We start from the raw sequence: 144,179 nt of genomic DNA on the forward strand, positions 1-144,179 counted from the left end.
ACTGACAAATTCTACAACAAAATTATTAACAAAACTGGATGCACAAATGAATTAGAATATAAAATCTGTAGCATGCTGTGAATCATACCAGATTAAAATATTGTCGAACAAATACATTCACCGTAAGTTGTCTGAACAAATATAGTCAGCTTTTTAATTTGGAAAATTTCAGTACTCAATAGACTTCTTGTTACGCCACGGCGAACTCGGGGCTGCAGTTCACAGTGTGTAGTGCCGCCCACGGAGGGGGCGGACGAGAACTACACTTCCCAGCCATGCCCACGCTCAAATTCACCGGAGTTTTGATTACAAACACCTGCACCAGATCAAAGGTTATAAAAGGGATGCGTTAACATCAGTGGCTTGCGAAGTAAATGCTCAGCAGCCTCGTCTCTGTCGTGTACCAAGCCGTATTTCCTGATCCGCCATTCTGGTTTCACCTTTTGCGTGTTTATCGACTACGATTCTGCCTAATCCCAGTTACACCTGTTTGCCCGATCTACTGACCTTGTTTTCCGTCGTACTCCGTTTTCCATCAACCTCACACACTCTGGACTGTCCTTCCGCATTTGTCTCCGCAGAGGAATCGTAACAGATTACTTCACCCAATATGGAGACAGCGGACTCTCCGGAGTGGCAGCAGCACATCCTGGATCAGAACCGCGCGTTAGCGGTGCATCGGGATGAGATTTCAAGTTTGTGCGTGGAGGTTTCTCGTTTGAGCACTTCCGTATCTCCGTTCACGGTACCCTCTGCTCCAACGATGCATCCGCCTCTGGCTGCCTCAGGGTATGTTCAGCACATGCAAGCTGCGCACTTTCCGAGCATGCCGGCTGCGCACTATCAGGCGCCGGCTGTGCACATTCCGGCCGCGCCGGCTGCGCACAATCCGCCTCTGCCTACACCAGAGAGATATGCTGGGGAGCCGGAGGGATGCAAGGGCTTCCTGCTACAATGTAGGCTGTTTTTTGAGAGCCACCCGGACATGCCGGAGGTTCGTAAGCTGACCCACTTTATGGAGCTTCTCTCCGGGCCAGCCCTGGCATGGGCTACGACGGAGTGGGAGCGAGGAGGCAATGTCAGACCCTCACTAACGGACCTCCTCGCCCGTTTCCAGGCTCCCGCACCGCGAGGGAATATGCGCTGGAATTCCGCACCATCGCTGCTGGGAGCGGATGGAATGAGCTGGCACTTAAGACCGCATTTCGCCAGGGGCTAAATCCAGAACTATTGAAGGAGTTAGCCTGTGGGGTGAGCAGCTCACCTTCGATGACCTTGTTGACCTCGCCATACGGCTGGACTGGCTACACCGTACAAACCGCCCCGCGCTGTGTGGGCCATTGCCAACAGAGATGGTTCCTCCAGCCAAGCCCATGCAGCTTGGGCATGCTCGGACCCGCGAGGAGGAGAACGACAGAAGATGTCGCGAGTCAAGGTGCTTCTACTGCGGCGAGGGCACTCATCCCATTCGTCAGTGCCTCCACAGGAGACCTCGAACAACTGAGAGGAGCACGGACAACCAAGCACACCGCTATTGGGTGAGTCCATTCCAGTCACATGTTTCACATGTATTTGCTTTACCCATTGTGCTCGAGCACTCAGGCTGTTCTTTTGTCCTTTCAGCGCTAGTCGACTCTGGAGCGGCCGAGAATTTCATAGATGAGAGGATGGCGCGAGATCTCGGCCTCCCCATACACCCCTTGCTCCACCCTTGCGAGGTCCAATCTATCGACGGATTCCCCAAAGGAGGGGGTATCATATCCCATAGTACGCAACCAATCCATGTCCAAATCAGTGCCCTCCACCACGAGACCATCGTCCTTTACATCACGGTCTCTACTAGACATCCCGTTATTCTCGGTCTACCCTGGCTAGCACTTCACAACCCTCAGGTCTCGTGGACGGACTAACAAATTACCCAATGGTCCCCGTACTGCTTACACAATTGTCTGAGGGGTCCCACGGTTCCAGTGGCAACAACGACTGTGGAGAGTCCCCTGTCCTATGTCCCGGTCAAGGTCCCTCCTGAATATCGCAACCTTCATGAGGTGTTCAGTAAGGAGAGAGCAAGTTGTTTACCACCTCACAGACCCTACGACTGCGCCATCGACCTTCTATCCGGTGCCAGTCCACCTCGGGGCCGTGTGTACCCGCTCTCCCAAGCCGAACAGCGAGCCATGGAGGAATACATTCAGGAGGCTCTCCAGCAGGGGTATATTCGACCCTCCGTGTCCCCCGCATTGACTGGCTTCTTCTTTGTTGAGAAGAAAGGAGGGGGCCTTCGACCATGTATCGACTATCGGGGCCTCAACCAAGTGAGAGTAAAGTACCGGTATCCCCTGCGTCTCGTCCCCTCAGCCCTGGAACAGCTATGGTCCGCGGCTATCTTCATGAAGCTGGACCTACGCAGCGTGTACAACTTGATCCGCATTAGGGAGGGGGACGAGTGGAAAACAGCCTTTAGCACCACCTCCGGACACTATGAATACCTGGTTATGCCGTATGGGCTCGCTAACGCTCCCTCAGTGTTCCAGAATCTGATCAATGACATCCCGAGGGACATGCTGGGGAGGTACGTCGTCGCTTACATTGACGACATATTGGCGTACTCAATGTCTCTAGAGGAACACATCACGCATGTTCGGCAGGTATTGCGTCCCCTGCTGCAACACCAGCTCTTTGTAAAGGCAGAGAAGTGCGAGTTCCACCGACACACAATATCATTCCTAGGGTGTATCATTAGCCCGAAAGGGATCGCCATGGATCAGCGCAAAACTCAAGCGGTCGTGGAATGGCCTGCTCCCAGAACCATTAGAGAGCTGCAACGTTTCCTTGGCTTCGCAAACTTCTATCGGCGATTCTTTCGGGACTTTAGTAAGATTGCGCAACCTCTGACATCCCTCCTAAGGGGTAAGCCCAGGTGACTCCACTGGACCCCAATCACCCAGGAGGCTCTGGAGAAACTTAAAAGGGCCTTCACTACAGCCCCCATCCTCAGACATCCGGATAACTCCAAACCGTTCGTCGTGGAGGTCGATGCATCCGAGGCGGGAGTGGGGGCCGTTCTGTCTCAGAGATTCGGGGAGAAGCCCAAGCTGCATCACGTGGCATTCTTTTCACGGAAGTTTTCGCCAGCCGAATGCAATTACAATGTGGGGAACCGAGAACTCCTGGCTGTTAAACTGGCCCTGGAGGAGTGGAGACACTGGCTGGAGGGAGCCGCACACCCCTTTATTATCTACACAGACCACAAAAATCTCGAATATCTGAGGACTACCAAGCGTCTCACGCCCCGCCAAGCTCGTTGGTCCCTGTTCTTCTCCAGGTTCCAGTTTACTCTGTCTTATAGGCCTGGAACTAAGAACACTAAGGCTGACGCACTGTCCCGTATCCACACTTCGGAGGGTCGACTGGACCAGGAGGGGTATATCTTACCCCCTGCCAGTATCGTTGGTGCCGTAGAGTGGACCCTAGATCGAGCCCTAGCCCGCATGCCCAGGTCACGAGTCCCAACAGCCTGTCTTCCTGAGAAACAGTTTGTACCGAAAAGGTACCGCCTGGAACTCATCACCTGGGTCCACGCGACACCAGCGACCGGTCATCCGGGGGCCCGTCGCACCTACCAACTGCTGGCTGAGAAGTATTGGTGGCCCCACATGCCTAGGGATGTACGGCGAATCGTATCTTCGTGCTCCTCGTGTGCGCAGTCCAAGGTGCCACGCGCTCTGCCTGCCGGGAGGTTGGTACCACTACCCACACCTGACCGTCTTTGGTCCCACCTGTCCCTAGATTTCATAACGGATTTGCCGGAATCGCAGGGTAACACCGTTATACTGGTGATCATTGACCGGTTTTCGAAATCCCTGCGCCTCGTTCCACTACCGGCCATCCCATCCGCCTTTACCACGGCGGAACTCCTCTTCCAACATGTGTTCCGATACTTTGGCATACCAGAAGAGATTGTAAGCGACAGGGGTCAACAGTTCACATCTCGCGTATGGCCCAGCTTCATGGAGAAGATGGGAGTCACTGTTAACCTCACGTCGGGGTGCTATCCCCAGGCCAACGGACAGGCAGAACGGGTCAATCAAGAGGCCATACGACTCCTTTGAACCTTCTGTTCCTCCAATCCAGGAGATTGGAGCCAGTTCCTACCGTGGGCGGAGTATACACAGAATTCGCTGCGGCATTCCGCCACCCAGCTCACCCCATTTCAATGCGTTTTGGGCTACCAACCACCATTGTTCCCCTGGAATGTCTCCCCCACTGACTCACCAGCGGTAGATGAATGGTTCCGCCGGAGTGAACAGGTTTGGGAAAGCACCCACCAACAGTTACTGCAGGCCTCCCGCACTGCCAAACGAAAGGCAGTGGAGATAGGGTGTGGCTTTCTACAAAAGATCTAAAGTCAACCCTTCCTGGCAAGAAGCTCCAACCAAAGTATATCGGCCCTTTCCAAGTCCTGACACAAATTAACGAAGTCACATACCGCTTGGACCTACCAAAGCACAGCCGCATCGTCCCGTCATTTCATGTCTCCCTCCTCAAACCAGTGATACCGGGCCCCTTGGCCACGGCGGTGCCGGAAGACTCCCCACCAGCCCCGCTAGAAATTGAAGGCCGCCCGGCCTACCGCGTCCGTGACATCATGAACTCCAGACGTAGAAGGGGAAGGCTCGAATATCTGGTAGACTGGGGGGGCATGGACCAGAGGAGCAGTGCTGGGTCCCAGCCCAGGACATTCTGGACGCAAATCTGCGTAGAGACTTCCACGCGGCGCACCCAGACAGACCAGACCCCCGGAGGAGAGGGAGGCCTTGGAGGGATTCGGCTCCCGGAGTGAGCCCTTTGGGGGGGCTCTGTTACGCCACGGCGAACTCGCGGCTGCAGTTCACAATGTGTAGTGCCGCCCACGGAGGGGGCGGCCGAGAACTACACTTCCCAGCCATGCCCGCGTTCAAGTTCACCGGAGTTTTGATTACAAACACCTGCACCAGATCAAAGGTTATAAAAGGGATGCGTTAACATCAGCGGCGAAGTAAATGCTCAGCAGCCTCGTCTCTATCGTGTACCAAAGCATATTTCCTGATCCGCCATTCTGGTTTCACCTTTTGCGTGTTTATCGACTACAATTCTGCCTAATCCCAGTTACACCTGTTTGCCCGATCTACTGACCTTGTTTTCCGTTGTACTCCGTTTTCCATCAACCTCACGCACTCTGGACTGTCCTTCCGTGTTTGTCTCCGCAGAGGAATCGTAACACTTGTACTCAAATTACATGTGAAACAGACATATTTATTATTATATAAAGACTAACAACATTAGTATTACATGTAAATGTGAAGTACTTTCAGAACTGACCCCACCGATCATTTTTTTCCATTTCTGTTTAATGTGACAAAAAAACTGTGCAATATTTTAAGTAGACACAACATACATGATTCTTCTGACTTTTGCAAATGTAATGAATTGTCGTAATGAATTCTTGTAATGAATTGCAAATGTAATTAATTAAATGTAATTGTATGTAATTAATGTAAATGTAATTAATGAGCTGTTTTTATATACCTTATTGAACATGTTTGGACCTTGGGACTACTTCATTACCGAAAAGGAAATTAATAAGCTTCAGCAAGTCATCCAGTTGACAGCCAGTAATATTATGTACAGCAGCATGACTCATTATCAACAGCAGAGCCTCTGCCTTTGTGATTGAGCCTGTTGATTTGAGAACTGTGTCCATCCCTGTGTCTGTGCCAATTTTGTGACGTGGATCGTTTGTCGGAGTTTGAACCTCACTTTCACTGTCCGTGTCATCAGATCTTGTATCTTCAGAAGAAAACGGGCTCATCTAATTCATCCAATCCAAAGAAATCTGATACACTCCCACCATAAAGAATTATGAAAAGACACTTAGCTTAGTATGGCACAGGACAAAGAACTGTGTTTTAATATTTAGTGACTGTTAATTTAATGTGAAATACCATTATTGGTATACAGTAAACAATCTTAAATCTAAGCCTAATCAATGAGTACTATGTCATAAAAATGCACATTAGTAAGAACAAAAATGTCAAATAATTTTTAAGTATATTTCACTCAAATTTTAGGATCACTACTATTTTAAGGTATATGATGTCCCTTTATCCATCCATCCATCTTCTATACCGCTTATCCTTCTTCAGGGTCACGGGGGGACCTGGAGCCTATCTCAGGAAGCATCGGGCACAAGGCAGGGTACACCCTGGACAGGGTGCCAATCCATCGCGGAGCACAATCACATACACACTCACACACCCATTCATACACTACGGACACTTTGGACATGACAGTCCACCTACCATGCATGTCTTTGGACTGGGGGAGGAAACCGGAGTACCTGGAGCAAACCCCTGCAGCACGGGGAGAACATACAACTCCGCACACACAGGTGGGAATCGAACCCCCGACCCTGGAGTTGTGAGGCGAACGTGCTAAGCCACCGTGCGCATGTCCCTTTATGACTATTCATTTTGCAAATGCATATGCAAATTCCATAATTTGGTGGTGCAACCCCTAGCTGTATTTTACCCCTTGTTTACCACCCAATGCCTAAAAACGTGCTGTTGTTACCAGTCCAGATAACACAAATAAGCCACCCATGTTTTGACCTAAAAATCATCGTGGTCTGAGAGGTGCTGTAAATGTAAATTTGAAATCATGCATCCCAAAAATGTCCAATAGTTATGACATGTTTATTATGCATGCACATACTTGTATCCACCTTATTCCTACACCCCTTGATTCCTTGCATGAATTATAGGCATGACTTCCAGTTACTTGTTAGTGTTTAGCCAACAACAGCAAAGTTAGCAGTTATGCTAAAGGTATTAATCGTTTGGTGATAAGGAAAGTAAATAATGAGGGAGCATAATCTTTTCAAATCTCAAACTGGGACATTATCTCCCTGCCTTCATTTATTTAGGAATGGGAGAATGGTATGAAGAAAGTGGCCTTGGATAACCTACAGTAGCATATTTAGCTACTTCATTTATTCTGTTGCTATCGAAATTTAAAACAAATGTAAATGTTAGTATGCAGTAGACACACAAGTGGTTATACTTTTATTTCAGCTGTAAATGATATCACAAAATAAAAATACCTCAATACAAGAACTACAAATAAAATCTTAAGCAAGGATAGCTCAGAATTAGCAATAAAATATAACAAAATATAACAAAAATATAACCAAAACAAAATAACTCATCCTGTACATACAGGCCTTGTTTTTCTTTGTTAAACTGAAAGTTAAAGATTCTTGTGTTAACTTCTTGTCAACAAAGCAAAATGATCACACACACAGTTTTGGGAGGCTCTTTAAGTTTAGAAGTTTCAGCCATGTTTTCTCTGTCCGTCTTCTTTTGGTAGACGATGAAAGTGCACCACTGCTGACAGGAACATACACAGTAATACTAAAACATATATTTAAAAAGTATTGAGAAAATGCAACATACTAAATAATACTAAACAATGGCAATTTAATGCAACCACCGCAAAACACGCTCCGTCCAACGTTGGCTATTATTGTCACTTCCTCTAGTTTTCAAAAGATTTGCCTATAATGATTTCTACAGTATTAGCTTCAGGAATAAGGTGGAAATAGACACTTTTAGTGTTTGTAAACAAAAAGAGACACGTGTACCTGGTTGATGATACTTGGTTTTAATCTGACTGAACAATCTACCAAGAATTTTATTTAGAAATCTGATTAACAATAGCTAAAATGTTAACGAGCTAAAGAATACTAAAATTTCTGAAATACTCAAACCAGCCCATCTGGGACCAACAACCATGACACGGTTAAAGTCACAGAGATCACACTTTTCCTTCGTTCTGATGTTTGATTTGAACATTAACTGAATCTCTTGACCTGTATCTGCATGATTTTATACACTGCGCTGCTGCCACATGAATGGCTGATTGGATTGAACTGCATGAATATGCAGGTGTACAGGTGTTCCTAATAAAATGAACGGTGAGTGTAATCTCCAGCTTTGAATCAGACGGAGAGGAAGACGTCACAGTGACGTGTCTCCCTCCCCCAGGGGTCTACACAGCGCTGGCGAGAAGCAGCTGTCTCTCCTCCTGTCACTCAGCACAGTTCACTGCGGTTTTAGGAGGCGACGCTGTAGCTGTCTGAGCTGATGGGGGTCTTTTGGGAAGATACTGACATTGTCACAAATCTACCGGTGCTAGCAGTGTAAGCTAGCGAGGCGGCTAGTTGCAGCTTAGCTTCACACAGTTCCTGTGATACAAAAGTGTCCTGGTGCGTCTCCAAGGAGGGACCCATTAAGCATGATGAAGAAAAAGAAATTCAAGTTTAAAGTGGATTTTGAGCTGGACGAGCTGTCTTCGGTGCCGTTCGTTAACGGGGTCCTGTTTTGTAAAATCCGTCTCCTGGACGGCGGGTTTTCGGAGGAATCCTCACGGTAAAGACCCCCATGTTTGTGTTTACATTCAGCTCTTCACAGTGTACTGCACTAAAGGCTCAGTTAACACTCTTTATTAACGTCATTCATGTCGCTGATTATTCCTACAGTTTCCCTTAGCAAAGTAATGTAAACATGTGCCTGTTACTCCTGTGAAGAAGCAGGTTTACATGAAGAGGTTTCTTTTGGATCCGTTAGTAATACTATTTTCTGGCTTCCGCGAAATAAAAGGTACCTAGTGGTTCAGCAGCTGATCTGTGACCGATACTGAGAGGGACTGGTGTTTATTCGGCGAAATTCAGAGGTACTAACAATCTGACAGTCTCTAATAAGTACAACTCGGTGGACTTTAAGTGGTCATTTGCGCTTTTTAATGACGTCATTTCCCACCTCGGGACGTTCGACATGGGAAGTGGAAAAAGAACATGGACGCCTCCACGGAAGCTTGTTTCCTTTGCTCTGTCAGAGCACGTAAAGCACATAAAAAGCTCGTTTAACCGCAGTTTTACAGTTACATGCCTGAGGAGCTACTGGTTCTGTTCTACTGTAGTAAACTAAAACATTCAGGTAACACTTTACACTGAAACTGCAGAAACCTAATCAGCTAACGTTAGTGCAACGTCTAATATAGATGATTACCTTATCAAAACAGTCATAAGTATGATCGGTGTTATAGATTTAACCAAGTATTTTGTAGAATAACTGCTCTAATGCTGCTATAAACGCATTTAAAGCGCACCTATTATGGATTTGAAACGTGCCTAATTTTGTTTTAAAGGTCTCATACAATAGATTTACATGCATCTGAGGACAAAAACACTTTAACGTGCTTAAACTGCAGCATTACCTTTCCCCCCAGTGTCACAAACAACTCGTTAAATGATGAGTTCTAAAAGATTCATTCTAAACTCCTCCTTTCAGACAGCATACTCTGCTCTTATTGGTCGGATTTCATAGTCTGTTGTGATTGGTCTACCGCTGTCAGCGTGTGTAGGGGAAAAGGAATCGACCACTACCTTAACAAGTTTCAGCTCCATCTGAAAAAAAAAATGACTAGAGGCAGGGCTTTTTGTTACAAACCTGCATAGGTTAGTACAGCAAGTAAGTCTGGAATTACTAACGACTCGTTTCAGCTGTTCAGAATCGGTTCCTTCTTTTGGGAGTCAATAACTCAGTTTGCACTTTGATTTTTGAAACTTTGCAGACTTTTTACATTCACATACAGCTCTATAACACACTACATGAAAGGTAATATCTGAAAAACCATAATGGGTGCACTTTAAAAGTAGAGAAGGCCCACTGTTCACAGTGTGAGCGGCCATGTTGATGTGACATCACATCGTAACCCGGGAAGGAACTGGTAGTTGAGAAGACTATCCCAAGTTGAAATGTCAAGTCGAGGGTGTTTTCTGACCAGTTTTAGGTGGAGAATTACGAATTGCAGATTCACCGTGAACACAGTGTCATACAGTATACATGTACAATAAGGCTCTATCCAGCATCCTAATTGTTCTTCGCTTTGTCCCTCTGTGGCTCTTAAAAGTTCTGTGTAGATAGATAGATACAGTAGATAGATCACTTTTATTCATCCCCGGGGGGGTTCACCCTCTGTAAGGTGTTCTGTAGGTGGGGACTCGTGATGTGACCACAGTGATGAAATAAACCATTTTTCTAGCGTGAATCGTATGAGTAATTAGGGTAAGCTGTAAGAACTGCTTTCTGTGAGTTACAGTAGTATCCGATATGGGCGTAAACCTTACTTTTAAGTGTAAATCCAAAGATTTACTACCGGTTATCAGCAAAAACAGCAGTGTGTGTTTTCACCAGGCTAAATCTGCTGTGACCCACATAACATTTTTGAAGCCAGAACCTCTGGCATTGTTTGCAATGGTAGCTCAGTGGTTAAGACATTGGACTACTGATTGGAAGGTCGTGAGTTGAAATCGAACCAAGCTGCCACTGATGGACCCTTGAGCAAGGGCCTTAACCCTCAACTGCTCAGTTGTATAAAAAGGAGATAAATGTACGTCGCTCTGGATAAGGGCATCTGCCAAATGCCATAAAATGTAAATGCATGTTTCAATTACATATGTAGTTTATTTATTTGATTAGTTTTAGGGTTGCCACAAATGTTCAAATCATTTGATAGTTACCAAAAATGATTTAGATGATACTTTCTGAATGCTCTGTCACCTGTTTACTGGTTGGGCTGGCTGTGTCACATACAGTATGTACATAAGATTGTTTACACTGTTAGCCACTAACAAATATACATTATTATGTTTAGATGGTTCAGTTACATTTCCAATAAAATTTTATTTGTATCCATTTATCAATGGACATTGTCACAAAGCAGCTTTACAGAAAAATATAAATTTCGGATATAAATTGTAGATTTATAAATTTATCCCTAATGAGCAGCCAGAGGCGACGGTGGAAAGGAAAAATGCCCTGAGACATCTGGGTGACACTGGATTGTGTGATTGTAATTTATTCTCTTCTATAACTGTATGCTATATGGTCAAACTTACCATTGTGTTAACAGGAAATTCATTAGAGTTTTAACATGAAGTCTGTGTTGTTGAACTTATCCATTGTTCACTGATGCAGACTTGAGTGCAAAACTTTGTGGTAATTGTAGTCCTAACGCTATCATAGAAATTCAGAAATAACTATAACAAAATAACATTAAGAACATTTTAACTATATAAATTTCTTTGCCTTTTCAAATACAGTGGCAATGGATGGTGTTGGCATGCTAGTTTGGGTACTTTTAAGCTTTGTTGTTTTGCTGTACTCTGCAAATTGAATTGGATATCGTGCTTTCAGGGGATGTATCAGATTATTATTTTTCGAAAGCCGACAATGCCATTTCTGGCTGAAAATTTTCAGCGAATCTCTACTATTTACAGTATCTCACATAAGTGAGTACACCCCTTACATTTTTGTAAATATTTCATCATATCTTTTAATGTGACAACACTGAAGAAATGACACTTTGCTACAATGTAATGTAGTGAGTGTACAGCTTGTATAACAGTGTATATTTGCTGTCCCCTCAAAAAAAACTCAACACTCAGCCATTAATGTCTAAACTGCTGGCAACAAAAGTGAGTACACCCCTAAGTGAAAATGTCCAAATTGGGCCCAAAGTGTCAATATTTTGTGTGGCCACCATTATTTTCCAGCACTGCCTTAACCCTCTTGGGCATGGAGTTCACCAGAGCTTCACAGGTTGCCACTGGAGTCCTCTTCCACTCCTCCATGACGACATCACGGAGCTGGTGGATGTTAGAGACCTTGTGCTCCTTTACTTTCCGTTTGAGGATGCCCCACAGATGCTCAATAGGGTTTAGGCCTGGAGACATGCTTGGCCAGTCCATCACCTTCACCCTCAGCTTCTTTAGCATGGCAGTGGTCGTTATCATGCTGGAATACTGCCCTGTGGCCCAGTCTCCGAAGGGAGGGGATCATGCTCTGCTTCAGTATGTCACAGTACATGTTGGCATTCATGGTTCCCTCAATGAACCGTAGCTCCCCAGTGGAGGCAGCACTCATGCAGCCCCAGACCATGACACTCCCACCACCATGCTTGACTGTAGGCAAGACACACTTGTCTTTGTACTCCTCACCTGGTTTCTGCCACACATCCTTGACACCATCTGAACCAAATAAGTTTATTTTGGTCTCATCAGACCACAGGACATGGTTCCAGTAATCCATGTCCTTAGTCTGCTTGTCTTCAGCAAACTGTTTGCGGGCTTTCTTGTGCATCATCCTTAGAAGAGTCTTCCTTCTGGGACGACAGCCATGCAGACCAATTTGATGCCGTGTGCGGCGTATGGTCTGAGCACTGACAGGCTGACCCCCCACCCCTTCAACCTCTGCAGCAATGCTGGCAGCACTCATATGTCTATTTCCCAAAGACAACCTCTGGATATGACGCTGAGCACATGCACTCAACTTCTTTGGTCGACCATGGCGAGGCCTGTTCTGAGTGGAACCTGTCCTGTTAAACCGCTGTATGGTCTTGGCCACCGTGCTGCAGCTCAGTGTCAGGGTCTTGGTAATCTTCTTATAGCCTAGGCCATCTTTATGTAGAGCAACAATTCTTTTTTTCAGATCCTCAGAGAGTTCTTTGCCATGAGGTGCCATGTGGTGCCATGTCGAACTTCCGGTGACCAGTATGAGGGAGTGTGAGAGCGATGACACCAAATTTAACACACCTGCTCCCCATTCACACCAGAGACCTTGTAACAGTAACAAGTCACATGACACTGGGGAGGGAAAATGGCTAATTGGGCCCAATTTGGACATTTTCACTTAGGGGTGTACTCACTTTTGTTGCCAGCGGTTTAGACATTAATGGCTGTGTGTTGAGTTATTTTGAGGGAACAGCAAATTTACACTGTTACACAAGCTGTACACTCACTACTGTACATTGTAGCAAAGTGTCATATCTTCAGTGTTGTCACATGAAAAGGTATAATCAAATATTTATAAAAATGTGAGGGGTGTACTCACTTTTGTGAGATACTGTACATCTGACAAACTGATGACGATCAGTCAAATAAGACCTGAGCCAGGAGAGGACCGTTCCCTGAATGCCAACAACATTTTCTAATCTATCAAGGAGAATAGTATGACCAATGGTGTCAAAAGCTGCACTAAGGTCAAGCAACATAAGCAAGAAGACGCAACCCTGATGAGAGGCCAGTAGTAGGTCATTTACTACTTTAACCAGCACTGTCTCTGTGCCATGATGAGGTCTAAATCCTTACTGATACATTTCATGAATGTTGTTCCTATGTAAGTACGAGCATAGCTGCTGTGTACAACCATTTCTAATATCTTAGAGAAAAATGCGATAAAGATATGAGATGTAGTTGGATAACTGACAGGGGTCACGGTCAGGTTTTTTAATCAGGGGTTTGATAACTGCTAGTTTAAATGATTTAGGTACATAGCCAGTGCTAAGGGAATAATTGATTATATTTAGAAGGGGTTTGATTACTTCTGGAATAATCTGTTTGAAGACACATGTATGGATCTAGTATACAAGTTGATTTTGATGTAGAATGAAATTTGTTCGGTCTCTCGAAGGCGAGTAAAACATTCTAATCGTTGATCAGATATGGTTATATTATCATCTACAGGGTTAGTTATAAAACTGTCTGGTTTTAAATTAATAGTCTGAATTTTTTGTCTAATATTTAAAATTTTGCCAGATTAATTTGAAAAAAAATAATCTCTGCTTTATAATGATCATGTGCATGATTCAATTGTGGTTTTATTCCTAGTTAATTTTGCTACAGTATTAAATAAGAATCTAGGATTATTTTTGTTATCTTCAGTTAGGGTTAGGAGAGGTGGACTGATCTAGCAGCATTAAGAGATTTTCTATAGTTCAGTAGGCTCTCCTTCCATGCTGTTTGAAATGCTACCAATTTGGTTTGATTCCATTTACGTTCTAATTGTCGAGTGGTCTGTTTTAAGGTGCGAATGTGATCATTATACCAGGGTGCTAGCTGTTTCTCTCTAATTATTTTTCTTTTGAGTGGAGCTACATTATTTAGAGTGTAGCAGAAGTAGATGATGTTTATGTTGTTTGCAAAACAATTCTAAACAACACATGTAAGCTGCACATGAATGTTTACTGGCTCATATGCATAATTGGATGTTAATAAAATGGGTCTGTAAATGTGGTGCGGTTCTCAGGCTATGACAACTCTCAAGACCACATATTTCCTGTTTGTCTGCATCAGTCTTTCAGTATGGTTAAGATACTGAAATTGATTCCACTGGCTGAGAAACCTCATGCAGAGTTAGATGTCCTCATGGTAACAGTGGCAAGAAGAAAAAGCTTAACCTTTGGAGAACAACAGAGAAGAAGGCTCCTTTTCTTTTATGTTCTTTTCTGAACATCACACACACATCTCTCACTCACACTTATCCTCAATGCTTTTCAATCTGTTCACAATCTTGTGTACTCGGCATACAATAATAAGCAATATCAAACTTATGTTGCTTTGTTGTGTTGTTTTTATACAGTTTATGCAAACAGTGCTTGGATATAAAAAGGTGTGCCACATTAACATGTTAAGCAGAGCACATGGTCTCACAAATTATAAGTACCCTTGTCACAATTAGGGCTGGGTGGTACTGCTAAAAAAATTGCTATACAGCTATTGATAAGTTCTAATCTTTTTTTAAACAATGACCAGTAGAAAAAAAGGTTTGAATTTAACAACTGTATTTTTAATTTACCCACTTTATTAAATGTTAAATTTCGCACTTATATAGCGCTTTTATCCAAAGCGCTTTACACTGTGTCTCATTCACACACCAATGGTAGCAGAGCTGCCACGCAAGGCGCTAACTTCCCATCGGGAGCAACTTGGGGTTCAGTGTCTTGCCCAAGGACATTTCGGTACGTGGAGTCACGTTGGCTGGGAATCGATCTGCCAACCCTACGATTAGTGGACAGTCCGCTCTACCAACTGAGCCACAGCCGCCCCACTTTATTAAGGCAAACAACAAATAATTTTAGCTTTAACAGTCAAAAACAAAATAGGATTTAAACAAATATCTTCTATTATAATATATATGAAGATTAAATAAACAAGTTTTAAAGAAACTCTTGAACTTAAATAAAATGTTACAAAATGTGTGCCATGTAAAAAGCAAGCTTTGAGGGAGATCAACATCGCATTATAGTGCAGAATGGGACTCTTGCTGCTCTGGTTTGTGCTCAGCCTGTTAGCATAGTTAGCCTAGCCTCATATAAAACTTCCACTTTAACACTTACTTCCGGATAACACTGTGCTGAGGTCCGCATCTGACAAGTGGAGCTCCTGCTCTGAGGACACTCGCTGTCCTCCCCCAAAAAAGCCAACTTTATGCCAGTCCGCTAGGTTCATCTTCTCTTGTGGCTTGTCTGCACAATCCCACCACTACTCACACAACCACCAGAGTTTGATGTTGGTCCAGAGTAATGTTATAGTAGGATTGGTAAGCCATTGCTCTTCCTGCGAGACCCGAATTTTAAGACCTGATTTTTGCAGCCTGAATTTGTGAGGAAAATAATGTGTTGAAATATTACCTGATGAATAATGAAGATGGTATTTTAACAACTGAATATTTTGGAACTGTATTTTAGGAAGGTGAATATGTGTGCATTGCTGGAATTTTGTTTTCAATCAAAATATACAAACCCAATGAATTACAGAGGAAACTAATTCAAGCACTGATATTATTATGTTTTATTTTTCGATTTCTGTCAAATTGCTGGGTGGAAAAATTCAAGTATTGTTATTGCTGTATGTTTTTATTCAATTTATGTTTATTTATTTATCAACATGCCATTTTGCCTTGAGGACATTTGGCACTATTATACTTCCATAGTAATATATAATATAAACATTTTTATATATTAACATTAACTGGATATGAAATATACTACTCTACAAATATATTTTTCTGTGCAATATATTAAATATAAATATAAAAATTTTATGTCAACTCATCTTCATTTAAATCTTTCAACAGTGTATTGGTGCTTTAATTCAGCATGAGCAGGGCGGCAAAAAAAAATTAGACTCCGAAACGCCGAAACTCCCGCTTCACTGCTGCAGCGTACGGTGTAAAATGATCAGTGCAGAGATTACAAACTGCAGTTTTGTCGTCATTCCTCACAAGAGACATCATCTTTACACACAGCATGAAATCAGTGGTTTTTTCCCTCACTCTTTTGATTGACAGGATATAATCGGCCCTGATCATCAATGTTTTGAAACACTGCCTGTATCGGCCGATACATCGGTACATCTCTAGTTAATAGACAGGAAGTGTTTTACCAGATTACTAGCTAGCCTTTGCATTCTCGGGATGTTAATAGATCGTGATCCATCCAGCTATCTTCATATTGATAATCATTCATGTATTAAGACACTTCATAATTAATTGTGAGCCCCAGATAATAAATCATTGGCTTAGTAACAGAGGATTGTTGCTTTACTGTTTTGACTTGAAGCCACTGACTCCAATTTTGCTTCAAAGGGGCTGAAATGCTCATTCTAGATTTAGTTATGTCATATTGCTATCTTGTAAATAAGATTGGTCGATTGTGTTTCATTATTATGCTTTCTGTTCCATGTACATGGTGTTGTACACCTCACTCACAGAATATACTGCACATGGGGTCATTTTGCCTTCTTCACAAGCTTCAGTGATGGCACTTTTTAGGTTCTTGCTATCTATTGACATCCCAATAATACAAAGGCTAGCTAGTAAACTGGTAGAATACTTCCTATCTGTTAACAATTGGTAAAGATACCTTTCTTTACAGTGCTGTGAAAAAGTATTCGATTTCTTCTGTTTATGTTTATATCTCATACTACATTGTTTTACATCTTCAAATGAAATACAAAGTAAAACAAAGGCAAACTGAGTAAACACACAATACAGTTTTTTATATATTTGTTTATTTATTTAAAACATTTTTTATTTAGGCAAAAAAGTTAACCAACACCTAACAGTGTTAGGTGTGAAAAACTAATGGCCCCCTTAAATCTGGTTGTGTCACCCTTAGAAGCAATAATTGCAACCAAATGTTTCTGATAACTGGAGATCAGTCTTTCACTTACTTCTAGGACTTACTACTACACTTTGGGTCATTGTCTTGCTGCATAATCCAGTGGAGTCAGTGACCTTTATTGATGTAAGAGAGGCCTGTAGGTCCTTTGTTGTTGTCCTCGGCTCTTTTGTGACTTCCTGGATGAGTAGTTGCTGTGATCTTGGAGGAATTTTAGAAGGTCGGCCACTTCTGGGAAGGTTCACTACTGTGCCGAGTTTTTCCATTTGGAGATAATGGGTCTCGCTGTGGTTCTTTGGAGTCCCAGAGCCTTTGAAATAGCTTTGTAACCCTTCCCAGACTGATGTTTCAATCACCACCTTCCTCATTATTTCTGGAATTTCTTTCAACTTTGGCATAGTGTGTTACTGGGTAAAACCTTTTAACCATCTCCATGCTGTTGAAAAAGTTATATTTTAGTGTTGATTTGATTGAATAGGGTTTGCAGTAATCAGGCCTGGTTGCGTCCAGCTGAATCCCATTATGACTGCAGTTTCATAGATTTGGGGAATTAGTAACTACGGGGGCAAATACATTTTCACACAGTAGGTATTGGATAACTTTTTTACTTCGATAAATAACAGTATCATTTAAAAACTGTATTTTGTGTTTACTCAGGTTGTCTTTGTTTTGTCTTAGATTTTGTTTTAATTTCTGAAACAAATTAATATTTGATATGCACAAAAACAGAAGAAATCAGGATGGGGCAAATACTTTTTCACAGCACTGTACGTATATTACACTCCATAATGTAGTATGTTGGAAGAGTATCAAAAACTATCAACAAATAAAAGAAAATAATAAATGATACATGAAGAGGGTATGTGAATGAAGGTAACTGCACTAATGGTACGTCACAGTGGCAGGCAGCCAATCAGAACTGATTTCCAGAAAATTTAGTTAGCCAATGGTATTTGAGGTTACCATCAAACCAGTTGGGCCTGTCCACTGCTGGCAAAAAGAAAAGCTATTTGTACAAGCAGAAGCAATAGTTGAGAAAAGAAGCAGCTCCTGAGTGTGGGGAATGATTTTGCTTGTGAATACAGATACAATGCAAACTCAAGCACGCAAGTTTTCCCCTTTCCACGCATGTACATCTTTTTTCCTTTTGCGGTTGTAATTTACCGCACACGCAAGCGTCAATAACACGTTGAGATTTTTGGCATGGATTTGCCACCATCAAGCAACTTGGTGGTTCCAGTGTGTGTGTGAGCATGCACGTGTACAGGGTCAGAGATGGAGTGAAAGATGTTTTGCTGATGCATCTGTGCAAAACAGAGATCTTATGTTCTTATGAGAAGTGTCAAAATATTTTCGGTTCATTATAAAACTATGGCGGGACAAATTAGACTGTAGCGGGCCTCCACACTCTAGGTAATTAATGAGAAACACTGATGATATCATTGCTAAATTGAGGACATGTGCAACACATTTTAATCACTCTGTACAAGCAAAACAATGTCTGAGGCCCATACAAAAAGATCTTGGCATTCAACAGCATGGCATCATTGTTGCAGAGTTTGGAAAAGAGATTTGCCAAAATTGAAGACCACAAACGTTTGGTGTTAACAACACTGCTGGATCCTTGATACATGTTTACATTAGCAGGCAAACTGGATAAAGTCAAACAGTGGATACTGTAGGAACATGCCACAGCCTCAGCACAATCAGAAGCTACTACCACACATGAAGAAGGCCAAGGACCAACAAGTCCTCTTAAACAAGCAAGACGAGAAGCATAAATTTAATTTGGGGTATATCGGCCTCATATTGGCTAATCAGCCACATTGCTTTCTAGATATCCGCCATTAAAAAACCTATATTGGTCAACCACTAATTCAAACCATAATATGGCTTGAAACTGAAAGTCGGAGTTACTGTGTCTTTTGCTCTTCAGACTGCAGGAAATCATTCCTGCTCAAGTCTGATATGCCAAAAAATCAGATTTTACCTGTCCATTTGAGCAATGCCTAAAATCCTAATTGCTGCCACATGGATTCACTCTGGATTGGGCTGGGAAATCTGGCAAAAAATAAATCAGGATTTTTTTCAAGACTGGATAGTAATTCATGATTTTATCACAATGGTTTTCATGTTACTGAATAGAGCAACCAAACTAATTTTACTATTGATGAAAATACCATACAGCTCTACAAGGAAACATAACCTCAAAGAAAAAGAATAACAGAGGCCAATTAGGCTAAAGTACCTTTTCAAACTATTTTTAATAAAGTTCACATCCCAGTTACGTGAACTATTGCATCTAAAATGAAAACAGTTAATCATGGATACTCCATTTTAAAATATGGAATAAAAACTAAAGAACTGCTACTGATCTTTTCTTCTTATTCATTATTTTTAAAAAGCTTTTGAGTTTTTATTGCACTCTCTTTGCATTTTATCTACAGCTGAGGAACTGTGGTGTTAGAAACAACATTTGCAACTCTGTAAGTTGTAATATGGACCAACAATTTTTAGAAGTTGCTTAAAACTAGAGCTGCAACAACTAATTGATAAAATCGATAATAATCGATTATGAAAATTATGTCAACAAATCTCATTATGGATTAGTTGGTCTGCACAAGGCACGGGGGAGATTTACTCATTACGTTACTTCTGTTCCGAAAACATGCTTCAGAGAGTAAATACTAAAGTTGTGTCCCAAATAACATACTATACACTTACACTATACACTGTGTACTCTACTGTCTAGTGTGTGGATTTTAGAAAGGTAATATCATCTCAAATACAACACTAGCTTTGTTTTTTTTTTTTTATTAACCGGAAGTATAAGCCACTTCCTAGTCAACAGTGCGTGACGTCATACGCACGTAATGTGATGCCGCTAGCTTTAGCCTAATACCCAGAGTCACCGACAATGGCTTTCTTTAGTTTACTGTTTATGTCAGCGTTACCTTTTATTCCCAACATGACCTCAGTCTCCATCAGACAGAGGCAAAATCGTCACGTGACTGAGGAAGAAAGTCCTCTAAGGCAGGGGAGCATTTTATATTAAACACTCTAGAGATCATACACTGCTGCATGAGCACAAAGTTATGTTTATTTCCAAAATGCTCTACTGTGTGTAAGGGGCAGGGGAAAGCGGTGCAAGCTGCTTAAAAGGTTTAGTTTAATTAAAGTTTCATGACATTATATGTTGTATTTGCACGCTTGCAGTATAAATTCTGTTGTTTATTATAACGGAAGTGATGTGTTAGTAACGAGGCTGCGTTGCTGATCACGCGCAGTGTAGACGCGCTGATACACAGAGTAGCATGAGTAAGATCTGTAATGTCTAATTAAAACACTATGATCAAAAGTAAACACAAGCAAAAATAATATTCCTAAAAGCTGTGAGTAACAGAAAAGTGAGATTTTATTATTAATTTACGACTGTAGTTTAATTCAGTGCTTTTTGTGCATCCATAAAAAATAATGCAGAAATACTTATATTATATAAACTAAAATAAATAAATATTATAAATAAGTATATAAATAAATTTTATGTGTATTGCTATATGTCCCACCCTATCCGATTAATCAAAAAAATAATCGGCCAACTAATCAATTGTGAAAATAATCGTTAGTTGCAGCCTTACTTAAAACCCTTGTTTTTTGACTGACTTTGATGGGAATTATATCCAAAATCAGGAAAAATGTCACATCTGCCATCTATCCAGCTCTTACTTACTACAGGTGGTTTCTGTCTGTGGTGCAGTTCAAATGTGCTCCTCGTGTTATCTGGCAACCATTGTCTGCACCGTATTCTTTGTGTAAAATCCATCAGTTCCATATAACCGATGTTATTTGTTTATATTTATTTATAATATTTATTATAGAATATTTGTCATATAGATAATTCTCCCAGCTGGCTAGGTGTATCATAGTTATGTCATTACTGAGAGGAGGTGATGCAACATTTGTAGAATCAAGGAGTTTAACTTGTTCTTAGTGAAAAGACTGTTTACAATGCCATACACACACACACACACACACACACACACACACACACACACACACACTGCACTTGGCTCATACCACCTCACACACATAATTGCACACTTTCATGCTCAAAGGCTGTAGCCTGTGTGTAAATAAAAAACCCACTTGACCTGGCTTTTATACTTGTACCGTGTGTGTGTGTGTGTGTTTGTGTGTGTGTGTATAAAATATATATGGCCAAAAAAAAAAAAGTCACACACTGCAAAATTTCATTGCACCACCTTTAGCTTTGATTACAGCACGCATTCATCAGGGCATTGTTTCAACAACCTTGTGCAACATGACAACAAATTTATTTCCATTCAGAGTCGCGTTAATTTTTGGCCCAAGATCTTATGTTGAGGACTGGAGAGTCAAACCACTCCATAATGTCTTCTCTAGCACATCCCAAAGACTTTCACTGGGGGTTAAGATCAGAATCTGTGGTGGCCAATTTATAAGTGAAAATGATTCCTCATGCTCCCTGAATCAGTCTTTCACAATTTGAGCCCGATGAATCTTGGCATTGTCATCCTGGAATATGTGACTTCACCAAGTGGTTTAAAGATTTCTGATCAAGATCATTCAAGATTTTGAACATTAATTTTTGCGACCACATTTCTTCCTCAGAGTTGACAGTACACCACTCTCCTTCTAGGTTTTTAATAATGTGTTGGACAGTTCTTACTTAATTCCAATTCAATTCAATTTTATTTGTATAGCGCTTTTTACAATAGACATTGTCTCAAAGCAGCTTTACAGAAATATCAACACGGTATACAGATATTAAATGTGCAAATTTATCCCAACTGAGCAAGCCACTGAGTGGCGACAGTGGAAAGGAAAAACTCCCTAAGATGTTTTAAGAGGAAGAAACCTTGAGAGGAACCAGACAAACCTTGAGAGGAACCAGACAAATTCCAGTGATTTCAGCAATCTCCTTAGTTGTTTTCTTTTCTTGATGCAGGCCAATAATCTGCCCTATCTGAAACACAGTAACATCTTTTCAACGACCATGGGATACATCTCCTGACATGGTTGTTTATGAAATGAGAAGCTACACACTACATCAGTTAGGGTTAAAAGAATTGTTGCCAGCTGCAATAATGATCCAATCATAGGCTCTTAAGTATTTGCTTATATAAATCCAAACAGAAACCTTTTTTTTTTTTGGTCAGGCAGCGTATAGCACAGTACATAGGACTGCATAAAGTGCAGCGTGACAACAGTGTGAGGCGAGTGCAAGAAATACAAGCAATACACAGGACAACAGAACAGTGTTGTGTGGAAAAACTGGCAATAACAATTAATTGTAAACTATTGACTATGTATGGCCCTATGAAGTCTGATTGTTTTTATTATTTGCATTGAATGTGTTGTTCGAAGACCTGAAAAAAATTAATTTGATGAAGGCCACTCTATTTGTATTCACAGCACTTCACTTTTTCCTCATTTTGTTATGTTACAGCCTTATTCCAAAATGGATGAAATTCATTATTTTCCTCAAAATTCTACAAACAATACCCCATAATGACAACTTGAAAGAAGTTTGTTTGAAATCTTTGCAAATTTATTAAAAATAAAAAACAAAAAAAAGCACATGTACATAAGTATTCACAGCTTTTGCTCAATACTTTGTTATACCTTTGGCACCAATACCTTTGGCACCAATTACAGCCTCAAGTCTTTTTGAATATGATGCTACAAGCTTGGCACACCTATTTTTGGGCAGTTTCTCCCATTCTTTTTGCAGGACCTCTCAAGCTACATCAGGTTGGATGGGGAGCATTGGTGTACAGCCATTTTCAGATCTCTCCAGAGATGTTCAATCGGGTTCAAGTCTGGGCTCTGGCTGGGCCACTCAAGGACGTTCACAGAGTTGTCCTGTAGCCACTCCTTTGTTATCTTTGCTGTGTGCTTTGGGTCGTTGTCCTGTTGGAAGATGAACCTTTGCCCCAGTCGGAGGTCCAGAGCGCTCTTGAGCAGGTTTTCATCAAGGATGTCTCTGTACATTGCTGCATTCATCTTTTCCTCGATCCTGACTAGTCTCCCAGTTCCTCCCACTGAAAAACATCCCCACAGCATGATGCTTCCACCACCATGCTTCACTGTAGGGATGGTATTGGCCAGGTGATGAGTGGTGCCTGGTTTCCTCCAGACATGACGCTTGCCATTCAGGCCAAAGAGTTCAATCTTTGTTTCATCATGGTCTAATAGTCCTTCAGGTGCCTTTTGGCAAACTCCAGGCGGGCTGTCATGTGCCTTTTACTGAGGAGTGGCTTCCGTCTGGCCACTCAACCATACAGGCCTGATTGGTGGAGTGCTGCAGAGATGGTTGTTCTTCTGGAAGGTTCTCCTCTCTCCACAGAGACATGCTGGAGCTCTGTCAGAGTGACCATCAGGTTTTTGGTCACCTCCCTGACTAAGGCCCTTCTCCCCCGATCGCTCAGTTTGTCCGGGTGGCCAGCTCTTGGAAGAGTCCTGGTGGTTCCAAACTTCTTCCATTTACGGATGATGGAGGCCACTGTGCTCATTGGAACCTTCGATGCTGCAGAAATGTTTCTGTACCCTTCCCCAGATCTGTGCCTCGATACAATCCTGTCACGGAGGTCTACAGACAATTTCTTGGACTTCATGGCTTGTTTTGTGCTCTGACATGCATTGTTAACTGTGGGACCTTATATAGACAGGTGTATGCCTTTCCAAATCATGTCTAATCAACTGAATTTACCACAGGTGTACTCCAGTCAAGTTGTAGAAACATCTCAAGGATGATTAGTGGAAACAGGATGCACCTGAGTTCAATTTTGAGTGTCATGGCAAAGGCTGTGAATACTTATGTACATGTGCTTTTTTTGTTTTTTATTTTTAATAAATTTGCAAAGATTTCAAACAAACTTCTTTCATGTTGTCATTATGGGGTATTGTTTGTACAATTTTGAGGAAAATAATGAATTTAATCCATTTTGGAATAAGGCTGTAACATAACAAAATGTGGAAAAAGTGAAGCGCTGTGAGTACTTTCCGGTTTCACTGTATATTTTGGCTCCTGAAAATTTGATTTGGCGCCTAAATATTTTGGGTTTAGGAGCCGGCTCCTAGATTTTTTTTTTTGCCTGGAGCCCTATTCTCTCACTGTAGGGTCTTGTGGTCTAAAATTCTGCAGTTCCCATATCAAAAAGTTAGACAAGTTGGCAGTATGCTCTCCGTTGTCTCACTATAGAAGCTGAGCAGTAACCTGTAGTGTCGACTGTGTGCTATTTTGCTGTCATCTTGGATCATGGTTTATTGGATCATAAAGCCACCTAAGTTAACATTTTCATGCAGATATTAACATGCTATTTAGTTTCACTACATTGTATCACGCCAGCATCACTTGATCAGCTACTCAGTGCACACTACAAGTAAGTGAGCTTCTCTCTGACTGATTAAGGAGCATGATGGCTCCAGCTCTGAACATCTTCAGAGGTAAATCATTTGAGATTGCCTTTGGTATGGCCTTTGAATCAATGACAGCCAATCAAAGACAGTTTGATTAGAAAGAATTCAGTGATCCCAAACTTGTCATGAACTAAGACACTTTATTCAAATCTGGATTTGAATTTATTGAGAAGTCACATTTAACTCTCCCCAGGACCAAATTAAAACACTGCAGGCTGCTGAACTGTGTACCACAATTCATATCTTCTCACTAAGTGTGTAGTCGTTCTGTCACTGGATATGTTTCGGCCTGTGTGTATCTGTGTATGTTATGAGAGCCATAATCCAGGTGTGTTGTTTTCCTCTGAAGCCACTTAAATCTGACAACAATGTGCATGTTTTATAGAGAAATGGTCCAGGCAAACTGTGTGCGCTGGAGAACGAGGTTCTCTTTTCCTTGTAAAATGAGCGCCAGTGCTGGAACAGGAGTTCTTGATCCTTGCATATGTCGTGTTTCTGTCAGAAAGGTACACTTGCACTCTTGCACAAACAAAACTCACAGCCAAAAGTTGTTAAATATTAAAATGCTGGTAATGAATTAATTGACTTCTTTCCTTACAGGAACTGAAAGGTGGGAAGACTTATGCAAAGGTAAATGATTTTTGACTGTAATTAATCATTCATTATGGAGGTGGGTGTGGCAGTGGTGCTGGTGGGTGTGAGGTAGATTGGGGTGACATAGAATACAATCATTTCTGCATTGAGGGGTTCAAGAGCAAGTGGTAAACGCTGCCACTACTGTGGTTCACAATTCTTATAATAATGTTTATTTGTTGCTTTGTAATATTCATTATATATGTATGGAATAACGCAACGTATTATAAATAAAGCATGCTGGGGTGCTGTGATACGGCACAACGCGAAACAGAGTTACCACCCCAATGTGGCTGATTTTCTTATAACAGCACGGTCTGAAGTGTGTTATTCTGCTTATACCACAGTGATTTGCCAACGATTGCAATGATCAGTTTTAAAACTAAATCGTGTTGGATCTTTTTCCTCCTTTAATGTGATATAGCAACCAACAAAATGCAAGTGAAAAACAAATAGAAACATTTTATGGAAAAAAGAAAACACTTACAATAAGTGTGCGCACCCTTTAACTAGTACTTTAATGTTAACACACTTTTTGCCTATAATAAAGCACTCAGTGTTTTTAGGTAACAGTCTACTAACTTAGCACATCTTCATCTGCCAATTGTTTTCCACTCTTCCTTGCAAAAAAGTTTCAGATCTATCAATTTACAAGGGGATCTGCTGTGTGATTCTACAGGTTTTATGTAAGATTTGTACTCACTGTACACTTTATTAGGAACACTCATACAGTGAACATTCATGCAGGTATCTAATCAGCCAATCATGTGGCAGCAGAGCAATACAACCAGTCATGCAGATACAGGTCAAGAGCTTAAGTTAATGTTCACATCAAACATCACAATGAAGGAAAAGTGTGATCTCTGTGACTTTAACCGTGACTTGGTTGTTGGTGCCCAATGGCCTGGTTTTTATTTTTCCAGAAACTGCTAATCTCTTGGGATTTTCACACACAACAGTCTCTAGAGTTTACACAGCATGACGAGAAAAACAACATCCTGTGAGCAGAAGGTCTGCAGGCTGAAACACCTTGTTGATGAGAGAGATCAGAGGAAAATGACCAGACATCTCTGAACTGACAGGAAGTCTATAGTAATTCAAATAATCACTCTTGACAACCTTGGGGAGAAGAAAAACATCTCAGAATGCACAACACATCAAACCTTGAGGTGGATAGCTACAACAGCAGAAGACCACATCAGGTTCCTCTCCTATCAGCAAAGAACAAGAATCTGAGGTTTTCATGGACACAGACTCACTCAAACTGGACAGCTGAAGACTGGACAAAGACCAGGTGATATTTTTTTCTAATCTTCAGTTTGGGTGAGTCTGTGCCCATGATAGCTTCAGATTCCTGTTCTTCGCTGGCAGGAGAGGAACCTGATGTAGTCTTCTGCTTTTGTAGCTCATCCACCTCAAGATCTGGTGTTTTGTGGATGCTGAGATGCTTTTCTGCTCACCATGGTTGTAAAGTGATCATTTGTGTTACTATATCCTTTTTGGGAGCTCGAACCAATCTGGCCAGTTTCCTTAGACCAATCTCATCAACAAGGCATTTACATCCACAGAACTGTCGCTCACTCAGTGTCAACTCAATGTGTAAACTCTACAGACTGTTATTTGTGAAAATCCCAGGACATCAGCAGTTTGTAAGATATTCAGTCAGACCATCTGGCACCAACAACCATACCACAGTTAAAGTCACAAAGTCACAGTTAAAGTCCCCCCATTCTGCTAAAGCTCTTGACTTGCATTGTACTGTTGCAATAAGATTATCTGTTTGCATAATGAGTGGGGATACATGTGTTCCTATTAAAGTGGCCGTGAGTGGTACATACAGCATATATAGTTACTTATATGTGTGCTATATTCAAAGATATAACAAAATTGTTAGATTGTTAGATTTAACAAACACAGCAGGGACAAAAAGGCTGATGTCGGAGAAGCTCCACCTTCATCCATACAGTCATATTCATTAGGATATGCATTTCAAAAAGTTATCCTAAACCTGCTCTTGCGTTGTTGTGTGATCTCAGCTGGGCTTTGCTGATCTGAACCTGGCTGAGTTTGCAGGATCTGGGAGCACCACACGCCGCTGTTTACTGGAGGGCTATGACACCAAGAACACCAGGCAGGACAATTCCATTCTCAAGGTACAGGCCACAAAAGCATGCAGATCAGTATCTGATCATGTATCAGTAGCACTGCATGCATGTGATTATTCATGTATATATTTATTAATATTTTCTTTTCAACAAGTTCAATAATTACGTGCATGCAGTCATATCACTCATGCTGCAGTACATTACATTTTCAAATACAGTAGCGGAAAAGACAAACAATAAAGAGGAATTTACATCATCGCACGTTTCCAAATAAAACATTTACTCTATTTCGTGCAACAGTATCTCTACTTCATTGCCGGAAAGGTTCATCTTCTTAAACGAGCAGCACCACAAGGGGAAGGTGTTTACCATATATGGCAATTTGAAGATGTTTCTTTATGAACAGTGGGTTGGGAAAGTTTTTGCACATTTTATTATGTTATAGATTTAATAAACTAGACTAAAGGTACTTTTTTGCCATCAATCCACATACAGTCATTTTGTATGCCTTAATGACAAAGTGGTGAAAACACGCTTTTAGATATTTTTGCAACTGTATTAATAATTAAAAATGAAAACCTCTCATTTAGATAAGTATTAAGACCCTGGCTAAGGAATCCCAAATTGAGCTCCGGTGCATCCTGTTTGTGGTAGGGACTTTAAAGACTCTGAGAGCATAAGGAAAAATATTCTCTGGTTGAGACAAAATATTCTCTGTCTGGCAAAACCAGGTACTGCACACAAGACTCTCTTTATAATATGTCTGTGGTGAAGTATGGTGGTGGCATAATTATGTTGTGGGGATATTTCTCAGCAGCAGGGACAGGCGAACTGGTTAGAATTGAGGTTGAATGGTTCCAAATACAGTTCCCTCTGAAAGAATTGGAAAGGCAAGGTCAGTTCTTTTCTTTTTGCTATACACTGAAGACATTTGGGCTTGAGATGAAAAGATGAATAATGAATAATCAATCTGAAAGTCTACTCTTGGATTGAGCCCTAGGTTTGACCTGTGAAGACTGCATTTGTTGTTAAAAAGGATAAACTAAAAGTAAGACCAGAGAGCTGTCTATTGTAGAATTTATCTTTATTGATGATTAACTCATGATGGTAGCAGCAGAATGAATTCATATGATTACAGAAAAATTCTTCCTGCCAATTTACAAAAGAAATGCATCCAATATAATTGGGAGGAACTGCGAACTCAACAAAGGACTTTATCAGGGGGAAAAAGTGGAAGGTTTTAGACTGGCCAAGTCAATCACCAGACCCTAACCCAATTGAGTAGCATTTCACCTCCTGAGGAGGAGACTGAAAGGAGGTGCAGTTACAGATGCACTGATTTTATGCAGTTATTGCAAGCAAGGGATATGCAACCAAATATTAAGTGTTATTTACTTTAATTCACTGTTAGACTTTCTGTTCCAATTATTTTGCTCACCTAAAAATTGGGTGGTCTTCCACCAAAGGTGCCACGTTCTAAGTTGTTTAACACATCTAGATGTAAATATCAGGAAATGAAAGCTAAAATTCTTATCTACCGTTTCATTTATTCTTTGATCTTAAACCCAAATGTCTTCAGTATGTAACAAAAACAAAAGAATTGGATAAAGAGGTCTGTGAAGAATACTTAATCCAGAATTCACACAACCTCAAAGTGGTGCAACCTCACTATTTACCTAAATCATTTACAAAATACCTGCCTAATACAATACAATATTTAACTTTAAATTGTTTTTAATTGAGCAAAAGTCTGTAAAATGCACAGTACTAAAGTACATACAGTGCTTACAGGTAATAATAGACTACATAATAGTTACTCCATTTCCAGAAGTTTATCTGTCCTATATACCTGCCATATTATATTTTTAAACATTGATGCCATGAGTAATTTTAAGAACTCTGTAAGCTTGGAGTTTTTCTCTAAATTGTTTTTGTGTGCCCCTTTATCATTTCAGGTGATCATCTGTACTCATCTTATGTCTGGAGACCCCTGTTTCAAAACGTGAGTGTTTTGCAAACCTAGTCCTGGTTCTTTTGAGTTTTAGTTCAAGTTGGTCTTTAGTGGTCTGGTGCAGTTTTGTCAAGGTATGGATAAGAAACAAAGATGTGAAGAAATTGAGGTGAAATTTTTGGAACGGTCTTATTTATACTGTATATACAAGTAATCACCAACTGCACATTGTGTTTTCATTTACAGTATTATTCTCATTTGGAATTCTTACTAAAAAGCCCTGAAAGAGAGGCTTTCTTGTGAGCCAAGTACTTCGCCAGACTTGAAATAATTAATGAGGTCATTGATTAGGGAAAGAAGTGCTTCCATCCAGTAGCTTTCCAGAGAGGTGGCACTCTACAATTAGTCTTTTGTCAAATGCTCAGCATGTACTTTCTTTGTGTTCATTGGTACCATAACAAGACCACTGCCATGTCAAAGAAAACATTTCCCAAATAAGCCACTGCTGGATAGAGCGGTGCATGTTCCCATGCAACACACAAACTGATTGACAGCCCATAGTAAGTGTAATGGTTTAAATTTAATGAAGGATTGCTAGAGTTGGAACCTTGTTCACCAATTACTAAAGCCAGAAGACACTTGTTGGGGGTGTATTTAATACAGATTCAGTTTCTAGGTAATTAGTTTCTAGGTAATTCAAAATTTTGATCTAATGGAGCAATGATGATGGGTTTCACTCACTTGTTAGTGTTGCCTGAATCCAGTCCGGTGTCGACATTCCTGTTGCCCCATATACAGGCTCTATATAGAACAGACTATAAATAGAGAGTGAGGGAATGATTTCATACAGCACAGTTCTTAACGTCCATGTTCAAATGATATCTCAAAGCTTCCCAAATGAACTGAACTGATTGCATTGCAGGAGCAGACAGATAAAAAGGTTTAGGTCTAAAAGTTAGAAGTCTGTTTTATGTAGCTATTTTCTTATATCCTTCAAATTCCTGTGGCGTATATGTTGTCCCAGAATATACATTTGGATTTTAGAATCTCTGAGAGGTTGCACTGTATTACTATTATATGAAATTTGTCACTCCTGGTAACATTTCAAAATATTAGCACACATAACCTGTTTTCAGTATTTCTAATATTCATTGGTTAAATAATTAAATGAAACAAAAGGAGCTATCGAGTGAAACTCACTAACACCATTTGTAAATCAAGCGACCCCATATTGTGACCCCTACTTTGAAAACTCCTGATTTAACTCTATTACTTTTCATAACCAAGATTTTAAAAGCATAGCATAGGTATATGTTATGTATTTAGCACACATAGGTATTTGGAGTTTGGAAGCCTGCAGTAATTGGGATCTTTTCCAGTCTGATTAAAGGCTATGCCAAATCTGATTTCATTTAAAATGGATATGATGATCAAATTAAAATGTGGCTTGTGTTTGCAGGCATGTTATAAAATTTTGGTGGGAAACAAACAGTTATGATCTTGTGGGGACATTTGACTGGTTCTCACAAGGAAAACTGCTTTAAAACAGTTTTTAAAAAATAAAACAAAAAGCCAAAATGTTTTCTTTTGGTTACTGAGGTTAAGGATGATTTTAGAATTAGCTTTAGTCATGGCATTAATTAATAGTAATAATTCAAAAAGTAATTAAATAGCATATGATTGATTGATGGATTAAATTTAATTAAATAGCATAAATAATTATGTCAGTGGAATGTCCACATTGTAGTTAATAAGGTAAAAACTGGGTGTTACATAACGAGACTATAGCGGATAGCCAAGTGCAGATCAAAGTCTTTATTCCAAACATAAAGTCCATAAACATAAGCAGAGATATATGGTCCGAAGCATGATGCGAGATTCAAGGCATTAAACCAAAACAGGACACAAGAGCAAGACCGCTTAGCATGAAGGTGGCTAACACATACATAACGTAGTTAAATGTACTCAAGCCTGTTTATCATTTAACAAGAAGTGAGGCATGAAACATGAACCTAGCACAGGGCATGGAAACACTACCACTTAGCATCTAGGTCAGGGGTGGGCAAGCTTATCCGGAAAGGGCCGGTGTGTGTACAGGTTTTCATTCCAACCAAGCAGAAGCCACACCTGAATCTATTGAAAGCCAAGATCAACTGATTAAACAGGTGGAATCAGGTGTGCCTCCTGCTCGGTTGGAATGAAAACCTGCACCCACACTGGCCCTTTCCAGATAAGATTGCCCACCCCTGATCTAGGTAGTTTGACTCCACATGGGTGTTATCATTTAACTAGAGCTGAGGCATGAAACATGAAACTAAAACAGTACATGGAAAACTTACCGCGTGGCACAATTACACATTTACCATTTAATACTGCGCAAAGTGCGCAGCAACACGAGGGCTTTAAATAACTAATGTAATTTACCTTAAATGCTGACAGCTGGTAACAACTAATACACACCCTCGAAAAACAACCAATGACTAAACAAGGAGGAGACAAAACAGCAACAAACGCACGTGTCCATTGTAAACAAAGTCTCCATAGTTCCTGTGTAACCCATGAGCATGTGCTTGCTCTGGTTTGTGCACGCACCCTCCCGCTCTCCGTGCATGTCGCCGCCACAGCAAAGAACACTCCCCTCCAATGGCGGTCCTGGTCCCCTGGGTAATCTGTCCTTTGCTGCCCCAGGAGACTGAGCGGCCTCCACCGTAAAGCAGACTGGCGGAACCCCTACTTTGGGCGGCACAGCTTCCTCGGCGGGACAGGATGGTGGGACAGCTTCCTCCGCGGGACAGGACAGCGGGGAGGTCTCCTCAGCAAGGCAGCGGGGCGGCCTCCTCAGCAGCTGAGACCTCCCCGCGGGTCTCCAGCTGGAGCTCTGAGGTCACCCCGTTGACCTCAGGCTGGGTCCCCGAGCTCGCCTCGTTGACCTCGGGCTGGGGCCCCAAGGTCGCCACGTTGACCGCAGGCTGGGGCTTCGAGGTCACCTTGTTGACCTCGGGCTGGGGCCCCGAGGTCACCAAGTTGACTTCAGGCGGGAGCTCCGGAGCCGAAACCTCCTCGTGCTGCTTGCATTGCGCAGTGTAGTCCTCTGGCAGCGGGGAGCCCCAGTAATTCGTGTGGCTCTGCTGCCTGCATAGCGCAGTGTAGTCCTCCGGCAGTGGGAATCCCCAGTAATTCGTGTGGCTCTGTTGCCTGCATAGTGCAGTGTAGTCCTCCGGCAGCGGGGACGGGGGAAATTGCGCGGGGGACGACGTGGCGCATGGCCTGGCTTGCGGCAGCAGTGCTCTTTGCTCCATTAAGTGATCGATCTGATGTAGGCGTTCGTTTATTGCGTTACTCTGTACGTAAAAAGATCGATGCCACTCCGCAAACGAGGCAGCCCCGATCCATGTTTATCCGCTGCTTCCGCGTTGTGTGTGCAGTACTCTGTTACATACGGACTCTAAACGGAAGCAAGTGCAGATCAAAGTCTTTATTCCAAACACAAAGTCCATAAACATGAGCAGACATACGCGGTCCGAAGCATGAAGAGAGATTCAAGGCATGAAACCAAAACAAGACACAAGAGCAAGACCACTTAGCATGAAGGTGGCTAACACATACGTAACGTACTTAAATGTAGTCAAGCCTGTTTATCATTTAACGAGAACTGAGGCATGAAACATGAACCTAGAACAGGGCATGGAAACACTACCGCTTAGCATCTAGGTAGCTAACACCCATGTGGAGTCAATCATTTAACTAGAGCTGAGGCATGAAACATGAAACTAAAACAGGACGGAAAACCTACTGCGTGACACAATTACACATTTACCATTTAATACTGCGCAAAGTGCGCAGCAACACGAGGGCTTTAAATAACAAATGTAATTTACCTTAAATGCTGACAGCTGGTAACAACTAATACACACCCTCGAAAAACAACCAATGACTAAACAAGGAGGAGACAAAACGGACACAAATTCACGTGTCCATTGTAAACAAAGTCTCCATAGTTCCTGCGTAACGCGCTCTGGTTCGTGCACGCACCCTCCGGCTTTCCGTGCACGTCGCTGCCGCAGCACCATCTACCGGCGAGATCGTGACACTGGGACAAGAGCCTTTTTTCATGTCATTTTTCAGCTAAATTCTGTCACTCTGTCTATTATAATACCATAAAAGAGCTATTCTGAATATAATATAATTCTGAGTAATATCAATTCATAGTCAACCTCTCAGGGGTACAAAACAAATTGTTTTGGAACATTTTTTAAAACACAAATTATTATTATTATTATTATTATTATTTATTTATTTATTTATTTTTTAGGGCCTGGGGCATAGTGGGCTGTGTCTATATGCGTGTGTATAGCATATGTGCATGTTTATATGGGATTTGTAGACTCTTACATTTCCTCTATCTCCATACAAGACCTCCATCTACTGCCACAGTGATCGGGATCCAGGGAAATGAAGAGTGTCTGCTGGAAGAGCGAAGAGGTGGAGAAACCCAGAAACCCTTTCTGGGGCTCTCAGGTATGTCAACTCCTATGAATGTGGTTAAAGATAAATATGTGAGACTTCTGACTGGCACAACAGGAGAGCTTTGCCCTATTGTTCAAATCTCAACAATACCACAGCCATCCATGGCAGGAAGTCGAATAAAGGTAAATTGGCCCTGCTGTCCTGGTGGGAGAATAACATTGTTGTCATTATTCTCTCTTCCCTGTCAATCAGAACGACGCTGACCACTCGTAGGCATCTGTGAGCTCATGTATATGGCAGATGGCAGTTAAAACTCTCCTTCAAGTACTGCTCTATGATGTAGCATGAGCAGTAGTTCCACAAAATGTGGTGGCAGAGCTGTAGATGAGGTGGCAGAGCTGTAAATGTCTTACATCCTTTTCCTTAATTGGTTGGTAGCTTTTGCGCAGGGGAGAACTGCTAGGTGTGAGTTAAAGTAGTCCAGTCTTGAGATGACGAGACTGAACAAGCACCTGATTGGCTCTTGTGGATAGAAGTAACTGGTCTACTCCACGATTATGTGCAGTGTTAGATGGTGAGAGCTGAGAGTTGTCCAGGGAGTTTAGGATCTTGATGTCCGGATACATCTACAGGGATGTATAGCAGCTCAGTTTAGATGGGATTTAGTTTCAGCTGATGAGCTGCCATCCATGTTGAGATGTTTGCCAGACATGCTGTGATCCATATAGAAACACGTTTGTCTGAGAGAAAAAAGGAGAGGATGAGTTCAATTTCATCAGCATAGCAGTGGTATATAAACTCATGTGAGGATATGACGTCACAGAGAGAGTGGGTAGGAGAACAGAAGATTGCTCAGTCTTCTGAGTCAGTCTTCTTTCTTCTTGAGTATTTTGGGACACCAGTGGAGCGTCTGCATGGAGCAGATGTGGATCTCCTCCTAGTGGCATGAAGCTTCTCAGTAACAGCTACCAAGGCAGTTTCTGTGCATTATACCACTTGTAACCCTTGCCATCTTGAAGGCAGTGGCTACGTGACCAGATGTTATGGAGTCTTTTAGGATGGAAGTGATGAAGGGGAATAGGCCTTGTAAGATATTCTGGAGTATTGTTAATCTGGAGGAAGGGATGGATTCCAGCAGGAAGATGGTGTGATTGCTGGACAAGAACAAGAGAAAAATGTGCTAAGTAAATAGGAGGGGGGAGATTGATTGTGTTGTGTAGGAATAGGGATATAAGAGAGAGCTGATTTTGCTGATCTTCTCATCAAAAAAGGCAGCAGATATGTCAGCAGTCAAGGAAGAGGAGTGTTGAAAATTGAAGAAAAAATATTATGGAGCTGATGCAGCATCAGATGCATCCAGTTTTCTGTTGTAGAGGGATGTCTTTGCAGCGGTCACAGATTGTCCTCCAGTTGCTCTAAAGCACTTCTACCAGCCAAGGAGTGGGGAAAGAAGACATTCTAGGTCTTGAAAGAGGAGGTCAGTGGATGACTAAAGTAAAAAGAGAAAAATATTAGTGGCTGATTGAAGTAGTAGAGAGGAAAATGAGTGCGGGTGTGTCAGGGGTGTTAGGATACAGGAATCTATGGAGGAATATGAGAGCTACCACTGGGGGCAGTGGTAGCTCAGTGGTTAAGGTGTTGGTCTACTGCTCAGGAGGCTGTGAGTTCAAGCTGCCACTGTTGGGCCCTTGAGCAAGGTCCTTAACCTTCAGTTGCTCAGATGTATGAATGAGATAAATGTAAGTCACTCTGGATAAGGGTGTCTGCCAAATACCATAAATGTAATATACACTGGTGAATTTTGGGGTGGCTGTGGCTCAGGTGGTAGAGCGGGTTGTCCACTAATCGTAGGGTTGGCGGTTCGATTCCCGGCCCACGTGAATCCACATGCTGACGTGTCCTTGGGCAAGACTCTGAACCCCAAGTTACTCCCGATGGCAAGTCAGCGCCTTGCATGGCAGCTCTGCTACCACTGATGTGTGAATGGGTGGATGACACACAGTGTAAAGCACTTTGGATAAAAGCGCTATATAAGTGCACCACTTACCATTTAGTTTGCAGCAAAGGCTCTTACAGGAAGCTCCAGAGAGGAGGGGGGAAGGGAGGATGAGTGGGGGGGGGGGGGGGGGTGCAGCACTGGTCTTCCCAATCAGAAGCTGTGCTACAGGACGCGGTCGATGATTGGGACTGGGACAGTTCTGCTGTCAACGAGTTTACGGATGTAGCAGTTGGCTTTGTTAGCATGCTAATTGAGGATACAACACACACAATAAGGACTTTCTCAAATCAGAAACCATGGGTGGATAATACTATCCGAGCCACGTTGAAGCGTGCACAGCCGCAAACAATGCAGGGTATGCTACACTCTCTAACACACAGTAAAAGCCGCTAAACTCTGGTACAAGGAGTGACCCCCGACGCATGTAGCAGAGACTGAGGACAATCGGCGCCTTCAGAGGCAAATCCACCGCCACAGTGAGAGCTGACTGGATGATGGATGATGAGCTGAACACTTTATGCGTGTTTTGAGGCTAGCCGCACTACTACTAGCCTGCCGACTAGCGCTACAGAAAGAAGCAGCTCTGTTAGTGATGAGAGCACGATCACCATCTCGGAGAATGAGATTCAGAGGGCTCTGAAGTGTGTGAATATCAGGAAAGCAGCTGGCCCTGATGGCAATTCTGGCCGTGTACTGAGATCCTGCACTGATCAGCTAGCTGGCTTGTTCACTTCTATCTTCAACCAGTTCCTAGCTGAGTGTGTGGACCCCATCTGGTTTAAAAAATTGTCATTCCTGTGCCTAAGAACAATAAGCCCTCTTGCCTAAATGACTATAGTCTTGTAGTCTTAACATTGCTTGTCATGAAGGTTTTTGAGAGGCTTATGAAAAACTCCATCTGCTCCTGCACCCCTGAGACCATCGACCCACTCCAGTTTGCCTACCGACCCAATAGTTTCCTGGACTTCCTCACAGGCAGACCTAGTGAGAGTGAACCAGTTTACCTCCAGTACCATCACCCTGAGCACCGGCGTCCCACAAGTTTGTGTCCTGAGCTCCCTGCTCTACTCTCTCTACACATGTCCTCTCACAGCTCACCTCTGCCAGCTAAATATTTGATGTTAGAAAAGCTAATATCACCTTTTGTATATTTTTGTGTGAATACATTGGTGAATTCTTAGCTGTACTGCTGTGATAAAAGCCCATATACAGTCATGGGAAAAAATAAGTACACCCCATGGAAATTGTTGGCTTTTTTAAATATATTTGGACAAGCAAACATTTGATTATCTTTGAAACAGTGCCTATTAATAAAGTTGATATACTTGAACAAAACCACAACCAAATTAGCTTTTTAAATAATTTATTTAACAGAAATATCAATAGATGTGGTATTCTTGTATATTTTTTTATTTTATGGATTTGAAGGTGTGATAAATGTAAGGGTTTACTTATTTTTCCATGTGACTGATCTGTTTTTTTTTTTAATTTAAATTGGGAACATTACTACATACATATATTATAGTGCATATATTCCTAACATGCTGGGGTATGCAAAGAAAAGAATTTCACTGTGCTGTAATGTATACGTGATAAATAAAGACTCTTTATCATTACATAGTAAATGAAATCAAATGTCATTTCCTCTACCAACTGGACTGGGCTGAACCACAGTGTGGAACAAGAGATTATGTGTCTGTGATCAAACCAAACAGCCAGTTGAAGGTCATGGTCAGGATTCAAAATGACCAATCAAAGGAGCAGAGACATCAGCCACTGTCCCCGACTCCAAAGTGTCAAGTGTCAAGAATGTCTTATTTATTGGGAAGTGCACGTTTGGTGAAGAGGAGGTGTGTGCACAAGGATGTGTATGAGTATGAGATGAGTATCTTGGTGCCAGTCATTATTAAATTACTGTGGCAAAAACATAAAGTGGAGGCAGTGCTTAGTCCTCACCTCTTGGTCAGATTGGGCAGGGTTTCAGGCATTAGTGAGAGAAATGTTTGTGGATGGGTCCTGCAGTAGTGAGGCATGGTGTGGAATTTGTGCAACGTTTGCTGGGGAGGCAGCACCGGGGCCATCAACATCAGGTCCACCCCCCCCACCCTTGGTTGAGAATTTCCCCTTGGAGCAGTCTTGTAGCTGTAGGCTGGATAGTTTCCTTGCCTGAGTCAGGCGGTGGGGGTATTTGGCAGTGGGGGTATGATTGAGTGTCAGCTGTTAACAGCGAGGAGGTGGGTCAAACCGACAGGTAACGCATCACGCGTTCTATCCAGCCTACAGCTACAAGACTGCTCCAAGGGGAAATTCTCAACCAAGGGTGGGGGGGGTGGACCTGATGTTGATGGCCCCGGTGCTGCCTCCCCAGCAAACGTTGCACAAATTCCACACCATGCCTCACTACTGCAGGACCCATCCACAAACATTTCTCTCACTAATGCCTGAAACTAATGCCTAAAGATTCTCACCTGTCTTATTACTGCCAGTTTACTTATTGACTTAGTGACTTCTGTAACCGGCGAGAGAGTGTAAGTGAGTGTGTGTGTGTGTGTGTATGTGTGTGTGTGTGTGATACCGCTTGGCAGAGCTTGCAAGACAAGAACACATGCCAAGAAGCAGGAACTTGAAACTGATGAATACTTTTGTAGCATTTGTGAAAGTGGGAAATAAATGGCAGTATGTCTGCAATCATGCAGAACGTCATTATGGATACTTTAGATATTAAAGATACTAAAGTATTAAGCACTGTGAACTTCTTGTACATTGTACATGGTTTATTCTAAATATATCCCAATCTTTATACACTACCAGTCAGACATTTCGGCACTCATTCTCATACAAGTGGCTTTTTTTGGACTATTTTCTGTTATTTTAGAGTAATGATGAGCACATTAATACTATGAAATACCACGTATAGAATTACACAGCAGAGACACAGGAAAGCATTTTGCATAGGGGATGCTGGAATTTTAATCATACGCTATGAATTACAGTCAGCACTTTTTTTGTTTTAACAGATAATGTGTGTTGATTACAGGGAGTGTGTATATATATTTATATATGTGTGTGTGTGTGTGTATGTTTGTGTGTGTGTATATGTGTATATATATAATAACATTATATATACACAAACATGTAATCACAGAGACATTTATTTAATATTCATGGAAGGAGTGTTGGCGCTATAAAGAGTCAGTAAGTTTCCAGACAGAGGTTAATTCTGAGTGTGCGGCAGTTATATCTGTTATGCTGCAGATGTGACCATCGATTGTCTTGAAGGTGACCAGTGCCTGCGATTTCTCCAAATCTGTGATTTTTTTTTTTAAATAAACACAATTTCTGGCACAGTAATTTCAAACACTAATAGGCCCAGTGATTAGTCTACTGATATGTCAAAAGATTATTTGTTTATTTCTAAAGTTTTTAAAAAAAAGTATTATCCGGGCAGCTGTGGCTCAGGTGGTAGAGCGGGATGTCCACTAATCGTAGGGTTGGCGGTTCGATTCCTGGCCAACATGACTCCACATGCCGAAGTGTCCTTGGGCAAGACACTGAACCCCAAGTTGCTCCCGATGGCAAGTTAGCGCCCTGCATGGCAGCTCTGCTACCATTGGTGTGTGAGTGTGTGTGTGTGAATGGGTGAATGAGACACAGTGTAAAGCGCTTTGGATAAAAACGTTATACAAGTGCAGACCATTTACCATTTATTGCTCTAGTATGCACCACTCATTGCATTATGACATTGCACCAGAGTGAGCCTGTTATGCTGCACAGGTAACCATCCAAAGGCTTGAAGGTGACTGCTGCCTGCAATTTCTCCTTCTACAAAACAGTCAACAAATTCTCAATGTCCCTCAATTTAACAAGATCTGATTATGTACCATTTTTTCATAGTATTAGGACTTTATTCTCAAAATGTTTTTTTTTTTTTTTTCCAACAAATTATTTACATTTGTCTTGGTTACAAATTTCAAACATAAGTCTTTATAAAGTCTTTAAGGCAGTGAAAAATATATATGCTCAATTTAGTATTCTGACTGAGTGTGATTAACGAGAAATATGTTGGGGAATGTGTTGTGTGTTTGCTCCAATGATTAAGCTCTTTTCCCACAAGGGTCTACACCCATTATAGTTCAGCCTAATGTAGACTGTCCTGTTCAACACTTGTCAAGTGGAACATCAAAAAAGTTTTTATGTTTTGTTTAATAAAAGACCTTTTGTCTACAGAAACCACAGGAAAGTGTGGCTCTCTGTCAGAGGATCTGGGGGTGTGTGGTCATTCCCGAACCTCCAGCTATGCTAGTCAGCAATCTAAAGTATCAGGTAGGTGCTCTGTCTTGATTCTGTTCTTTCTCCTGACACATTTCTGGAATTGAGTCAGTGATTTTGAACCTCTATTTAAATTTGTGTTGCTTTTTACACATCTGTGTGTGTAAACATGAGATTAGTCTCTCCTGCTAAATGTGGTTTGTGTGTCGTGTCTGTCCTCCTCGCATCACAGTTGCTCTGGTGCTTACTGACAAGAGACAGCACACTCTGTGTATTTGAATGTTTCACATTCGATTAGGTCCATTTCACTTTAGCATCAGCCAGTTGTGAAAGAGCAGAAATAAACTTCTTTCCTGAACTCTGCCTAAAAGTGCAGAATAGTGTTGATTTATATTAAATTTAAGTTAAACAATAAAAAAGTGTTAAGAAGAAGAAGAGAAAGAGGGGCACCCCATTTGCTTGCATTTAGAAATGTGTGTGGAGGAATGGGATTTAAAAAATTTTTTTAACTAACAAAAGGGTCATTCCATTCCTTCTCTCTCATTACCTGTTGCATGACACTGATGTAAATACCACCTAATGTTGGTTTTAGGCCCTCGGCTGCTGAAGTCTGTAAAGCCTTTAGCTACAAATGCACAGGCTTGGCCTGCTGTGCTCATTTTCCAATGCGCACCAGCAGGGGAGGATGGGGATTTGAACTGGGATGATGTTGGGGGAAAAATGACACTGGAAGGACACTGGAAAATGGCACCATTGAAATATACGGATTCTAGAATTAAAATGTTTGATGATGAAATGATCATCAGACTAATATGTCTGCTAGTTGGGCTCAAAACATACAGAAATACTTGGTCATGACAGTCTGCAGGTTTGTCAAGGAAATTACCTAGAAGTAGCAGTAGCCAACTTGATAAATAAGGTAAATTTGGTAAGTACACGATATCATTGTTTTAATAAGTGTATGCAGTGGTTGAAAAAAAAAGTTTTCAGACTCACATTTATTCATTTTACATTTATTAATTTAGCAGACGCTTTAGCATTTAGCAGACTTAGGATACTTTTTTGCAGAACTTTTTTCTTTTTTTTTGACCACTGAATACATTACACTTATTGATCTGGCTACTTGTCTACTTGCCTTAATTGAACCTGCCGCTTCTAGCAGGATGTCATCCACTAGGCCTTTCCTTCTCATGTTTTGGTCTTTGCAAACCTGCAGATGCTCATGGCCAGGTATTTCTGTACACCGATTTGAGACAGATCAGAGCAGACATCCATCCATCCATTTTCTTATCCTTCACGGTTGCGGGGAACCTGGAGCCTATCACAGGGAGCATCGGGCACAAGGTGGGGTACACCCTGGACATTCACACACTACGGACACTTACTCACTATGCCAATCAGCACTCACTATGCCAATCAGCCTACCATGCATATATTTGGACTGGGAGAGGAAACCGGAGAACCTGGAGGAAACCCCCGCAGCATGTGGAGAACATGCAAACTCCGCACACACTGGGCAGCGGCGAACGTGCTAAGCACTAAGCCACCATGCGCCCATCAGCAGACATATTGGTGTTATTATATTTATGTCATCCTTATAGCCATGCAATCTTTGACATCTTTTAGCTATTTTTTCTTCATCTTTGCTGTTCAAATTCATGTATTAAAAAGGGTGCATTTTGCATTTTTTTTAGATTGTTTTTCTTATTTCTCAAGTGTTAAAATGGGCAAAATGAGATAAAACTAAAAATTCAGAATTTGGATGTTTGTTTTATATGAAACAATCTGGGTTTGTTTTGCAGAAATAAAACTTAAATGAAAAATGTTTTCTTTTTTTCTTTTCATTTCATAAATAGAAATGGATTGAACAGGTGAAAACTGGACTGAAATTAAATATATTTGGTCAGTCATGTCATTAGAGAGTATTTATATTTATTGCTATCATTACCTGTTCTAACTGTGCCTGGTGTTCAGGTGAAGTGTTACAGGTATGTCACATGTTTGTGTCCTCTCTCATTCCAGGCTACAGCTCGGGTCACTCTCGCTCCTCCAGCCTATCGGAGTTCACCCATAAGAGGAACACGTCAATTGATAGTGCATCTACAGGCATTGCTAGCATCCCTGAGCCCAGTGATGAGAGCCCGAGCTCCACAGCGCCTGCTGCTGCTGGCCTTGGAGCCTGTAGCACCCTGTCAGTAAACCCTGCTACACCAGACCGAACTTCCAGCAGGTCAGACATCAAATAGTTACACTATACAGTATAGGGTTTTAACAGCTAAGCTGGTAATCAGGACACCCTTCACAAGCTGTTAGAGGTTGATGAGAACAACCTGTTTTTTTTTTTTATCAGTCTTCAACTGTCCAGTTTCGGTTAGTCTATGCCAGGGGTCTCAGACTCGCGGCCCGGGGGCCAATTGCAGCCCGCGGAACGATATTTTGTGGCCCCCTACTTGAAATCAAAGCTTGTTGTTAGTGCGGCCCGCCCCCACTAACTTTTTCTCACATGCACCTGCGTGAGTCACTGCCCTGGGCGTTTTATATTTTTTAACACTTGTGGGCTACCATAGCTCAGGCTCGTGACAACAACACGAATTATCAACGTTGGTCACTTGAAACGTGTTTTGGGAGTGTTACCCAGTGCAAATACGTTTTTTTTGTCACCCAGTCATGTCTTTTTCAAAACATGCCGTGAAGAGAAAGGTTGGCGATGAGCACAGACAATTTCAGAAGAAGTGGGAAACGGAATATTTTTTTGTAGAGCACAGGGGCATTCCGACGTGTCTAATATGCACAGATAAAGTTGCGGTGCACAAGGAGTATAACATCAGACGTCATTACTCAACTAGACATGCTGAGGAGTATGCAAAATACCAGGGAGATGAGCGAGAGGACCGGGTCGCCAAACTTAAAACATGTCTACTGAGGCAACAAGATTTTTTCAAGAAAGCAAGCAAAGAGAGTGATGCAGCAGTCGAAGCTAGCTAAGTGGTGAGTGAGATGATTGCTAAGGCAGGAAAGCCATTCAAAGACGGCGAGTTCATCAAACAGTGCATGTTACAGGCTGCAAGTATAGTCTGTCCGGAAAAGAAAGGTCAGTTTAGCAACATCAGCCTTTCAGCCAACACAGTGGCAGAGGGCATTTCTGACCTGTCGGATAACATTTACGATCAACTGCGTGAGAAAGCTAGACATTTCCATTCATACTCAGTCGCTCTTGATGAGAGCACAGACGTCACTGACACTGCGCAGCTTGCAATATATGTCCGTGGTGTTGATGACAATTTTGAAGTGATGGAGGATTTGCTCACAGTAATTCCAATGCATGGCCAGACCACCGGTCAGGAGATATTCCGCCAGCTGTGTGATGCCATTGTGGATGCCGGCTTACTATGGAAGAGTTTTGCTGGAATAACAACCGACGGAGCGCCATCAATGACGGGGAGGAGAAATGGACTGGTGGCACTTGTTCAAAGAAAACTGGAAGAGGAGGGTGTGGAAGAGGCCATTGCTTTGCACTGCATTATCCATCAGCAGGCCCTTTGCAGCAAATGCCTTAAGTTTGACAATGTGATGTCTGACGTTGTGAAATGCATCAACCATATCAGATCCAGGGGCTTAAAGCACCGGCAGTTCCGCACCTTTTTGGAGGAAATAGAGTCAGCATATGAGGATGTGCTCTACTTCACCGAGGTACGTTGGCTTAGCAGGGGGGACGTCTTGAAGAGGTTTTTTGAGTTGAGAGCAGAAGTGAAAGCCTTCATGGATAAGGATGGGATGGCTGTTTCTGTACTAAGTGATCCCAAATGGCTAATAGACTTAGCTTTTCTTGTTGACATCACACAGGAGCTGAATGTACTGAACAAGAAGTTACAAGGCCAGGGCCAGCTTGTCAGTGTTGCATATGACAGTGTCAGAGCATTCTCCACAAAACTTGTGTTATGGAAAGCCCAGCTTTCTCAGACAAACCTCTGCCATTTCCCAGCATGCAAGGAGCTCATGGATTCAGGCATACCATTCAGTGGTGAGAAGTATGCTGATACCATTCTACAGCTACAGGAAGAATTTGATCACAGGTTTGCAGACTTCAAGACACACAGAGCCACGTTTCAAATTTTTGCTGACCCCTTCTCCTTCGATGTGGAAGATGCCCCCCCTGTGGTTCAGTTGGAGCTAATTGACCTGCAGTGCAGTTCTGAACTCAAAGCCAAGTTCAGGGAGGTGAGTGGAAAAACAGACAAGCTTGGACAATTTATGAGAGAATTGCCCCCCACGTTCCCTGAGCTTTCCAAGATGTTCAAGCGAATCATGTGCCTTTTTGGGAGCACCTATCTGTGCGAAAAGCTCTTCTCCACTATGAACTTTAATAAATCAAAGTTCAGGTCCAGACTTACAGATGAGCATCTTCGAGCCATACTGAGGGTCTCAGTTGCTTCCTCCCTCAAGCCAAATGAGGCTCAGCTGTGTAAGAGGAAGCGCTGCCAAGTCTCTGGCAGCAAGGAGTAGGAGGAAGTAAGAGAAACCTATGTTCTGAAGAACCGTTCATGTTCTGCATGTTCTGAATAGTTATTACTAAAGATTAAGAAGATTGGATCGGTTGTACTGTTTTTGGAATACTTGAAATCCTTTTTTTGTGGAATACTTGATGCGGCCCAGCCTCACCCATACTCTACCTCCAGCGGCCCCCAGGTAAATTGAGTTTGAGATCCCTGGTCTATGCCAATGATAGCCTCAGATTCTTGTTCTTGGCCAATGAGCCATCACATTAAAACACCTGCCTAATATCGTGCAGGTCTCCCTTGTGCTGCCAGAACAGCTCTGCGCCGTCGAGGCATGGACTCCACAAGACCTCTGAAGGTGTGCTCTGGCACCAAAACTTGTGCAGCAGATTTTAAGTACTGTAAGTTGTGAGGTGGCACCTCCATGGATCGGACTTGTTTGTCCAGCACATCCCACAGATGCTTGATTGGACTGAGATCTGGGGAATTTGGAGGCCATGTCAACATCCTGAACTGTTTGTCATGTTCCTCAAACTGTTCCTGTACAATTTTTGCAGTGTGGCAGAGCATATTGTCCTGCTGAAAGAGGCCACTGCCATTAGTGAATACTGTTGCCATGAAAGGGTGTACTTGGTCTGCAACAATGTTTAGGTAGGTGGTAAGTGTCAAAGTAACATCCACATGAATGCCAGGACCCAAGGTTTCCCAAAAGAACATTGCCCAGAGCATCACATGCCTTCTTCCCATCCTGGTGCCATCTCTTCCCCAGGTTAGCGACGCACATACACCCGGTTGTCCACATGATGTAAAAGAAAACATGATTCATCAGATCAAACCACCTCCTTCCATTGCTCCATGGTCCAGTTCTGATGATCACGTGCCCATTGTAGGTGGTTTCGGTGGTGGATCAGTATGGGCACTCTGTCTGATCTGTAGCTACGCAGCTCCATACACAGCAAGCTGTGATGCACTGTGTGTTCTGACACCTTTCTATCATAGACAGCATGAACTTTTTCAGCAATTTGGGATTGGACCAGATGGGCTAGCCTTCACTCCCCACTTGCATTAATGAGCCTTGGGTGCACATGACCCTGTCACTGGTTTACTGCTAGGTACTAACCACTGGATATGGGTAACACCCCACAAGAACTGCTGTTTTGGAGATACTCTGATCCAGTTGTCTAGCCATCGCAATTTGGGCCTTCTCAAAGTTTACTTGCTGCATAATATATCCCACCGCTTGACAGGTGTCAATGTAATGAGTTAATCAGTGGTATTCACTTTCCTGAGATGACATGAGGAAGAAACCTTGAGAGGAACTAGACTCAAAAGGGAACCCATTGTCATCTGGCTGACACCGGATAGTGTGATTATTAATAATTTCCCTTCTATAACTGTGTCCTATATAGTCAAAAAGTGCAATTGTGTAAACGGGAACTTATAGGCAACTTAAGAGTTGACAGAGGCCCCTGTTCACACAGGCATTTAATTTAATTTAAAAATGTGTCAATTTGACCCGGACGTTACAAAGTAAATGCACTTTAGTGATAAATCAGCATTGAATGAATAAAAACATTCCAATTCAAGACTTGTTTTCTGTTGATGCCACTTGAGTATCATTTTGAAACCATGCCTATTCCTTATCTAAGCCATACGAAGCCCAGTCTAGTGTTTGGTGGTTTTATAAAGTCATAGTTGATCGAGTTCCTCCCCTGCAGGCACCCAATGAAGCAGGATTCAATGGAATCACAACTGAAGCGCGTGGACGCAACTAGGGTTGATGCTGATGATGTGGTGGAGAAAATCCTGCAGAGCCAAGACTTCACCCCTGGCCTGTTTGACTCTAGCGCTGAAGGTAACCGTAGCAACTACCAGCCTGTCAGTCAGACCTCTTTATCGCTGAAGAAAAGCATCAACATTTAATATTGTGTTTCAGAGGAGGGTCTTCGTTTATTTGTGGGTCCTGGAGGAAGCACAGCACTTGGCAGCCATCATCTTCCTGTCAGGTAAAAATGTAGAAATCAGTTGTAAAGTGTTACAAATATCAGCAGAGAAACTACAATGTGAAAATAAAACACACTCTAAATGGGACACCATCACTCACAAGGGGATTTCTCTAAGCTAAATTAAGATAAACTAGTGATGGGATTTTGAATTTCAGATATGGTAAGGATCTCTGTTCTTCCATTCTGATCTTTCATATATGAAAAGCAGTTAAAGTGGATGTAAAGGCTACACATCCCTATTAAAATAACAGGTTTTTGTGATGTAAAAACATTAAACAAAGATACAGTCCCTTCCAAAACTATTAGAACGGCAATGGCAATTCATTTTATTTGCTGTAGACTGAAGACATTTGGGTTTGCGATCAAAAGATTAATTTGAGGAGAGAGTTTAGAATTTCAGCTTTCATTTCCTGATATTTATGTATAGATGTGTTACACAACATAGAACATAGCACAAAGTACAATTTGTATCTGACCACCCAATTTGTATGCAAGCAAAATGATTGGAACATGTGACTGACATATGTTTCTTGTTACCCAAGTGTGTCCTGTTAGATTGATTGTTTAAATAATAAATAGCTCTGAACATCTACTCTTGGTTTTAGCCTTCAATTTCACCTGTAAAGACTGCATTTGTTGTTAAAAAGGATAAGCCAACATGAAGATCAGAGAGCTGTCTATGGGAGAAATGCAGTGTCATTTTGAAGCTGTGACAAGAGGTAAAGTTAATCAGAGGCATTGCAAAAACATTGGGCATAAATAATACAACAATTTGGTACAATGTCCTGAAAACGAAAGAAACCACTGGTGTACTGAGCAACAGACAGTAGGCCAGTAAAAACAGTTGACGACAGAAACATTGTGAGAGCTGTGAAGAAAAACAACTCAAAACAACCCAACCCAAAACAACAGTCAGTGACATCACCAACAACCTCCACAGGACAGGGGTGAAGGTATCACAATCCACCGTTTGAAGAAGACTTCAAGAGCAGAAATATAGAGGCCATACCACAAGATACACACCACTCATCAGCAGTAAGAGACAGAAAGCCAGATTGGAATTTGCAAAGAAATATAGAGATGAGCGACAAAAGTTCTGGAACCGAGATGAACCATCACCAAAGTGATGGAAAGACCAAAGTGTGGATAAAGAAGGGATCTGCTCATGATCCAATACATACAAGCTCATCTGTGAAACATGGTGGAAGTAGTGTCATGGCTTGGGCTTGCATGGCTGCTTCTGGAACATTCTCACTAATCTTTATTGATGATGGAACTCATGATGGTAGCAGCAGAATGAATTCAGAAGTTTACAAGAACATTTTGCATCCCAATGTAGAGAGAAATGCATGCAAATTAATCGGGAGGAACTTCATCATGCAGCAGTACAATGATCCAAAACACACTGCCAATTCAACACAGGACTTTATCATGGGGAAAGTGGAAGGTTTTAGGCTGACCAAGTCAATCACCAGACCTTAACCCAATTTTCACCAGACCTTAACCCCCCAATTTCACCTCCAGGCTTTCAAAAGCAACACAAAAGAAGAAACCAACAGTTTGGCGTCAGTGAGTCACAGGCTTGATAAACAAGTGTTATTTACTTTCATTTACTTCGACTTATGTTCCTATACTTTTGCACACCCAAATATGGTGTGGTCTGATACAAAAGATTCTCTTTTTTATGTTGTTTAACACATTTAGATGTAAATATAAAAAAATATTGAAATGATCTGACATCATAAGCTCTCGTCTCATTGGTGTACAGCACAAACTAATTAATTGGCCTTGCTGTTTTGGAGGGGACTGTAAATAATTTTTCCACCTTTAATTGCAAGTTACAAAATTCAGGTGAAAAATAAACAGTATTTTTTAAGGAAAAGATAAAGAAAAAAATAATAACAATAACCTGGTTGTATTGGTAACCGGTAGCTCTGACTCGGCCATTCCAGAATGTTCATCTTCTGAAGCCACTACTTTGTTGCCCTGGATTTGTGCTTTGGTGCCAGAAGATGAAATTTTTCTTCATCTTCCGTTGTCAAGCAGAAGCCTGCGGGTTTTGTGCCAAAATAGAATGCCATTTGGATTTGACTAGAACCCCAGTCCCAGTGGAAGAGAAGCAGTCCCATAACGTGATGCTGCCACCCCATGTTTCACCATGGGTATGATGTTCTTTAGGCAATAAGCTGTATTGCTTTTGTGCCAGACGTAATGTCCATTAACAAAGTTGTTGTAAATTATTTTTAATTTTTTTTTTTCCTCAAATGGTCTCTAGCAACTCAATGTAATAACTGCACATAATGTAATAAGTATTGTACAGGGCTCCAGATGGTGACTAAAATGGTCGCCAATGCGACTAACTTTTTAATTTTGTGACCATGTTTTTTCTGCCAGTCGACAGTGGCCACCGTTACCCACAAACAAAATTTTAAAACAAATTAAATAGAAATGACCATACGTCTTGTTGTGTTAGGCTACTGAACTGTCATCTCCTCTTGCGCCTGCGTCTGCCTGCCCTATCGCGTGCACCCCTGTATGGTTTCCAATAAATAAACTCTGCACTCTTAGTGCTAGTTTAGTCGGTTTAGTCCGTTGGAATTTGAATTTATCCGTTATATGTAGGCTATCTAACTGCGTAGTTAACTAAACTTAGCCAGCTGACAAGAAAACGAAATGCGCAAACGAAAAATATCACTTTGTCATTCCCTGCCCGTCCAAACCCTGCCTCCTCTACATCACATGCCGACAATGTTGAGACCAACTTGACCAGTGAAAGTTGTTAAGTGACATTTGAGTCATCCCAGCCCGTTTCCATCGGTGTGCAATCTTTTACAGTTGATGACAGCCAAGCGCAGCGAGTTGAGTCTTCTTCTTCCGTCCCTGCGGCTCCCATCCCGACAAGACAGTTTAAATCAGCTTGGCTACAAGAATTCGTCTGGTTATGTTATGACAATAGGAAAATGTACTGCACCCTTTGTGCTCAAGCAGGACAAGATATTGCTGGTAAAACAGAGCTCATTAGCAGTTCGAGTCATTTTAAAAAAGAAACCATGAAGAAGCATGGTGACAGTAAAAAAACATAACGCCAGGGATTGTGTCATTGCTAGGTCTGCCCCTCGTTCCACCCCAATCGTGAAACCAGTGCAATGTGCTAGTGATAAAGTCACTGAAAAAGAGATGAGGGAATTGAAAATAAAATTCAATGCAGCCTACATGACTCAGCCTGAATAAGCAGGAAACTAAAAGTGAAAAAAAGAAACAAATGACTGGACATTTAAGTATTTACAGTAATATGATTCAATATGATATACTGAACATTGCACATATTGTGTATGTAAAGAATACATTGTGTAAACTATGGGAGGCAGAGTAAACAAAGGCAGACAGTACAGAAGGGAAAGAAAAGGCAGTGTGAGGTAGGGCTGCACAATTAATCGGATATCGATCGCGATTACGATTTTGACTGCCCACGATTAAATGAACATGATTGACTGCGATATTGACGTTTAAAGTTCGTCCTCCGCTCATATAAAACTCTGCTGTTTTCTCCACTCAAATCAAGCGCTTCCTACACTTACAGCCAATCACATAGAGCGGCGCAGGGCTGACGTCGTTTCGTAATGCCAAAACCCGGAAACGGGGTTAGCGCTCGGTCTGCCAGTTTCTCTGTGAGCTCCAGCGCTTGCGCGAGGGGAAATCATGACACTAGCTAGCACGATGCTAAATGGCACTTTAGGTTGTCGGGGACATTAAACATCATCACGCCGAATGGGAAAAAACTTTGCAGATAACCTCAGGGATATTCACTATATTTTGGATCCTGAAAATTTTAATTGGCGCCTAAATATTTTGGGTTTAGGAACCAATGGCTCCTAGATTTTTATTTTTTTTGCCTGGAGCCCTGTTGTATAATATAATGAAATGTACATAATATAATTTTAATAATTGTAATCACTTTCTAAAAATGTAATCAAATCTTGCACATAATGTAATAATGATTTTTGCATTGATAAATGTATTGTATTATAAACTCAACAAAAAACATTGTCATGTTGTAATAATTGTAATACTTTTTAAAAACATAAATACATTGGTATTCCTTGACAGTACATTTACTAAATCTAAATCTAGTCTTAATCTACCTATAAAATACACCTGATTTAAATATTCATGCAATTTTATATATATATATATATGTATATATATATATGTGTGTGTGTGTGTGTGTGTGTGTGTGTATATATATATATATATATATATATATATATATATATATATATATATATATGTATATATATATATATATATATATATATATATATATGTATATATATAGTAAGGGAATTAGCCCGGGGAAGGGCGGAGTACTTACTCGGTGCTGTCTGCAGTGAGGAGGCGTGTGTGGGTGAGTGTGAGAGGTTTTGTGGGGGTGTGGCTGGCGTTGCGATGCTCTCGAGGGCGTGTCGGGATTCCCAGGAAGTGTGTGGGGGTTTCCCGTGCCGTCATCCACCGTCATGTGTGATCTCACCAGCTGGCGTCTTCGTCCGCACCCGAACCTTCGGGAAAAGAATGAGAGAGAGAGATTAGAGAAATTATGTTGCCGTGTCTGAGGTCGGAATACCTTTATGCAGCGAAAGGACGCGCACGTGGTCTGTGAGTTAGTCCTCCCCATCGCACGGGCGGAAGAGCGTCCTCTTATACTCTTCCCCCGTCGCCTGAGTGGTGGAATTCTCCTGACTGACTCCCCAATCGCCGGCTGGTGTAGTGTCGGCGGTTCCGCCCCACCGTGACGGTCCTTCCAGCTGATGGTGTGTTTGGCGCGAGGCTGTCCGCTTCGTGCCTGCGCGGCAGTCGGGGAAGGAGCGACTTTCTTATCATGCGCACCGGCTGTTGGTCCGTCGCGACAGTACCCCCCCTCAGCTCCGAGCCTACTGCCGCTGGGTGGCGGGCCCAGAGCGTGTCTCGCCGCGAGAGCCCATCTGCATTCCCATGTTGGGCCCCCACCCGGTGTTGAACCTGATATGAGAAGTCCTGTAAGGCGAGGAACCAGCGGGTTACCCTGGCGTTCGTGTCTTTGGCCTTGGCCATCCACTGTAAGGGGGCGTAGTCTGTTACTAGGACGAAGTGCCGGCCAGCCAGGTAGTACCGCAGCTCCTCGATGGCCCACTTTATTGCCAGGGCCTCTCGCTCCACGGCTGCGTATTTCCTCTCAGCGGAGGACAACTTCTGGCTGATATAGAGGACCGGGTGTTCTTCTCCGTCGAAGGTTTGTGAGAGAACTGCGCCAACCCCGATTTCGGATGCATCGGTGTGCACCGTGAATGGGAGGGCGAAGTCCGGGTTGCACAGTACCGGCGCGCTGGTGAGGGCACATTTCAGGGCATGGAAGCCCTCTCCGCTTCGGCTGACCACTTAACCCGGTCCGGCTGGCCCTTCTTTGTGAGATCTGAGAGGGGGAAAGCCACAGCAGAGAAATTAGGCACAAACCTCCGGTAGTACCCCGTCAACCCCAAGAAGGCACGTACCTGTTTCTTTGACGTGGGTCGAGGGTAGTCCTTTACGGCTTCGATTTTATTTGTTTGTGGCTTCAGCATCCCCCGGCCAAGGCGATATCCCAGGTACTGGGCCTCGGTCAGCCCTAGGTGGCATTTCTTGCAGTTGGCTGTCAGGCCGGCCTCCCGGAGCACCTTCAGGACCTCCCCCAGATGAAACAGGTGGTCCGACCATGTGGAGGAGTGGATGACTACGTCGTCCAGGTAGGCAGCTGCAAACATGCGGTGGGGCCGCAGGAGGATGTCCATCAACCTCTGGAACGTTGCAGGTGCCCCGTGTAGCCCAAAGGGGAGAACCCGGTACTGCCAGTGGCCGGTGGCCATGCTAAAGGCCGTCTTGGGCCTTGTGTCCGGCGCTAGCGCGACTTGCCAGTAACCTTTGGTCAGGTCCAGGGTAGATATGAACCGGGCCCTCCCCAGTCGCTCCACGAGGTTGTCCACTCGGAGGAGGGGATAGCTATCGAACTCCGATACCTGGTTCAGCTTACGGAAGTCATTGCAAAGCCGCATACTCCCGTCCGGCTTCGGTACGACGATGATGGGGGTGGACCAGGGGCTGCTGGACTCCTCTATGATGCGATCCCGCAGCATTCGGCCAATTTCTTCATCGATGGCTTTGCGCCGGGCCTCTGGAACACGGTAGGGCCTTTGTCTTACGACTACACCGGGAGGAGTTTTGATCTCGTGGTGGACCAGCTGTGTCATCCCTGGGGAGGTAGAAAACACATCGGTGAATTGGTCCACCAACTCGGTGAGATCCTGTTTCTGGGCGGGGGTAAGGTCCTCCCCCAAATCGACCAAGGTACGCTTGCCGTGATCTGTGTCCCGGGCTGCATACGCCGACACTACCGGTGCCGGTTCCACCCACTTCTTCAGAAGGTTCACGTGGTAGAGCTTCTCCTCCACGCGCTTACCGGGCTGTTGATGGGGCCTCGGCGCTCGAGGACTGTATACGGGCCTTGCCACCGGGCCAGGAATTTACAGGCGCTGCTGGGTACTAGTAGGAGGACTTGATCCCCCGGCTGGAATTCCTGGGGCTGGGCCGTGCGGTTGTATACCCTTCGTTGTTCCTCCTGCGCGGTGCGCATGTGCTCCTGGACTACTGGGGCTACCCGGTCAATCTTCGCTTGCATTTCCTGCACATATTCGATAACTGAGCGAAATGGGGACGGTTGCTCCTCCCAGGCTTCGCGGGCCACGTCCAACAGTTCCCGAGGGCGCCGTCCAAAAAGGAGCACAAAGGGGGTGAAGCCCGTGGACGCCTGGGGGCACTCTCGGACGGCAAAAAGCACGTAGGGAAGGAGGAGGTCCCAATTCCTCCCTTCCTCGTCCACCACCCGGCGTAGCATCCGTTTGAGTGTCTGGTTGAATCGCTCGACCAGCCCGTCGGTTTGCGGGTGATAGACAGAGGTCTTAAGGTGCTTCACCTGTAAGAGTCGACACAGATCGGACATTAGTTTGAACACAAAAGGCGTACCTTGGTCGGTCAGCACATCCTTTGGGATCCCCACCCGACTGAACAGGAGTACCAGCTCCCTGGCGATGTTGTGGGAGGTGGCTTTGCGCAGCGGCACCGCCTCGGGGTACCGGGTGGCGTAGTCGACAATGACCAGGATGTACTCATGGCCCCAGGCAGACTTGAGAAGGGGGCCCACGAGGTCCATGCCCACTCGCTCGAAGGGAACGCCGATAATGGGCAGAGGTATAAGGAGCGCCGGTGGGGACCTCCGTGGGGCGGTGTGCTAGCACTGAGGGCATTGCTGGCAGAAGCCCCGGACCTCCGTGTCCATCCCGGGCCACACAAAGCGATCCCTCAGCTTCTCCAGGGTGTTTCGTGGCCCCAGGTGGCCGCTGAGGGGATGAGTGTGGGCCAGATGCATTACTGTTTGGGTCTTTGATTTGGGTACCACCAGGAGGTCCACCTGCTCCCCGCGGCGGCAGGCCCGTTGATAGAGGAGACCGCTTCGGACGAGGAAGTACGAGGTAGGGAGTCTCAGGTCAGGGCTCTGGTCGACTCCCTCTATCACTCACACCTGGGCCCAGCAGTGCTTCAGGCGGTCGTCTTCCTTCTGCTCCCGTCCAAACTTCCCCTCCCAGTTCACCTGGTGAAAGACAGAAGACAGAGGATTAGTGTGTAGGGGGGCCTTACCTTCCGTGGCGGCGTCTCCATCGTCCTGGGCCAAGTAGGCCTGCCGGGCCCGGGTCCTCTTCGTGCGTTGCCGCGGCCTGCCAGATTCAATAGCCGGGCCCATCGGGAATCCTGGCCAGTCCCTTCCAAGGAGCAGGGGTACCGGGAGCTCGGGGATCACGCCCACCTGGAGGGGCCAGACCCTGGCTTTACCCCGAATCTGGACCTCGGCTGTTGGAACTTCCCGGGTGTCCCCATGGATACAGGTTACGGTGAGAACCCGCCCCGGGCAAAGTCCTTTGGGTAGAATGGATGGTCGGGCGAGGGTCACCGTGCTCCCGGTGTCCAGCAGGGCGGTTACCGGGCTCCCCTCGATCCACACCGTCAGGGTGGGGCCATCCGGCAGCTGCCGTAAATGGAGGGCGCACCCCACTAACCATGGCTTCTGAGTCGGCCTGGCAGGTTCCATCTCCGGCTCCGTGGGCATGGGCTCGTCCACGGGGGTTACGTGGATGGGTGACCTCCGGCAGGTCGTCCAGGTGCTGGGACGTGTTGGTGGTCGGGCCGGGGGCCAGAGGCACCAAGGGGCGTGTCAGGGAGCCGCTGTTCACCTTGGCCAAGCTCAAGGGTGGCCATTGTTCGCTCGAGGGCAGTTAGGAGCTCCTGGGGCATTGCCGGTGCTTGCACACCTACGGCCTGGCGTTCTGTGCGGGGCAACGCCCTCGGGAAACGGTCTACGGCCACTTTTTCCGTCACCTCCGCGGCGGTATGCCGGTCCGGCTGGAGCCACCTTTTGGTTATCCGGATGAGGGTGTTCAGCTGTCCGCGTGGTCGGGCCCCCGGCCGATAGGCCCAGCAATGGAAGTCCGTCGCCGCCTGGTAGGGGGTTCGCCCACACCACGCCAGGACTCCCTACTTAATCGCCCTGTAGTCAGCAGCCTCCTCTGGCTCGAGGGCATAGTAGGCCGTGCGTGCCTCTCCCGTGAGCAGTGGGCTGAGGGCGCGGGGCCAGTCGTCCCGGTCCCATCCCTCTCGGCGGGCAATACTCTCAAAGGCCTCGAAGTACGCCTCGAGATCTTCCTCGGGGGAGAGGGGGGGAAGCAGGCAGCGGATCTCGTCCTGGATCGGGGAGGGACGTGGAGGCAGCGGGGGTCTCGGTCCTCAGGGCAACCAGCGTCTGGGTTGCGACCTGAAGGCTTTCGGCGAGCTGCTGTGTAATGGTTTGCTGCTGGATGCTAGTTTCCAGCAGGCGTTTCAGTGCGGGGTCCATGTTTCTTTCTCTCTCTCTCTTTTTTTTCTCTTTCTCTCTCCTTTTTTTTTTTTTGTTGTTGTTGGCGGGTCTGTGCTCTATGCCTGCATCCTCCACCAGTGTAAAGGAATTAGCCCGGGGAAGGGCAGAGCACATATACGCAAGAGACTGGTTGTAGTGATACAGTGATTAAGGTTTTATTTTTCTTACTCGGTGCTGTCTGCAGTGAGGAGGCATGTGTGGGTGAGTGTGAGAGGTTTTGTGGGGGTGTGGCTGGCGTTGCGACGCTCTCGAGGGCGTGTCGGGATTCCCAGGAAGTGTGTGGGGGTTTCCCGTGCCGTCATCCACCGTCGTGTGTGATCTCACCAGCTGGCGTCTTCGTCCGCACCCGAACCTTCGGGAAAAGAATGAGAGCGAGAGAGAGAGATTAGAGAAATTATGTTGCCGTATCTGAGGTCGGAATACCTTTATGCAGCAAAAGGACGCGCACGTGGTCTGTGAGTTAGTCCTCCCCTTCGCACGGGCGGAAGAGCGTCCTCTTATTCAATTCAATTCAATTCAATTTTATTTGTATAGCGCTTTTTACAATAGACATTGTCTCAAAGCAGCTTTACAGAAATATCAACATGGTATACAGATATTAAAGGTGCGAATTTATCCCAACTGAGCAAGCCACTGAGTGGCGACGGTGGCAAGGAAAAACTCCCTAAGATGTTTTAAGAGGAAGAAACCTTGAGAGGAACCCGACTCAGAAGGGAACCCATCCTCATCTGGGTAACAACAGATAGTATGAAAAAGTTCATTATGGATTTATATGAAGTCTGTATGGCCTTAGGAGCAGCCGTAGTCCCAGCAGTCTGGAATTAAAGAAGATTTGAGCTCCATCCAGAGGCAGAAAGGATCTGGATCTCTAGTATCTCCATAAATTTGTGTGGGGCTCGGCGAAAGGAGAGAGGGAGAAAAAAGATAATTATGACTGCGAAGTAGTAGAACAGAATCTAGTCAGGGTAGGCTTGAGTAAACAAATACGTTTTAAGCCTAGACTTAAACACTGAGACTGTGTCTGAGTCCCGAACACTAATAGGAAGACTGTTCCATAACTGTCTTATACTCTTCCCCCGTCGCCTGAGTGGTGGAATTCTCCTGACCGACTCCCCAATCGCCGGCTGGTGTAGTGTCGGCGGTTCCGCCCCACCGTGACGGTCCTTCCAGCTGATGGTGTGTTTGGCGCGAGGCTGTCCGCTTCGTGCCTGCACGGCAGTTGGGGAAGGAGCGACTTTATCATGCGCCCCGGCTGTCGGTCCGTCACGAAAATATATATATATATGTGTGTGCCCTCCACTAATATTGGCACCCTTGGTTAATATGAGAAAAGAACGCTGTGAAAAAATTTTATTTGTTTAACCTTTTGATCTTTTGAAACCTTTTTTTAAAAAAAATCACAAAAATACTCTGCTCTCATGGATATCAAACGAATTGCAAACACAACACAGGTTTATCCAAAAAATATCTTTGTTAAATATAGGTGTGCTACAATTATTGGCACCCCTATGAATTCATATGAGAAATATATTTGAAGTATATTCCCATTGATGTTTTAAACATTTTTAGTACACCTGGGTGACTAGGAAGAGGAAATTGTTCAACCATGACTTCCTGTTTCACAGGGGTATAAATATGAGGTAACACATAGTCCAAATTCCCTTCATCATTCATAACAATAGGTAAGACCAACATATAGCTGTGATGTGCGGCAAAAGCTTGTTGAGCTTCACAAAATGGGAAGTGGCTATAAGAAAATAGCACAAGCATTGAAAATGGCCGTTTGCACCATCAGGGCAATAATTAAGAAATTCCAGTCAACTGGAAATGTTGTGAATCAACCTGGAATTGTCTCAAAGCACTGTGAAGAGAACAGTTCGAGGTTCCAAAAAATCTCCAAGGATCACAGCTGGAGAATTGCAGAAGTTAGTTGTGTCTTGGGGTCAGAAAGTCTCCAAAACTACAATCCGAAGTCACCTACATCACCACAAGTTGTTTGGAAGGGTTTCAAGAAGAAAACCTTTACTCTCATCCAAAAACAAACTCAAGCGTCTTCAGTTTGCCAGAGACTACTGGAACTTTAAATGGGATTGGATTGGTCAGATGAAACCAAGATAGAGCTTTTTGGCAATAAACACCAGAGATGGTTTTGGAGCACACAGAGAGGTAGCTATATGGAAAAGTACCTCATGCCCACGGTTAAATATGGTGGCGGCTCTTTAATGTTTTGGGACTGTTTTTCTGCCAGAGGACCTGGACATTTTGTTAGTATACATGGTATCATGGATTCTATCAAATATCAACAGATATGAAATGAAAACCTGACTGCCTCTGCCAGAAAGCTTCAAATGAGCCATGGTTGGATCTTCTAGCAGGACAATTATCCAAAACATACATCAAAATCAACACAAAAATGGTTTACTGACCACAAAATCAAGGTCCTGCCATGGCCATCCCAGTCCCCTGACTTGAAACCCACTCTGGACCTAGCCCGGATTTGTACACAGTGTTGTTATTGCACACTGTTTGTAATTTATCAGTATGTATACCTTTTCATTGTCAAATTGAAAACATTTAATATCCTCTTTTAACTATAGCCAAATATATATATTTGAAGTAATGTACAGTACAGTAATAATAATAATAATATAATAATACTAAATTATTAATAATAATAATTGCATGAATATTTAAATCTGGTGCATTTTATAGGTATATTAAGACTAGATTTAGATTTAGTGAATGTACTGTAAAGGAATACCAATGTATTTGTTTGAAATGTTTCAATGTTTCAAAAATGTATTACAATTATTACAACATGACAATGTTTTTGGTGAGTTTATAGTGCATTTATCAATGTAAAAATTCGTTATTACATTATGAACTCAAGATTTGATTATGAGGGGCGCACAGTGGCTTAGTGGTTAGCACGTTCGCCTCACACCTCCGGGGTTCGATTCCTGCTGGGGCCATGTGTGTGCGGAGTTTGCATGTTCTCCCCGTGCTGCAGGGGTTTCCTCCAGGTACTCCGGTTTCCTCCCCCAGTCCAAAGACATGCATGGTAGGCTGATTGGTGTGTCTAAAGTGTCCGTAGTGTATGAATGGGTGTGTGAGTGTGTATGTGATTGTGCCCTGTGATGGACTGGCACCCTGTCCAGGGTGTACCCCGCCTTGTGCCCGATGCTCCCTGGGATTGGCTCCAGGTTCCCCCGCGACCCTGAAGAAGGAGTAAGCGGTAGAAGATGGATGGATGGATGGATGGATTTGATTATGTTTTGAGAAAATTATTACATTGTGAACATTTTATTACACTAATAATGTAAAGTATTACATTGTGACAGTTACTACATGGTCCCATTTGTTTTTCACATGAATTTTCTTTTTACCACATTAAAGGTGAAAAAAAGATCTGAAATGATTTATCTTGGTTTCATCTTTTTACAGCACAGCACAAAAACCTGCCATTTTAACAGGGGTGTTTAGACTTTTTATATTCACTGTATGTGAACAGGAAGCGTAGTCTTTCGTCAGCAGTTCTACTGAACATGTTTTATATCTTACATCAGCCCTGTTTCAGTTTTGATGTTTCCTTTTTAAATGTTACAGGGTTGGTGCTGGTGCCTATGAACAAGTGGTGATCAAGCGCTAGAGCTGGAAGGTGCCAAGTAAAGAGGTGGCACAAAACCAAAGTACAGGTGAGAGAAAGGGCTCTTCAAACTCTTCTTTCCAGCAGTGTGATTTTTTTCCCCCCATCCATTCACTGCTGGTAGAGCCTGAGGATTTTCAAAGAGCAGTCTCTGCCATCATTCTGTAGGCATGGGCTCCTCTGAATCCTGGGGTAACTTAACTCCTTTCCAATCCCAACACTCCCTGCTTTCTTCTTTGATTCGCCTATAAATTCTTCAACAAAGGAGGGAAACTTGTTCTACATGTTGGAACAGGAAACGATCTTTGCAGGGTTTTGCTTGTTTGGCAGGTTTTATTTTTTATTTTCCAGTTTTTTTGTCACTTGTGTGGTGAGGATTTTAGCTCTTCATTAGATCTTGTGTATTCAGGGTTTTAGATTCACATAGTTGATTTTTTAATATATAAGCATATTCAGATGAGTCATGCATCCGCATCTCAGTGTTTTTGTGTGTAGGTGGGAATTGCAGATGCAGTGCTGCAGATTTCTGGTTAAGGTCACATCGTTGTGTAGTGCTTCCTTTGGCTGAGGGGAAATTGAACCAACTAGCTGGCATTGGGGAGGAGAGTTTGACTGTAGCGAGGAGAATTAGTGGCACTCACTGAACAAAGTGTCAACTTTATATTTAAATAAATGAGTAATAAATTCTGATAGCACTTAATAGTATAATACTTTGAATAGTTCAGTCCCTGTAGGCTGTATTCTGTCAGATTTAGATTTCTATTGTTCTTGGTTGTCAGTGTGCAGATCAGAGTCTAAATGTTAAAAACTATTGTTTGTGCATTTGGTTGTATAGCCATTTCACTCCTTCAGCACAGCACATATAGAGCCCAAAGTCAAGCTACTCAGAAACTGCCATTATCAATAACTGGTTGGTGTAATGAAGCAGTTTGACCTTGCAGTCATAATTGCACTATATACACATTATGGCTACTTAGCTCCTTTTATATTGAACACAGAGGGTATGATTAAGAGCCAAGGGGCAGGAATTCACAATTATTTTTTATTATTATTATAGTGAATTATTGCCTTTGCAGCTGTGAAAGCAGTTTTCATAGGTTTTAATTTTATTTGAGGTGCTACAGAAATGTAGTCTATGACATGACCCCCTTTTCCTTTACTTGTACTACATACGTTTATTGCTGTTGTGTTCCTCTTATTTTATTTGATCAAAAACACTACACAATGTATATTTATGTCTGCTAAGTTTATGCATATCTGATGTTTATCCTGGCATATTGTTAAAGTATTTTTGTTGGTTTTCTGTCTGCTAGTGTAACCATGAACCAGGTTCTCTATGGTTTTATGTGCCAGTACAAAAGCCATATGTTTTACAAAGTGAGCCCACTTCTCTTGTATATATTCTGAAACGGTGTGAGTGTGTGTTATTGTGTAAACAGCATAATATTTTGATATCTCTTTAGTGTATCTGAACTCCAGGGACTAACTAGGTAGGGCTGGATTTAACTACCAAAAGCATGGGTCCTTTACATCTTTTAAATATCTTTCTAGTCTACAAATGCCTGTAATAACTGATTATATTGCTTGTGATATGATGCAATATTGGCACCATCATATCAGAAGCCTGGTGAAATATACAGACTTAGTTAAGCCATGGCCCTACACTAATGCAAATCATTAGTATTGTGTTTTACAACTCTGATCACTAGGTTTCCATAGGGGAGTGTTTCATGCATTATATCTTTACACTGTACAATAACAGAATCCCTCAATATTTGAATAGTTGACATTGTGTGTAGGTACTTTGTGTTGTAAATAAACACCATGGTGTTGTTTTTTTTTAATCTCTTCTGTGAAGCTTTTGCTCCTTGTACTGTACAGTGTCTGATGTAACGGTGACAATGCTTTTTGCTGTTGTGATGTTCAACTCCTTTTAACCAGTGCTGATTACATGTACCTCACACTGTTAAATAAACACAGTACATTAAAAAAAGTAAAGATTTCAGTGTCAATTTTTAACACAAAAATGTTTATCTGCGAATATGCTTGACAACAGAACATAAACTAATATATAAGTTCAACATAACTATGATGTAATTTTTTTTTTTTTTTTAATGTAACCAAGATCAATCATGTCAGATCTCTCCCTCTCTCATGTGGTTTAGGGAAGATAAACTTAGAATAACCTGGTTGCATAAGCAATGGAGCATTTGTAATTTTGTTATGGGTCATGTGACTGGTTCATTCTGAGTGCAATCATATTCAAACTTGTGTTTAGAAGGAATTATCATAGAGCTGTCATCAATGAAATTATTGTGATTAACCCCAAATAAAAAACTGCTGTTTCTGTAGGAGTTTCTTCCCATCATCTGGGTTTTGCCCAACTCCTGAAGTCATGGTCCTCAAAGAGCTGACCAAAGCATGTACAGGATCTCACTGTCGAAAGGTATTGATCAGGAGAGGGGTACAAAAGAATCTTCAAAACATTAGATGTATTATAGAACACTGTGAAGGCAGTCATCAACAAGTGGAGAAGATGGAGCACCACAGTGACATCACCAAGTACAGGACATAAAAAAATGAAAAAAACAAAACTTCTCAGGGAGTCTGCCAAGAGACCTACAGCCTAAAATTTGAGACTTAGAGTTAATCTTCTGATGAGGCCAGGTAGAACTTTTTGTGAATAATTCTAAAAACAGATATGTTTGGCACAAAAACGAGAGTTTATCACCCAAAGAACACCATACCCCCGGTGAAGCATGGTGGTGTACACACTGGTGCAACCAGTTATTCCCCCTTAAAAAAATTTTTTCACTTGAATTGTGTTGGTTGCTACAATCACATTAAAGGTGGAAAAAGATCTGACATGATTTATCTTGGTTTTATTTTTTCTGTTACAAAAACCTGCAGTTTGAACAGGGGTGCATAGACTTTTTATATCCACTGTGAGTGTTTCCCATAATTCGATCAGATACAGACTGTTAGTGTCCATGTTGTTCCTGCACCATCACATCATCAAAATAGAGAAGAGCACTTCCACACTATGGAACTAAATATTAGAATGCGTAAATTACCTAATAAGAGATTCATATAAAGAAATTTACTCAACAGAACGGAACAAAAATAAACAACTGTTATTTCCCTCTGTTGTTAGGGTAGCTGATAAATTTTACATTACTTATTGGCCAGTCAATAATTGTATTTATTGTCCTATATGGAAGGTAAACCTGACTAGAGGGCCAGTGAGTGCTAGGTGTTATACTTCCATTGTTACTGATATCCGTAACCTAAGAAATAATCAAAGTTCACTTTCCCAGTCCTCCTCTACATGTTCATTCACAGACCTTGACACACGTTCTGCCTTCTCACCCTCATCCATTTCCTCTTGGTCTTCCTCCTCTTCATAATCATCAGGCAGCATTATGGCATTTCTGTCAGCATCTAGCTGCACTCGCAAGTCCACCAACAGTGTGGCTCGAAGTTGCTGGATATTGCTGCACAGAGCTTGCACTTTTGAACCAGACCACACACGCAGAAGTGGTACACAGATCCAACTCTCTTGCCTGTACACCTCCTCTTCCTCCCTTGCCTGCCTTGCTTCTTCAGATGGTAGCATGAGTTTACAGGAGGTAAAATCCCACTGCTCACCTTCCTGACCCCCCAGCCACTCCTTCTTCAGCTGCTCAGCTCGGTACAGGACCTCACTAACTAGAGTCCTCTGGAAGATATTGTTGTCACAGAGGCTTGGGTAAGTGACCCTGTAGAGCTAACAGGAATGAACATGGGAGAAAGATTACATGGCAGGCACTTATTCAGATACTTACAAATTCTCTCTGTCCATCACAGCATTCAGCTCTTACCAGTTGATATACTGTAGGCTCCTCCTCGGTGTTGTTCCTTTGTGCATTTAAATCACCAGCTCTTTGGAAAACTCCAATCTGGGAGCAGAATCCGACATCCCTGATCTCCCCAGGAGTCTCTCCTACTCCTGTGAACTCTACTGAGTAACCATATTTCTTGCAAACTCCATCGGCCCTGAATGAATGAGAAAACTATTACAATTGGGAAGGCTTTTCATTAGGGCTGGAAGGGTATAAAAAAAACAAAAACAAACTCGATCACAATTTTCAGTAAAAAGATGATAGTAAATAATCATATAACATGTTTTATACTACTACTACTATACTATTTCTCTAATTTTCAGCTTTTTGAAAGTAACTCAGACTGCCCTGATTTAAAATTGCTCAGCTTACTTCAAGGGTCACATTCTCATGATTCACTTTCAGTAACTACATGCATCTATCCTGGAAACACTGGGTGTGAGGCAAAAATACACCCGAAAAGGAATTAAAAGGGCTAGTCCAGCTCAGAACACACACACACACAGGGTTGAGATCAAAAACTGAATGAGATGACAGATCAGAGTTTCAGCTTTCGTTTCTGGATATTTACATCTAGATGTGTTGAACAACTTAAAAGATAGCATCTTTTGTTTGAACCCACTCATTTTTCAAGTGAAGTGTGACAGAGTTTTTTGTTACCCAGGTGTGCCCAGAATGTTTAAACAGTTAATAGCTCTTAATGTCTACTCTTGGTTTGAGCCCTGGATTTACCTGTGAAAACTGCATTTGCTGTTAAAAAGGATAAACCAACATGAGGATCAGAGAGCTGTCTACAGGAGAAAAGTAAGCCATTTTGAAGAGAAAAGAGGGAAAACTCTATCAGAGCTAATGCACAAACATTGGGCATATCCAATGCAACAATTCGGAATGTCCTGAAAAAGAAAGAAACCACAGGTGTACTCACAACCAGACCTGGAAGAGGTCGATCAAGGAAAAGAAGAACAGTTGATGACAGAAACATTGTTGTTTTTGACCTGTGTGAAGTTGGCCCCCCACCCAACGCAAAACGTTGGCAAAATAGTCTCAATCATTTGTGCTCCGTTTGTGCCTTAAAAATTTTTGTTGGTACTGCTTCGGTTTTGGAAATATTAAAAGAATATTTATAGGTCATTCTGAGGTCACTCAGCCCCCACATATGCTCCAAATTCACCCCAAATAGGCTCAGTCATTTGTGCTCCATTTGTGCCACTAAAAGTTTCGTTTGTGCTGCTTCCGTTTTTAAAATATTAGACATCGAATTATGGTGTGGTGACGTCACCAGCCCCCCACACGCTCCAAGTTCATGCCAAATAGGCTCGTTTCTTTGTGCTCCATTTGTGCTGGTTTGTGCAGATAAACGCTTCGTTTGTGCTGCTTCGGTTTTGGAGATATTAAAATAATATTTATAGGCCATTCTGAGGCCACTCAGCCCCCCACATGCTCCACATTCACCCTAAATAGTCTCAATTGTTTGTGCTCCGTCTCTGCTGTTTTGTGCCACTAAAAGTTTAGTTTGTGCTGCTTCCGTTTTTTACATTTACATTTATTCACTTAGCAGACGCTTTTATCCAAAGCGACTTACAAATGAGATTAGACATTAAGTTTTAAATATTAGACATTAAGTTCTACATTATAAACTTGTTTTCGTGTATTACTGTATTTGCCAGAATACAAGGAAAATATAATATAGTAATAATACATAAGGATATTATATCTTATATTAGGACCATTATGGTAATGTTGACCCCTAGATGCACAACGTATTCAAAAAAATTAACATGGGTACCATGTACAGCTGTAATTAGCATTTCATAGCTACATTAGCCATACTAGTATTAGCAATGAGTTTTCTGTTCAATAAACATTGACAATCTTAGCTCTCTTGAATGTTGTACCATTATGATTGTCAGTTACAAGTATTAGTTAACAGTTAGTTAACTTCAGTGTTAAAACATTGTACTTACACTGGACAGAATTTTGATTTAGTTACTATATCGACTTTTCCTATACTAACTTAACACTAATTTCCACAAGAGCATCTTGAACAGAAGTGTCACTTACACCTAGTGGTGGCAGTGAAGTGTAACAGATAATTCTCCTTGTAAATAAATGAAAAGTTCAATCATGAGAGACCAGTGAATGATGTAAAGATAATTGTTTATTGAACAAATGAGGATATGATTTGTCTTGACAAAGTCTTCGGCAATTCGACTCTAAAAGTGTGCTCACACCGAGGAGATTTGCGCCTATAATTCAGTGTCTAATACTTTAAAAATGGAAGCAGCACAAACGAAACTTTTATAGGCACAAACAATTGAGACTATTTTGCCGACATTTTGCGTTGGGTGGGGGCCAACTTCACGCAGGCTTGTTTTTGGGTTTTTCTTCATAGCTCTTACAGTCAATGACATCAACAACCTTCACAGGGCAGGGGTGAAGGTATAACAATCCACCTTTCAAAGAAGACTTTGATAGCAGAAATATTGAGGCCATACCACAAGATGCAAACCACTCATCAGCAGTAAGAATCAGAAGGCCAGATTGGAATTCGCAAAGAAATACAGAGATGATCCACAAAAGTTCTGGAACCAAGATTAACCAAGTGATGGAAAGCCCAAAGTGTGGAGAAAGAAAGGATCTGCTCATGATTCAAAACATACAAGCTCAACTGTGAAACATGGTGGAGGTAGTGTCATGGCTTGGGCTTGCATGGCTGCTTTTGGAACATTCTCACTAATCTTTATTGATGACGTAATTCATGATGGAAGTAGCAGAATGAATTCAGAAGTTTACAGAAACAATCTGTCTTCCAAAAGTGGAAGGTTTTAGACTGGCCAGGTCAATCACCAGACCTTAACCCAACTGAGCAACATTTCACGTCCTGAAGAGGAGACTGAAGGTAGAAACCCCCTGGAACAGTTGGTGTTAGTAAGTCGCAGGCTTGTTGCCGTTATTGCAAGCAAGGGATATGCAACCAAATATTAAGTGTTCGTCCTAGTTAGTCTTTTGCTCACCTAAACATTGGATTGGAATCCCATGTGTACACGTGCTGTCACCATTACCATACATAATGTAATAATTCACTCATCACTGTCTAGCTATGGATAATAGTGCTGCTGAAACTTACACCCTGAAAACTGAAGGGAAAAAAACACACTTAATTGCGTTGTAAGAATAAATTGCATCATTCTTGCTGAACTGTATAATACATTCACATGTCAGGTAATAAAAGCTCACCAAGCTTGAAACTGTGCTCTGGTCCACTCGAATTTGTGGTCGTTGTGTCTGAAGCCTGTTACTCCTGGTAATAAAGGATTGAATTCTGCATTCGGCGTGCTTATTATGACAGTACGTGGCTGCATGTATTCAAACAAAACCTCTGAAAACCTCTCCACTTCCCAAAGCTGAAGGTGCTCCATGCTTTGAGATAGGAAATAAAATGACGAAATGTTTAAAACCATGATTTTATTCAATGCCAAAATCACTCTGCGTAATACCTTTCAGACAATAATTTAAGCACATGGAATAAGTTTGAATACACTCACACTTCAATACAGGTGATCAGATCAAAGCCCTTGGTACACGGCTCTGTTTCTGTGATGGAGCCGTGATAAAGCTTGATTGTAAGTGGTCTGGCATCTGGCTGTAAGTGTTCAGACATGAGTGGAGCCAGAGCATACCTAACACACAGTAACAGACATGCATACATGGGACCTTCAACTGCTACCACACTGTATTACAGGATTCTTTAATCATGTCCGCTGGGCCGGTATGACTGCAGACAGAGTACCTCCTGTTTGACTGAAATGAAAGTCTGCAATAAGTATCAGTTGATAGTTGATTGCAGACCAAGATGAACTGATTAAACAAGTGAAATGAAGTGTGGCTCCTGTAGGGTTGGAGTGAAAGCCTGCAGCCACACTGGCCCTCTGTGGATAAGACTGAAGACCCCTGCTGTAGTGGTACAATATAGGGTGACAAAGATCAAGTAAATCAAATTTGATTAGAGATGTTACAATGAAGTTGATTCAAGAAGTTGATTCCAGACAGTGAGGTATTTTAGATACACCTGTAAATTCATGTAGTTATCCAATCATCCATTGAGGTGGCAGCAGAGCAATGCAAAAAATTCATGCGGCTGCAGGTCAAGAAGTTTCAGTTAATGCTCACATCAAACATCATAATGAAGAAAAAATGTGATCTCTGTGACTCTGTGATCTCAGAATGCACAACACATCAAACCTTGAGGTGGATGAGCTACAACAGCAGAAGACCACATCAGGTTCCTCTCCTGTCAGTCAAGAACAGGAATATGAGGCTATCATGGTCACAAAATGACCCAAACTAGACAGGCTCCCCTGCAACCCTTATAGGATAATCAGTACAGAAATTGGATGGATGGATGGATAAATGAGCAGGTGTGTTCCTATTAAAGTGGATGATGAGTATATATGATCAATCTTCACACATTTATTAACTTTGTATGACATTCGTGTTCAACATTTTCCATTTTAGTTAGCAACATAGTATGGAGATATAAAAGCTGCCTAAAGTAACTTAGTTCCATGCGGGGGATCTACATGCTTTGTTACAATAGTATGTGGTGTGGAGGGAGGGATCGGGTCAAACAGTGATAATGAATCTCCTACTTCATGTTATATTGTCTCTGTGTCTGTCTGTGCGTTCTTGTTTGTCTCTCTGTGCGCACGTGTGTCTCTCTGTCTGTCTGTTTGTGCGCATCTCTCTCTGTCTGTGTGTCTGCGTACGTCTCTGCCTGTCTGTCTGTGCACGTGTGTGTCTGCTGTCTTTGCGCGTGTGTGTGTCTGCTGTCTGTGCGCGTGTGTGTCTGCTGTCTGTGCGCGTGTGTGTCTGCTGTCTGTGTGCGTGTGTGTCTGCTGTCTGTGCGCGTCTGCTGTCTGTGCGCACGTGTGTGTCTGTGCGGGTGTGTGTCTGTCTGTGCGCGCGTGTGTGGCTGTCTGTGCGCGTGTGCGTCTCTGTCTGTCTATGTGTGTCTCTCTGTCTGTCTGTGTGCATGTGTGTCTCTTTGTCTGTCTGTGTGCGTGTGTCTCTCTGTCGGTCTGTGCGCGTGTGTCTCTTTTTGTGCGCGTGTGTGTCTCTCTGTCTGTCTGTGTGTGTGTGTCTCTCTGTGTGTATGTGTCTCTCTGTCTGTGTGTATATGTGTGTCTCTCTGTTTCTGTGTGTGTGTGTGTGTGTGTGTATGTATATGTGTGTCTCTCTGTCTCTGTGTATGTGTGTGTTCGATTCCAGAGTGTTTGCACCCAATGTCTCTGAATGGAGAAGCAATTTTAACATTGATTCCCAGCCCTACTAAATCCTAAGGGTAAAGAAAATGCATAATAAAGACTGGCTTGATGTTGGACGTTTGATATTCGCAGATATGCGGAAATTAAGGGACCATCTCTAAAATTACATGCGGCATTGGTATACATGTTTCTAACTTCAGTAGCATTTGAAGGGAATGACTTACAGTCACACAATTGCAACTAACGATTATTTCATAATCAATTAGATGTCCGATTATATTTCGATTAATCGGATGGGGGCAAAATTTCAGTACCTTTTTTTCGTTTATTTAAAATAAAATCCACAAACTGAGTGTTACAAATATAAACTTCAGACTAAAACTATACACAACTGTTTGTCCAAAACAGAAAAGAACCCAAAACAGGCACACACACACACACACACCAGAATATATATTATTCATTTAGGACTGTATTTTAATTAGGTGCTTTTTATGCATCCATAAAAAATAATGCATAAATACTTATATACAATATAAACTAAAATAAACAAATTATATATATATATATATATATATATATATATATATAAATAGATAAAAAAGGGATGTCACGAGAACTGATACCTCGGTACCAAGTCGGTACCAGCATTCTTAAACTGTGAAGGTACTTGTTTTTCTGGAGTAGCATTACTACCGATTTTAATGGAGGTACCGAGGTTGCAATTCTTCCGGACTTGATGGAGGCAGCAAATACGCGCAAGTGTTTTAGTCGGTCCACAAGTGGTGAAGAAGAACAACAACTACAAGCACACGGGAAAAAGTACAGAAGTTTAGCTCTGCCGTGACACGTTGAGAGGAAATGTGGTATGGAATATGGAAATACTTCGCATTCGACGCGGATGACAGCAAACATATAATTGATGCTCTGAAGCTGGTGTGCAACCGATGCTATCGTTCATTTCAAACAAAGCGAGGAAACACCTGGAATTTGGCGAAGCACCTGAAAGATGGTCCTATATTATGTTTGTTTGAAGCAGGTGGAATTGTGGCCGTGAAACCAGCTAACGTTATGCTCCATGTAATGTTTGCGATAGCCAGTTATTTGTTAATGATGCTAACGCATTGCAATGTTATAAACTACCTCCTAATCGGCCACCATGCATCGCCATTCAGCCCGTGTCCTGTCAGCTAAATGTAGCCTAATGTCACTAATAATTATTCAAATGTTCATGCTTTTAATAAATATTTTTGGCCTGCCACCATATCAGTGAATTTAAACTAATGCTTGCATTCGGGGTGTGTGTGTGTGTGTATGTGTGCGCGTGCGTCTGTGTGCGTGTGTGTTTAGAAGCACACCTCCACTCATTGTCAGACAGTGTTTGATAACTAAAATACCCCCCCAAATCTCTCTCTCTCTCCCTTTTTGCCAGTATCAGCCAGAGGAGGATGTCCTCACGCGAGTTTTTAATTTATTTATTTTTTTCATTTTATTTTTAAACCACACTGTGGTATCGACTATTGTGTACTTTTGGTAGTATCAGTACTGACTACTAGATTTTTGGTATCGTGACATCCCTAATATATATATAAAGAATTTATTTTATAGTATTTATGCAAAACTTTTTGGATGCACAAAAAGCACGGAATTAAACTACAGTCCTAACTTAATAAAAACTCACTTTCACTGCACCTTGTGGTTTCTGTTACTCATAATATTAGGAATATAATTTTACTTGTGTTTACTTTTGATCATAGTGTTTTAATTAGACATTACAGATCTTACTCACGCTACTGTGTGTATCCGCACGTCTACACTGCGCGTGATCAGCAACACGGCCTTGTTACTAACAGATCACTTCCGTTATAATAAACAACAGAATTTACACTGCAAGCGCGCAAATTCACCATATAATGACAATAAACTTTAATTAAATTAAACCTTTTTAAGCAGCTTGCACCAGTTTCCCCTGCCCCTTACACAGTGGAGCATTTTGGATATAAACATAATGCTGGTTCATCACTGTTTGATCTCTGCGGTGTTTAAAATAAAATTATATTTTCTCCCCTGCCTTAGAGGACTTGGAGGTTACACACTTTCTTCCTCAGTCACGTGACAATTTTGCATCTGTCTGATGGTGACTGAGGTCATATTGGGAATAAAAGGTAACGCTGACAAACAGTAAACTGAAGAAACTCAATGTCTGTGATTCTGGGTGTCTGCTAATGCTAGCGTGTGTATGACGTCATGCGCCACTGACTAGGAAGCAGCATATACTTCCGGTTAGTAAAAAAAATATAGTGTTATATTTGAGATGATATTACCTTTCTAAAATCCACACACTAGACAGTAGTGCATAGTGTAAGTGTATAGTACGTCATTTGCGACACAACTTTAGTATTTATTCTCCGAGGCGTGTTTTCGGAACAGAAGTAACGTAATGAGTAAATCTCCCCCGTGCCGCACACTGACCAACTAATCGACAATGAGATTCGTTGACAACGATTTTCATAATCGATTTTATCGATTAGTTGTTGCAGCTGTACACACAACCAACTGTAGAGTGTTCATCTAGGTGTTAGCTATAAAGCACACCTTTTAGATTTTTGATATTTATTAAAATAAACTATTAAATCATATGTAAATTTGAGTTGAATTTCACTACCAAATGGGCCCACACACAAAATATACCATAATATAAAGCTCAATAACATTTGATGGAAATGACATACAGTCACAAAACCAACTGTAAAGTGTTCACTAGGTCTCAGCTATAACACACACACACACACACACACACACACACACACATACATACACACACACATACATATACATATATATATATATATATATATATATATATATATATAATTAAATATATTGTATGAGCCCATTCCTTAGTGAAATACATGGCAATATTTATACATGATTTCATCATTTATTTTTATTAAATATCAAAAATCTAAAAGGTGTGCGTTATACCTGACACCTAGATGAACACTTTAAAGTTGGTTTTGTGACCAAGTCATACCCTTCCAATGCTACTGAAGTTAGAAACGTGTGTAACTTTAGAGACGGTCCCTTAATTTCCGCATATCTGCGAATATCAAACGTCCAACATTAAGCCAACTTCATGCCAGTATAAAACTGTTTAGTTCTATGAACTGCACTATTCCAGATTATTATGAAGTAAAACACCAACATGTTTTGTCGGATCGCGGCTGAGTCGATGTCCACTCCTGCCAGTAATTCTACACCGTGGCGATGAAATCTGAGTTTTCTTAGCAGGGAACATTCACAGCATCCTAAATCCAACACCTAACAAAAACAAACACTTAGTTCAACCATGACGGTACAGGGGGTGTAAACTCAATGTCAGGAGAACAAAGTTATCTACATAAACTGAGGTTCGTTACCGTTCTGGGTCTGGACTTTTTAATAAACTCAATCACAAACTGGTGCCTCTGAATGTACAGAGGAGATGAGAAGAAGCTCCTCATTCTGCTCCTCAACATCTCACCCGCTTCACGCCGCGACATTAATACAGGTTATGGTTCAATACCAAACACCTCCTTATTAGATCTATAGTGCACTACATAAAGGGCAGAACCCGACATTTTATGCATTATGTAGATCGCATTCTCGTAAGGCAGGCTAATAAAGGCCAAACAACTCCTAATTAGGTATATAACGTCCTGCATATTTTCTAGAAATAGCTGCATTTTATATCCTATTTAGTGCACTTGCAGATGATGTAGGGAACCATTGGGATTCAGCCAGTGCCTTATAATGGGCGTGGCCAACATGTAGGATTTATAGTCTGATCTCACGCCCCCTTGTGTTGGATGCGGCTGTGAGCGGTCGTGGTTCTCTAAACTGAAGGACAAATTGGGTATTTCTCACAAATGAAAATATAATTTTCGTAAATTTGCAAACTAGCATATACAAGTCTATTACTGGTTAGCGAGTCTTGACCAAATATGAAGATTCATAGGTCGGGTGTTCAAGCCCCAGAACTACAAAGCTGCAAAGCCTTAACCCTCTCTGCTCTAAGGATTCTGTATCGTGGCTGACCCTGCACATCGATCCCAACTTTCTAACAAGCTGGGATATGTGAAGAAAAGAATTTCACTGTGCTGTAATGTATAATTAAAGAGTATCTCCTGCTCATGAATTCCAGGAGTGCATTTGCATGTTTTTAAATTTTATTTATTATTTAAAGATTTCGTTTCTTTCTAAAAATCCATTACATCATTATGAACTGAAGTAAGAGACTGGCCCACGGCTGCTATGTTGGTCTTTTTTGGGGATCTGTCCATCTCAAGTGGTCCAATAATTGCCAAAAAGTTGGTTGCTCAACCAATTTAAATGTTACCTTTTTTTTTTTTGAGTGATTACTCCTATGTATAGTCATTGCAAAATCACCAGTTTTTTATTTCATTATTATTTCACTTGGTTTACTACAGCCATCTTTATGTCATGGCACACAACAAATTTTGGTTATACAGCTGTTTATGGAAACCTCAACATCTCGGCTCAGGATGGGTCTAGCTCCTTTAACAAAACCTGATCTCTAGCGCACATTAGGCTACAAGGTACATGTACATATATAAACATTTTGCACATTTTTCACTTAAGTTTAGGGTCAATTTATGACAGGAAGGGTTTGAGTCTAAGTCTTAATTTTTTAAGGGGGTACCTGGGTGCAGAACATTTCTGCTTTGAGACTTTGCTTGTATTTCCTCATTTGTAAGTCGCTTTGGATAAAAGCATCTGCTAAATGAATAAATGTAAAATGTAAATGAGACTTTTTATTATAGGTGTGAGAAAGTGCTTAAAAAAAAAAATCCCCAACTTTCGGGTTGAAAATCTCTGGTGGGGACCAGACACAAACCTGAAATTTTCACAGAAATTAGTACTCTATAGTAGCACTCTGAAGTAAAAATAAATAAATAAAATAAAATAGTGAGTTTCAGGTTAGAGGTTGAGTCTGCAGGACAGTGGACCTCGAGGGTTAGATTTGAAGAACCCTGATCTATCATTTTGGTACAGATGTACAGCTGGTATGCGTGAATAGATTTTATCCAAATATGGTATAACATTGTTTAGTTTGGTGTTTTACAAATTAACAGTGGCATAAACAGAGCTGTGGTGTTGTTTCTCCTGTGATAAAAGCAGTGAGTGACTACAGCTCAAAAGCTGTGAAACATCTGCATATAAAAAAGCAAAAAATGCAATGTATTTATGTAATTCTGTCTGTCCACTGGCTTCTTGGCTTTTTCTTTTTTGTCTTTGTTTCAATTTACTCTTTATTTATCTTTTATCTTTTTCATTGCTGTGCTAAATTGTTAATGGTGACTGAATAATGAATGCATCTATGTTGTATATTTTTGTATTATCGCAATGAAATAATTTTAAAATGCAAACATTTATTTTCTTATTTTAAAAAGATATAAAACAGTATGTAAAAATTTGGCCACCACAGAAAACAAGGCTAAAAAATGGGATGTTTGTGCTATATTTGGTGTTTATATATAATCCCCTTTTTCATTTGAGTGAGGAATATTGCTGTTAAATGTTTTCTGTTTGTAAAGTGAATATACGGAGTGTACGGTATTTTAAAACGTCACAAAATGTGCTCGAATGTAGTGAAATGACACGCATGCGCGGAACAGATCGGATTGGTTAACCACAACCAATCACAGGCGCGGTTGGTGCTTACGCATTACACTGCGCATGCGTCGTCATGCGCTGCGGAGTCTGGCAGTAGTGAGCGCACTCATTGGTTCAATAACGGACCAACCAGGATGATTCTTATTGATTTATGCGGCCATGTTTTCCTTCCCAGACTTCGCTGATGTGGTATAGACCTGTAGCTTGTGTGTGTACCAAGAGAAGAGCAGTTGTAATTCATAATACTCATTTTCAGTTCACGTTCTGTTGAATCATGCCTTATTATCAGACCTGGGAAGAATTTGCTCGAGCGGCAGAAAAACTTTATTTGACGGATCCGATGAAAGTAAGTCGGGTTTCACGGCTGTGCATTTAACGGCTTTGAGGTTTTACACTGAGTTGTAGCGTTTAAACACTTCACATATTCTCACTGTTCCTAACGGACTTGTTTTTGTTCAGGACCGGTCGGTCCCAGTTGTCTGATCATCAGCGAGCTAATCATTTCGAAAGACACATATTTGCACGTCTTATCTCCAGTGTTGATGGTGTGTTATACAGCTACAGTCAGCGCTGTAAAAATAATGGTAGTGAATGGCTTGGTCTCTGTGTGCAGGTCCGAGTTGTGCTGAAATACCGCCACTGCGACGGGAACCTCTGTATGAAAGTCACAGATAATGCTGTGGTAAGTTGCTTTTCTCAGCCGATCGGTCCTCAAACCCACCTGTGATCTGTCAGACTTGACCTCTGGGCTTTTCTGTTCTTCCAGTGTTTGCAGTACAAGACCGATCAGGCACAGGACGTGAAGAAGATCGAGAAGCTGCATGGAAAGCTGATGAGACTGATGGTGTCCAAGGAGTCCAGTGGAGTGATGGAGACGGATTGAAGGACAGTAACTGGACTGTTGGACACTGGTGCTGTGCTGCTCCTCAAACATTTATTTGATTTGAAGAGCAGGGACCTGAAGGTTCTGTGTTTGGAGGGATGAGAGATTTGGTAGACAGGTGTGAAAATTGTTCCCAATCACACAGGAATTTCCTCACGAAGAGCTGATATTTATTCTCAGATTCAGCATGGACTTTTGTTATGTTATGTTATGTTGTGATTAACAAGTGTTCTGTACATGACGTGCTAGTGGGGTTTTTTAAGCCCAACATTAGAGCAGCTGGTTAAAGGCACATGGAAGCCATGTCTCGACTACACTGAGGTGAAACAATTCCCTGTTCTTAATTTTATTAATCTTTCTCCCCCCCCCCCCCCCCCAAGTATATTAAGATGATCTTCTTTAGAAGTTCTGTTTGTTTGTTGACTCTGTTTTTTGTATAGCTTTTTAAGTTTAGCATGAATAAACATATGTCTGAACAATGATACATTAACTATGATGCACTAATGTGATGAAAGTTTAAAGGCAAAAACACTCATTATAATCTGAGAAACGTTGTGGCTTTTAATGGAAATTTGTCTTTTTTGTTTTAGAATACTAATGAAGATCTCACCACTATGAATTTCACATGGAATTATTCAGCAACCAAGAAATATTTGAATAACCAAGTTATTTGATTTCTTAAAAGTTTTCCTAATTAAGCTTTTCAAGCTCACAGTCAATTTCCTGAGAGAGTTTCAGAGAGCTTATTTTCCACACAGAGTGATCACTTCCTGTCTGTTTTGCCTAAAAAGAAAACCACTTGTTTGAAATATTTCAACCATAAGCATTTATTAAAATACGGTAAGTAGAGAAGAAACAATGAAAATGTTTTGATAATAATGTATATAATGTGGGGGCATATGGGTGAATTAGCGGTTAGCATGTTTGCCTCACATCTCTGTGGTTGGGTGTTTAATTCCCCCCTGTGTGTGGAGTTTGCATGTTTTCCCCATGCTTCATGGGTTTCCTCCAGGTACTCTTCGTTTCCATCCCCACTAAAAAGGCATCCGTTGTAGGCTGCTTGGCATTTCTAAATTGTCTGCTGTGTGTGAATGGGTGTGTGTATATGTGTGTGATTATGCCCTGTGACAGTTTGGCACCCCGTCCAGGGCGTCCCCCACCTTGTGTCCTAAGTTACTTGGGATAGGCTCCTTGTGACCATGTGTAGGATAAACTACAAAAAAAATGGATGGATTCATATAATGTGATGAACTGAATGTATTCATGGTGGAGTTCTGTAATGGCTGCTGCAGACGATGAGGTGGTATTTATTGTTTTAGTCATTGGTCATTGAAGGCTTTGATATAGTGCTATACTACTATAGTGTGTTATAGTATAGTTTCACCCCCAGATCACCAGTTCTATTAGTCCAGTGTGAATGTATCATGCTACACACCTCTCCCCAGTTTGTTTATGTGCTAAAGGACTTTGTATTGTGTTCAGTATGTTTTAATGTGATATTTCACTCTAAAATATTCAGGGAAATCACCATCATTAACTCAGTTGATGACATGCAGTTTTGGGATTACAGAAGTAATAAAATTGTGTTTTTGGTCTTTTGTGAACAGTGGTATTTCTTTCATTTAATGTTTGGATTATTTCTCAAACAATGCCAAACTGATTAAAATATACTGGACACTGCAAACTCTGTGCAAAAAAACAACAGTGACATGTTTATCATCAGTATGTGGAAATGTGTATATATAACTTAAATCTAAATATATGAATATGAAATATATAAGTAAATTAATACTTATAGATATATAAATATAACTGACATTGATTGCACTAATTATTATTTACAGACCCCCAGGGCCATATTCTGAATTCCTTTGTGAATTTGTGGGTTTCATCTTGAACCTGGTTGTTTCTTTAGACTAAGTCAGAGACTTTAATGTTCATTTTGATAAACCAGTAGACCCTCTGAAAACAGCGGTTGTGTCCATTCTAGATTCAGTAGGGGTCAATCAGAATGTAATAGTGATGGTCACACTCTTGATCTAGTACTAACATTTGCATTAAATATAGAAAATAAACTCAACTAGTGCACATGGTTTTATCAATAATCTCAATTATGATTGGATCACCGTCTGATCCCAAAGAACTTGATCAGGTGATTGAATGCCTAAGCATGGGATCAGTCTGGGATCAGCCAACGTCCCGCTAAACTCTAGATAATGTAGCTCCACATAAACGAAAAATAATTAGAGAGAAAAAGCTAGCACCCTGGTATGATGATCACACACACCTTATAACAGACCACTTGACAATTAGAATGTAAATGGCGTTAAATTAAATTGGTAGCATTTCAAACCGCATGGAAGGAGAGCCTCCTGAACTATAGAAAATCTCTTAGTGATGCTAGATCAGTCCATCTCTCCTAAGCCTAATTGAAGATAACAAAAATAATCCTAGATTCTTATTAAATACTGTAGCAAAATTAATTAGAAATAAAACCACAACAGAAACATGCACACCTTCAGTATGTAGTAGCGATGACTTCAAAATAATTTTTTCAATGACAAAATTGAAAATATCAGACTATAAATTTCAATCCAGACACTATCTATTTCTGTAGATTACAATATAATTATATCATATAAGTGATTAGAAATTTTAACTCGCCTTCAGATTGATTATAAAATATTACTATTGACCTATAAGGCACTAAATGGTCTCATGCCATAGTACCTGTACTTTTGGTCTTTTACTTCAATCAAAAAGTACAGGTTCTTTGTTGGTACATCCAATATTGAATTGGAACATGGCATTCCAAACCCAGACTTTTATTCATCCTTGGAACAGAAATGAAGATATTTTAATGAAACCTGGAAGATTTCTGTCCCTCAATTTACAGTCCAAGTAACCAAAACTTTGAAGCTCCAAAAAGATCAGAAAGGCATCGTAAAAGTAATTAATGGGAGTCCAGTGGTTTAATCCAAATTTTATGAAGTGATATGAATGCTTTGTGTGCACAAAAATATCACAAAAAATTTTCACTTCTGTGTAGATTTCTGACGCATGTTCAAGAGAGAACCACAACACGTGTGTGCACTGATGGGTTGATGAGTGGGAGGAGAGGATCTTCCTTTTAGGGTGGGATGCTATCCATCCCTTGCAAGGTGTTGCTTTCACTTTTCAGCATAGCTCATGGTCTCAGAACAGGTTTAGTTCATTGTTGCCAGTCCTGCACCGAGGCCAGGGAGCAGACAAGCAGGATAAACTGACCATTTAATCAGAACAAAATAATGGTGGACACACTCTTGACTTCAAGGAGACGTATTTTAACCCTTTTTACAAGATGTAATATAAGTCTCAGGTGTCCTCAGAATGTGTCTGAAGTTTCAGCTCAAAATACCCTTCAGATCATTTATTGTGTCATGCTGAAAATGCCCTTTTTTTGGGTGGGAGCAAAAACACACTGTTTTTATGCGTCTCTTTAAATACAAATGAGCTGCTGCTCCCTTCCCCCTTTCTGGAATAGAGCTGTGCCTTTACAGCGCCTGCTTCGGCGACCATGGCAACAAGCTCATTCACAAAGCAGTCTGGTGTAAAATGATTTGCACAAAACATAATGATGTAGCTGTAAAATCAGAGACAATGGTAACTTTAGCCACATTAGGCATGGAATCTGCTAACAAGCACATTTGGGAAGATGATTTGCAAACATTCACAAAATATTAAGTGCGATAGTTGTGTCTTCTGGGTATAAAGCCAGATTGTGAACAATTGGTCAGTACCAATCCATGCTTGAGATTCAAGTTTTTAGCAAATCCTGCTTTGTATTGACCCTCGTTCACAAAGCAGTCTGGTGTAAAATGATTCTCACAAGCTTTTTTTTTGTGGCACATTTCCTTAAAAAAAACTCCACTGCATCTTCAGTGGCTCTGAGGCCGGGAGTTCATTTTTACAGCCAACAATAGAACCCTTACAAAGCTTATGAAGCTGAGACATTCTTCTCATCACTATAGTTGCTCCAGCATGTAGAACATGGTGTATGCAGCTCACTCAGGGGAGGATCTATGCTAATAGGGCAGATTCCCTTGGCGGGTCTTGTTCCAACGTGAAGTCACATTAGGGAGAAAACAACTCATTTTGAGACACTGTTTATGATTAATTGGGTATATTTTAAAAAGGGGTGTGTGGAGTTTTACCATTGTAGGGTGGTTGGCTGACTTTCTATTAAGTTTAGGGCATGGGTTCAGGGAACTTTTTTGTAAAGCGACAAAAAAGTCTCTTGAACCCATGCCCTAAACTGAACAGGAAGTCAACCATTTTGATTACGCATGTTTACCAAATTTCGTACATGTAGGTGAAACGTAGCGCGAGGCGCACATCGTTGAAATTTTGTAGGTGTTGCTATTGAGCCACTTTGCCACACTCAATTCTGGAACCCCTATCAGATGTAAATTTTCACCAGTTCTGACGTGTCTGCAAAGTTTAGTGAGTTTTCGGGTATGTTTAGGCCCTCTAAAATGCGATTCATTTGAGAAAAGAAGAAGAAGAAGAAACTGAACAGATCCAATAGGGCTTTGCACCCGGGTGCACGTTTGGACTGCTGTGCAGATTGAACATTGTATGACTGAGTTAGTGTCAAACATATGAGCTAATGTTGGCAACAGGTGGTGCTATGAATATAACTGAACATTGGCATGTAGATGTCTTCAGGCCTCGATTCATATCAAACATGTGAAGTTTGGTGCAGATTGAACATCGTGTGCTTGAGTTATAACAACTTCCTGTATAATAGCATTAATAGCACACTTTAGCACTTAGCTAAGTATTTCTAGCATATTGCTAGCATGTTTAGAATTTGCTGTTGCTAGTAGGTGGTGCTATGACTATAACTGAATATTCGCATGTAGATGTCGTCAGGCCGGGACTTTTATCAAACTTTTGAGGTTTGGAGCAGATTGGACATTATATGTTTTAGTTATAACTACTTCTTTTGTCATGGTGAAATTTGTGAGACTGCCACGCCCACACCGTGCAGCGAAAACTCAAAAGCTTAGGAATTTAGCATTGTCAAGGCCTTTAGATGAGACTGACCAAACATGATGTCGATCCTATAAAATCTCTAGGGCATTGGTTCTCAACACGGGGGGCGTGCCCCCCTGGGGGGGGTGTGGAGAGATCGGAAGGGGGGGGTGCAAACTGTTTTCAAGGAAAAAAAAAACACAGACAGGGCATCATTTGGGTACTCTGTGGATTTTATTGCTTTTCAAATAGAATGTGCATAAATGAAAAACCCCACGTTCCGTCTCGCTCTGTATTTTCTTTTTGCTGGGGAGAGGTGGAGCTTAGCCTGCCTTTTATCTAACTGTCAGTGCAGACCAATGTTGCCAACTTAGCGACTTTTCAGACCCCTTTAGCAACTTTTCTGCAAAAATAAAAAAGCGCTAAAAAAGACTTTTTGAACAAACCTTAGCCACTTTCCGAATGTGGCCAGTACTGTCTTGCAAACGGGGGTCCTGTTTTCCCGTTGCACTCACACCTCTCTCTGCGTCTGCTCTGTTCAGTGAGTGGCTGAGAGCTGGAGATTTAACAATGTCATGGATAATGAGATGAGCCCTTCCTCCCAATTTATACAATTTGTATGCGAATGTTTTTAGAATGCAAGACGAATGTAATGCAGCATGTTTTACATGTAAAACAGTACACGTTATTACAGCCTAGTTCTCTTGTGCAAAGTAGTTATAGTGTTATAGTGCACTACACTACTAAATTCGCCAAACCAATCGATTTGAATGGAATATGGGAAGTCTCGCTCGCGGAGGTTCAATATATCCAGAGTTGGTACTCGTTAACAGAGGAAGACAGTCTGTGTCATATTATTCAGAGGGATGGAAAGAGAACACAAAACAGTAACTTTAATATCACTCCAGGATATTATAAAAGTATCGATGAAGTGGTTAGTGAAATCAGCAACAACATAAAGAAATTGGAACTCGGAATAGAGCTATTCTATAACCCTATGAAAAATAAAATACGCATCGTATCCCAAAAACATTTTGCGTTCAAAGCTAATGGAAAATGAACATACATATAATCGGTATGAACCCCGGTGTTCCGATAACGGCCCAAGAACCAGACGCGCCTAATCCCGCTGATATTCATGCAGGCTTTTACACGATGTATGTATATACAGACATTATCGAGTATCAACGACTTGGTGACAGTTTTGCCCCGTTACTGAGATGCGTACATATAATGGGTGAAAACAACAAAGTCGTCACAATTACTTATGATAAGCTGCATTACGTACCTCTCACCAAGAACCACATTACCGATATATTAATCGAAGTCAAAACGGATCAGAACAAGCCTATACCTTTTAGTTACGGGAAGTGTATTGCTAATCTACACTTTAGACCCGCGAAACATTCGTTCCGTATGTAAAATAATGGATAGGGGCTACGTTCATCCGCAGACCTACGTGGATTATTATGTCCACCAGGCTGGAAATGGCCTTCCTGGGTTTCAAGGCGCCCCCACCATGTATGGGTCGGGGCTTGGAGGACTGTTCAAGGGTCTTTTTCGAATGGCGGTTCGGTTCCTCAAAAGGGGATTTGCTATTGCAAAACCTCATTTAAAAACAGCGGCTAAAGGGTTCGTAAGCGACGTATTCAGCAACATTATGAGCAAGACACAAGCTCAGAATCAAGATGGATCGGGGCTTGCGTTGATTGCGCGTAAAAAATCTAAAAGGCTCCCAGGGCGTCGACACGTGATTCCTAATAAAAGACGTAAGGTTACTAAAATCAAGACCAGTGTGAAAAAGACCGAGCAGATAGGCAACAGGCATCCTTCCATCTCTCACAAGAGAAATCAGCTGAACATTTTCTAACATCATGTCTTTCTTACACAGTCTATCCTCAGAGTGTACCAAGACAGAATTGGATATTTTCACATTACCTTATACCCAAACGAGTATCGAAAAGCACACTTATGTCGAAATACCTCCACTTTCCGCTCTTACGGACAACGGACCCCTGGAGTTCTACATGGCTGGAAACGAGGAAGATTACCTCGACTTGAACAACACTTTTTTACATCTGGCCTGTAAAATCGTGAACCCCGACGGTTCCAATACAGCTAATGATGCAAAGGTTGGGGTCGTTAACTACCCCGTAGCCTCACTTTTTTCACAAGTGGATGTCATGCTCGGGGATCGTCTTATTTCTCAATCTAGCAGTACATACCCATACCGCGCTACATTTGAAAGTCTTCTCAACTATGGAAAAGATACACTGGAAACACAACTTTGCACCGGGCTATTCTACATAGACACAGCTGGGCATATGGACGCCACAGACCCAGACGGCCGAAACAAAGGTCTCAAAAAAATGGCCAGTTTCAGTGCTGAAAGCAAAACCTTCGACCTGATTGGACACATTCACTCGGATATATTTTTTCAGGATAAACTTTTACTGAACGGTATCGATTTGAGGATTAAAATGGTTCGCAGCAAAGCTGAATTCTGTTTGATGAAGGAAGGAAATGCAAATTTCAATCTGAAAATACTCAACGCTTCTCTTTTTGTGAAGAAACTAACCGTCTCACCGTCTGTAAAAATCAGTCACGCACAAGCACTTCTCAGTGCCACAGCCAAGTACCCGATTGAAAGAGTCTGTTTGAAGACCTTCAGTCTAGCTGCAGGGAACCGCATTTGTTCACAAGAGAACCTTTTCCTCGGCCCTTTACCTAAAACCATTATCTTTGGGTTGGTAGACAACGATGCCTTCAGCGGGTCGTACAATAAAAATCCTTTTAATTTTAAACATTATGATGCAGAGTTTATCGTGCTGTACGTAGACGGTACGCAATATCCTGCAAAACCCCTTCAACCTGTTTTTCAGTCCGGTAACGTGCTCCGTGAATTCCATTCTTTAATTTTAGCATCAGGAAAGCAGCTGAAAGATCAGGTTTTGTCGATAAACAGAGAAGAGTACCTGAACGGATATACTTTATTCGCATTCAACCTGAATCCTGATGACGATTGTGGGCAACATTTGTCATTAATAAAATCGGGAAATATGCGATTGGAACTCAGATTTCGTCAACCGCTTCTGAGCCTGGTGAATCTAATCGTGTACGCCAGTTTCGACAGCATTCTAGAAATAAACAATTGAAGAAACGTGGTCATCGATTACCAGTAACTCATGGATACCAGAGAACTAACGGAGGTTATGAGAAGTTGTCCTGAAATAGATAAAATATTTCATGGTGTGATGGCCTGTGACGAGCTACCTACGAGTACTCTGAGAAAGTTTCCTGCTTTATTCATCGTAAACACACATCCGAGACACATGCCGGGTGAGCACTGGCTAGCGTTATGCCTTAATGACGAAAACACAGGAGAATTTTTTGACTCGTATGGAAACCCTCCAGTCTACGAACTCTTTCCTCGATCGATTCATTATTTTTTTACAAAGAACTGTTGTAAAATAAAATATAACCCTGTACAAGTTCAAAACTTTACGTCGGTTTGCTGCGGGCAACACTGTGTGTTTTTTCTGTGTCACAAAGCTAAAGGTTATTCGTTTAACCGTATTATGTCTATGTATAGCAAAGATTTAAATAGAAATGATAACGCTGTTGTGTCTTTTGTTAAAAAAATGTACCCTAGAGTAAATAAAAAGCATTCAATTACATGTGTACAATGTGTTAACTCTCTAGATATGTTTCATTTGCATGTGTAGTGGAATGTTAAATGACGATGCTTCACAAGAAAATTGTTAAACAAAAGTTATTTTATTGAAATAAAGGGTAACATAATAGAACATTCGTTGTCCCTCATCATTTCAAAAACCAAATTCACTGCTATCGTTCCACACAGCACCAGCTTTTAAAAGTTTTTCCATAACGTACGAAGCGTTTCTTTTGTTTCTAGCAGAAATGTTAGCGAGCACCTCTTGCACAATCTCGTCTTTGGGCGGTTCGGTCACCGCTGCTTCCGTTTTGCTTTCCAATATTTTAGGTAGGGACAGGGTCAATTGAGCGGTTTCCTGCTCTCCTAGTTTAACCAAGTTTAAAAAATTTTGCAGCACCGATGCATAGAGTTTCGCCTTATCGTATTCGTTCAGATCAGTCCTTGATAAAATACCTAAATTTATAATAAAGTCTTAAAAAAATAAAGTCTTTCTTATGCTTTCCTTCTCTGCGGCGATGTTTCTAAGTTTATTGATCTGATGTTGAGAGACTAAATACATTTTCTCCGCGGTCTCCATGTTAATTGTTGCAGGATGCAATTAAGCTGCTTATAAAAGGAATGGCCACACTGAGCAAAGGCAGAAGAAATCCTCCGGATTGATTAATAACTTTCCTTTTTCTTTCTACGGACGCTCTTTTATCCGCAAATAGTTTGATCCATTTTTTTTGTTTTTTTAAAACCCGGTACTGTTTTGTCGTCAGCGGTATGTTGCCCCTGAGCACGTTTAAAGCTAGTTCACATATGCTCAGGATGAGATCTGTGGGCGCATCACGTAATATATCCTTTCTCCTTTGGGGTGGAGACCTGTGTAATGAATTCAGCAATGGGAGGGTTTTTTTCAATTGCTCAGACATTTGGTGTCGATACTTTAAAGTTTTTTTTTCTTCTTTGGAACATACACAACCGGTTTCTCTCCCGGAAACAACCCTGACCGGAGACGAAGTTCTTCTGGCATTTGTGCTTTCAGGTCAACAAATAAATACCCATAAGGTCTAGAGACGGCATCGAGAAAGCATTCTAAAAAATACTTGCTGTTACCCGGATACATTTGAAGAGCCAGTATGCTGATCTGTAATTTATCTCTAGGGTTTTTAAAAAGAACCATGTAGTTGGTGTTCAGGTTGATTGTTCTACTGGTCTTGCCTTGAAAAAACAAGTTTTGAACGAGGTAGATGACGCTCAGATTTCTGTGGTGTGTGTATTTTGTAAAAGCCTGTTCTACTTCGTCGTTTTTACTGGCGGATTCCATCAAGTCATCGATTACCAAGTTTTTTTTATTGGGAGGAAATAGTTCGTCATCACACAAAGAATCAGGGATTCCTTGAAATTATTCCTTGAATAATTTTATATTTATTCTGGTCAATAATTCATCGTACAGAAGTTGCCAACACGTATAACACCAGACAATGTTTTCCGGAACTACTGACATTGCCTATTTTCAGTTTTCCAACAACATTTTGATAAAATAAGATTTTCCACTATTACTCAGTCCACATACGATACATGAAAAGGGAAGTTGCATCCTAGCGTCAAAAGCAGTCACGTTCATATTTTCCTTTACAAAACACATCAACAGAAACTATATACACATATATACAAGAATATTCTTAATATCCGTAAGGGAGAGTTGTAAAATCAGATAATAAAACACGCTTATCGTACACAACCCTGAACCTTTTCAACTGTGATTTGATTCTCAAATGAAACCCCTTTTTATCTCTCACGATTTGGTTACGCGTGGTTACGAGATGAATGGTTTGATCCGGATTTTTCACTCGCTCGTCCACCAGTTCTGTCAGTGATTTCAAATTGACAATTTCAGAATTGATACAATTTAAAATAATGCCTTTAGCTTTCATGGTTGTATTTCCTTTTACGGTTTTGTAACCGTAGGTTTTAGGACCTGCGCTTACAAATTCCATGATTTGATCGCCATCATCTAGTTCGCTGGTAAGCCCACCCAAGTAATTGCTTAAGGGCGGCATCCAGTCACCTTCCTTACTTTTAAAAATGACGCTATCGGTGTCTGTGTACAAACAACGCTGATCCAATCGATCCATCAAATTGTACAGCTCAAGTCTAGCGTACGCTGTAGTGAAAATTCCGATGAATACATTAGCGTTTAGCGGTTTAATCAATCTCTCATCTGCGTAACGCCACTGTACCATCGCCACCTTCTCATTCAAAAAAGACAACTGACTCACATTATAAATATTGGAGAACATGAACTGTAAAAACTCATGTTCTCGCAAATTAAGGTCGTGTTTGATCTGTCTGGTCTTTGACACATCTTACCCCACAATGAATTTAGTGCAAGTTTAGCCACTGATCTTTTGGCAGGATTAACGGTGATAAATTTCGGATCCAATGTAATCCCTCCGTTCTCCTTATATTTGCGAATGTACTCACGTTTAGAGGATTCTTCAACGACCCAGGACGGATAACCTGAACTTTCCTGTTTGGTCTTGAGGAACATTTTAATATATCTCGTAAAAGCTCATCAGACCTTTTAGGAAAGTGCCACACTTCAAACACTTTTAGAATTTTGTAACCTTTTTCGACGGCTTTCTCAATTTCGATAGATGCCCATGTTCCAGTAAGAGCTCTCTCCTGATCTGTATGATCGCATTGTTTTAGCTGATGTTCGGCGCACGTTCTACATAGAGGAAAGAGGAGTTTGCTTTTTACACGAAATGGTAGAACAGGTGCCCACAGACCCCTAGGCGGTAATACCTTTGCTCTAATGATACCGAAGTAATATTTCAGAGGTCGAAAGTCACGATAAATGATGATAGGGTGATCGATCGGGTACGTCTTTGTCTTATTTACGAATGGGTAAAGAGATATAATCGATTCTCTCACCGGGTTGAGCTACATAATGCAAATTTAATGCGTTTGTTCGACCACCGTAAAGAGCATCTTGTGGGTTTAAACGCTCAGGAAATTCAAAGTCTTTTAGAAAATTTAGCACGAGGTTGTCGTTTTTCTTCATTTCATTCCACTCGTGTTCCCACATCAGAGTCACTTGCAAATTGAGAGTGTCTTGCAAATTCTTAATTCTCTCTATCGATTTTTGACGGATATCTCCGAAGGTTGCGTTTGATTTGGTAAGAGGATGCGGGGTCATTGAGGGAAATCACTTTCACAGCCGTGATAAAAACATCCAAGAAACTTAAAAACCTTACGGTTTTCCCCTTCCTCACAGTAACCATCTACATAATAGGTACCAAACCTGACTTCACCTTCATTCAATGCATGGCGAATGGGTAGGTTTTGCGTTTTTGAAACGTATTCGAGAAATTTGAATGGAAGATGTTGAGAAAGATTTCTGAGCGGTGATGTAATTATCAAGCGGCGGAATAGCTAAAGTGTCTTTACGGAGGAACTTGGTTCTAAAGATTTTCATGCACACAGATGCGATCGTTATGCATTTAAAAGGATCGACCTTTGTACTATCCAGAATTTCTTGTCTGAAAGCTATACAACCCTTTCTCAAAATTTCTACATCGTTCACACAGTATTCCGCCATCTCTTTCTTGAAATCAAAGACTTTGTCAGAAACCGTTCTGTACCACTTAAAGAATTCTTCTCTATCCTTAGGCATCATGCCATCTACACCATAAAACTTAGGGTCAGGATACGGTCCTACGTACTCCTGATGTTCTACGGTGTTCCAGAAATGGGGAAAATAACCTTTCTTGCTTTCCGAAAACCCCATGGCTTTTGGGATGCTACTCAATTTCATGGGTAAGAACGATAGACTATCAATATAGGACTGACAAAACGCGGTATCAATGAAGCACAAAATTTTACCGCCTTGCGCTATGATTTCGGGTGTGATTCCTTCTTTCACTAAATGGTTTAACAAAAGGTATGAATCGAACCCTCTAGCGTTATGAGCGATAAACTTGTAACCTTGGTATATATTACACCGAAACTTCTTAAAGAAGGCACTGACGCAATCATCCCCTTCAGCCACCCACTCCTCACCCTTAAAATCAATACAGCATATGAAATTAGCTACATGAGTTCCTGTTTCCTGCCTAGTCTCGAAATCGTAAAACACATAATCCGTATTATCGCTTTCTTTCCTAGCCCTCTGTATAAAACATCTATTCTTGATATCCTCGTTGAGTTTTTGGCCACAGAGTATACATTTCGAATGCGCACATACGTGATTCTCACGATTAGAAGGTTTATCCCGTATCACACGTTTACATTTACCGCAATAGAATCCCGTTTCACACATAGAATATTCGCCTTTGCGCGATTGAATCTTTGCTTTATGCATCTCGAAACAGTAATGTGAGCTACACAGTCTCTGACACGCTGGACATTTAGTAACATTCTTAGGTTGTTTGTAACAATCGGGGTCGTGACAAACGTTGCAGCTATAAGCGCATTTATGTTTCCATAAAACGTCAAACCCCGAGTGGCAGAAATGACAAACATGACTCATTCCTAAAAGTCCGGTGATACTTTTAACCCCATAATAGTGGTTGTCATGCAAAAACAAATTTTTTTTTTCGTGGGGAGTCTTGCTAGTTTAAAAGAAAGTGTATCCAGCTTTGCTAGCAGAACAGTGTACGATTACGATTTTACAATTCAAATGTCTCTCAAATCTCGATACGTCAGCGAAGCTGACCGCGGTGTTTACGGATAATCCCACATCGTGTTATAATTTTCTAGCGATTTGTTCGGCTTCAAAATAATTTTTTTCACGATTCAAAAGTTGGCTAACACACAAGGCGAAGCACATGCTATATCTGTTGTGAAAAATGTATAGATGCTTCATTTTCTTCTGTATGGTTTCTGATTTGAATATATGGCCTATTTTCCTTCTAATTCAACCACCCCGAGGTGGTCGGATGATTTGGACAACTATTTCAAGGGTAGTATCGGTAAAAATTTCACGTTTACTCTGAATTGCATTTTCGAGCATGGTCAGAAAAGAACGTAAATCAATGACACCATTGTCTAATTGAACGCGTGATGAAACATTGATCATATCACCTCTGATTTCAATGGTGACTACACCCTTAGCAGAAATTAAATTGTTGGCGATTTCAATCACACTGTTTAAAATATCTAAAACATAAATATAAAAATCTGCAAAGCTGTCAACGTTCGCGATAGAAGAAAAATTCACTCTTCTCCTAATCTCAGTGTTGCTGAATCTTTCCCGATTAATTATTCTAATATTAGGATCTAATCCATCACCATCTTGCTCAACTTGGATATTAAGATCTAATCCATCACCCTCTTGCTCTACTTGGATATCGGGCGAGGGCATGTTTTCCATTTGAGAATCTTGGATATCGGGCGAGTGCATGTTTTCCATTTGAGAATCTTGGGTATTGGGCGAGTGTGTGTTTTCCATTTGGGAATCTTGGGTATCGGGCGAGTGTGTGTTTTCTATTGGACGGCTGTAATTTATCCTCATAAGACTTTGATTAAGTTCATGTATCATATCATGAGAAGATAACGGTCTAGGTTCCTGAGCGTTTTCTGGAGTTGAGACGATATTCTGAACGGGAGATAATGACATATTTTCATTGATTTGATTCACCACGTCTATTAAACATGGATTTATCTGCATAGATTCTCTTCCTTCAATTAGGTTATTTTGTAGCTCTAACACACATTGATTTAATTTGAAAAATCACCGTCACCGGCGTACTTGATACAGTTTCACTGGAATTTCGGCTGGGGTTTTCATTTTGAGTATTGCTCTGGTCTGACGATCTTAAATTTTCATTCAACTGATTGACTGCATCGATTAGATCAGGGTTTAATTGTACTGAATGACCATGTTCATTTAGGTTATTATGTAACTCTAACAGACATTGATTTAATTCAGAAAATATATCATTTGGCGTCACCGATGTGTTTGATACAACGTAATTTGGACTTTGATTAGGTCTCTCACTAACGACTTGGTGTGACGGAATTAAACTTTTGTTCAGCCGGTTGATCGCTTCAGTTAAACATGGGTTTAGGGTTGTGTACGAATCATGATATAACGGACCATTTGAAAAACTCTGGTTTCCATCATAAAAGAAATCATGCGATAATGGAGAATTTTCGGTTCTCTCTTTTTTTTTTAGTCTCTATATCCGAACTGCATTTCAGTCGTTTCTGCGCCATATCTATCATACAATTTTCTAATCAACATTATGTTCACTGTGAGGTATCTATTCACATTTTCAAGTGTGCTGTACAGTAAAGGGACAAAATCTGTACCTCGACCAGATTCAAGTGTATAATCAATCTGTCCAAAGTTTTCCAATAAACCAATCTTTGCTTCGAAGAATTCACGCCACACTGCACAGATCTGTTGTAGTTTGATGTCTTGTTGAATGTTGGTTTCCGAGATGATTTCCTCTTGGTATTCTATTGCATCACTCGTATCTATAAGTCACAGAACATGTGAAAGAGCATTTATTTATTTATTTATTTATTTATTTATTTGTGCTGGGTAAATAGAAGGTAAAATATACATCAACTCACCTGAAATATCTCCGTCGTAAGCACTGTTAGTCATGTTTCCCTCAACTTCTGAATATGATACAAACAATGTTATATTTAATTATGAAAGACTTTACAGCATGAAACATTCATAATTTTATGCTATGACTTACGTGTGGAGCTCAGATTCAAAAGGTCATGAGCAGTTGTTTCGGGAATCTCATCATCAGAAATAATCACCAAGCTGTCTATAAAACAGTAAAACAAATAAAACATACTTTTAATAACTTAATATTTCCGTTTTAGATCACTACACAGATCTAAGAGACAAATTTTAATTACCTATACTCTAGAATCAGATGAGCTTAACTCGGTCTTGCACTGTAATATAAATGTAATGAATATTTAAATTTTAGATAAAGTATCGTACCAGATTACATAATGACCAGATAAGGATGATGATTTTTGTACTCAGAAAGATTAGTTCTAGGTTTATATCAATATCATTGCCAATTGGATAATTACATAAACATTGTATTTCAATTTATATTTAACTATTTAATTGATTAAAATACATATTCTTACCTGCTGAGAAATCCATGGTGTCTGGAAGTAATGAAGGATAGACTCTGGAAATTCTGTTGAACCTTTGCCAATGTTCAAACTTTTGAAGTGCTCGACTTTTATAGACGGTTCGTATGCATGCATTTGTGTGTGGGTGTGTGGGTGTGTGTGGGAATGCATCAGAACGGGGTTTTACAGTGTTGACCTTTGACCTAGGCCTGACTCGGAGTGCTTCATATTCTATGTGAAAGGAAAGAACGTGTGTCCCGGGACCGAGAACTTGAAAAGCAAAACGGTTCCTTTTTCTGCATCGAAAAAAACCCCGGCTGTACATCCGTTTGACATTACCCAATATTGAATCTTTTCATGTGTTAACATTTTTTCTATTCTTCCCAAAAAAGGGTGAGCTTTTTTTGGCGCGTTAGGACAAACATCAGCCATGTTGTAAGCTCGCACACGTTGTTCTAAGTACAGAGTATTATAAAACCTAGAGGGATGCTCGACTTTTATAAACAGCTTCGTATGCATGCATTTGTCTGTGCGTGCACGTGTGTGTTTGTGTGTGTGTGTGTGTGTGTGTGTGTGTGTGTGTGTGTGTGTGTGTGTGTGTGTGTGTGTGTGTGTGTGTGTGCGCGCGCGCGCGTGTGTGTGTGTCATATTTTTGTTTGGATGTGTAATACACATGGCCATACCATGTATGGTAACGTTTGTGTCAGGAATGGATGGGAACCCGATTTAACATAACTATATATATTTTTTATGACCTAGACCTACCTGGAGTGTTAGAAAGAACATGTGTGCAACGTGTGTGGGTGTCTGGAATACACATGGCCATACCATGTATGGTAACATATTTGTCTGGAATGTATGTGATCCGGATTTAAAATAACTATATATAAATTTTATGATCATGACCTTTGACCTAGATATAGAGAGTAAGAATATGTATCTTTTTGACCTTTGACCTAGACCTGTCAAAAATAAGGTTACAATATATGCAAACTATTTCTCTCTATTGTGTATATATAAAAGGTGCTCTGTCTGGAGAATAAAAACAAAGCAAACGCAATCTTGGTCTCGCCAACCCTTTTCTTTTTTTTATTTTATTGTATGTTGCGGCCCGACCTAGACCGGGCCGTAACACCATGAAAAACATTGTAATGAACTATGTACAAAACAAATGTAGAAATCTGCCTGTTAACAAGATGAACACATCTGAATGCTACATTCATAGAAATGGTGGCAATTTTTTTTAACCAAAGATTTTGAGGATTGACATTTACATACACCCCCCAACAAAACAATCAGCTTTGGCTTTATTCTTTCAACAGTATGTAAAAAGTAAATCAAAATCACTATTTTTAAAAACCTTCCCATGAATTTTGTGCCATCTGGCTATCTCCATGGTCCCGTATGGATGGATCAAACAGATGCCTGTACAATTGTACCTTTCAGCAAGAGTCACCGCATCTTCGGATGCGGAGCCGTGCAGAAAGTTGCAAAAATGCTCCCAGCTCACTACCATGTTTAATCCAATAGGATCATGTTCAATGAACTTATTAAATAAAAATATTTATAAACATTTAACCTAATCCACACTAAACTAAGTTGTTTTTTTTTCATACCACAAATTTCAACTCCAAAAACCTTCATCATATCATTTTATTTTTTTGTTGATGCACACATGGGATGCGAACAATAAAATAACAAATTCCACAATAAATGCTTGAAATACTGAAAGATAACAAACTTGTATATAATGAGTAATTTTTTTTTTGGCTTAAATGAAACTAACATGAATGAACTAACTTTAATAAGTTAGAACCAACAAAATGACCAGAAAAAATAAAAAGTATATAGCATGTTAACACTTTTTGCAGTATACCGGGTATCACTGCATCATCACTTTTAATGGCCTACTCCATTTTCTTATATTAAAGTTTTACACCATCACAGATTTTAACTGTATTAATTACAGTTGTTCCTCACCATCATGCCAGCACGACATCCTCGCCTTCTAATCCTTTACTTCACCGGGATCTCCTTCGGACATGCAACAGGTCAGCTCCTCACGTGAGTAGACTCCGGTGTTTCGTTGTCTGGTGGTCGCTGTGTTTATTGTGTAACGTTATCCTGTTTCAGGTAAAGTTAGCCGTAGTCGGTAAATTAGCCTTCACAAGAATAGTATTTACAAAAGAAAAAGGCTAAAATGTGCCTATAAATAAAGTATAAGTTAGTGTGTGAGTAAAAAGGACAAATAAAAGTATATAAAATATAAAAAAGGTTAACAACTAGGAAAGGGGCGAGGTAGCTGCTGTGTCGTGCTGCCACTCTCTGAAGCGCCAGAAGTTGTGAGATTGAACATTGAACCTTAAAATACATGCGAATTAACTTCTTAATTATCCATTATAACTTCAGTTATAAGAATGATCTCACACATTGCAAATTAAGTTTTAAATATTACGTGGCTCTGTGTTTGTTCAGATGTGTGCAAGACATAATACAAATTGCGTTTGTATTATGATCGTGTTTTCAGTGTCTTCGAGTCAGATAGTCTCTGTTCTCGCATGCAACTCAGACAGGCTCTGCTCTTACTATAGAAAAAAACATGGTTAATTTATGGTTACTATGGTTTTACTACAAATATATGTTCATATTATTAGGGCCCAAGCACTGATAGTGCGAGGCCTTATTGGATCTGTTCCTTTTTTTTATTATTAGGTCCTGCGCACCAAAGGTACCGCGCCTCTGGTGCAAACCGGAGGGCGCATGCGCCGGAGGTGCAGGGCCCTATTGCTTTCGGCCTGTTTTATTTAAAAAAAATTTTTTTCATGCATTCGTGTGATTAAGGCATTTGCGTCGCATGAAAAGTAATGAAATTCGACAGGGGTCAAACCTGGTGAAAATCTTAGTCACGTAGGGCATGGGCGTGGTCGAGGAGCTCCATAGCGCCCCCGAATGCAGGCAATGGTCGGGATGAAGTTGCTCCAATGTGTACGAGATTTACCATAGTCATTGCTCTCATAGAGTGTGACAAATTTCACATGGTTGTATCTGACTCCGCCCAACAGGAAGTCAGTATGTTGGATGAAATGTTGGATTGTCAAAGTTTCCCGTGGTGTTTTGAGACTTAAGATGACTGAAAATCCATGAAACTTTACATATGCATTTATCTTACGACATTAATTGATGCATTTTATCATAGCTGTGCCTCATCAGCTCCATAGCACCCCTACATTTTAAATGTACATTTGACACCTTTGGAATGCTTGAAAACTCAGGATATTTGGCACACTTATTTAAGTATGGCAAAATGATGCATTTATTTCGTCATTTAACTTGGGTGTGGCCAGTGGACTCCATGGTGCCCCCTAACATTTTTGAATTAGTTTATCACTACAGTTGCCACAAAGATCGTTGAATTTCATGAAATTTGGTGGGGACATTGTCCTCACCATGACTGACATATTACTAATTGGCTTGTATTAGCGCTGCCCAACAGGAAGTCGGCCATTTTGAAGTTTGTGCATTTTCCAACAAATTTTTACAAACTCTTTTGTACTGCTTCTACAAAGTTAATGGGATTCTTTTGAAATTTTGGGAGTTTAACCTCCCGACATGTGGTGATAAATTGAGTGTGTGTTCGTGTGTGTGTGGTACTGTGTGATTAATGGCACTTTTTGCAAATATTTATGTAAATAGAAATGAATGTGGTCATGTTTGTGTGAGGACGGTGTTTCAAATTATAATAAATTATTAGACAAAACTTTGCTCTGGCAACAAGTGAATTGTTATAGACCTGTCTGTTGGAACACTTCATTTCCTTATCTACATAATAAATTAAGGAATCATTGGTTTCACTGACCTTGAGGTGTAAGTGAGTGAATTGTTTGGTTGTGAACGAAGACATAGCATTTAAAAAAAAGTCCACCACACCATCTCAATGATTGAGAGTACCACTACTAGTGACTTTTTTTATGGGCTAAATTTGATGGATTTATATATTTTTTTATTTATGGTTTTTATATATTGTTATATATTGGCATCTTGTCATGGGCACAAGACAGTAGCTGTTGTGGTCTGGTACTGGGTTAAGAAGGATCCAGAAGCACATGTTCATGGTCCTTGTCACAATACCCCAAGTAGTCAGACCTATTTTGTATTTAACAAAGAATATTGATGTTAAAGTACTATTATAGATGTTAAGATTAATATTCACAGCTGTTTTTGGTAGCATAACTTTTATGATGTTGTGGACAGAACGCAGTTTTGTTGTTCTAAAGGAGCACAGCAGCTGTTATGGTCTGGTACTGGGTTAAAAAGTATCTAGAAGCACATGTTCATGGTCCTTGTCTCAATACCCCAAGTAGTCAGACCTAATTTTGTATTTAACCAGGAAGATGGCTGTTAAACTAGTATTATAAATGTTATTATAGATGTAAAACAAACACTATGGTTTAAGTAGTAATTTTTATTTATTTTTTTTTAATGTTGTGGACAGAACACTAACCACAAGGTCTGACTGTGGTTTGATATGTACTTAGAGGCATACGGTAAAGTAAATGCTTTGAAGAAATTAGACTGAAGACTGTAGATGGTATTACTGTGATATTTGTGTAAATATACACTGAATTTTCATGTGTACTGAAATAGACTAGTATAACTTTTGTAATGTAGTGTATTTTAGTTGCAACTTTGTTGTACACATAATCAATAGGTGTTCCATTTTCAGTGGTATATTCTGTGACACATTGATCGTAGCCTAGGTTTGCCATAAATGCAGACATTGTATATTTGTTTTCAAACATAGTACTTAATGTATTGCAGAGTTTTGTTATATACTTTTGGAACAAAGGAAAGCAGTAGTGTGGTGGCCTGTAGATAACAACTGAGTGTCAAGTTTGAATTGACATATGATGCACTCTATGTTAACATTGGAAATGTCCAAAATAGTGTAATCAGTGTTGTCCTTACAGTATATGCCAACACCACGATATTTTTGCTGTCGAATTGAGTTAAACAGAGGGTTGTCTGTATTGTAAGCTAAACTACATGGAGAATTGTGGAAGTTGTAACCTTCAATGCAAGTGGATTCATTTGATGTGTCTAGGTACCTAAGTCTCTGTTAGAGCCATACATATGACATATGATGCACTCTATGTTAACATTGGAAATGTCCAAAATAGTGTAATCAGTGTTGTCCTTACAGTATATGCCAACACCACGATATTTTTGCTGTCGAATTGAGTTAAACAGAGGGTTGTCTGTATTGTAAGCTAAACTACATGGAGAATTGTGGAAGTTGTAACCTTCAATGCAAGTGGATTCATTTGATGTGTCTAGGTACCTAAGTCTCTGTTAGAGCCATACATATGACATATGATGCACTCTATGTTAACATTGGAAATGTCCAAAATAGTGTAATCAGTGTTGTCCTTACAGTATATGCCAACACCACGATATTTTTGCTGTCGAATTGAGTTAAACAGAGGGTTGTCTGTATTGTAAGCTAAACTACATGGAGAATTGTGGAAGTTGTAACCTTCAATGCAAGTGGATTCATTTGATGTGTCTAGGTACCTAAGTCTCTGTTAGAGCCATACAGTCATAATTATAAGGTTGGATTGAAGCACATAAATCTTCTAAATGACAGTGTAAACCCTGAACATTCATTAAGAAAATTGAAAGTTCTCAGTTTGAAGTGGGGAAATATTATAAAGATTAAACTGCGGCATTGTGTTGATGCATTGTTGGATATTGTTTTTGCAATAAATTGCTTTATCTGCAAAATCTTGAATGATCAACCCACTTAAAGTCTTGACTCGACTCAAAGCAACATATGCCTACCAAGGTGTAAAAATCTTTGAGTGACACAACAGCTTCATTAACTGTTAATCCTTGTGTTGTGTACAGTGCAACCCGATGCCAATTTTAATGAGAACTGTTTACGTAACCCACCCTTACTGTTCACTCTCTCACGATACGAAGTTGAGTGGATGCAATTGCAGAATTTTAAAGATTTAATAAACTAACAAACAAAATACAAAGACACGAACTAAGGCAAAACACCGTGGCAAGGACCAAACACAAACCAAAGACAAAAACATGGCAGCAGAGACAGACAGAAACTTAGAAGACAAGGTTATATATGCGTGTTCGTTAACCAGGTGGTCATGTGGCTGAGTATGGTGCAGTGGCTGCTGAGAACTGGAGTCCAGAGTTACTTCCCTTATACGTGACTCTTGCTCTTTCTCTAAAGTAATTGGAGTGGAATTAATGTGTCTAGGTGGTGGTGTATGCTTCCTAGTGGTATTCCCAACTTTATCGTCATCAAACTGAACAAATACTACACTGAGAAATGTGTTGTATGTGTTATGGGCCACATCAGTTACAGTACCACAACCACCATTTACAAGCCCATCAGTGATGTCAATATTTTTAATTAACATCACTCGCGCACCTTTTCCTAATAACTTTTCTGGTAAGCAGGAATTATATACTTTAGAAAGGTGCCCCTTTTTAAGCTGCATTTGTCCAGTTTGTTGACTTTTCTCAAAATCTTGGGACTCTACAGAAAGGTGGTCAGGGTAATGTGCAATTATTTGCTTGATGTTACGTTCCTCTACTTGTGCATTTGTTGGGAAAATGTGTAAAGCAGAAGAGGCTTCCCTGGTTTCCCTACTTTTGGGCATATTTAAATCATTAAGCGCTAGTGGGGAGCCCCTGTTACGCATTCGCAATCTATTCAATATTTTGGCAAAAGCAGAGTCTTTCTGTCTAATTGCCTTTAATTCTGAAAGGGCAAATGTGCCATTCCACAAATCTAATGGAGTGTTTTGCACACAGTGGTTTTTCTCTCACAGATGACAATTGGTGTCACGGTTTCCCCTTTAGGCAGCGTGCTGGAGAGCATGTGGGCACGCGCGTGCACGAGCAAGGTGCGCGAGCGCCCGCTCTTTGAATGTTTACAAGCGTGACATTGTTTACTATGGACACGTGCATTTGTTATGTTTCTGTTATGTCTCCTCCCTGTTCTATCATTAGCTGTTTGAGCGTGTGTCTAGATTGGTGTCAGCCGTCAGCACTTAACACACTGATTATGTTTGCTTATATACGGCGCGGAGTATTAGATTCAAAATCAAAGTATATGTTTCTCTAAACATCATAAAACAGTACCACTTAAATTATATGGGCTAGATCTTGAACAGGTCAAGGCTGTGAGATTTTTAGGAATGCTTTTTGATGAGAAGCTGACCTGGGGTCTGCGTATTGATAAAATTAAAAACAAATGTAAAAAGATTAGTAATGTTCTGAGATGTCAGGGCAAGACTGGGGAGCAAGTAGGGAATCGCTCATAAATATATACCAGGCTCTTATGAGGGCCGCCTTTGATTATGGCTGCCTAGCGTATATGTCGGCATCACAATCAAATCTTAAAAAGCTTGATGTGGAACAGGCGCAAGCACTTCGGATATGTACTAGAGCATTTAAATCATCACCAGTGACTGCATTACAGATGGAGACAGGGGAGATGCCGTTGTGTATCAGGAGGGTTAAGATCATGCTGGCATATTGGGTAAATCTACAAGGGCATAGCAGGGTGCACCCCACGAAAGCCATCTTACAAGAATGCTCAGAGTTTTGTAGGACAAACTTTAATAGCTTTGGATGGTTAGGAAATGTAAAGGCACAAAACGCAGGTCTCAGTCAGCTACAAGTAAGCCCCATTGTGGCGATACCACCTGTACCACCCTGGAGATTCATAAAACCATCTATGGATACAAGATTACAACAAATATTAAAAGAGAATTCGAAAATAGCACCACAAGGGATAATTCAAAACTATATGGACCAATATCAGGATAAATTACTCATATATGCGGATGGGTCAAAACAGCCTGAGACAGGCCGCACTGGTGCAGCTTTCTTCATTCCTCGGTATGAAGTAGCAGTCAAAAAAAGGGCGACCAATTATTTCAGTGTACACTGTAGAATTATTAGGAGTCCTATTGGCACTGCAGTGGTTGGAAAAAAATCATCAGAGCCAAGATGTCGCTATAGCTTCTGACAGTCTATCAGCACTATCAAGCATACAGTCTGGGAAAACATCATGCAGACAAGACATTGTTTACCAAATACTTTATCTGCTTCTCATACTTCATGCTAAGGGGCTGAGTGTTTCCTTCTTCTGGGTTCCTGCACATGTAGGGATAGAAGGGAATGAAATTGTGGATGTACTGGCAAAAAGATCTATAAAACATGAAACAGTTGATATACAAGTACCATTAAGTAGAGCAGAGATCAAAACCATTATAAAGGGATACACGCATAAAATATGGCAGGAATACTGGGACACAGCTGACACCGGACGACACCTATATACCATACAAAAACAAGTGGGCATGAGTGTGAGGCAGGGCAGAAACCCAAAGGAAGAGATGATAATTACGTGTCTTAGAATAGAATAGGTCATGCTGGATTAAATCTAGCCTTAAACAGAATAGGAAAACACGCCACTGGACTCTGCACACACTGCAGTACACGAGAAAGTGAAACACACTGTTAGACTGCAAAAGGTATGAGGAGGAAAGAACTGAGCTAGAGATGCAGATTGGAAAACAAAACATGACACTAGAGAACTTGCTGGGGAAAACATCTGGGGAAATGCACCGCCCCCTAATAAAATATTTTAAAAAGTACTGGTATAAGTGAGAGAATTTAGTAATCTATAGTACGAATAACTAGTATATAGCTATTTATCTCTATTTTCTTTTAGTTATGCCGTATTGTTTTGGTATCATTAGTGTTTTTTTTCCATTTATTATTATTATTATTATTATTATTATTATTATTATTATTATTATTATTATTATTATTTAAAAAAAAAAAAATCCTGCCAATCTACTGCCCACACTACAGTCCAGTAAGTGGCGATAATGCACCATTAGTGGTTTGCCAACCACCATTAAAAACAAAAAGATGATGATAATTAGTTTAGATTCGATACGATACATATTCATAGTCCATGTTAGGATAAACTTTAGATTTAGTCCACGCTGGTTTTTCCACTCCCAGTTCTATGTTTCTTGTTTTGTATCTTGACACTGTTTTCCCTGACCGCGACCTTGATTCCTGCTTTGCCCTGTTTATGCCTGTTTGCTGATCGCCTGACCTTTGCATATTTTTGGATTACATTTTTGGATCACGATTTGGATTTATCTGCCTGTGTCTCTCTTAAATAAAACTGTCAAACTACATTTGCATCCTTCCTAATCTCCCTTATGTCTCGGGATGTGACAATTGGAAAAAAAAATCTCCCACAGCAATTATACTAACTTTACCAAAGGGAGAGTAGTCACCTGTCTGCCTTAGTTGTCTAAGCCTGCCATGAATAGAAGCTAGTAAGCTGTGGTCCACCATCGATATTTCATCTATAATTAATATATGTAAGTCACTAAATTCCACCCACATAGTATTTACTTTCTCTTCTTAGTGGTGTGTAAGGCGATTTTATATCGGTCCCGACTGAAAATGTACTGTGGATGGTCCCGGCTCCCAAGTTGAAAGTGCTGTCAATAGAACTGAGACTTTGTCTGGCGTACTTGTGAATTGAGACAACAATCTGGTTGCTTCATAATGAATAGCTCTCATTAAATGGGACTTTCCTGTTCCTGCACCTCCAGTAACAAACAAATGGAATGGCTTTGTGGTTTTACCTCTGACTTTATCTAAACACCACTGTCTTACCTGATAGAAAATATATTTCTGTTCACATTTAAGTGATCTAAGTAAATTCAGAGCATCTGATCTACATAATACACTCAAACTACTTCCAAATCAATTTCTTTTATCATTTTGAATGGACAGATCCAGAATTATGTCCATGTGTTTGTCTGGGTCTTTTGCTGTATCTCTTATTTGTTGTTGACATTCCAAAATTTGTGGTGCAATTACAAGTTCCAGCTGTAGTATCTGATTTCAATTGTTGAGAAATGAAAGTTGTATTGTTAGGTGGTAGTGGGGAATTGAAACAACAGTGTTACACTTGCATGTCTTGGAATGCCTCTTGCTGTGCATTTGAACTGTTGAAACAATCTGTTACAGCCCAGTCTAGGTTGGGCGGCGCCGAGTAATCAGCTCAGGATTCAAGTTGATTGATCTTTAAAGAGTAAATGAGGGAGCCAGGAATAACAACGCAACAAGGTGGTTCAAAAAGGTTGGGGTAGATGATGTCAGACAATATATACATATAACTATACAAATTAACCAAAACAGGCATATCTTCAGGGTGGGCCAAGGCCAAAATAATAAACAAAAGGATTCTATGATTAGGTAGCTAGCTTACCTAAAAGAAAAGAAAATACAAATATTCTTCCCTAACTACCTAAGCAAGAAACAGAGACAAAAGGAACCCTCTCCCAAAAGAAATGGCAGCCACACCCCTACTGCCAGTGAACATATATATACATATATACAAGTGAAGAGAATACACAAAACAGATATAGGGATAACCAGAACAGCAGTCAAAATACAGAATTTAGCCACAAGGGCAAGCACACAAATCAAGCAATCTCCTAACAAATCACACCAACATCACCAACATCCCACCACTTCTCACTCCGTCTTCCTCTTTAAAAATGGCTGCCAAGCAGTGAGGTCATCCTGGAGGCGGGAGCAAGGCAGGCTAGGGCAGGCTGGAAAGTCTGGGAGGGAATTCGGACCTGCACACAAAATGTCACAGCACACAAAACTTCCCATCCCAAGATAGCGGGTTGTAACAAATTTCAAGGAGTATATAATCCTCTTAGTTCACATTTAATGTATTTGTCTATGAATTGAACTTCATTGTCTATCTATTTGAGGAGCATTCTCTACCCAAAACATTGCATGAACATGGGGACTACCTCTTTGTTTAAATTCAACACGATAGAAATAATCAACTACATTACCTATTGGTTGGCAGGGTGACAGTTACTTTGCACAAAAATGTATGCCATCAAAATCAAATATACTAGCTGCTGTAACTGGGTTGTGTCGCAACAAGTCACATTTTTCTGCCCAATCCAAACTTTCTACACTATCCATCTTGTCATCCTGCTGCATCATGCTTTGCAATAGATTTTCCCACCTCATATCTGCTGATGAAAATGAACAGAAGGTTGGAATTCCAACAAATCTTTGCAGATTAAAAAATGCAGGTGTTCCTCTAATAGGCCGAAGAAACCTATGACAGTCATCACAGTTTTAAAGATTGATCATGTTTGAGTGATGCCATTTATGCATAGCTATGGATATATTTGACACTTGTTCAACCTCACTCAAATTGGGCAAAGAAAATTTATTCAGTGTTGCTTGCAAACCTACCTTCAGCATTCAAAACATGATTATTAAAATAGCATGACAGTGTAAGTCGATGGCTTCTGAAATCATGATTATGTAGGTCCACCTCTTGGAAATAATGTGGGAAAACTTTTAGCCTCATTAATTGTGTCACGGAATAACTTTACAGGAGCTATGTTTAAAATATGATCATATTGATAGAATATTTATTGGCTGAAGACACGTTTCCATAAAAATCCTGTGTGTCTGCCTGTCATGTAGAGTGTCATCTGTTTCAATGTGGTTGTTCTGCATCTTCCTGTTGTATTTGTGTGATGTCTCAACAGAAGCCTGCTTTTCACAGCTACCATTCTTTAAACTACACTATTCATCATCAGAGTCTTCTGTGTGTAATATTTGCATCATGGCTTACCTCATTGTCATCTACTTCTTGAAATTCATTTAACCAATGGGGGTAATGGTGGAAAATTAGACCAGAGACCAGGTACTTTAAACCCAAAAGCCGGCAGTTTACTGAAGAACAACAGACAATACATTAAACAGAATACAATGTGAAGTAACCCTTCACATCCAGTTCAAGTTCAGTTCTAAGGAGAAAGGAAAAAAAAATAGTCCCAACACTCCTACTGCTCTGGCAGTGAGTTTACCAGCGTCCCTTCGTACACAGCAGATCCTCTCTGGCATGAAGAAGCCGAGTTGTCTCTAGAAACTATGTCCATAGGTTTGGCTCGCCATCTTGTATTCCGTGTGTGTAGTCCCCACACGCAGCAGACCAAAGTCCAATTTCAAACAGGAACATCAACAACAAAAAAACCTGACCTGTATAACAGGCCATAAAAGGAACAAATTATTCTAATCACATGAATAAAGAAAATACACCTTTACAATTTCTGTGAAACGTAACATTACTGCTACATTACTGTACATGTTTAACTAGGCCTCAGAATAGCGACTGAGAAGTACCTCTCTCCTGCCGTCAGGCCAATAACATCTTTTTCCTTTACATAAGCTAAAACTCACATTTAATCAACTTAACCCAAATAAATTCACACAGTTGGGAGCCTTGACGGCACATCACAGTCTCAGTAGCCCAACGTCTCACACTGTAGTCCGTAGCAACGAAAGGAAGGGGCGGGTTTTCGACCATGACGCATTCTGAGAGGCCTCAACGACCATTTATATACTGTGGTAGGGAGAGAGCCCATTGGCCACGTAGTTAATAAGGGTGACGTTTTAACCACGACCCACACCCCACTACATAATCTATTTAGACAACTCAGTTCTTCTGGTACTGGATGAAGGTGCAAGTTATTTAACATGCTTTCTGGGGGCATTATACTGTGCCTAAGTTTAACATCACAACTGTGACAAATCCACAACTGACAACTGCATGTGTCCAGCCATTTGCAAGGCATATCACATGATTTCATCACACGTATGCAAATAATCTTTCGTAATACACTGTTCAGCTACTGCACACATTTCTGTTGTCAGTATTTTGTAGTTACAGAGACTTGATATTTGAAAACCAAATTGTGACACACAATCAGGTCCATTGTGTATTATGGAATTGAAATCCTTCAAAACCTGACTAAAACATTGCCAATTCTGTTTTACAACAGCTCGCTTTTCTTTAACATGTTTACACACGGCTCGCTTAAATGCTGCATTAGTAGCATACTTGCGTATACTATGATTATGTGCATCAACTCTGTATTTCTTCTATTGCATACTTTCTTTTACTAGATATTAAGACTTTCAAACGATGACCAATAATGTTTGCACTTGTTAATGCCAATCAGTTTTGTTTGATCTCTATACACTGTCTCTTTTATAATGCTCTTTCATAGCCTTTTTGTGCTTTTCTGTCATGTATTTACTTTTCTTAAGAATATTTCTTGGTTTGGGCTGTGAACGAGATAGCTTAATTTTTGGTTCATTTATACTTATTTTGTGAAGTTGGAATCTATCTAAAGACTCCTGTTTACCTGTAAAAGTACATTCCTTTTGCACATGATCTGTAACTTGTTTGTGTTTCGTAGCTTCTGTGCAATCATTACCAATTACATTTAAACGCCTTCTTTGTGGTAAAATTTATAGCAAACATCTTTTCGTTTTGATGGACATGTGATTCTTTTGTTTTTTTCCTGCCAGCAACATGAGAGGCTGTTTCCTACAGTTCGGGTTTGCATAGGGCATGCATTAATTAGGTCATATATTTTGCACAACTTATGGCAATCCCGTGTTTTAGCACAATTCACACACAACTGTTTCGTAGTGGCTTCTGTTTTTGTGTACTAAAAAGATCCCATGTTCTGATATTTTTGAAGTCCTACAATTAAATTTCAGCCATCTATTACTACTAGGAGTGTAAATGTCTACACCTAGAAAATCTGCAGCAGCTTGTATTTCAACCTCCGTTGCCCAACTACCAACAAAATTCATTCTGAATCTTTCCAATTAATCCTTCAATTATGTGTTTTTGCGTCGTACGTCTGTACTACATAATGATTCATTAGAGTGCATGTGTTTCACTGTAGCAAGCCTAAACCTTCAATGGTGTGCCTGATTACCACACACTGCTTGTGATATGGACCTAAAGAAGCAGTTCCCATCATCAACTATACTTTCTGTTTTACAGGGGGCACCTAACTCCCCATATCTTGCAGATAATAATAGATCTAATATTTTCAATCTTACCAATGAAAAATTTCACGAAATCTTCACTGCTATGTAATGATTGAGTGTTCCTCTCTGTAGTTGTTTTATTCCTAGTTAATTTTGCTACTGTGTTGAATAGAAATCTAGAATTGTTTGTTATCTCCTATTAAGGTGGAGAGAGAGATTTATCTAGCATCTCTAAGAGATTTTCTATATTTCAGGAGGCTCTACTTCCACGCTGTTTGGAATATCACCAGTTTGGTTTGACGCCATTTACGTTCTGAATTGATGCGTTTGATTGTTATACCAGGGAGCTAACTTTTTCTCTCTAATTATTTTTCTTTTGAGTGTAGCCACTCTATCTAGCGTGTAGCGGAGTGTTGACTCTAAGCTTTCAGTTGTATGATAGAGTTCTGTCGGATCCGACGGTGATCCAAATCTAATTGATGTTTCTGAGAGGTTATTTATGAAGCTCGGTGCAGTAGCTGATATGAAAGTACGTTTTACGCACTAGCCAGGTGAGGTGGAAATATTATGATCAATATGTATTATGAATGAGATAAGATAATGGTCTGAGACAACTTCAGACTGCGGAAAAATGATATTTCCTATACTTAATCCGTATGTTAGTATGAGGTCAAGAGTGTGACCACCATTATGAGTAGGCCCGATTACGTTCTGATTAATCCCTACTGAATCTAAGATGGACACAACCGCTATTCTCAGAGGGTCTTCCAGGTTATCAAAATGAATATTAAAATCACCGACGATTAATGCTTTATCTACAGACACAACCAGGTTTGAGATAAAGTCTGCAGATTCACTAAGAAATTCAGTATATGGCCCCTGGGGTCTCTAAATAATAATTAGAGGAATTGACTTATTTTTTGTGGCTACACAAGTTATACTGGTATAAAGAATTTCAAAAAAATTAAATTTATGACTATGTTTTTGTGCGACGCCTAGATTTTGACTATGGATGAGACCAACACCTCCTCCTCTACCACTTGAACGAGGCTGATGTACATAACTGTATCCAGGAGGACTGGCTTCATTTAATGCTATGTACTCATTTGATTTAATCCAAGTTTCCGTTAAACACATTAAATTACATTCTGATCAGTAATGATTTTGTTAACAATACGAGCCTTAAACGCCAGAGATCTAATGTTTAATAGTCCTAGCTTCAGATTAAAGGTGCTAGATGTGCATTTAGTATGATTTAATTTTATGTTAATTAGGTTACGAAGACAGACTTTCCGAGATTTTCTCTGTATTTTTATAGTTTGGGGAACAGACAGTCTCTATAGTATGTATTACAGGTGCTGGACTATTAATTGAAGATTGATTTTGATGAACGTTGTTATTATAGGAAGATGTACTTACGGTAGGCAGTCACGTGGAGTGTAACGCCTTGGAGATGTTGTCTGACAGCATTTCCGCTCCGAGGCTGCTGGGGTGCAGGCCATCAGGACGAAACAACCTAGGACGCTCCCAGAACAGATTCCAGTTATTAACAAACACCAGATTCTGTTCATTACACCAAGAAACCAACCAGTTATTTAAAGCTAGAAGTCTACTGAACTTTTCGGCTCCATGTCTGTATGTAGGAAGAGGTCCAGAGACGATGATCTTTGCGGTGGGTGATCTGCCTCGTACCGTCTCGATCAGGTTGGAGAAATCCCTCTTCAGAACCTCCGTCTGCTGCAGTCTGATGTCGTTCGTCCCCGCATGCAGCAGAACCGCTCCAATGCACTCGTCCTTCTTCAGGATCCTAGATACCTGCGCAGCGACATCAAGGACACGAGCACCAGAAAAAAAAGAGTGCGCGCGCACCTTACCTTTAGATGAAGCGACACGGACGTCCCACACAATGGAGTCCCCGACAATCACAGCGTTAGGTCTGGTCTGACGGAGAGGGGCGAAGCGGTTCCTGGTTGGAATCTCGAACACCGGAGGTGGAGAGGTCATCGCCTGGGGTCCAGCCCGTGCCTTCTGCCGCTGGTTCACCCAAGGTCCGTGCTGTGTCGGCGCCGGCGTGACGGAGACCTCGGCTGGGAAAGTCCTAGGTGCACGGTCCCTGCACAGAGAAACACACGGCGTAGAGGGGCTGGGAGTGGAAATACCATGCTGCGTGCTTACCTCGGATATGTAGGCAGAGGCACAAGATGTTTCCAGCGCTGTTCGTCGCTCCAGCAGCTGGGCCTGCTTGTCAAGTAGGCCGTGGATCTGCTTCTCCACATCCTCCAGTTCCAACAGCACCATGTGAAGCTCGAGCGAGTCCTCATCTGCACTCAAAACCGGAGAAACGGCAGACATATTTGCTTTTTAAACAGAACAGCAGTAAATGAGAAATGTGAAACGTAAACAAGGCTAGCGGTATGTGATGCTAGCAGGCTACAAGCTAGTCGCGGATGTTTGTAAGAACAGATAAAATTTAGTGACAGTGCAGCGGTACGATTGTTTTATCTAAGGTAGTGTCAGTTATATTTGTATAACGTATGGTAATTAATTTTTACCAAACTAGCTATTTTCAACAAATTTTTTTCAAACTAACAATCCTTCAATTCTACTCCCTGTGGCACGCGCACTCTGTTGGAGCTTCTTATTCAACGTTTCATTCCTTTCATGAACAGACGTGTTCACAGGATTTGGCAAATCAGTTTGGTCACATTGACCACTCAGCTTCACTTTAACACCAACAACAGAGAACAGCTGTGCATTCAATATGCTAAATAGTTAGGGCTGCAATTGATTGTTTTTTTGATTAATTGGATAAAAAGCTGCACTTTTTTCAATTTGATTTTATTACAACAAAAACCCTTAAATCAGGGTGTTTGCAAAATAAATAAATAAATGCAAAAGGCACACAGTTTTACTAATATAATCTTTTTAATTTTTACATTTTGCCCAGTTTTAAGCAGTAAAACTTTATTTATATTTTGGATATTATTTAATCAAAAACAAAAATTGAGTTTTAAAAATATAATGCTCACATTATTAAAAATAACACTAAAGGTTTGTTCAGATTTTAAACAGTAAAACTTCTTTAAATATCCAAAATATAAATAACCAAAACAAAAGAAAATAGAGGTGTACTCATGTAGTTGTAGTCAAGTTCACATTATGAAATTAAGAACAAACATGTATGTAATAAGAATCAGCAGAATTTGAAATATCAAAATTATAAATAAAACAAGCAACAAATGTTACTGTTTGACAGTTTTCCTCTTCTGCATTCTACCTCTGTATCACTGTTCAGTGTTGTTCACATGAACATTCACTCTTCCAAAACTTTGAATTGGAATGCAAAAACGTCAGCATGTCCACATGCTCCGGACTGAGGCTGGCTCTCTTTTTGCAAGCTATGTTACCTGCAGCAGAGAAAAGATGCTCATATGGTGTTGAGGTGCTTGGGATACACAAGTAGGATTTAGCTAATTTTGCCAAGCTGGGATATTTATCTTTATTATCTCTCCACCAATCCAAAGGATTTTCTTCCTTGGTTAGGGGCTTCTCAACAAAGTAAACCATGACTTCATTTCTTATTTGAGTGTTGAGGTCCTCCTCAGCATTCTTCACTCTGCTCTCTTCCTCACTCAAGGAGTGAGTCAAGCAAAGATGTTGAACTTGAAGGTTCAGCTGGTTTCTTGCTGCTGCTGCGGCGGCACCATCTCCCTTCTTGCCACAAGTGCTTCAGTTTGCACTTTAGCTTGCACACCTATAATTTTCTCAGATAACCAAAATTTCAGTCTTCTGAACCTTGGGTCCAGAGCAGAGGCGAGAATCACAGGATTATCTACCTGATCAAAGAGTGATTCCTTCCATCTGTTTTGAAGCTGCTCAACTGCTGTGGCTTGGAAGGACTTCACCAAAGCTGAATCAAAGACAGCACCTTCAGTGGATTTCAACAACCCTTTCACAAGTGGCGGTAATTAAGAGACTGTTATATTCCTGGCCACTCATAAAAACAGTGGCACATTCAAAAGGTTTAAGAGCAGTGGACAACTCTTCAAGCAGACTCCACTGGTCTGGTTTCAAGTCGAGATACCGTTTGCCTCTGTGAGTGACGGATGGGTCCGATAGAGTTGCAGTTACAGGCCACCTCTGTTCAATCAGTCTGTTAATCATATAGAATGTACTATTCCATCTTGTACAAGCTTGTGCTCAGGTGTGCCCATTTGTTTCCGTTTGTCTTTCAGCTTGCTGCAGGCTTGCTCACATTTTTTAAAATGCTCCACAAGACATCTTGCAGATCCAACAGCTCTTTCAATGCTTGCATTATTTAAAGCATAATTAACCACCAACTGCAAGGTGTGGCCAGTGCAGCATACACTGGTCCACCCATGTTTCTCCTCCAGTAATTTTGCAACAGCCACGATGTTAGCACCATTGTCATGTATGATGGCACAAATTTTCTCAGGAGGGATTTCAGACTTGACTGCCACTTCTTCCAACCACTCTGCAATGTTGTTTGAGGTATGTTGGTCTTCGAGTGGCATGGTGGTAAGGCAGACAGACGTCATCTTCCTGTCATTCCCAATGTAATGGCATGTGATGCCAAGGTTAGCTTCAGTGGCAACACTTGTCCATATCAATAGTTAAGGTCATTCTGCCGTCGGTGGTGTTTAGCACTCTTCATTTTTTGGAATGCCTCCTGGTACTTCCTCTCCATCAATTTTGTGAAGTGGGTCCTTGAGGGAAGAATGTATCCTGGGTTGAGTATGCTTACCATTTTTTTTTTTTATTTGACACTGGCCACATGTCAGTTACCAGCATATTGAGGATAGCATCTGTTACATTGGCTGCTTGTTGAGGAGTGCATGGGGGATTTCTCCTCTGAACAAATTCACTCATGGAGAGCTGTTTCTTTCTGAAATAAAAAAAAACCCAATTGAGTATGCAATAAGCAATTTATATGTAAATTAATATTTTCATTGTTTGTAATGATAATTGCTGATAAGTTGGCAACCATGATTAATATAAAAAAATCTAAATATATAATACAACATTTTAACCATTTTTGTTATTTTTTTTTTTTTACACACATGCTGTACTTTAGATGTGACAATATAAACCAAAAATATCCTAAATAATTAATTATTTAATTTATATAACAGTACAGCTGCAATAGATTGCATTTGAAAAACATAAGTTACCTGTAGCAGACACGTGTTATAAAAAGAGAGAGGAACTGTGAAACGCAGCAAGATAACAGGCTTGCTTAAACTGACAGGAACAATTATGCACAAATGCATAAGCATTCGATGAAAACCACTACCGTGACTAAAAAAAATCTTTTACTGCTGCTGTTATCAACTTCCTTTAGATTTAGTGCCTGACTTTGTTCACACCGTTTTAATTTTTACATGGTTCTGTGGTAGCGCTATTTTAATCCATCAATATGCTGCGCAACCTGACGCTCGAGACAAATACATCGTGTGATTGTCCAGAAGTTAGTAAATAAAGCTGTTGTACAATAGTATGGAATTAAACTAGACTATACCATTTTCACATGTTCATATAATGTGGATACACTCAGGTTTTTTCTTACTGTGCTGTTTCACCTTCGTCCGTGACACGGTGTTTTCGTTTCATCTGCTTGTGCATCACTGTGGTACTCCAGTGCCACACAAAGTCAGCTTTGCATAGCATGCAAGTTACGATCTTCTTTGCTGCATTTAATGTAAAATGCTCCCATGCCTTAGATGACTTGGGACGCACACTTTTTTGCCGCTGGGTTATCCGTTTTCTCTGCCATTTCACGCGTGTTTGTGCCTGTGTTTTCATGAAAGCGACGTCATACGTAAACGCCCGTGACGTCAGCAGACCAACTAATCGATTATGACATTCGTTGCCAACGACTTTCATAATCGATAATTATCGATTAGTTGTTGCAGCCCTATAAACAATGATGAAAAGAATAGCATGGTTTCATTAAGAATAGTGAAACACTGTGCTACACATGTACCAGGTAAAGTCGCAAGGTAAACCGGCAGAATCAGGACCATTAAAATTCAAAGCCATAAAGTATTTTGTGATGCACAACTGCACAATAATATCAATCTGTCTCCAACAAAGACTGTTGCTGAAGCAAGGCCTCTTGCAATCCATCTGAAAATTCTGAGTAACTGCATGAACCAAGTATGACTTTGTCAACTGAAACATCAGACACTGTGCCAAAAGCGTTATATTGGCCAGCTATACTACTTGATGGTTTGCACTCCTCAAACAGTGCCTTACCTTGATCACACAGTGAATCTAGCACACCAGGCTTCCAACTACACACATTTGACAACTCATGCCTAACAAGAGAACAGAGCTTTGTAAGATAAAGTCTTATCATTATATCAAGTAAATCAACATTCTGCTCCACAAATTCATAAGAACTGTGTATGTTTATTATAAAATAAATTTTGTTTTTCTTTATGTCGTACAATTTAATGAGGAAATCCAACCTGCATGACACAAACTCCACAGCTGTACCAGTCCTGTTGTGTGGAATAGTTAATTTGTCCTCCATTCCATTTTATGTCCACCCAGTCACATTGTCACATTCAGTTTCTCCTCATCTTGAAGTACTTTCTAGGCAGTGTAAATAACCTATTTGTTAAATCTTTGAGTCTAAATGTAGAGAAAGGTGACAAATCAATTGCTTCTTTCCTACAGTGAAGGGTTCATTTCCCAGCGCATAGGGTATTTTCCCGATCACACCCCCACTCTTCTATCCTATATTGCCTTGTCAATTCTCTACTATCCCTACCCCAATAAAAGCAAAAAAGGCCCCAAAACCAATAAAAACACATTCTTGTGATTTAAACTGCTTTAAGGTTCATCTTTATAACCATATTTTTACCAAATGTTAGTACAAAATCCAAACTATAAATGTTGTTGTGAATCTTTTTTTTATTTAAGAGACCCCCTTTGTCAGTCAATTTAAATGAATATTATATTTATATGGCCTGTAAAGAGAACGGAGAGCACAATGCAGAACAATGATATTACAAACGCAACATTATTCATTTTCCTTTAGTGCTTAAAACACAATGTTTGGAAAAAAGTGTGTTAAGCGAATCAAAATGATTGACAGGATAACATTAAGCATTAAAACATTACTATTATTACTAATTTCCTACATATGTAGTATATGGTAATTATTGTCTTTACATCTCTCACTCACTTTACACTTAATTATTGTGAATTGCTTGCTACTTTTACTATAAGTTAATAAGTAAAATTATTATAAGTATTTGACAGCATTTTAAAAAAAATAAACCTTATGAGAAGACTAATATACTTATACAAAGTAAAAGACTCAAAGCCTGTCATTTTATTCTTATGAAAATAATCGTTAAGGATCCAGAAATCTACAAGAGCTATGCCAAGTCTCTGGAACACCAAGAGGAGGGATAGAACATTTTTTCAAAATATATTTAAAAATTTTTACATTCTCAAGATGATACTGGACAGTGCTGACAGTTTGGTCCAAAATCTAATTTTGTTTAATTTACTAAAGATCCTGTGAAAGAAAAGGACACAGCATATCATTCACCGTTCAATACCCTGTGACAAGAAAACAAAATCATCAACATCAAAAAGAAGTGGGCCTCTTCACAGTCATGCTTTTTTTCTAATTTGTAACCCATCTTTGTAAGTACAGTATATAAGCTAAAAATATTACTGAAATCTAGTGGCTGCATGTATGGATTTTGCTTCATCATGTCCTGCTGGGTCTACCACAAACACCTGGCTGAATGCTGCATAGAGATACTGTGCAAGATAATAATAAGAATAAAAATAAATAAATAAATAAATAAAGATGAAACAAAACTTTGGAGGTTGGTTTGAAAAAGTGTCACCTGAAAGTTAAAATTATGGATGGATTAATAAATTAATTTATTAATTCATTCATACATTCAACTATTCCAGACTCTTGTGTGTGGTGTAGACACAGTGAAAAGAATATGGCCTTGTACGGGTTAGTTTATATTTGAATTTTGATGGTTGGTGTTTGAATAAATGTTCAGATGGGCCAAGACTATTCGATGTGATTTTTTAGCCAAATTATGAACATCCTCAATAGAGTAATGTAACGGTGGCTCATGTATATTAAAAAAGGGCTATAAAATGTGTTCACCAAAAATATCCAATGATTCCCGTTGACATTCAGGAAACTTATCATTCCCTCGTGTCACGAATCGTGATGGAGCAGAGATAGGACGGATGCAAGTGCAGGATGAACAGTTGTTTATTTGAGAGAGAGACAGGCAGACAAATCCAAAACATGATCCAAAACGTAATCCACAAACATGCAAGAGGTCAGGCGATTGGCAAACAGGCATACACGGGGCAAGGCAGGAATCTAGGTCGATAAACAAAACAAGAAACGAACTATGACGAGGGACTGGAAGCGGATAATCCAGCGCGAACTAACTTTAAACATGAACTGTGACTATGACTACGATACGAACTAAACTAACGCTAACATATTAATCTTCCGCGCTGTGTGTTGGGAGGGAGGCGTGCGGTATATATGCGGACATAATCAGCGTCTAAACTGCTAGCAGCTGAGAGCAATACAGACCCACGTGAAATCCCAGCCAATGACAGAACAGGGAGGAGACATGACAGAAACAAACAAAACACACGTGTCCAGATGTCATTACGGTCAACAACGGAAAAGCAGGTGCTCGCGCATTCGCGCTTAGAGCACGCTGCTTAAAGGGGGAATCGTGACAGAACCCCCCCCCCCCCAAAGGCACTCCTCCCGGAGTGCCATGAGTCATCCCATTTAATTGGTGGACCCGGCCCCCTGGACTGAATGTCCCAGGCAGAGCCAGGAAACTGCACGGTGTTCTTGGCGGCGCAGGGAAGCGGAGCGACGTCCTCGGTGTAGCAAGGAAGCAAAGCGACATCCACAGCCGGGCAGGCAGGCTAAGCAAAGTCCTCGGCGGAGCATGAAGGCAGAGCGACGACCACAGCAGGGCAGGCGGGCTGAGCGAAGTCCTCGGCGGAGCATGAAGGCAGAGCAACGTCCTCGGCGGAGCATGAAGGCAGAGCGACGTCCACAGCCGGGCAGGCAGGCTGAGCGAAGTCCTCAGTGGAGCATGAAGGCAGAGCGACGACCACAGCAGGGCAGGCAGACTGAGCGAAGTCCTCGGCGGAGCATGAAGGCAGAGCGACATCCACAGCCGGGCAGGCAGGCCGAGCGAAGTCCTCGGCGGAGCATGAAAGCGGAGCGATGACCCCAGCTGAACTGGAAGGCAGAGCGAAGTCCCTTGTAAGGCCAGGGAGAGGAGCGTGGGTCTCCTCGAAGCAGTAGGGGGGAAACGACGTTTGCCATGGGGCCGGAAGGCTGAGCGACAACCTCAGCTGAACAGGGGGGCTGAGCGACGACCTCAGCTGAACAGGCGGGCTGAGCGACGACCTCAGCTGAACAGGCGGGCTGAGCGACGACCTCAGCTGAACAGGCGGGCTGAGCGACGACCTCAGCTGAACAGGCGGGCTGAGCGACGACCTCAGCTGAACAGGCGGGCTGAGCGACGACCTCAGCTGAACAGGCGGGCTGAGCGACGACCTCAGCTGAACAGGGAGGCTGAGCGACGACCACAGCTGAACAGGGAGGCTGAGCGACGTCCACAGCTGAACAGGGAGGCTGAGGCTCTGAGGTCACCAGGTGAACCTTGGGCATGGGCGGAGCCTGGCCGGGGGTGTCAGCAGACTGGGGCGTGAGCGGAACTTGGCCGGGCGTGTCAGCAGACTGGGGCGCGAGCGGAACTTGGCCGGGCGTGTCAGTAGTCTTGGGCGTGGGCTGAACTTGGGCGACCGGGTCGGTAGACTTGGGCGTGAGCAGCATTTGGTCATTAGGCTGAGATATTAGCAGAGCTTGGTCAACTGGATCAGCAGGCTTGGACGTGAGCTCAGGGACGGGAGGCTTGGCTCGGACCTCAGGGACGGGAGGCTTGGCTCGGACCTCAGGGACGGGAGGCTTGGCTCGGACCTCAGGGACGGGAGGCTTGGCTCGGACCTCAGGGACGGGAGGCTTGGCTCGGACCTCAGGGACGGGAGGCTTGGCTCGGACCTCAGGGACGGGAGGCTTGACTTGGACGTGGACCTCAGGGACGGGAGGCTTGACTTGGACGTGGACCTCAGGGACTTGAAACTGGACTTGGACTTCAGAAGCTTGAGACTTGACTTGGACGTCAGAGCCTGGTGTTGGTGCCTCCCCGCTGACCTATTACTGGAGCTCGGCAGGTGAGCCCACCTCGTGGGGCTCAGGTTTGAGCTCTGAGGTCGCCAGGTTAACCTCCGGCTGGGTCTCTGGTGCTAGGACCTCCGACGGGCGCTCTGAGGTCACCCTGTCGATCCCGGGCTGGGTCTCTGCACGGGCTCTCCGGTGGAGTTTCTTATGCTCCCGCCAGCTGCTCTTGAAGCATTCCTGAGAGCAGAAGAAAGCTTCCTGGAGGCCCAGCTTCTTGCAGGTGGGACATTGAAGCCGAGTCTCTCTCCCGCAGCCCTCGGTCATACATCTTGGAGATTTCGCCCCCGCGTTGGCCGGAAACTGAAGTGGATCGCTGGTTACTGCCCTGTCCATCTCCTCATAATAGAGGTTTAATGGTGGGTCCACCTGGGGCTGTCCATTGACTCTCCACCCCAGTAAATCAAGACCAAGAAGTTGTCCAGGCTGTGAAAACTCCTCCATAAACAGCTCTACAAACTGAGTGACATCATGGAGGGCTGGCGACCCAGCACTCACCAGCTGCTCCGCCCAGTCACGGGCCGGACCGCTAAACCTGGACACCAGGAACCCGATCCACTCTCTCTTAGTAGGCTTGGGAAACGCCAAGCTACAGAAATACACCTGGCAGCTGAAGAGGAACTCCAGCGGGTAGCTCCCCAATCCCGCTGTCTCTGGCAGCAATTCAACGGCGTACCTTTGGGGAAATTGCACGGATGAAAAATGCAGCCAGTAATCCGAGCGTTCCCCGATGAGGTATTGTCCTACTATTTCCCTGGTTTCTGTGGCGTGACTTCTCTCTCGTCCTCGTGCTGCATCCATGTTGAGGCGGAAGATTCTGTCACGAATCGTGACGGAGCAGAGATAGGACGGATGCAAGTGCAGGATGAACAGTTGTTTATTTGAGAGAGAGACAGGCAGACAAATCCAAAACGTGATCCAAAACGTAATCCACAAACATGCAAGAGGTCAGGCAATTGGCAAACAGGCATACAGGGGGCAAGGCAGGAATCTAGGTCGATAAACAAAACAAGAAACGAACTATGACGAGGGACTGGAAGCGGATAATCCAGCGTGAACTAACTTTAAACATGAACTGTGACTATGACTACGATACGAACTAAACTAACGCTAACATATTAATCTTCCGCGCTGTGTGCTGGGAGGCGTGCGGTACATATGTGGACATAATCAGTGTCTAAACTGCTAGCAGCTGAGAGCAATACAGACCCACGTGAAATCCCAGCCAACGACAGAACAGGGAGGAGACATGACAAACAAACAAAACACACATGTCCAGATGTCATTACGGTCAACAACGGAAAAGCAGGTGCTCGCGCATTCGCGCTTAGAGCACGCTGCTTAAAGGGGGAATCGTAGTTATCAAAGTCCAAAGTCCACCTCGTAGTTATCAAAGTCCACCTGAAATTTTTTAAAAAAATTTAAATAAAATAAAACTTACGACATTTCATTATGTAACTGTCTTAAACTATTATGGATAAATTCCCACACTTAAAACCTGTATGCTGTGTTTGTTTCTGTAAAGCTGCTTTGAGACAATGTCCATTGTTAAAAGCACTATACAAATAAAATTGTATTGAATTCAATTATTAAAGATGATCTTTACCTTTGAGTGTGTGTTTCTCCGTACTTCATCTCATTCTCCTTAAAGTATAACACTAGCTGTGTAGTGATCTAGTATAAAAATCTTGTGTCCCTGGTCACCACCAATCGAAAATAGCATTGGATTGTCTAAGAACAAAGGATAAAAATAAATTAGTTACCTCATCCAGTGTTTCATTAACATTTATTCAATATACTCAACAATGGTTTAACATTGTCATTTTTACACAAGTTATTATATTCCTCTATGTTCGTAGATTATTTTTCAATTGTCATAAGAGCAAAGCATTTCCCAAAGGTATGAATAACTTTTTTCTTACCTCCAACACCAGCCATTTATGTGGCTGGCGTGTATTCAGCTCTGAATGATGCAGGATATAAGACCTTTTTTTTGTCCTTTGACTGTGTGACTGCAATGAATCTCACATGCTTTCTTAGACCACAGAGCTTGGATCTGCAATGGGATATTTGAATATAATATAAAAGGTGGTATGAATTAATGTGAAAAGCAGCTTTGACATGATTGAGAACTGCATAATACCTGGGCTGATATGTCCTCTGAATGATCCTCAGATGTTTGCTTTGTCTCGTCTTTTTGGTTGGGGCAATGCTTCTGGTGGATCAAAATACTTTGAACGATGCTTTGCTGATCTTTGAGATGGGGATCTCTTGGCCCATTGCTCTTCTTGTTGGTCAATGGTCTGTTTCAGTTTTTCTCTGTCGCCTTGTAGGAGAATGCTTTCAAACAGTGGATTTACACTGAACTGCCTTTGTGAAGGTTGGTTTGAGGTCAGTAAATTACAGTAGAGCATGGTGCGGACTGCCAGAGAGGCTTAATTTCTCCGTCTGTTTGAGATTACCGTTACACGTTTACACCGTAGGCTACATATGTTAGCATGTCATGCTCAGTAGGCTATATCCAAATGCTACACGATATTGTTCTATTCATATAAATTGTGTGTGATAATGTTTCAGCTAGTGAAGGGAGGTTTACTCTTGGCCTCATTCTTATTTGCATACAACATGTTCCTGTTATTAGCATACTCTTAAAGGATCTACAAATATTTAATACGCTTTAATAATTATTGTTGCACGCCACAGGTTTTATGATTTGCCATATTTTATGGAAGTTAATAAACTGTGTCCGACTAGTTTAAGTGGAGTTTAAGAAGCTATTTACTTTACAGAAAGTCTGTTCATTTAAATGCAGTTCTGTACTGAATTAATTGAATAAGAAAGGCATACAAATGATTGAAAGTAAATGATAAAAAGGTTTATTTAAATAGTTTTATAAAAATAGTCATTTTTAATTACAATGACTGAACTGATGTAACGTAGTTACAAATTGTTGTAGTTATTGATTTATCATTTAAAGACTAAGGAAATAAGGAAAGAATAAGGAAAGAATAAGGAAATATAGTTCTAATTGGCAAATTTAATTACCATTAATATTCTGAGTTTATTGATTATTTAAATGTTTTTTTTAATGCTTTAATCTTGTGGCACACTCCAGGCTCTTCTTCACATTCCTCACTGTATATCTGATCTCATAAGATGCAGAGTCATCTACTGGAACATCGTCTTCACAGGACACCATTATTCTGCCTAGGCGAAGTACCACAGAATGATGCCAGCCATGGCCAAAGCAGTTCCCTATTCCACAGTTTGCATATGAAACCGAGATGTACCTTGAAAGAGCCACTGAAGACTACAAGAAGAATGGAACACTTCTGACTACCTCAGAAGCTGTCTGAAACTATATACGCATTTACAGCTGACATGCACAGATAAGTGATATTGCTGAGGCACTTGTCAAGAAATATCCTGTTCTCAAAGAACCTGGCTCATTCACAGGTTGCTATGGCTGGCAACAAAGCATAAAATACAAGATGGCCAATTATCGCACCAAACTCCGAGGCTACGCTGTTCCTGAGGTGATGTGCAATGCAACAAGCAGTATAGCTTATAAAAACTGGAAATGGGGAAACAGCTAGTCTGGCTCTGTCCAAAGTTAGCTAAATTTGCCTACCAGCATATCTAAAGCGCACTGATTAACATGTTATGTCGTTTGTTTGTTTATTTAATCCATACAAGGTGTAAAATGTTGTGGTTTTATGGGAGTTTGTGCTATGCACCCTTTCTTTGCTGGGACCAATGACCTCCTGGAGTCACAGCTGGTTCCCTGGAAACCTCAGAAATGAGTGTTTCATTAGACTGGTGCCTGAGACAGCACATTAAAGATAATTGATGGAGGATTGTTTAACCACAGTGTTAAAAATTGCAGCTTTTAAGGTCAGTGGATCATTTTTACACCCTGAACTTGAATAATGTTTATTGTTGTCATTTCAGGCTTCAAGCAATCCTAGCATCAAGATGACCAGAGATGATGTCATTCTGTGTTTGATGGTGTACCTTGGGGAACCTACAGATCAACTCTTAAGAGTATGATGCAAGTTAAAGTACATGTTAAAATATAGTATACAGAGTGACGAGAGAGCGAGATCTTCATATTTCTCACAACTACAAAACTCAGTAGCTTGTCAAGAATTTTGTTCGAGTCTTGTAAGTAATCATTGTCCTTTTTGTGTTTTTCGTTAAGGAATTTAAGTACTACTGCAGAAATAGGCGGTGTTACTAAATCACTCTGATTTCACCAACAGGCAAAATTCAAATTAATAGTAGTTTACTTATTCTCTTTCTCCCAAGAAATACACTACTAACAGACGTATTTAATATGTCTTTAAGCTAGGAACTTTTATGGTCAAATTATAGAGTTTCTTCCTAAGGGCTATTCACAAAGTAGCCAAGACACTTTTACAGAGACTGAGGTAACTTCTAAAATAAGTGAAGGAGCAGAGTTAATCCAGTTACTGTGGATTTATGAATGAGCTTACAGTGCCATATAGGTATAGAGAAATTAATTTATATAGCAATGGATTGATCTCACAAAGCAAAACAATTCAGTGACACCAGAGATGATAGTCTGAACTGAGTCTCGGCTGTAAATATTTGTAAATGAAATTCCTGAAGTTAGTGAGCTGATTGCATCCTTTTTAACTTGCCTGCCATGAAAATATGCTTTCACAAGTAAATGATCTCTTTCTAAAATCTCTGACGTAAATGGGGGGCATTACAGACAACAGCTATGTCAGCCCCAGGTTTTCTTGTCCAAAAGGTTGGAAGCAGTTTGGGAGATGTTTAATTAGGACCTTATCCTTTGGCTGTACAGTCTGAAATACACAATGTTCTTGCTATTTCAGGATGCTGATGAAGACAGTGTGTCGCAGGACCTTGCTGTATAAAGGATCAAAATCTGCATCATCAAGAATAATACGTCGGCGGTTCCTGATGACATCGGTATCACGGTAGAGGGCATGAAAGTTCTGACTGCTCTTGGTAACTATCCAAGGGCTTGCTCCATGCTCCTTGGGTTGACACATGCAGTGAATGTTGCCTATCCCAAGGAGCTCTGGTCTTCCAGAAACTCCTCCTTGAGCTGGATTATTCAAAGCGGTCCCCAAAACTGAACAGCCTCAAGAATAAGCTACTAGCTTAAGAAAATGGACCTTTGCAGAATGAAAGGTAATTGTTGCGGCACTGTCACATGGTTACCTTCAAGGCTTTTGTTGAATGTTTGAGTTTCAGTGATGCAGGTGGTTGTTCAGACTTGAGGGGAGTGGCATCATGTTTGACTTAATATTGGCACAGCAAACTATTTTTGAACCTTGTGAGTCCACTGTACACCAGGGATGCAGGGATTATTTGACATGTTTTAATTGAGGCATTTGAATTTGCACAAATATGTAATTGTTCCAAAAATCCCATTTTTGTAAGTAAAGAAGCAAGGCAAATGGAAGTACTTCAGTCTGTTTTCTTAAAAGACCAAATGCATTTTATTCTTGTACTGTTTTGTTTTATGTTGCGTAAACCTGTTGAGACAAAGTTGCACTAAAATGTTTACTTTGTTATTTTTATGCATGGTGATCTGTTGACCCAACTTAAGTAAACTTTGGCACCAAGATGGCATGATATTGGTTGTATTAGAAAAATGAAAGTGACATTAAATATATTTAGTCATGTGATACCAATTAAGACTTATAAACAATTAAGGTAGACATAAGAATAGCATTGTAAATGTGTTGAATTAAGCAGTGTTCTCAAATGAGTTATAGATTTATTTTTATTTAGTCAACCAAAATCAATCATTTTCACCCAGATAATTAGTATATTTAGATTATTTTTGTTTAAATTTAGTTATTTTATTCAATACTTTTTAATCAAAGTTGTAGTACTTAAAATCTATTCAATTATATTATGGGTCACTTTGTTGCCATAATTTAACCATTGGTCACTTTTTTTTAGTGTATACCTGCCAAGTCCACCATGTTGTTGGCCTTGAATTTCAATCAATGTTGGGTTACTGCTACTGTAAGATACTTTGTGGATGATTATGAAAACTGTAACGGCAATAATTAGACTGCAAATGCTGTGTACGAGACACCAAATCTGCTAAATTTCGGCTTAAGTTTTGCACATTCATCAAAAATACAGTGAAAGCTTGTGTTCAGTTTGCAGTCTAATATTTTTAATTAAGTGTGGGCATGTTTTGAATTGCATCCTTCATGCTGTCTTTACAATATACATCCTTCTCATCAAAATCATGAATAACCAAACCTGACAAACTTCTTACACTTAAAGCCACATATGCCTGTCCAGTTGCAAAAATATTTTTAAGGGACACTACAGCTTCATCAACACTAATCCTTAGCACTGACTATGTTCCTAAATCACTTAAATTAGCAGTTATTAAACCCCTGATTAAAAAACCTGACCTTGACCCCTCTCAACTGTCCAGCAATAGACCTATCAAATCTCCCCTTCATCTCCAAGATCTTAGAAAAGGTTGTAGCATAGCAGTTATGCTCATATTTGCATAGGAAAAACATTCATGAAATGTATCAGTCGGGATTTAGACCTCATCATAGCACAGAGACAGCATTGGTTAAAGTAGTAAACGACCTACTACTGGCCACTGATCAGGGTTGGGTCTTGCTGCTTGTGTTACTTGACCTTAGTGCAGCTTTTGATATAGATCATACTATTCTCCTTGATGGTTTAGAAAATGTTGGCATTAAGGGAACAGTCCTCTCCTGGCTCAGGTCTTATTTGACCGATCGTTATCAGTTCGTAGATGTACATGGAGACTTCTCCACACATACCGAGGTTAAATTTGGTGTTCCACAAGGTTCTGTTTTAGGCCCACTGCTTTTTACTTTATATATATTACCTCTAGGTCAAATTATTCGTAAACATGGAATTAGCTTCCACCGTTATGCTGATACACAATTGTATGTTTCAGTGAAGCCAGAGGACAGACAGCAGCTTAATAAAGTTGAGGAATGTGTAAAGGACATTAGACGTTGGATGCTAACTAACTTCCTTTTACTTAATTCTGATAAGACAGAAGTACTTGTATTAGGACCACGTGTAGCTAGAAGTAAGCTTCCTGATCTCATAGTAACTCTGGATGGACTTTGTTTCATCATGTACAGCAGTAAAAGACCTTGGTGTGATTATTGACTCCAGCCTATCATTTGTTGCTCATGTAGATAATATTACTAGAATAGCCTTCTTTCATCTCAGAAATATTTCTAAGATAAGAAATATATTGTCACTACATGATGCAGAAATACTAGTTCATGCTTTCGTCACCTCTAATATATAATATAGTTTGTATATTATGTAACTTTACTTTTGACAGGTCTAGGTCAAAGGTCATACTCATCATAACTAAATATAATGATGACAGGTCAAAAGGGTCATGATAATCACTTATAATTATGTTAAATCCGGTTCCGATGTACTCCAGATGTACTCCAGACACACGCACACACACGTTGTTTCCTTTCCCATAGATTGTGATACGCTCATGAGTTAATAATAATAATAAACTTTATTTTATAAAGCGCCTTTAAAGCAGCTTCTCAAAGCACTGTACATAAAGTCACGAGTTAGGCCTAGGTCAAAAAGGTCAATGATCATTATTGCTGCATGTTCAATCCTATAGCTTTCACACGCATATAACCCCACCCCTCCCTGTTTAAGTTGTTAGTTGTTTTCCTGACTTAGGCCTAGGTCAAAAAAGGTCAATGATAATTATTGATGCATGTTCATTCCTATAGCTTTTCCTATAGCTCCGAAGCAATTTCGCAGACACACACATCCAACCAAAAATATCACACACACACACACACACATATATACGAACCTGTCTATAAAAGCGAACACTTCGTTAGTTGGAAAAATCAGCAGAGTCGAATAGTTCGAAGGGATCGAAAGAATTTCCAGACTCTATCCTTCAAAACTTCCACACAACATGGATTTCTCAGCAGGTAAGATGATGCATTTTAAACAATTGAAATAGTTAATTATAAATTGAAATACAATGTTTATGTAATTATCCATTTGATATTGATATAAATCTAAAACTATTCTTTCTGAATACAACAATCATCCTTATCTGGTCATTATGTAAACGGGTATGATACTATATCTAAATTTAATGTTCAATACACTTATATTACAGAGCAAGACCGAACTAAGCTCGTCTGATTCTAGTGTATAGGATAACGTATCAAACGAATACGAGTCTACTAGGTAATAAAATTTTGTCTCTTAGATCTGTGTAGTGAGCTAGAAAGGGAACTGTTAAGGTACTAAAAGTATGTTTTATTTGCTTTACTGTTTGTAGATAACAGTGTCGTCATAATTTCTGACGATGAAATTTCCGAGACATCTGATCGAAGCCTTTTGAATCTGAGCTCTACACGTAAGTCATAACATAAAATCATGACTGTTTCATGCTGTAAAGTCTTTCATACATAATTCTAACTTTTTATTTGTGTCATATTCAGAAGATGAGGGCGTCGTGACTATCAGTGCTTACGGTGGAGATATTTCAGGTGAGATGACTTATATTTTACCTTCCATTTACCCAGCTAAAAATAAAAACAAAAATAAAAACCTCTTTCACTTGTTCTGTGACTTATAGATACGAGTGATGTCGAAAATTTTGATGCAGTAGAAGAACGAGAGGAAATCAACTCGGAAGCCAACATTCAACCCGATCTCGAATTGCAGGAGATCTGTACAGCGTGGCGTGAATTCTTCCAAGCAAAGACTGCTTTATTGGAAAACTTTGGGCAGCTTGATAATACATTTGAATCTGGTCGAGGTACGGATTTTGTCCCTTTACTGTAGAACATACTTGAAAATTTGAATAGTTGTCTCAAAGTGAACATAAAGTTGATCAGAAAATTGTATGATAGATATAGCGCAGAAACGACCGAAATGCAGTTCGGATACAGTGACTAAAAAAATGAGAACCGAAAATAATCCATCACCGCATGATTTCTGTTGTGATGGAAACCAGAGTTCTTCAAATGGTCTGTTACCTCGTGATCCGTACACAACCCTGAACCCATATTTAATTGAAGCGATCAACCGGCTGAATGAAAAGTTTAATTCCGTCACACCAGGTTGTTAGTGAGAGACCTAATCAGAGTCCAAATTACAGCGTAACAAACACACCAATGACGCCATACGATATATTTTCTGAATTAAATCAATGTCGGTTAGAGTTACATAATAACCTAAATGAACACGGTCATTCAGTACAATTAAACCCTGATCTAATCGATGCAGTCAATCAGTTGAATGAAAATTTAAGATAGTCAGAACAGAGCAATACTCAAAATGAAAACCCCAGCCGAAATTCCAGTCAAACTGTATCAAGCACGCCAGTGGCGTCGCACGACATATTTTTCGAATTGAATCAATGTCTTTTACACTTACAAAATAACCTAAACGAACAAAGACAATCTATGCAGATAAATCCATGTTTAATAGAAGCGGTGAATCAACTCAATGAAAATATGTCATTATCTCCCGAACAGAATACCGTCTCAACTCCGGAAAACGCTCAGGAACCTAGACCGTCATCTTCTCGTGATATGATATACGAACTTATGAGGATAAAGGACAGTCTGGTTAACTTAATCGGAAACCCTGTCAATATAACAAAATTCGGAAAACGATAATGAGTACAACTATCCTTTGGAAAACCTGCAATCGCCCGATATCCAAAATTCTCAAACAGAAAACATGCATTCGCCAGATATCCAAAATTCTCAAACGGAAAACATGCAATCAACTGATATCCAAAATTCTCAAACGGAAAACATGCAATTGCCCGATATCCGAGTTGAGCAAGATGGGGGTGGGTTAGATCCTAATATTAGGATAATTAATCGTGAAAGGTTCAACAACACTGAGATTAGGTGAAGAGTAAATTTTTCTTCAATTGCTAATGTTGACAGCTTTGCAGATTTTTATAATTATGTTATAGAGATTTTAAACAGTGTGATTGAAATTGCTAATAGTTTAATTTCTGCTGAGGATGCCATCACCATTGAAATCAGAGGTGATACGGTCAATGTTTCATCACGCGTTCAATTAGACAACGGTGTCATCGATTTACATTCTTTTCTGACCATGCTCAAAAATGTAATTCAGAGTAAACACGAAATTTTTACGGATGATACCTTTAAATTAGTTGTCCAGATCGTCCGTCCACCTCGGGGCGGTGGAATTAGAAGGAAAATAGGCCCTATATTCAATTCAGAAACCATGCTGAAGAAAATGAAGCATCTATATGTTTTTCACAACAGAGACAATATGCGTTTCGCCTTGTGCGTCACCCAACTTTTGAATCATGAAAAAAAACGATTTTGAAACCGAACAAATCGCTAGACAATTACAACACGATGTGGGATTATCCGTAAACACCGCAGTCAGCTTTGCTGACGTATCGAGATTTGAGAGTCATTTGAATTGTAAAATCGTAATCTTACATTGTTCTGTCAGCAAAGCCGTTTACTCTTTCTTTCAAACTAGCAAGACTTCCCACGAAAAAACGATTGACTTGTTTTTGCATGACAACCACTATTATGGAGTAAAAAGTATCACCAGACTTTTAGGAACGAGTCATGTATGTCATTTGTCACTCAGGGTTTGATGTTTTTTGGAAACATAAATGCGAATATAGCTGCAACGTTTGTCACGACCCTGAATGTTACAAACACCCAAAGAATGTAACTAAATGCCCAGAGTGTCAGAGATTGTGTATATCCCTGTGTAGATACTGTTTCAAGAGACATAAAGCGAAGATTCAGTCGAGCAAAGGAGAATATTCTATGTATGAAACGGGGTTCTACTGCAGTAAATGTAAACGTGTGATAAGGGATAAACCTTCTAATCGTGAGAAACATGAGTGCACACATCCGAAATGCATGCTCTGTGGTCAAAAACTCGACGAGGATATCGAGCATAGATGTTTTATACAGCGGGCTAGGAAAGAACGCGAAAATACGGATTATGTATTTTACGATTTCGAGACTAGGCAGGAAACAGGAACTCATGTAGCCAATTTCATATGCTGTATTGATTTTAAGGGAGAGGAGTGGGTGGCTGAGGGGATGATTGCGTCAGTACCTTCTTTAAAAAGTTTCGGTGTAATACATACCACGGTTACACGTTTATCGCGCATAACGCTAGAGGGTTCGATTCATACCTTTTGTTAAACCATTTAGTGAAAGAAGGAATCACACCCGAAATCATAGCGCAAGGTGGTAAAATTTTGTGCTTCATCGATACCGCGTTTCGCCAGTCCTACATTGATAGTCTATCGTTCTTACCCATGAAGTTGAGCAGCATCCCGAAAGCCATGGGTTTTTCAGAAATCAAGAAAGGTTATTTTCCCCATTTCTGGAACACCGTAGAACATCAGGATTACGTAGGACTGTATCCTGACCCTAAGTTTTACGGTGTAGATGGCATGATGCCTAAGGATAGAGAAGATTTCTTTAAGTGGTACAGAACGGTTTCTGATAAAGTCTTTGATTTCAAGAAAGAGATGGCAGAATACTGTGTGAACGACGTAGCGATTTTGAGAAAGGGGTGTATAGCTTTCAGAGAAGAAATGCTGGAAAGTACAAAGGTCGATCCTTTTAAATGCATAACGATCGCTTCTGTGTGCATGAAAATCTTTAGAACCAAGTTCCTGCGTAAAGACACTTTAGCTATTCCTCTGCTTGATAATTACATCACCACTCAGAAATCTTACTCAACACCTTCCATACAATTGCTTGAATATGTTTCTAAAACGCAAAACCTACCCATTCGCCACGCTTTGAATGAAGGTGAAGTCAGGTTTGGTAACTATTACGTAGATGGTTACTGTGAGGAAGGGGAAAAATGTAAGGTTTTTGAGTTTCTTGGATGTTTTTATCACGGTTGTGAAAAGTGTTTTCCCTCAATGAGCCCGCATCCTCTTACCAAATCCAATGCTACCTTCGGAGATATCAGTCAAAAATCGATGGAGAGAATTAAGAATTTGCAAGACACTCTGATGTGGGAACACGAGTGGAATGAAATGGGAAAAAAAAAAAAAAAAAAAAAAAAAAAAAAAAAAGACAACCATGTGCTAAACTTTCTAAAAGACTTTGAATTTCCTGAGCGTTTAAACCCGTGAGATGCTCTTTTCGGCGGTCAAACAAACGCGTTACATTTGCATTATGTAGCTCAACCCGGTGAGAGAATCGATTATTTCGATTTTACCTCTCTTTACCCATTTGTGAATAAGACAAAGACATATCCGATCGATCATCCTATCATTTATCGTGACTTTCAACCTCTGAAATATTACTTTGGTATCGTCAGAGCAAAAGTATTACCGCCTAGGGGTCTGTGGGCACCTGTTCTACCATTTCGTGTAAAAAGCAAACTCCTCTTTCCTCTTTGTAGAACGTGTGCCGAACATCAGCTGCAATGATCAATGCAATCATACGGATCAGAAGAGAGCTCTTACCGGAACATGGGCATCTATCGAAATTGAGAAAGCTATCGAAAAAGGTTACAAAATTCTAAGTGTTTGAAGTGTGGCACTTTCCTGAAAGGTCTGATGAGCTTTTGAGATATATTAAAATGTTCCTCAAGACCAAACAGGAAAGTTCAGGTTATCCGTCCTGGGTCGTTGATTAATCCTCTAAGCGCGAGTACATTCACAAATATAAGGAGAACGAAGGGATAGCATTGGATCCGAAATTTATCACTGTTAATCCTGCCAAAAGATCCGTGGCTAAACTCGCACTAAACTCGTCCTGGGGTAAGACGTGCCAAAGACCTGACAGATCAAACACGACCTTAATTCGCGATCCTACCGAGTTTTTACAGTTCATGTTCTCCGATATTTATAATGCGAGTCAGTTGTCTTTTTTGAATGAGAAGGTGGCGATGGTGCAGTGGCGTTACTCAGACGAGAGTCTAATTAAAGGGTGATGCTAATTTTCCATTAGCTTTGAACGCAAAATGTTTTTGGGATGCGATTGGTAATTTATTCTTCATAGGGTTATAGGTTATCTCTATTCCAAGTTCCAATGTCTTTATGTTGTTGTTGATTTCACTAAGCACTTCATCGATACTTTTGTAATATCCTTGAGTGATATTAAAGTAACTGTTTTGTGTTTTCTTTCCATCCCTCTGGATAATATGACACAGACAGTCTTCCTCTGTTAACAAGTACCAACTCTGGATATATTGAACCTCTGCGAGCGAGACTTCCCATATCCCGGTCAAATCGATTGGTTTGGCGAATTTAGTAGTGTAGGGCGCGATCTTATTATTAGGGTAAATATCCAGCGACGCGTTGCTTGGAAGCGTCACAAAGAACCCGCACTCTTCCATGTTTTAATGAATATAGATTTCAGTTTTGTTCACGACGATCCTTTTGTTATGTTAACTACGTCTTCGTCAGGAACCCAGGAATTAAATTTATCGGGCCACCCCACCCATTTCACCAGGCAGACTTTTTTCCGGTTTCTGGTCTTTTCAGACAAGATTTTCCCTCGATTTTAAATGTCGTGTCCTTCCCGATAACGATCTTTTGTAACTCGGGTTCATAAAATGTTCCCTCAATTTTTTCACCATCATGGTCTTGTAATTTATATACCGGGGGATCTCTGTTCGGAGATTGTAAAATATTCATCCGTAAAGTTTTGCTCGTATCCTTTTTCAAACGGGAAATTCTAACGATATCACCGACTTTAAACTTGAGTTTTAGTTTCTTTAATTTAGGTGTGAACATTCCGTAGAGGGTTTTAAATACCCGGAAGGAATTGGCTTCGTTGACCTCGGCAGGTTTCATTTTGATGCTGGAATGGTAATTGTGATTGTACGCTTGAATCAGATCCTGGACTACGTCGATGTATTTTCTCGTGTTAAAAGCGGTAAAATATCTCCACATCCTGGTCTTTAGCGTTCTGTTGAACCTTTCACACATCGATGCTTTTTGCCCCGTACCCATGGCAAAGTGAACAATGTCATGTGTTTTCATTAATGTTTGAAAATTTTTGTTAAAAAAAACTCCTTCCCTTGATCAGTTTGTAGTTTTTTGGGGACTCTACCTTCCTTTAGAATGGAATCAAAGGCTTTAGTTACCTCGTGTCCGGTCTTGTTTTGTAACACACGTACCCAGGCATATTTGGATAAAATATCTATGCACGTGATCATAAATTTTGCGTTGTCATTGCTCTCTGACAGGTTGCTCATATCGACTAAATCAGCTTGCCATTGTTCATCGATGTTCTTTACAAAAATCTTGTTTCTTTTAAACTTTGTAGATGCTGGTTTATGTAGACTGTATGCATCCTGCTCTGCTAACCAGTTTTTTATTTCAGTATCATTAGCTCTTTTACCTATTTTCTCAACAATAGCTCTTTGCAAACTCTCAACGCCACCGTACGAACCAGGTTCTGATGGCGTATAATATATATCCTTCATCAATCACTCAGTCATTTTCGAGTGTCAAGACCAGAACGATCAAACGCAAGTGTAGATTAAACATTTTATCTCAAAACACATGAGCATGGTATTACATATTCAAAGTAACATTTTCCATTCTAAACAATTTATATCAAACATTGGTTTAGAGACATGATTAGTTTTACATTCAAATGTTTGAGCAATACATGTAAGATAAAACTTGATACAAACAACGTGTTAAGGACACACTATTTACGAATGTCTTCAGCATTTTGTGTTGTTTGGCTTCAGGCTTTTCTTGCAGTCAGAATAGACGTGGCGTGTTTTGAAGTTTCCCACGAATGCGGTGGGTCAGCGGTTTCCAGAGATGAGTGAAAGGTCCAGTAGTCCACAACGTCTTCATACACCTGCTCGTTGAAAATGTCTTTGGTTTTCTCCTTGACCTCATTCAGAACAGTTTTGATGTGAGGCTCGTCTTGCCATTCACACACGATGGCTTCAGCGATACCTTGAATTTTTTCCAGGGATGGAGTGTTTGATACTGCACAATTTCAGACCTCTTGCCAATGTGTATTTGAACCACGGTTTAAACAGTTTTTTCAGCAATCTGTAGGTGTTTAGGTGCAGATAGTACTCTTCAGGATCAAACAAACACGCGTGTTGGAGTTGACTCGGATGATCGATCGCGCAGCCGTGGCAGTTGTCCTTCAGATCGTGTTGAATAATTCTGTCCAACAGTTCTCCAGTAACCGTGCGTATGATGGCTAGCACGGTGCTGGTTATACAGCCGTCGGTTTCATCGTTCATTGTCAGATAGGTCAGGTTTCTTTTTCCTAGGTTTTCGCCGTCTTCAAACCCTGAACTGGTCACATCATCATACAGGGAAGCATCAGAATTGTAGAAAACAGGTCTGAGTTCAGAAGCCATATCGAATGTTGATGCTCAGAATGTATTGACTCGATATGTATTCAGTGTCAATTATATATCATGTGGGAGGAGTCTTGGGAAGGTGGCATTTCTGCTCAGGAGTAGTATATTGATGATCTCAGAAGAGATCTTCTAGCCTTACTTTTATTTTCGCTGTTTCTTTGTCTCTTAGAATTTTTTGGAATAATTAATCGATTTGTTGGAAATAGCGTTGTAGTTCGTGCCAGCTGGTTCATTCATACCTCACTTCGCAGATCTCTTTGTGATCGGGTGTGTCGTCACCGGTTAATACCGAAACACAGTGCAGCGAAACCTGGTTCTTGCAGAAATTTGTTGCTCTGATGCGGTATTTGCATTGCAGAGATGTACTGCTCCATTTACGCCTGTACGCATCCGGGGAAAAGAAGTCCATTCTAATAATGTAGTCAAAATCCTTGCACCATTTTCTGAACTTTTTCCAGTTACACTTGTTAAAAGTTACGCTCTCAGTAGCGCAGCTCCAGTGGATGGGAACCGGGACCGAGAACTTGAAAAGCACAACGGTTCCTTTTTCTGCATTGAAAAAAAATCCGGCTGTACATCCGTTTGACATTACCCAATATTGAATCTTTTCATGCTCTAAATTTTTTTGTAATCTTCCGGTGCATCAGGACAAGCAGCAGACATGTAAGCTCACACACGATCTTTGAAGTACAGAGTATTTTTAAACCTAGAGGGTGGGTGAGGCCTTCTTCTATAAGCTTATGGTGCTTATAACGTCACCTACCAGGATGGAGCAATTTTATTTTCTTTTGTTCTGATTGGACAGGTTATGTATGTGTGCGTGTGTCATATTTTTGGTTGGATGTGTATGGAAATTCATTATTAATCATTTACTTATTTTTCATTATCCTTATGTATGTATGTGTGTGTGTGTGTGTGTGTGCGCAGAATTGCTTCGGAGCTATAGGAAAAGTTATAGGAATGAACATGCATCAATAATTATCATTGACCTTTTTTGACCTAGGCCTAACTCAGGAAAACAACCAACAACCTAAGCAGGGAGGGGCGGGGGTTATATGCGTGTGAAAGCTATAGCTATGAACAATAATTATCATTGACCTTTTTGACCTAGGCCTAACTCATGAGCGTATCACAATCTATGGGAAAGGAAACAACTTGTGTGTGCGTGTGTCTGGAATACATCGGAACCGGATTTAACATAATTATAAGTGATTATCATGACCCTTTGACCCGTCATCATTATATGTAATTATTTTGAATATGACCTTTGACCTAGACCTCTCAAAAGTAAAGTTACATAATATACAAACTATATTATATATCCTCTAGACTAGATTACTGTAATGCCTTACTGTCTGGATGTTCCAGTAGGTGCATAAACAAACTCCAGTTAGTCCAGAATGCAGCTGCTAGAGTCCTAACTAGAACCAGAAGATACGACCACATCACCCCGATCTTATCAACACTGCATTGGCTCCCAGTGAAATCTTGCATTGATTATAAAATACTATTATTAACCTATAAAGCACTAAACGGTTTCGTGCCACAGTATCTAAGCGACATTTTGGTTTTCTATGATCCCCCACGCCTACTTAAATCAAAAGACGCAGGCTATCTGACGGTACCTCGAATAGCGAAGGCTACAGCAGGGGGAAGAGCTTTCGCTTATAGAGCCCCACAGTTATGGAACAGTCTTCCAATTAGTGTTCGGGATTCAGACACAGTCTGAGTGTTTAAATCTAGGCTTAACACGTATTTGTTTACTCAAGCCTACCCTGACTAGACTGTGTTACGCTAAACACAGTCATAAATCTTTTCTTTCCCCATCTCCTTCTGTCGAGCCACACATGATTTTATGGACATAGAGATCCTGATCCTTTCTGCTCTCCATACCTGCCTGATCCGTTTAGGATGTCCTACCTCTGGATGGAGCTCTCATCTACTCCAATTCCAGATTGCTGGGACTACGGCTGCTTCTAAGGCCAAACAGACTTCATATAAAACCATAATGAACTTTTTCCACACTATCTGTTGTTACCCAGATGAGGATGGGTTCCCTTCTGAGACTGGTTCCTCTCATGGTTACTTCCTCTTAACATTTTAGGGAGTTTTTCCTTGCCACAATCGCCACCGGCTTGCACAGTTGGGATAAATTCGCACTTTTCATATCTGTATACCATGTTTATATATTTCTGTAAAGCTGCTTTGAGACAATGTCTATTGTAAAAAGTGCTATACAAATTAAATTGAATTGGATGGTCAACCTTGGGTATAAATGCTACTGTGGCCCCAGTTAAAATAGTTGGTAGTTTCTACACCACCATTAGAAGGTTGAAGCAACCTGCCAGAGATGGTTGGTGCCATTTCTCAATTTTGTCCATCCCTGTCGCAGTTGTTCCCATTGCCCGCAGCGCTGCAGTTACTTCCCCCAGAGAGATTGGCTCAATAATCGACCACCTCTGTTCCACATCTATGCTTTTCTCATCCCTGTTTGCCATTGGAACACCTCTTTCCAATATTCCTCCAAACCTTCACAAGTACGTCCTTTTCTCAGGTATGCCTCTTTCCAGCTCCCCTCCAACATTTTGGCTGCCGTGTCTTTCCTCTTCATCTTAGTCACTAGATATGTGCACAGTTGGCCCGCCTGATCTCTCAATAATTTCCGGGTCTGGATCAGGTGAGGCAGTGTTTTCCCAACCGGGAAACACCCTGGGATGCTGTCTGAGAGCAGGGCTGCCGTGGAAAAATCCTTCAAACGTTTCTAACATGTGTATAAAACATTTAATATGTATGATCAGTGTCTGATGTCTGAAATAACAGAAATAAGACATGCACAACAATAAAAAAAAAAATTATATATTAAAAAAATAAATCATTCCCTCCCCCTCGCTGACCTGTCAACATACGCGTAACATATGCCGGCACCGGTAGTACATACTATAGAGACTGTGTCTGTTCCCCGAGCTATACAAATATATAGAAAATCTCGGAAAGTCTATCTTCGTAACCTAATTAACATAAAATTAAATCATATTGAATGCACAGCCAGCACTTTTGATCTGAAGCTAGGACTATTAAACATTAGATCTCTTGCGTCTAAGGCTCTTATTGTTAACGACATCATTACTGATCAGGAATGTAATTTAATGTGTTTAACAGAAACTTGGATTAAACCAAACGAGTACATAGCATTAAATGAAGCCAGTCCTCCTGGATACAGTTATGTACATCAGCCTCGTTCAACTGGTAGAGGAGGTGGTGTTGGTCTCATCCATAGTAAAAATCTAGTCGTCACACAAAAACCTAAGCATAAATTTAATTCTTTTGAAATTCTTTATACCAGTATAAGTTATGTAGCCACAAAAAATAAGTCAATTCCTCTAATTATTATTTACAGACCCCCAGGGCCATATACTGAATTTCTTAGTGAATTTGCAGACTTTGTCTCAAACCTGGTTGTGTCTGTAGATAAAGCATTAATCGTCGGAGACTTTAATATTCATTTTGATAACCTGGAAGACCCTCTAAGATTAGCGGTTGTGTCCATCTTAGATTCAGTAGGGATTAATCAGAACGTAATCGGGCCTACTCATAATGGTGGTCACACTCTTGACCTCATACTAACATACGGACTAAGTATAGAAAATATTATCATTCTTCCGCAGTCTGAAGTTGTCTCAGACCATTATCTTATCTCGTTCATAATACGAATTGATCATAATATTTCCACCTCGCCTCGCTACCGCGTAAAACGTACCTACACATCAGCTACTGCACCGAGCTTCATAAATAACCTCGCAGAAACATCAATTAGATTTGGATCACCGTCAGATCACATAGAACTCGATCAGGCGACTGAAAGTTTGGAGTCAACACTCCGCTACACGCTAGATAGAGTGGCTCCACTCAAAAGGAAAATAATTAGAGAAAAAAAATTAGCACCCTGGTATAACGATCAAACGCGAACCTTAAAACAGACAACTCGACAATTAGAACGTAAATGGCGTCAAACCAAACTGGTGATATTTCAAACAGCATGGAAGGAGAGCCTACTGAAATATAGGAAATCTCTTGGCGATGCTAGAAAAATCTATTTCTCCGCCTTAATAGGAGACAACAAAAACAATTCTAGATTCCTTTTCAACACAGTAGCAAAATTAACTAGGAATAAAACCACTACAGAGAGAAACACTCAATCATTACATAGCAGTGAAGATTTCATGAAATTTTTCATCGATAAGGTTGAAAATATTAGACGTGAAATACAGGCCATTAAATTAAAACCGGACAGTACTGTAACAAACCCATTACATGACAATGTAGCAATATCAGATCAATGTTTAGAGTATTTTGCTTCGCTTAGAGAGACCGAACTAGCTACATTAATCTCTTCAGCCAATTCATCAACTTGCATACTAGATCCCGTACCTACATGTTTGTTTAAACAGATTTGTCCAGGAGTAATTGAACCACTTCTAAATATAATCAATTCTTCCCTAAGCACTGGCTATGTACCTAAATCACTTAAATTAGCAGTTATTAAACCCTTGATTAAAAAACCTGATCTTGACCCGTCTCAATTGTCCAGCTATAGACCAATATCAAATCTCCCCTTCATCTCTAAGATTTTAGAAAAGGTTGTAGCAAAGCAGTTATGCTCGTACTTAGATAGGAATAACATTCATGAAATGTATCAGTCAGGGTTTAGACCTCATCATAGCACAGAGACAGCATTAGTTAAAGTAGTAAATGACCTTCTACTGACCTACGATCAGGGTTGTGTCTCTCTGCTTGTGTTACTCGACCTTAGTGCAGCTTTTGATACTATAGATTACACTATTCTCCTTGATAGATTAGAAAATGGTATTAAGGGAACAGTCCTCTCCTGGCTCAGGTCTTATCTGACCGATCGTTATCAGTTCGTAGATGTAAATGGTGAATTCTCCATGCGTACTGAGGTTACTTTTGGAGTTCCACAGGGTTCTGTTTTAGGCCCACTGCTCTTTACTTTATATATGCTACCCCTAGGTCAAATTATTCGTAAACATGGAATTAGCTTCCACTGTTATGCTGATGATACACAGTTGTATGTTTCAGCGAAGCCAGAGGACAGACAGAAGCTTAGTAAAGCTGAGGATTGTGTAAAGGACATTAGACATTGGATGTTAACTAACTTCCTTCTACTTAATTCTGATCAAACAGAAATACTTTTATTAGGCCCACGTGTAGCTAGAAGTAATCTTTCTGATCACATGGTTACTCTGGATGGTCTTTGTTTCATCATGTGCAGCAGTTAAAGACCTTGGAGTGATTATTGACTCCAGCCTATCATTTGATGCTCATGTAGATAATATTACTAGGATAGCCTTCTTTCATCTCAGAAATATTTCTAAAATAAGAAACATATTGTCACTACATGATGCGGAAATACTAGTTCATGCATTCGTCACCTCTAGATTAGATTACTGTAATGCCTTACTGTCTGGATGTTCCAGTAGGAATATAAATAAGCTCCAGTTAGTCCAGAATGCAGCTGCTAGAGTCCTAACTAGAACTAGAAGGTACGACCATATCACACCGATATTATCAATACTGCATTGGCTCCCAGTAAAACCTCGCATTAACTATAAAATACTTTTATTAACCTATAAAGCACTAAATGGTCTCGCGCCACAATATCTAAGCGACCTTTTGGTTTTATATAATCCGCCACACCTACTTAGATCAAAAGATGCAGGCTATTTGACGGTACCTCGAATAGTGAAGGCTACAGCAGGGGGAAGAGCTTTCTCTTATAGAGCCCCACAGTTATGGAACAGTCTTCCTATTAGTGTTCGGGACTCAGACACAGTCTCAGTGTTTAAGTCTAGGCTTAAAACGTATTTGTTTACTCAAGCCTACCCTGACTAGATTCTGTTCTACTACTTCGCAGTCATAATAATCTTTTTTCTCCCTCTCTCCTTTCGCCGAGCCCCACATGAATTTATGGAGATACTAGAGATCCAGATCCTTTCTGCCTCTGGATGGAGCTCAAATCTTCTCTAATTCCAGACTGCTGGGACTACGGCTGCTCCTAAGGCCATACAGACTTCATATGAATCCATAATGAACTTTTTCACACTATCTGTTGTTACCCAGATGAGGATGGGTTCCCTTCTGAGTCGGGTTCCTCTCAAGGTTTCTTCCTCTTAAAACATCTTAGGGAGTTTTTCCTTGCCACCGTCGCCACTCAGTGGCTTGCTCAGTTGGGATAAATTCGCACCTTTAATATCTGTATACCATGTTGATATTTCTGTAAAGCTGCTTTGAGACAATGTCTATTGTAAAAAGCGCTATACAAATAAAATTGAATTGAATTGAATATGCATGTGTTTTATCCTAATAATTAGCGTGTGATGATGCATGTGTAGTGAAAAAGAATATGGACAGGTTTCTTAAAAGAAAAGCTCCAGATGCTTCTAACCATCAACTTCATCCTCATGTAGCTAAAGCCTTGTTTATACTTCCACCGGGCTCCCGCAGCGCGAGCTTCCAATGACTGCACGCCCACCTCCCCAAAAAACGAGGTGTTTATACTTGAGCAGTCGCCACTGTAATATTCTTTGAAACGAAAGGGTAATCATCTTTTAAAGCAAATCGAAATCACTATTTTTAAACACATTTCCATGAATTTTGTGCCATCTGGCGCTCTCTATGGTCCTGCATGGATTGATCATAGAGGTGCTTGTACAATCGTACCTTTCGGCAAGAGTCGCTTCAGAGTCATTCATTTTTGGATGACGCGCTCCCTTGTGCTATTGCGGAAACGGAGTATAAACCAGGCTTAACACTAGCATTAGTGTTTGTGCAGGGTGCCACAATTTTTGTAATTTTTTTTTTTAAGTAGTGCCGTGACTGAAAAAAAGTTGGGAAAACACTGGTCTAGTTTAGTTTACATGCCACAGTTATTGCTGCAGTGACAGGATCATCAAATTCCAACAACTTCAAAAATTCCTCATTATTAAACACATCACTAACTTTGAGACATACAACCTCCTTTTCCTTTACATAATGCAGTCGATACATTTGACACAGCCTGTTCAATCTCAGACATGTACAGAGCAGAAGAAAGTATATAGTAAAATAGTATATATATAAAAAAAAAAAAAAAATGTATTCTACATTTTGTGCGAACCTACCATCAGCATGTAAGATTCTGTTGTTAAAACAACATGACAAGGATTCGCTCAACTTTCATGATTTTCTACCCTGGGAAGCATTTGGCTTCATTTCTGCTCAAGACAGATTCTAGAGCTTCCTGACCAATGTCAACAGGCATGAGTCATGTGTCCTGGAACACACTGTTGCTGTCAATGATGCAAGTGCTCATCTTCACCAACATTTTGCTCTTTCACTGAACATTTGTTAGTTTTAAATTTTTCAATGCTTGTTTTATGCACATAGTATCAACAAACTTGTAATGCCCTTTATAAGGGAGCTTACGCCTCAATTTTATATGCAATTAAGATCCTTCCATATTAGAAAGGGGAACAAATTGGAAGTTTGCACACTGGGCTGGAACACAAGTGTACTCCATTTTGCCCCCCTTTAGATAATGCTGACATTTGATTGCTTTGCATATACCATTTATGAAAATGTTGTTCTAAGCTATTCAAACATGCCAATTATGGTGGAATGGGATGAACTCCTAAATTGTTTGTGGCTCAGTCAGGTGGCATTTCCCCTTTTATTAATTTGTTGACATGTGTAACAGGTCCACAGCTTACCTCTAGCTGTATCCAACCAGTGACCTGGCATTACAGTTTTACATTTGTATAAATATTCAGTTCGTTATACATTTATCTAAAATTGAAGCTATTAGTTTCCTATTTGTAGCAAGAGGCTCATTCGTAGCAATGACGCCACCCCGAGAAAACGGGGAAAACAACCCAAACAAAGACACACAAATACGATCCACTTAGAACAGGCAAGAGGCATGGGTTTCCATACAAAAATAATTTTTATTTTGAAGTTAAAAAGACTGCCCAAGAATTATTTAAAAAGACAGCAACCAACACAGTCAGGCATTGGTCAAATAAAACAGTCACAAGCAGAAATTAACAATAATCATAGGAGAACTGAGGCTTCCTCTATGAAGGGCAGGCTAGTACAACAGCACCAGCTATACAAAAGGAAAAATAACCCCACCAATCAGAATCATACCCACAAAATTCACTGCAAATAACAGCAATAATAATGACCCTTAGTGAAGTAAAGCTTAAGGTGCAACAAAGAACTCCGCCCAACCTCAGGAAGCACTCAGCTCCTACAAGGAGAAAACAAGAAAAAAAAAAAAAATCAATTACAATGTGCTCAAAGCAGGCAAACAAAAATATTTAAACAAAGACAAGACTTACTTTCACAAAAACACAATAACCCCGAGCTCAAACTGATTACAGGTAGCAAATTTACCAAGACTGACCAAAACCACTACTACCACATAGTGGTATCAGCATAAGTGATAGACTGTTACAACACAAATAAAGCAAAATAAAGCCAAGAAAAACAAAGCAGATCAAAACCAAAGCAAAACAAGGCAACACAAAAGCAGCAACGTGGCTCTGCGAGTGAGGGGGAGGAGCTATCCCAAAACCACCACACCTCACTCAGCCTGCCTTAACGCATGCAAAATTCAAGGACCCTAAGTACAACAAACAGGTGTTACAACCTCAATTTGGAAAGCATGCAAGATCAGTTAGCTCGAATAATAGACCTAAACGATTTACCTACCGTGATCCGATGACATAATACTCACGATGGCACATACAAAAATCATATGATAGCTTCTTTAATAGTTGTGACAACAGCTGGCGCTCCGACCGGGGCTTGTTAAACTGCCATGCTACACAGATGGGAGCCCTGATGGCACACCTATGGAAGTATAATAGTGTCAAATGTCCTCAAGGTAAAATGGCATGTTGAATTACATAAACTGAATATAAACTTATCACAATACCAATACTTGAATTTTTCTGCCCAGCAATTTGACACAAATCGGTGGGAAAAAACACTGCAATATCAGTGATTTTACGGAGCCCCCCCTAGTGCCAGGTAAAAAAAATTAAATAAAATCCCACCGTGTGTAATCCGTGCGCGCTTCTTTCACTTCTTTCTGCAGCGAGCAAGAGACCATAGGGCTTTTTGACGGCGTACATCTGCCTGGTAAATCCAATTTATCAAGGTTTAAGGGTAGGTTTAATGCCATGTTGCATTTTGAATTGGACGTTTCACAGCTTTCGTTGTGTAACATTGTCTTTATTGTGCTCTGCACTCCAAACCCAACCGTTAGCTTCCCAGGCTTTCTTGTTAGCCAAACTTTGTGTTTGAGACCTCCATTAACGGTGCGAGTGCTTGTACAGTTATGAAGTTTTGAATTTCCATTTACTCTGTCTGGTAGGTTACCAGATTTTAAAAACCCAAATTGGAAAACTATGGCGCCATTATGTGTTTTCCATGCACACGTGTAGTGTTGTGTCCTGCATCTGTTGGTAACGTAACATGGAGATGGCTAATAACGTTAGTGAAGCCTTGGATTAAGTTTGTTTTACTGCTGGTGCAGCATACCTTCACTCCATTCCGGTGCTTATTACTTGACTGCAGTGAGTGGACAGGGGAAAGAGTAAGGAAAGAGAATCGGAAACTCAAAATAATAGAACTAACATTCAAGGAAAATCAATCCAATTGAATCGATCAGTGGGAGACTTCAGTTTTAACTAACATCAAGCAAGTAAAATCTGCTGCTGCCCATCTTAAAAAGTGCTGAAAGTGCTTTTGGATGAACAGAGAGTATTCCTGGTGAGATTGTAACAAAAACAATGTGTACAATTAGGTGTTGAGTTTATTGACGTCACTAATAATCCTTCTCCTTGTCGGTTTCTCTCTCTAGGCAATGTGTTCGTGAGCAGTAGTCATCCTTGATGGATCCACAAGCCACGCATATTCCCATGGATAGACTGGAGTTAATAGAACTGTATATGTGAGGCCCAAGTTAAAATAAAGACATCCTCCATATTTTGAGTGTTAAGCACAGGATTGTTCTCAGGCTGACAACCCTAAAACGAATCCTGAAGGAAAATGGACTCTTTCGCCAGAAAATATTTGACAATTTAGCAGAAACTGTTCGATTCATAAGGGAGGAGCTTCAAAGCTCAGGGGCTTTGCATGGCTACAGGTGGATGTACACTAAGTGCAAAGAAAGGGGACTGTCTGTAAGGAAAGAGGATGTCCGCCTAATTCTATCCACTCTTGACCCAGAGGCCACAGAAATCCGAAGACGTAGAAGATTGAACAGACGAGCATACTTTTCCGAGGGGCCAAGTTTTGTATGGCATGTTGATTCTTATGACAAATTAAAGCCGTTCGGTATGTGCATCAATGGAGCTATTGATGGGTTCTCAAGAATACTGTGGTTATCAGCAACAAGAGATCACAGTCACTTTTCATTTGTGGTACATCGTGGTGAAATGACTTACCTAGGGCTGTTGGTTTCTTTGATAGTTTATTTACTTTAACAATTACATAGGCTTGTGTGTGTGTGTGTGTATATATATATATATATATATATATATATATATATGCGTCTGCCAAATACCTAACGGTAAATTTAATATGATTTCACAATTTCTACTTTTGTCACCTATGCAGGATGAGTTGCATTCAACCAAGGAGGCCTGGCCTTATACGTACATCAACGAATGAACGTTCTCCCCATGGTCGGCCTGATGTCACGTATACTACTCCAGAATTATATGACAAAGTGGACTATTTGTGCCAAGTATCAGAGGAAGAATGTATCAGGTGCGAAGGTGACTGCATCCGTGACTTTGCTTGTGATGTATTCACCCTCTGCCCCTACATAATGGCACAAAATCTCTGTGTTCCTTTGGATGCGCAAGTAGTTGACTTTGTCAAACTGTCAAAGTAGTGTTGTTGATTTATGGCCCCCTGTCCTTCCCTGACTGACATTTCTGTAGGTAACCTTATTTATGACCGGGGTAGGGAGTAACTCTATCCAGTGTATCAGGGGGTCAATCTGGCTCCTTTGTGTCTGGGGGTGTGGTGGAGAGGGGTGTGTGAGGGGAATAGTCCCCCTCCCAACAAAAGGTGTTTATGTTAATGAGTTTGGTTTTTTGGTGTGGTGAAATATGTCTGAAAAGAAATATTTAACATGGGGGTGTGTTTGTGTTCCTGTGTGGGGTTATTTCGTTTTTGTGTAAACACACTGTTAGAAAAGCATAATGTTTGAATGTGTACATATGAGTAGAATATTTGTTTTGTGAAATAAATGAAAACAAAATGTTGAGTATGTTTTTAGGGAGTCCTGCTTTGCCTTTGTATAAAAAGTTTGGGAGGTAAAACTTTTTTTTTTTTTTTTTTAAAAAGAATGTTTAAAATAATCGTACGTACTACATACCTTCTAAAACAAGCTTTTTAGTTCCTAAAGGTTTAAAAGAGCTGTTTAAAAAAACGAATAGCACATATTACATGAATTCTAAACAAAGATCCTTACGAGGTAAAAATGTTAAAGTGCTGGCTAAAAGAATCGCTGTAATGTTTAAACTAGGAGATAAGTTTTTTCCAGAGATGTATTCCATCCGCTGTGTTGAGCATTAATGAAGTTAAACTGAAACACCTCTCTCGCTAAACCCAGAGACACGCCTCGCTCTCTCTCTTTAAACACACCCATACACGTGTTTTCATCATAGCCAGTATGTTCTGTCATGCTGTCAATCATGGTGGTAGAACTAGTGTGATAATTTATGGCCTCTGCACTTCTCAGGACATCTCCTTTCTAGCTAAAATAATTTATGGCCCTTTGTTTCTTCCTGACCAAGAGTTTATGACCAGGGGGGTCATGGTGTAATCCTATCAGCTTTGTTTATGATAATGAGTTAGTGTCTGGGGGTGATAATAGCTTTACGACACACCCTACAATAAGTGTGCTTTATGTTTAAAAGTAGGGTCAGTTACACAGAAGTCTCTAAGATCTTGGCTGTGTAATTTAGACGAATCTGCGATTCTCGTTTTAGCTCACCGCTAAAATTTTATATTTTATCTTGGAGAATACTTCAAAGAGGAGATGGCTGTCTATCGTAACAGGAAGTGTTTTATTTTATTGTTATTATTACACATTGTTAATGTTTTATTTATAAACGAATTTATGGGTTTATCGTGGTGGATAAAAACAGGTATCTAAAACGCTATAGGTGATGCCGACCTTGTGGCTATTCCGGACACCGTAGACGAAATCAAGTTTCTGAACAAGGCAAGTGGTACGTACATTATTTATAAGTATTCGTTCCTATGCATGATGTGTATGTGTAGAAATGATTATACCATTATTTTACACAAAAGGTTTGAACACAGAAGCCCTGCGAGTCAGATTGGAAAACCCGGTCTTGGGTAAGAGTTGTGATAATTAGATAGGTCTTAAACCGTTTTTAAACATAAGATGTTTTATGTTTTTGTGATAGTTTGTTTATTATTCAACGCTTGTCAAACCTTGTAAACAAGATCGCTGCTCACGAGTTCAAAAATAGTGCTGCGGTTTCTACTGAACGAGGTATACCAACAAAGTCTGGAAAGGCCAAGCGTAAAACAGTCGCTCTGGCCCATAGCGTGGGTGTCGTGACATCTACAACTCCTAAGCGTAAACGATCAAGATCTCCCCCAGGATCAACAGATGGTATGTAGCATGTATTTTTTATTTTTAAAAAAGTGTTTCATCATCCTAATTCGTACTGATTTCCTAAGCCATGTCCCCACCCCAGAGTCAGTTATTAATGAACCGTGTGCTATAGACTCTGGTTTGAACTGGAATCAGGAGTCGTTTGATTCGTGGAACAATTGTGCATTTTCTCCGGCTCCTGGAGACGACGCTTCTGACCATCTTCCTTCAAACCAAGAAGCTTTTGGTTGCGAGTCGCCGGCTATTATAGACAATAACAGAGACTCGTTTGAGCTGATACGAACCGGGTTCAAGGCCATCGAGGACCGTATTGCTGGATTTGAAAAGACTTTTGCTAACGTTGCCGAGCATCTGGACAATATAGAGAAGAATCAACATCTTTATAATCAAAGTGTGGTGGATATATTACAAAAACATACCATCACATATAAACATAGCAACCCTAAGCTCCTTGCTGGGGAGATTCGCCGCATTGGTCATGATCAACACCTGACGACGGAATTGTTAAAACAGTTTGTACAATTGGTTAAAAACAAGAAGCTTGGGTGAGTTGTACATTACGTATTTTATACACCTGTGTGTGCGTGTGTGTTTTTGCTTGTTCGTATCTGTTTTACTGTGTGATTTTTTTTAATAGCTTTTGTTTCAATTTAAAAATCTGTAAAAATGTCAAAGCAGTGTGGTGAAAACTCATGTAATCTGGGAGCAGCAATTAAATTTAGAAGACGTGATGACGATGGTCTGTGCCCCTTTGAACAGCGTGGTAACTGACATTACAGGGTTTAACTCGGACAATGGAGAATCTTAATAGACAGCAGTCTACCACTGACACTTTGTTAGACTTAACAGTTAGATCAATGGCTGAGGTTCAAACAGAACCAATGCCTAATTCGTAGTTAGACAGCGATTCAAATTCACAGCAGGTGGGGTGGGGGTCAGACAGTCAATCGTTTAATCCTTCGGAGCCAAATTTTGGGTTAGCCAAATCCACTATTGAGTCTATCGTAAGAGAGGGTGGGTCCGTTGGTGGTTATACGGTGGTACTGAGACTCAGATTTAATGGATTGGAGATACGGCATCGTATAAATATGCGTGTGATAACCGCTCCAGACCTGGCTGCGTACACCATTTCTGCATGATATCATGGCTGAAATAGTGTCGTTTTCCAGACTGCTGGCCGGTGATGGGGGCTTAATCAACATAACACTGAAAGTCCCTAGTCTACCCTC

The 144,179-nt window shown here is 40.9% G+C and overlaps 3 protein-coding genes across 3 annotated transcripts; 2 read left to right on the forward strand and 1 right to left on the reverse strand.

Moving 5' to 3' along the window:
* The first annotated feature begins 8,099 nt into the window (after positions 1 to 8,099).
* On the forward strand, positions 8,100 to 59,916 carry LOC128600966 (protein FAM102B-like). Its single transcript, XM_053613790.1, has 11 exons — positions 8,100 to 8,468; positions 24,908 to 25,028; positions 25,123 to 25,152; positions 27,192 to 27,308; positions 29,216 to 29,262; positions 33,626 to 33,729; positions 39,905 to 40,000; positions 41,969 to 42,176; positions 46,161 to 46,297; positions 46,379 to 46,448; positions 59,026 to 59,916. Exons 1-11 carry the CDS (start codon positions 8,335 to 8,337, stop codon positions 59,066 to 59,068), a joined length of 1,107 nt encoding a protein of 368 aa, XP_053469765.1. The 5' UTR covers positions 8,100 to 8,334; the 3' UTR covers positions 59,069 to 59,916.
* A 1,192-nt stretch (positions 59,917 to 61,108) lies between these two features.
* On the reverse strand, positions 61,109 to 72,083 carry henmt1 (HEN methyltransferase 1). Its single transcript, XM_053613791.1, has 6 exons — positions 71,630 to 72,083; positions 71,416 to 71,531; positions 66,492 to 66,626; positions 66,184 to 66,366; positions 62,926 to 63,100; positions 61,109 to 62,831 (listed from the first exon to the last, which is right to left on the reverse strand). The coding sequence occupies exons 1-6, from the start codon at positions 71,750 to 71,752 to the stop codon at positions 62,364 to 62,366; spliced, it is 1,200 nt and encodes a 399-aa protein (XP_053469766.1). The 5' UTR covers positions 71,753 to 72,083; the 3' UTR covers positions 61,109 to 62,363.
* Positions 72,084 to 74,048: 1,965 nt separating this feature from the next.
* srp9 (signal recognition particle 9) lies at positions 74,049 to 75,259 on the forward strand. Its single transcript, XM_053614796.1, has 3 exons — positions 74,049 to 74,232; positions 74,500 to 74,568; positions 74,653 to 75,259. The coding sequence occupies exons 1-3, from the start codon at positions 74,161 to 74,163 to the stop codon at positions 74,767 to 74,769; spliced, it is 258 nt and encodes an 85-aa protein (XP_053470771.1). The 5' UTR covers positions 74,049 to 74,160; the 3' UTR covers positions 74,770 to 75,259.
* The last annotated feature ends 68,920 nt before the right edge of the window (positions 75,260 to 144,179 follow it).

The sequence above is a fragment of the Ictalurus furcatus genome, chromosome 25 (genome assembly GCF_023375685.1).
Source record: "Ictalurus furcatus strain D&B chromosome 25, Billie_1.0, whole genome shotgun sequence".
Classification (NCBI taxonomy): domain Eukaryota; kingdom Metazoa; phylum Chordata; class Actinopteri; order Siluriformes; family Ictaluridae; genus Ictalurus; species Ictalurus furcatus.

Bases quoted from the DNA above. Each gene is read 5' to 3' on its own strand.
- LOC128600966 (XM_053613790.1), top strand. From the start codon at position 8,335: ATGATGAAGAAAAAGAAATTCAAGTTTAAAGTGGATTTTGAGCTGGAC. The intron at 25,153-27,191 runs GTAAATGATTTT...GTGTGATCTCAG, and splicing joins GTGGGAAGACTTATGCAAAG to CTGGGCTTTGCTGATCTGAA. The intron at 42,177-46,160 runs GTCAGACATCAA...CCTCCCCTGCAG, and splicing joins CCAGACCGAACTTCCAGCAG to GCACCCAATGAAGCAGGATT.
- henmt1 (XM_053613791.1), bottom strand. From the start codon at position 71,752: ATGTCGCGGCGTGAAGCGGGTGAGATGTTGAGGAGCAGAATGAGGAGC. The intron at 66,627-71,415 runs GTTGGTGTTTTA...ACTGTGTGTTAG, and splicing joins GCCGCGATCCGACAAAACAT to GTATGCTCTGGCTCCACTCA. The intron at 62,832-62,925 runs GTAAGAGCTGAA...CATTCCTGTTAG, and splicing joins AGCCTACAGTATATCAACTG to CTCTACAGGGTCACTTACCC.
- srp9 (XM_053614796.1), top strand. From the start codon at position 74,161: ATGCCTTATTATCAGACCTGGGAAGAATTTGCTCGAGCGGCAGAAAAA. The intron at 74,233-74,499 runs GTAAGTCGGGTT...CTCTGTGTGCAG, and splicing joins ATTTGACGGATCCGATGAAA to GTCCGAGTTGTGCTGAAATA. The intron at 74,569-74,652 runs GTAAGTTGCTTT...CTGTTCTTCCAG, and splicing joins AAGTCACAGATAATGCTGTG to TGTTTGCAGTACAAGACCGA.